This window comes from Homo sapiens, chromosome 5 (genome assembly GCF_000001405.40).
Source record: "Homo sapiens chromosome 5, GRCh38.p14 Primary Assembly".
NCBI classification, from domain to species: domain Eukaryota; kingdom Metazoa; phylum Chordata; class Mammalia; order Primates; family Hominidae; genus Homo; species Homo sapiens.
This window is the reverse complement of record NC_000005.10, coordinates 130,613,366-130,757,544: the sequence shown is the minus strand read 5'-3', so window position 1 is coordinate 130,757,544 and position 144,179 is coordinate 130,613,366. Positions and strand designations below refer to the sequence as shown.

At 36.9% G+C, this 144,179-nt stretch overlaps 2 annotated features.

Moving 5' to 3' along the window:
- Window positions 24,616-25,175: an enhancer, noted in NCBI's record as "H3K27ac-H3K4me1 hESC enhancer chr5:130068063-130068622 (GRCh37/hg19 assembly coordinates)". NCBI's record gives its function as "activates a minimal SCP1, AML or CMV promoter by ChIP-STARR-seq in naive H9 embryonic stem cells {active_cell/tissue: H9 hESC(naive)}" and the evidence as "EXISTENCE:reporter gene assay evidence [ECO:0000049][PMID:30033119]".
- Window positions 113,922-114,116: a silencer, noted in NCBI's record as "fragment chr5:129979122-129979316 (GRCh37/hg19 assembly coordinates)". NCBI's record gives its function as "represses an EF-1alpha promoter that drives an FKBP-Casp9 reporter gene in an ReSE screen in K562 erythroleukemia cells {active_cell/tissue: K562}" and the evidence as "EXISTENCE:reporter gene assay evidence [ECO:0000049][PMID:32094911]".

The window sequence follows — 144,179 nt, the reverse complement described above, 5'->3', positions numbered from 1 at the left end:
AAAAATATAAAGTATTATCCAAATGCATGTGAATTTATTTTAATAAAATAAAAGTAATTTTAAACATAAATTCTGGTCATTATATATTTTGTTATTTATGCACATTCAAAGTACAACTTTTCTATCATGTGGAAGCTTGAAGAACATTTTTTATGTGAAGAGGATTTATCATACTCTGAAATGCAATATACCATGGCGTAGGATAGGTTTGTCAGAAATAAACATGCATTCTTGCTACCATTCCCACCTCCCACACCCATAGCAGATGTTGCTTCTTTTTCTGGTAAGCTCAGACTCAGCTTCAGAATCCTTTTCTATACATGCTCCAGGTGGCCATTATCAATTAATTGATGATGGCATTAAAATCCAAACTTTTTGCATGTTGGTTCAAGGTTTCATAACCTCTTAAGGCTCAAGCCCAGCACCTGAGATCTTAAAGATGTACCTATAAACTCAGACCCCAAAGCAAAATAGATAAATTTTTAAAGCACACAGATTTCTCTTTCCTTAAACATTTAAAAACCACGTGGAAGAATTTACAATAAAAGGAAGCAAATTTGACATAGTTTTACTTTTTCTGTCCAACCTGGAACTATTAGTTCACTTGCCACTCAACCTGGACTCAACTAACTGATATTTAATTGATAATTTTCAACAACTACAAAGTCAGCACATTGACCTGAAGTAGGAAGACATGGCACATGTATACATATGTAACAAACCTGCACGTTGTGCACATGTACCCTAAAACTTAAAGTATAATAATAAAAAAAATTTTGAAATAATACAATTTTTTTAAAAAAAAGTAACATTGAATGTTTTCTATTTGTCAGAGAGCTACATTTTAAAACGTTTTATCTTTTTTCCTCACAACTTTTCTAGGGAGGAATAATAAATCTCAGTTTTACTGTTGAGGAAATTGAGACCCTCGAAGATTAACTTACTTGCTGAATTTGTGCAGTCTTTAACTGGCAGAGCCAAAATCCAAACAAATTTATAACTGCCTGGAAGGACCATGGTTGTTTCATGAAACTTTAAAGGTTTTATTTGTCCATTTGCTTGCACTTTGAATGTTTCCTCAATTGAGTTAGCAGATTCTGACTAAAGTAGATCTCTAGATTAGAACATCTGAATTGGTCCTACCAGTTCCTTCAGATCTTATCAGAAGGCAAGAAATTAAACTCTCCATTGTTGTAAATAATAATAATAATAATAATAATAATAATAATAATAAAATAATGCCAGGTAAAATAAAAATAATGTTCAACATAGGGCATGTTCTTTTCAAAGATTGTTTGACTATTTTTGCTTTATATAATTCTATTTAAAGCTTAGAATTATCATGTATACAAAATTACCACCTAGGAGAATTGACACATTTACCATGTTGAAGTTTCTGATACATGGTCATTCACAGTCTTCTATCTATTTAGGTCTTCACTGATTTCTTTCAGTAATATTTTATGTTTTTTTATGCAAAGGGTTTGTATATTTGCTGTTAAATTTATTTCTAGATATTTAAAGCTTTTAATGCTATTAAAGTATATCTTTTACATTTTTATTTTCTAATTGTTTTTAATTGTTCAAAAACTAATGTTTTATATCAGCTTTGTATCCAGCATGCTTGCTGAGTTCACTTATTAATTTCAGATTGTAAATTCTATTTAGATTTTCTACATAGAGAATCCTATAATTTGTGAATTATGACATGGTTACTTCTTTTCAAACCCTTCTGTTTCATTTTTTTTCTGGTACATGTCATAACTTAGTACCTCTAGTACTTAAAAAATTTTATTATAACTTGACAATTTATAATTATATATTTATAGGGCACAAAGTGATATGATTTATGGACACAATGTGGAATAATTAAGGTAACATATCAATTTCCTCAAATGCTTATCTTTTTTTGTGATGAGAACATTTGAAATGTACTGTCTTAGCAATTTTGAAATGTACAATAAAATATTATTAACTATATTCGCCATGCTGTGCAATAGATCTCAGAAAAACTCACTTATTCCTCCACCAAAACTTTCTAACTGTTGACTAACATCTCCCCATCAACCCCAACCCTGTAACTACCATTCTACATTGCTTCTAATATCCAGTGTTTTAAATTCCACATCTAAGTGAAAACATGTAGCATTTGTCTTTTTGTGCCTGGCTTATTTCATCTGGAAAAATCTTCCTTAGTTCCATCCACGTTGCCACAAATGAAAGAGAATTTTCCGTCTTTTTAAGAGTACTAAATGGGCAAAAACTGGAAGCATTCCCTTTGAAAACTGGCACGAGACAGGGATGCCCTCTCTTACCACTCCTATTCAACATAGTGTTGGAAGTTCTGGCCAGGGCAATTAGGCAGGAGAAGAAAATAAAGGGTATTCAATTAGGAAAAGAGGAAGTCAAATTGTCCCTGTTTGCAGACGACATGATTGTATATCTAGAAAACCCCATTGTCTCAGCCCAAAATCTCCTTAAGCTGATAAGCAACTTCAGCAAAGTCTCAGGATACAAAATCAATGTACAAAAATCACAAGCATTCTTATACACAAATAACAGACAAACAGAGAGCCAAATCATGAGTGAACTCCCATTCACAATTGCTTCAAAGAGAATAAAATACTTAGGAATCCAAATTACAGGGGATGTGAAGGACCTCTTCAAGGAGAACTACAAACCACTGCTCAAGGAAATAAAAGAGGATACAAACAAATGGAAGAACATTCCATGCTCATGGGTAGGAAGAATCAATATCGTGAAAATGGCCATACTGCCCAAGGTAATTTTTAGATTCAATGCCATCCCCATCAAGCAACCAATGACTTTCTTCACAGAATTGGAAAAAACTACTTTCAAGTTCATATGGAACCAAAAAAGAGCCCACATCGCCAAATCAATCCTAAGCCAAAAGAACAAAGCCGGAGGCATCACACTACCTGACTTCAAACTATACTACAAGGCTACAGTAACCAAAACAGCATGGTACGGGTACCAAAACAGAGATATAGATCAATGGAACAGAACAGAGTCCTCAGAAATAACGCCACATATCTACAACTATCTGATCTTTGACAAACCTGAGAAAAACAAGCAATGGGGAAAGGATTCCCTATTTAATAAATGGTGCTGGGAAAACTGGCTAGCCATATGTAGAAAGCTGAAACTGGATCCCTTCCTTACACCTTATACAAAAATTAATTCAAGATGGATTAAAGACTTAAACGTTAGACCTAAAACCATAAAAACCCTAGAAGAAAACCTAGGCATTACCATTCAGGACATAGGCATGGGCAAGGACTTCATGTCTAAAACACCAAAAGCAATGGCAACAAAAGACAAAATTGACAAATGGGTTCTAATTAAACTAAAGAGCTTCTGCACAGCAAAAGAAACTACCATCAGGCCGGGCGCGGTGGCTCACGCCTGTAATCCCAGCACTTTGGGAGGCCGAGGCGGGCGGATCACGAGGTCAGGAGATCGAGACCATCCTGGCTAACACGGTGAAACCCCGTCTCTACTAAAAATACAAAAAAAATTAGCCGGGCGAGGTGGCGGGCGCCTGTAGTCCCAGCTACTCGGGAGGCTGAGGCAGGAGAATGGCGTGAACCCCAGGGGGCGGAGCCTGCAGTGAGCCGAGATTGCGCCACTGCACTCCAGCCTGGGCGACAGCGAGACTCCGTCTCAAAAAAAAAAGAAAAAAAAAAAAAAAAAAAAAAAGAAACTACCATCAGAGTGAACAGGCAACCTACAAAATGGGAGAAAATTTTCGCAACCTACTCATCTGACAAAGGGCTAATATCCAGAATCTACAATTAACTCAAACAAATTTACGAGAAAAAAACAAACAACCCCATCAAAAAGTGGGCAAAGGATATGAACAGACACTTCTGAAAAGAAGACATTTATGCAGCCAAAATACACATGAAAAAATGCTCATCATCACTGGCCATCAGAGAAATGCAAATCAAAACCACAATGAGATACCATCTCACACCAGTTAGAATGGCAATCATGAAAAAGTCAGGAAACAACAGGTGCTGGAGAGGATGTGGAGAAATAGGAACACTTTTACACTGTTGGTGGGACTGTAAACTAGTTCAACCATTGTGGAAGTCAGTGTGGCGATTCCTCAGGGATCTAGAACTAGAAATACCATTTGACCCAGCCATCCCATTACTGGGTATATACCCAAAGGACTATAAATCATGCTGCTATAAAGACACATGCACACGTATGTTTATTGCGGCACTATTCACAATAGCAAAGACTTGGAACCAACCCAAATGTCCAACAATGATAGACTGGATTAAGAAAATGTGGCACATATACACCATGGAATACCATGCAGCCATAAAAAAGGATGAGTTCATGTCCTTTGTAGGGACATGGATCAAGCTGGAAACCATCATTCTCAGTAAACTATTGCAAGGACAAAAAACCAAACACCACATGTTCTCACTCATAGGTGGGAATTGAACAATGAGAACACATGGACGCAGGAAGGGGAACATCACACTCTGGGGACTGTTGTGGGGTGAGGGGAAGGGGGAGGGATAGCATTAGGAGATATACCTAATGCTAAATGACGAGTTAATGGGTGCAGCACACCAGCATGGCACATGTATACATGTGTAACTAACCTGCACATTGTGCACATGTACCCTAAAACTTAAAGTATAATAAACACACACACACACACACACACACTCACACACACACACACACACACACACACACACAAAGAGTTTCAGGCTTTATCCATTTATCTGATGGTGGGCACTTAGGTGGCTATTGTGAATAATGCTGTAATGAGAATAAGAGTGCCAACATCTCTTTGTCACACTGATTTTAAATCTTTTGGTAGATACCCAGAAGTGGAATTGCTGGATCATATGATAATTCTATTTTTAACTTTTTGCAGAACCTCCTTACAGTTTTCCACAATGGCTGTCCTAATTTACATTCCCACCAATAGTGTACAGGGTTCCCATTTCTCCACATCCTCATCAACACTTACCATTCATATTTTTGATAACAGCCATTCTGACAGGTGTGAAGTGGTATCTTATTATGGTTTTAATTTGCATTCCCTAATGATTAGTGACATTGATAATTGTTTCATGTATCTGTTGGTCATGTATATGTTTTCTTTTGAAAAATGTCTACTCAGGTCTTATACCCATTTTTAAATTGGGTTGTCTTCTTGTTTTCATGAATATTTAATAGTTTTTCATGTACAAGTCTTTCATCTCCTTGGTTAAATTTATTCCTAAGTATCTTGTGTTTTTTGGTAGCTACTGTAAATGGGATTATTTTCTTGATATCTTTTTATATAGTTTGTTGTTAGTATTCAGAAAAGCTACTGATTTCTGTGTGTTGATCTTGTATTCTGCAACTTTACTGTATTTGCTTATTAGTTCTAACAATTCTTTGGTGGAGTCGTTAGAGTTTTCTATATACAAGATCATGTTGTCAGCAGTGATAATTTCACTTCTTCCTTTTCAATTTGGATGCCTTTTATTTATGTCTGTAGCCTAATTGCTCTGGTAAGGGCTTCCAATACCATGTTGAAAAGAAGTGGTAAAAGTGAGCATCCTTGTCTTGTTCCAGATTTTAAAGAAAAGACTTTCACTATTGAGTATAATGCTAGCTGTGAGCTTTACATATATAGCCTTTATTGCTCCACATGATTTTTAATAATATCAAGCATCTTGATCTTATTTCCATGTTTAGAGAGAAAACTTTTTAATATTTCGCCATTATTGTTCCTTGTAGACTTTATGTTGATACCCTTTGTTAGCTTAACAAAATTCACATTTTACTGTTTGTGAAGAGGTTTAAAATCCTTTTAGTATAAATGGGTGTGAAATTTTATAAATGCCTTTTTAATATCTGTTAAATTGATCATATGAGTTTTTTTTTTGTTACCTTAGTGTGATAAATTGCATTGGCTGATTTTTTTTCATATCAAGCCAAACCATTTTTAGAATAAACCATGCTTAGTTGTGATATGCTATTATTTTTATTTTTCAAGTTCGATGTCCTTTTTTCCTTTTAAATTTTCACACTTGTGTTCTCAAAATACATGATCTTTGCCTTTCCTTTATTATAATGTTCTTGCCAGGTTTTTGTACAAGATTACCCTCATCTCATGTAATGAGTCAGGAAGTCGTTTTTTCTTTTTTGTTCCCTGAAGAGCTTCTGTTAAGATTGGTGTTATTATTTTTAAACATTTGGAAAATTTTGCTGGTGAATTTTAGCCACCATTAGTAGAGGTTTCATTGTAAAAAGGTTTTTTTTTATCTGCAATAAATATATATAGGACAATTTGGGTTTTCTGTATCTTCTTGTGTAGGGTTTGCTAAATTGTAATAGTTAAGCAATTTGCCCATTTTTGTGTGAATTTTTATACTTGGTAGATAAAGTTTTGCAGAATATTTTTATGGCCTTTTTAATATTTGCAGCATCTCTAGTAATGTCTTCTTTTTTATTCCTGATACTGGTAATTTGTATGTTCTCTTTCTTTTAAACAATAATAATGTACTAGTAGTTTATCAATTATTAGTCTTTTCCAAAACACAACCTGTGGCTTTGCTGATTTTTTTCTGTTTACATTTATTTTCCATTTTATTCATTTCTGCTCTTATCATTATTTCCTTTCTTTTAATTTATTTGAGTAATAGTCACATTTCGTTTCAAACTCCTTGAGATGGCTACTTAAATCAATGTTTTTAAGGCTTTTTCTCCTTATACATTTGGTGGTATAATTTTTTTTCTTGTAAGCAGACCAACAAAGTAATATGACATGTTTTTCTCATCAGTCAGTTCATAATATTTTATAATTTTTATTATGGTTTCTCCTTTGACTTAATGATAATTTAGAAGTGTGTTCCAGAAGTACTTTGAAGTATGTTTGCAGACATATTTAGAAGATTTTTAGGGTTTTTTTTGTTATTAATTAAAGTTTAATTTCATGGTGGTCAGAAAAATATTTTAAATTATTTCAACTATTTAAAATTATTATGACCTTTTCCCTGTGGTCCAGCACATTGTCAATAATGGTAAGCTTTTAAAATGCAGTTGAAAAGAATGTGTATTCTGTTGTCAATGTAGTGTTTCATATATGTTAATTAGGTCAAGTTTGTTAATCCCATTATTCAGACTGATTTTATCTTCACAGACTTTTTTTTTGTTCTATTGCTTTGTGAGAGAATTGTGTTAAAATTTTCTATTAAGTGTGTGTATTTGTCCATTTTTTGCTTTTAGTTCTATGAAATTTTACTGTGGTACAATTTGCTTCACATGTTTTGAAATTTAGAATTGTTATATTTTCCTGGTATTTTGACCCTTTTGTCATTTTGACATGTTTTTAGGCTCTAGAAATGTCTTTTGCTTCTGTATTTTTAGAAGTGCTACAAGAGCTTTTTTTTTTTTAAGTTAGTGTTTGTGTTGCATATATTTATTTCTGCCTCTTTAGTTTTCAGCTTTTTTGTTCATGTTTTAAAGTAACACACAATTGTTTCTAGTGTGGTCTGAAAATCTGTGTCTTTTAATCAGAACATCTAATCTAGATCATTTACAATTGAGGCAATTACTGGTATTTTGGGGCATATGTCTACTGTCCAACAGTTTGGTTTCTATCTGTTCCACTTTTATATGTTCTTCTTTTTCACTCTTTATAAACTTTGCTTTTATTACATATTATTTTTATTTCCATTCCCCCCACCCCATTATTCATTCTGTTACTACTTTCTTTTGCTTTGATTTTATTCTTTTTCTTTTTTTACTTTAGAGGTTACAAGATGAATCCTGAACTTTATTTAGAGTTTAATGTAAATGAATACTTTTACCACTTCCTAGATAATGCTAAAACCTCAAATCCTTCTGTCACCATTTACCTGTACTGACTTTTAAAATTACTTTTTTGGGGCTGGGCGTGGTGGCTCATGCCTGTAATCCCAGCACTTTTGGAGGCTAAGGAGGGCGGATCACCTGAGGTCAGGAGTTTGAGACCAGCCTGGCCAACATGGTGAAACCCTGTCTCTACTAAAAATACAAAATTATCTGGGCATGGTGGTACACACCTGCAATCCCAATCACTCGGGAGGCAGAGGTAGGAGAATTGTTTGAACCCAGAAGGTAGAGGTTACAGTGAGCCAAGATCATGCCACTGCACTCCAGCCTGGGTGACAGAGTGAGACTCTGTCTCAAAAGCAAAAAAATTATTATCTTGAATTTTAGTTATATATACTTTAATTATCACCAAAATTATTACTATTTTGTATGATCAGTATTCACTAAGATTTATGCATATTTTTGCCTCTTATGTTTGTCTTTTCTATAATTTAACATTTTATATTGGATCAGGACCATTTTCTGTTATTCTTCTGCTGAAAAAAGTCCCTTCAGTATTTTTAAAGTGCATTTATACACTTATCTTGACAAATTCTCTTTTTTTCTGTCAAGAAATGTCTTTATTTTGGCTTCCCTTTTAAAGGATATTATTGTGGCAGTTTATTCTCTTTCAGTACTGTAGAGAAATCATGCCACTATCCTGTAGCTGCCATCATTTCTATTGAAGAAAATATGTCTTTTATTCAGTGGCTGATTTGAATATTGACTATTTCTGGTATTCAGTAGTTTTATTATGATGTTGCTAAGTGCATTTTGTTGTTGTTGTTATATGATCTTATGTGTGAGATCATACTGATTCTTCAATCTGTAACTTGACATCTATTAGCAGTTTAGGAAAAATAACAGCCTGTGTCTCTTCATACATGCTTTTGCAGCATTCTCTCTCTTTCTCCCATCTAGATTCCAGTTTATGAGATTTAAAAGTTTGTATTATGTTCCATATGTCTTTCATGCTTGATTTTTTATCAGTTTTAAATTTTATGCTTCAGTTTTTATATTTTCTACTGACCTATCTTCGAGATTGCAAAGTCTCTTCAGTTCTGTCTTCTGTTAAACTTGTTATTGATTTTTAAAATTTTAGTTATTATATTTTTCTGCTCTGCAATTTCCATTTGAAACTATCATGTCATTTATTTTTTTGAATACATTAATAATCACAATTATCTTAAAGTCAATGGCAAATAACTTCAATATTTGGGTCAACTGTGTATCTAGTTCTATTTTCAGTTTTTTTTCTTAGTCTTGCTTCTTGAATTTTAGAGGCTCTGGGTGATTTTTTTTTTTATCGCACTGAGAAGATTCTTCCAACTTCTGCTGGTAGCAGAGGGATAGATTATCTTAACTCAATGAGAACTTGAGCCAACTTAATATTTTTTTTTTGCAATTTTTGTATGAAATTCCTTTTTCTTCTTTGACTCCTAGGATGAAGCCCTTCAATATTCCAACTAAGAGCCTAAGGTATTTTCCAGGCATCTTTTCCTCAATAAGCCCTGAACTGCAATTTTTTATCTCCAATACCCTGAGAATGTCAAAACCTCCATCGTAGTTTTTAGCTGTTTATTCGTTCTGGTTGATAGCCACATTAGTAAGTTTTCATGCTGCTGATAAAGATGTACTGAAACTGGGAACAAAAAGAGGTTTAATTGGACTTAAAGTTTCACATGGCTGGGGATGCCTCAGGATCATGGCGGGAGGTGAAAGGCACTTCTTACCTGGCAGCAGGAAGAGAAAAATGAGGAAGAAGCAAAAGCAGAAACCCCTAATAAACCCATCAGATCTTGTGAGACTTATTCTCACAATTCTTATTGTCATGAGAATAGCACAGGAAAGACCAGCCCCCATGACTCAATTAATTCCCCTGGGTCCCTCCCACAATATGTGGGAATCCAAATCTCATGTACTCACATTGCAAAACCAATCATGCCTTCCTAACAGTGAAAAGTGTTAACTCATTTCGGCATTAACCCAAAAGTCCACAGTCCAAAGTCTCATCCAAGACAAGGAATGTCCCTTCTGCCTATAAGCCTGTAAAGTCAAAAGCAAGCTAGTTACTTCCTAGATACAATAAGGGTACAGGTATTGGGTAAATACAGCCATTCTGAATAGGAGAAATTGGCCAAAAGAAAGGAGTTACAGGGCCCATGCAAGTCCGAAATCCAGCGGGGCAGTCAAATTTTAAAGCTCCAAAATAATCTCCTGTGAGACCCAGATCTCACATCTGGGTCATGCTGATGCACGAGGTGGGTTCCCCATGGTCTTGGGCAGCTCCACCCCTGTGGCTTTGCAGGGTATGTTCTCCCTCATGGCTGCTTTCATGGGCTGGCCTTGAGTGTCTGTGGCTTTTCCAGGCACAAGGTGCAAGCTGTTGGTTGATCCATCATTCTGGGGTCTGGAGGATGGTGGCCTTCTTCTCATAGCTCCATTAGGTAGTGCACCAGTAGGGACTCTGTGTGGTGGCTCCGACCTCACATTTCCTTTCTGCAGTGCCCTAGCAGAAGTTTTCCATGAGGGCCCTGCCCCTGCAGCAAACTTTTGCCTGGGCATCGAGGCATTTCCATACACCTTCTGACATCTAGGAAGGGGTTCCCAAACCTCAATTCTTGACTTCTGTGCACCTGCAGGCTCAATACCATGTGGAAGCTGCCAAGACTTGGGGCTTTCACCCTCTGAGGCCACAGCCTGAGCTCTATGTTGGCCCCTTTCAGCCATGGCTGGAGCTGCTGGGACACAGAGCACCAAGTCCCTAGGCTGCACACAGCATGGAACCCTGTGCCTGGCCCATGAAACCACTTTTTCCTCCTGGGCCTCCAGGCCTGTGATGGGAGGGGCTGCTGTGAAGGTCTCTGACATGGCCTGGAGACATTTTCCCCATGGTCTTGGGGATTAATATTAGGCTCCTTGCTACTTACTCAAACTTCTGCAGCTGGCTTGAATTTCTCCTCAAAAAATGAGTTTTTCTTTTCTACTGCATTGTCAGGCTGCAAATTTTCTGAACTTTATGCTCTGTTTCCCTTTTAAAATGGAATGCTTTTAACAGCACCCAAGTCACCTTTTGAATGCTTTGCTACTTAGAAATTTCTTCTTCCAGATACCCTAAATTGTCTCTTTCAACTTCAAAGTTCCACAGATCCCTAGGGCAGGGGCAAAATGCTGCCAGTCTCTGCTAAAACATAACAAGAGTCACCTTTGTTCCAGTTTCCAACAAGTTCCTCATCTCCATCGGAGACCACCTGTGCTTGGACCTTATTATTCATATCACTATCAGCATTTTTGTCAAAGTCATTCAACACGTCTCTAGGAGGTTCCAAACTTTCCCACATTTTCCCGTCTTCTTCTGAGCCCTCCAAATGATTCCAACCTCTGCCTGTTACCCAGTTCCAAAGTCACTTCCACATTTTTAGGTATCTTTTCAGTTCCACCCCACTCTACTGGTACCAATTTACTGTATTAGTCCGTTTTCATGCTGCTGATAAAGACATACCTGAGACTGGGAATAAAAAGAGGTTTAATTGGATTTACAGTTCTACATGGCTGGGGAGGCCTCAGAATCATGGCAGGAGGTGAAAAGCACTTCTTACATAGTGGCGGCAAGAGAAAAATGAGGAAGAAGCAAAAGTGGAAACCCCTGATAAGCCCAACGGATCTCGTGAGACTTATTCACTATCATGAGAATAGCACAGGAAAGACCGGCCCCCATGATTCAGTTACTTCCCCCGGTCCCTCCCATAACATGTGGGAGTTCTGGGAGATACAGTTCAGGTTGAGATTTGAGGGGAGACACAGCCAAACCTTCTGAATAGCCTTTTGTATTATGTAGCCTAATCAGCATATACGTTGAGTGATAACTGGTGTTCAGCATTGGTTATAATTTTCTGTGTTTTTCTTCTTTCTGGTGTTCCTTATTTCCTCACATCCTGGCTTCCTTAGCAGCCCCAAATCTTAAATCCTTTGTCTGTATCCCTACGAATTTAATTAAAACTCTAATAACTTCTTTGCTGCTTCTTGTTTTCTAATTCTGATGCATGTTTCTGAGAATTGGCAAATGCTCTGAAAGAAAAAGTGGCATGAAGAAAATTATGTTTATATCAGTTTGCTTCTCCTCTTTCTGCAATGTAGACTCTCAAGTCCTGGTTGATTCATTATCTCTCTGATTGTTTCAAATAGAGTTTCTTTTTGTATTTTGTCCAGTTTTTCTAATTGTTCTTAATGGAAGCATTGGTCTCCTGCAAGCCACTCTGTCAAGCAAAAAGCAGATGTCTGTGTAGTTGCATTTTCTTTTCTATATATGATTGTTAACCATTGAGTTGTGAAGATTTATTTGTTGCTTAACACTCTGGACCTTAGAACTTGCAAATGGTCTTCTGGGAGTAACAGCCAATAATACTTTATGGAACTAACCCTATAACAGCAGATTTTCCTATCTAAGAGTGCCCTTATGGAGGCAAGAAGGGGCAAAAGGAAGGCAAATATTACCTCATGATATAGGCAAAAAGGGGAAAGTTTGCTTTTGCAACCTCCTGTCTGTACCTTCTATGCTGCTGTTTCCCAAACTAAGTAACCCAGTGTCATCTTCTCCAAATTTGCCTTCCAGGACATGGCCCTAGTTTTGCTTCTGAGAACATATGTTAACATTTTGATTTATATACAGTGTCTTCCAAAATATACCAGTTACATCAGTTACAGTGTGAAGGAGGACTCCTGTAGTTAGGCAATGTGGTCCTATTCTGGAGCAAAGTGCCTTGCTTAGATCATCCACTAGCACAGTGTTCCATGCTCCATACTATGCTCCTTTAGGTAACTCTTTCCTTTTTCTCCCCATGTAGCTGTCTGTCTTTTGCCTCTTGTTTGCAGATGACTCAAAGTTTAACTTCTATAGCTAATATATAATGTAAACTTAAAAGTTTAGTATTTTGCTCTTCTCAATTTACTTTTCATTTTTAGAGTTCCACTGATTATTAAAAAGTTTCCAAGGAATGACTTTCACGTTTTCAGAATTTTTTCTGCACACTTACGGGAAAAAATAGAGGAGTTAGTTTGAATTTGGATGGTGAATATGTAATCATGTTGGCAATCAATCACATCACATATGTCTAAGAATTAGCAAGAAGATAGGTAAATTAAGTGTTTCATAGTTCGGCAAATTTTATTTATTTCTCTTAGGTTCTTAAATGATCCAAGCCCCATATTCAGTTGTATTTGAATTTAGGAATTTTCAAGTATGTATGATAATATTTAGATTAAGTCATATTTGTATTGTATTGGCCATAATAAAATATCTTTATTTTTAATATTTTGCAGCACATTTTTCATTGTTTGTGATATATTACATTATTCCAGTCAAATTTTGAACCACTTGTCCATCTACATCCCAGTACTTAATTATTCAGTGTCAGAAATTCAATTTAATTACTGTACAAGGTAAAATTGAATTGCATAACTCATGAAGAGCCTATTATGAATGTCTTATTGCATTGAAAAAAATGAATAACCTTGTACTAAATTTTGATGGCTTCCATGAAGAATCATTTAGAATGATTTAAAAAAAAAACAGTTGCATACCACATGCATACTTTATCTGGCTATTTATATGAATGACAAAGGAGAGAAAGCAGTGTCATCAGAAGGATATAGGCACATGTCTTCTGGTTAACTTGGAAATATTATGGGCCTTAATGTGCTAACATGGGAAGGTGTTGAATATCAGGAGAAAGAGTGCTGAGGTCTACCCCACTTTTCAGAAGGCCAGTTTTCTGCAGAAATGGAATGAGGAGATACACACCCTTTGATGCATACTCTTTTATAAAAATGTTTTAAATGATAATAGATTCAGAATATTACTTATCAGATGATGAATGTGGCACGTGATTTATTACATATAACATAAAGAATTATCATAGCATGGTAAGTTGTTGAAAGGTGAAGTATAATGAAGGTCAAGAAATAGAGCTTTGCCCGCAACTCCAGAAGCTTTCCACTTTGCCTATCCCGTATTTCTTTCATAAAGGCAACTACTATTCTGATAATCTTTTTTATGATAATGATTTTCTTACATTCCTTTAAATATTTTTCACTCAAGCCTGTATCTCTGAACACTGTAATTTAATTTTGCCTATTTAGTAAAAGTATTTTAGAAGTCTTTCTCAATATAAATGTTCCCTTAAATCTCTTTTTGTGCCCTTGCTCTTTATTCACAGAATTACCCAGGTTCTTTGACCTGTAGAGATCTGAATTTTGCTAATTACATTGATGTATCCTTTTTGTGGGAGTATTAATTACTTCCTTGGGAGCTGTTAGGCAATTTGCAAGTGCTGTGAACCTTGAGCTAATAAGAGAGGCCATTCATCATTCACTGGTATCTGCACATGTCCTTTCTAAGCTGATGAACACCTTTTTGCACCATGTTTAAAAAGGAGCTTGTGTGCTTCAGATGGGGAGTTTGTGCAAAGCTTTTCAGTAATGCTGTTGAGAGGTAATTATAAATAAATATGCTCAATGCAGTTTTCGGGTTAAAAGATGAAGATATGTGTGCTTATGTACACGGGCTTGATTTTCTGACTCTTTAACTGATTGTCTCACTGTATTACCTAGGGAGAAAAGAGGAGGTAGACCAACAGAGTGAATTAATATCTCTTAGCATAGCATTTTCCCACAATGTGTGTTGGAGAACACTAATGGCCCTTATATGTTAATACATTGTCCTTCCGTAAAACACTTCTGCATTTAAATAAGCTGAGAAAATGCTAAGCCAGAGTGCTCATGAGCATATTAAAAATTACTGAAAAGTCTTGCATTAAATAAAATTGTTTAATTTTGGTTATTGTTCCCAAATCTCTTTGACCAGAGAAGGTTTTTGTTGTTGTTATTGTTGTTGTTTCCATTGATTATTTGACACTACCTTGTAATACATGTTTACTGTGGATACAATTGGAAAATTCTGATCAGGATTGCATTGCATCTGTGATAAAGTGGGGTAGTATAACCATTTGAACAATATTAAGTCTTCTGGTCCATGAGTATGGGATGTCTTTCTATTTATTTAGATCTTCTTTAATTTCTTTCAACAAAAGTTTGTACTTTTTAGAGTATAAATTTTGTACTTCTTTAATTAAATTTATGCCTACATATTCAATTCTTTTTGATGCTATTGTAAACAGAATTTTCTTAATTTTGTTGATTATAAATAATGTGTAAAATTACAGTAGACATTTTTATGCTAATATTTTGTACTGCAACTTAGTTGAACTTGTTTATTAGCTGTAATAATTCTTAGAAGATTACTTAGGATTTTTTATATACAAGATCAGGTCATCTGCTTATAGAGTATTATTTCTTCCTTTCCAACCTGGATGCCATTCATTTTATTTTCTTGCCTAATTGTCCTGACTTTAGTACAATGTAGAGTAGAAGTGGTAAAGTAGACATCCTTGTCTTATTTCTGATCATAGAGGAAGAACATTCAGTCTTCACTATTAAGTATAATATTAGCTGGGATAAGTCCAATATGGTCATGGTATATAGTCCTTTTTATATGTTTCTGCATTTGGTTGCTAGATTTTTGTGGAAGAGTTTTGCCCCTATGTTCTCAAGAGATATTGGCTTGTAGTTTTGTTTTCTTCTCATGTCTTTGTCTGATTTGGGTCATTACAGGACCAGTGAATGAGCTGGGAAGTATTTGCTCCATTTTTATTTTTTGTGAATAATTAGTATTCTTTAACTATTTGGCAGAATTCACCAGTGAGGTCACCTGGGCTTGGGCTTTCCTTTGTGGATAGTTTTTTGTTTACTAATATAATTTTTTTATTTGTTGTAGAACCATTCAGATGATCTATTTTTTCTTGAGTCAATTTTGGTAGTTTATGTCTTTCTAGGAATTTTTCCATTTCATCTAATTTATGGGCAAACATTTTTCATAGCATTCATTTGTAATCATTTTTATATCTGAAAGGTTGGTAATAATGTCCTTTATTATCTTCCTGATTTTAGTAATTTAAGCCTTCTCTCTTGGTCAGTCTGGCTAATGATTTATCAGTTTAGTCGATCTTTTCAAATAAGCAATTCTTGGTTTTGCTAAAATTTTCTATTTTTTAAAAATTGCTATATAATAGGCTGGTATTTTTTAAAAATTGCTATTTCTTTTATCTATGTATAATCTTTATTATTCTGCCATTTGAGTTATAGTTTGCACCCCAATGGCCAGTGTCTTAAGGTGGCATGTTATGCTACTGATTTGAAATCTTTATTATTTTTTAATAATAAATACATTTGCAACTGAAAATTACAGACATTTGCAACTGAAATTTTCTCTCTCAGCACTGTTTTAGAGCTGCATCCTATAAATTTTGGTATTCTGTGTTTTCATTTTCATTTGTCTCAAAGTATTATCTAATTCCCTTGTGATTTCTTCTCTGACCCATTATTTAAGAGTGTGTAGTTTAATTTTTATGCATTTCTACTATTGTTCCCTAATTTTATTCCATTGAGGTTGGATAATATTATCAAGATTTGTTTTAAGAGTTAGCATGTGATCTATTTTGGATAATGTTCCATGTGCACTTGAAAAGAATGTATATTCTGTTGTTACTGAGTGGAATGGTCTATAGATGTCTGTTAGGTTCAGTTGGTTTATAGTGTTGTTGAAGTCTTCATTTCCTTGTTTATCTCCTGTGATTTTTTTTCTATACATTATTTAAAGTGAAATATTGAAGTCTCCAACTAGAACTGTTGAATTGCTTCTTTCTCTCTACATTTCTGTAAGTTTTTGCTTCATGTATTTTGGTGCTCAGTTATTAGGTACATATCTGTTTATAGTTGTTATATCTTCCTGATGGACTTACTCTTTATGATATATCTGTCTTTGTATCTAGTAACTTTTTTTTTGTTTTAAAATCTATTTCATCTAATATTAGTATAGCCACTCTAACTTTGCTATGGTTTCTGTTTGCATGATATATCTTTTTCCATCCTTTTAATCTGTTTGTATCTTTGAATTCATAGTATGCATCTTGTGTAGGAGTTCAGTCAGGGTGGTGGGAGAAATAATAAGAGAAAATTTTAGGAAAAACGCAAACCTTCTTGGAAGGCCAGAAGGTTTTGCAAAAGCTTTAGGAAGGGGTTATGGCCGAAGACAGCCTGATCCTCTTACCTTGAGCTAATAGTGAAAAGCAAATAACAAGGGAATGTAGAGGAGTTTATCTAAATAGCTTGTTTACTCATGTTGTCCTAAGACTGACCTTTTATCATTCATGTGCAGGACTGCTCTCTCCAGGGAGGGTGACCATGTTAATTATCCACAAGTGTGTTGACTCAAAGCCTTTGTCATTAAATCTGTGCTAAATAAATGCCCATAGAACCAGCTGGTCAGAGCTGTGGCTGCTGACTCTTTACAGCACCCTCCTCAGTGTCTGTGGGTGGCCCAGTCCCCTAGCCCGCTTGTTCACTGGATAACTGTGTCTGAGTGCATTTGTTCATCTGTCGTTTGGCCAGGGTCTGCGGGTTGGACCCAGCAATCTTTGACACAGCACATAGTTGGATCTTGCTATTTTTAATACAGTTAATCTTTGCTTTCTGATTGGATTATTTAACCTATGCACATGAATGTTCTCATTGATAAAGCTAGGTTTGTGTTTGCAATTTTACTTTTTGTTTTCTATATATCTCATGTGTTTTTTGTTCATTCCTCCTTTACTGCTTTCTGTGAATATTTTAAAATGTAACATTTTAATTTCTTTAGTAATTTTCCATAATATTTTTTTCTTTTACTGAGATGGAGTATCTCTCTGCTGTCCAGGCTGTTGTGCAGTGGTGCAATCTCAGCTCACTGCAACTTCTGCCTCCTTGGTTCAAGCAATTTTCCTGCCTCAGCCTCCTGAGTAGCTGGGACTACAGGCCTGTGCCACCATGCATGGCTAATTTTTTATTTTTAGTAGAGATGAAGGTGTCACCATGTTGGCTAGGCTGGTCTTGGACTCCTGACCTCAAGTGATCTGCCCGCTTTGGCCTTCCAAAGTGCTAGAATTACAGATGTGAGTTACCACCCCCAGCCAATTCTCCTCAAAATATTTTTTAATTTTTTTCTCATTTGTTGCTGCAGGGCTTACCATATATATCTTAACTTGCCAGAATTGACTTCAGATTTCCATTAATTTAATTCCGGTGTGATATAGAAATAACACATGGACACAGGAAGGGGAACATCACACTCTGGGGACTGTTGTGGGGTGGGGGAAGGGGAGAGGGATAGCATTAGGAGATATAACTAATGCTAAATGACGAGTTAATGAGTGCAGCACACCAGCATGGCACATGTATACATATGTAACTAACCTGCACATTGTGCACATGTACCCTAAAACTTAAAGTATAATAATAATAAAAAAAGAAATATTAATTCTATGTACTTCTATTTTATTTTCCCCCTTTTGTGCTATCATTGTCATAAATACTGCATCTATATGTTTCAAACCCAACAATACATTGTTACAATTTTTGCTTTGTATAATTTTATGTATTTTGAGGAAGCTGAGAGAAGATAGGAAAGCAAGTATGTATTTATGATATTTGTTGTATTAATTATCATATTTACCTCTTTTGGTTTTCTTCATTTGTTCCTGTGGTTTTAAGTTATTACCTGGTATCATTTCCTTAGTCCAATTAAGCTTTTGTCCTATCTTCTTTTTGTTGTTATTGGCAAATATATAATATTTCTACACATTATAGGCCCAACAATACAACTATATACATGTTGTTGAAGAAAATTGCTTTTAAAATCAGTTAGGAGATGAAAGAAGAAGAAATATGCATTTATTCTGTCTTTGACAGCTATGTAGTTACATTTACTTTTTTTTCTGGGTGTTTGACTTACTCTTTGGGGGTAATTTGCTTTCAGCTTGAAAAACTTCCTTTAGTACTTCTTGTAAGGCAAGAACACAATGTCTTGTGTCTGCTAACAACACAAATTCTCTGTTTCTATTGTTCTAGAATGTCTTTTTATTTTGCCTTATTTTTGAAATGTACATTTACTGGATTTATGATTCTTGGTCGATAGTTTTTTTTCTTTGAACACTTTAAATGTTACTCTCAGAAAAAAGTTCATTTTTGTGATAAGTCAGCTACTGATTTTATTGGAGTCCCATTGTAAGTGATAAATCATTTTTTTCTCTCGATGCTTTCAAGATTTTCTTCTTGTCTTTGGCTTTCTACATTTTACTATGAATTGTCTGTGTTGATCTCTTTGTGTTAATTTTACTTGAATTTCATTGAACTTTTTGAATATGTAAATTAATGCTTTTCATTATATTTGGGACATTTCTAGCCAGTTCTTCTTCAAGTATTTTTTTCTTTTTTCTCTCTCTTCTCTCCTATGATACTCAGTTATGTATACATTGATGAGTTCAATGGTAAGCATTTTTCTTAGGCTCTGTTTATTTTTCTTCATTTTCTTTCCTCTCTGTTTTTTGGATTACAGAATCTTTTTTTTTTCTTTTATTTATTTATTTATTTATTTATTTTTTTAATTATTATACTTTAAGTTTTAGGGTACATGTGCACCTTGTACAGGTTAGTTACATATGTATACATGTGCCATGCTGGTGCACTGCACCCACTAACTCGTCATCTAGCATTAGGTATATCTCCCAATGGTATCCCTCCCCCCTTCCCCCACCCCACCACAGTCCCCAGAGTATGATATTCCCCTTCCTGTGTCCATGTGATCTCAATGTTCAGTTCCCACCTATGAGTGAGAATATGTGGTGTTTGGTTTTTTGTTCTTGCGATAGTTTACTGATAATGATGATTTCCAATTTCATCCATGTCCCTACAAAGGACATGAACTCATCATTTTTTATGGCTGCATAGTATTCCATGGTGTATATGTGCCACATTTTCTTAATCCAGTCTATCATTGTTGGACATTTGGGTTGGTTCCAAGTCTTTGCTATTGTGAATAATGCCGCAATAAACATACGTGTGCATGTGTCTTTATAGCAGCATGATTTATAGTCATTTGGGTATATACCCAGTAATGGGATGGCTGGGTCAAATGGTATTTCTAGTTCTAGATCCCTGAGGAATCGCCACACTGACTTCCACAATGGTTGAACCAGTTTACAGTCCCACCAACAGTGTAAAAGTGTTCCTATTTCTCCACATCCTCTCCAGCACCTGTTGTTTCCTGACTTTTTAATGATTGCCATTCTAACTGGTGTGAGATGATATCTCACGGTGGTTTTGATTTGCATTTCTCTGATGGCCAGTGATACTGAGCATTTTTTCATGTGTTTTTTGGCTGCATAAATGTCTTCTTTTGAGAAGTGTCTGTTCATGTCCTTCACCCACTTTTTGATGGGGTTGTTTGTTTTTTTCTTGTAAATTTGTTTGAGTTAATTGTAGATTCTGGATATTAGCCCTTTGTCAGATGAGTAGGTTGCGAAAATTTTCTCCCATGTTGTAGGTTGCCTGTTCACTCTGATGGTAGTTTCTTTTGCTGTGCAGAAGCTCTTTAGTTTAATTAGATCCCATTTGTCAATTTTGGCTTTTGTTGCCATTGCTTTTGGTGTTTTGGACATGAAGTCCTTGCCCATGCCTATGTCCTGAATGGTAATGCCTAGGTTTTCTTCTAGGGTTTTTATGGTTTTAGGTCTAACGTTTAAATCTTTAATCCATCTTGAATTGATTTTTGTATAAGGTGTAAGGAAGGGATCCAGTTTCAGCTTTCTACATATGGCTAGCCAGTTTTCCCAGCACCATTTATTAAATAGGGAATCCTTTCCCCATTGCTTGTTTTTCTCAGGTTTGTCAAAGATCAGATAGTTGTAGGTATGCGGCGTTATTTCTGAGGGCTCTGTTCTGTTCCATTGATCTATATCTCTGTTTTGGTACCAGTACCATGCTGTTTTGGTTACTGTAGCCTTGTAGTATAGTTTGAAGTCAGGTAGCGTGATGCCTCCAGCTTTGTTCTTTTGGCTTAGGATTGACTTGGCAATGCGGGCTCTTTTTTGGTTCCATATGAACTTGAAAGTAGTTTTTTCCAATTCTGTGAAGAAAGTCATTGGTAGCTTGATGGGGATGGCATTGAATCTGTAAATTACCTTGGGCAGTATGGCCATTTTCACGATATTGATTCTTCCTACCCATGAGCATGGCATGTTCTTCCACTTGTTTGTATCCTCTTTTATTTCCTTGAGCAGTGGTTTGTAGTTCTCCTTGAAGAGGTCCTTCACATCCCTTGTAAGTTGGATTCCTAGGTATTTTATTCTCTTTGAAGCAATTGTGAATGGGAGTTCACTCATGATTTGGCTCTCTGTTTGTCTTTTGTTGGTGTATAAGAATGCTTGTGATTTTTGTACATTGATTTTGTATCCTGAGACTTTGCTGAAGTTGCTTATCAGCTTAAGGAGATTTTGGGCTGAGACAATGGGGTTTTCTATATATACAATCATGTGGTCTGCAAACAGGGACAATTTGACTTCCTCTTTTCCTAATTGAATACCCTTTATTTCCTTCTCCTGCCTAATTGCCCTGGCCAGAACTTCCAACACTATGTTGAATAGGAGTGGTGAGAGAGGGCATCCCTGTCTTGTGCCAGTTTTCAAAGGGAATGCTTCCAGTTTTTGCCCATTCAATATGATATTGGCTGTGGGTTTGTCATAGATAGCTCTTATTATTTTGAAATATGTCCCATCAATACCTAATTTATGGAGAGTTTTTAGCATGAAGGGTTGTTGAATTTTGTCAAAGGCTTTTTCTGCATCTATTGAGATAATCATGTGGTTTTTGTCTTTGGCTCTGTTTATATGCTGGATTACATTTATTGATTTGTGTATATTGAACCAGCCTTGCATCCCAGGGATGAAGCCCACTTGATCATGGTGGATAAGCTTTTTGATGTGCTGCTGGATTCGGTTTGCCAGTATTTTATTGAGGATTTTTGCATCAATGTTCATCAAGGATATTGGTCTAAAATTCTCTGTTTTGGTTGTGTCTCTGCCCGGCTTTGGTATCAGAATGATGCTGGCCTCATAAAATGAGTTAGGGAGGATTCCCTCTTTTTCTATTGATTGGAATAGTTTCAGAAGGAATGGTACCAGTTCCTCCTTGTACCTCTGGTAGAATTCAGCTGTGAATCCATCTGGTCCTGGACTCTTTTTGGTTGGTAAACTATTGATTATTGCCACAATTTCAGCTCCTGTTATTGGTCTATTCAGAGATTCAACTTCTTCCTGGTTTAGTCTTGGGAGAGTGTATGTGTCGAGGAATTTATCCATTTCTTCTAGATTTTCTAGTTTATTTGCGTAGAGGTGTTTGTAGTATTCTCTGATGGTAGTTTGTATTTCTGTGAGATCGGTGGTGATATCCCCTTTATCATTTTTTATTGTGTCTATTTGATTCTTCTCTCTTTTTTTCTTTATTAGTCTTGCTAGCGGTCTATCAATTTTGTTGATCCTTTCAAAAAACCAGCTCCTGGATTCATTGATTTTTTGAAGGTTTTTTTGTGTCTCTATTTCCTTCAGTTCTGCTCTGATTTTAGTTATTTCTTGCCTTCTGCTAGCTTTTGAATGTGTTTGCGCTTGCTTTTCTAGTTCTTTTAATTGTGATGTTAGGGTGTCAATTTTGGATCTTTCCTGCTTTCTCTTGTGGGCATATAGTGCTATAAATTTCCCTCTACACACTGCTTTGAATGTGTCCCAGAGGTTCTGGTATGTTGTGTCTTTGTTCTCGTTGGTTTCAAAGAACATCTTTATCTCTGCCTTCATTTCGTTATGTACCCAGTAGTCATTCAGGAGCAGGTTGTTCAGTTTCCATGTAGTTGAGCGGCTTTGAGTGGGATTCTTAATCCTGAGTTCTAGTTTGATTGCACTGTGGTCTGAGAGATAGTTTGTTATAATTTCTGTTCTTTTACATTTGCTGAGGAGAGCTTTACTTCCAACTATGTGGTCAGTTTTGGAATAGGTGTGGTGTGGTGCTGAAAAAAATGTATATTCTGTTGATTTGGGGTGGAGAGTTCTGTAGATGTCTATTAGGTCTGCTTGGTGCAGAGCTGAGTTCAATTCCTGGTTATCCTTGTTGACTTTCTGTCTCGTTGATCTGTCTAATGTTGACAGTGGGGTGTTAAAGTCTCCCATTATTAATGTGTGGGAGTCTAAGTCTCTTTGCAGGTTACTCAGGACTTGCTTTATGAATCTGGGTGCTCCTGTATTGGGTGCATATATATTTATTATAGTTAGCTCTTCTTGTTGAATTGATCCCTTTACCATTATGTAATGGCCTTTTTTGTCTCTTTTGATCTTTGTTGGTTTAAAGTCTGTTTTATCAGAGACTAGGATTGCAACCCCTGCCTTTTTTTGTTTTCCATTTGCTTGGTAGATCTTCCTCCATCCTTTTATTTTGAGCCTATGTGTGTCTCTGCACGTGAGATGGGTTTCCTGAATACAGCACACTGATGGATCTTGACTCTTTATCCAATTTGCCAGTCTGTGTCTTTTAATTGGAGAATTTAGTCCATTGACATTTAAAGTTAATATTGTTATGTGTGAATTTGATCCTGTCATTATGATGTTAGCTGGTGATTTTGCTCATTAGTTGATGCAGTTTCTTCCTAGTCTCGATGGTCTTTACATTTTGTCATGATTTTGCAGCGGCTGGTACCGGTTGTTCCTTTCCATGTTTAGCGCTTCCTTCAGGAGCTCTTTTAGGGCAGGCCTGGTGGTGACAAAATCTCTCAGCATTTGCTTGTCTGTAAAGTATTTTATTTCTCCTTCACTTATGAAGCTTAGTTTGGCTGGATATGAAATTCTGGGTTGAAAATTCTTTTCTTTAAGAATGTTGAATATTGGCCCCCACTCTCTTCTGGCTTGTAGGGTTTCTGCCGAGAGATCCGCTGTTAGTCTGATGGGCTTCCCTTTGAGGGTAACCTGACCTTTCTCTCTGGCTGCCCTTAACATTTTTTCCTTCATTTCAACTTTGGTGAATCTGACAATTATGTGTCTTGGAGTTGCTCTTCTCGAGGAGTATCTTTGTGGTGTTCTCTGTATTTCCTGAATGTGAACGTTGGCCTGCCTTGCTAGATTGGGGAAGTTCTCCTGGATAATATCCTGCAGAGTGTTTTCCAACTTGGTTCCATTCTCCCCATCACTTTCAGGTACACCAATCAGACATAGATTTGGTCTTTTCACATAGTCCCATATTTCTTGGAGGCTTTGCTCATTTCTTTTTATTCTTTTTTCTCTAAACTTCCCTTCTCGCTTCATTTCATTCATTTCATCTTCCATTGCTGATACCCTTTCTTCCAGTTGATCGCATCGGCTCCTGAGGCTTCTTCATTCTTCACGTAGTTCTCGAGCCTTGGTTTTCAGCTCCATCAGCTCCTTTAAGCACTTCTCTGTATTGGTTATTCTAGTTATACATTCTTCTAAATTGTTTTCAAAGTTTTCAACTTCTTTGCCTTTGGTTTGAATGTCCTCCCATAGCTCAGAGTAATTTGATCGTCTGAAGCCTTCTTCTCTCAGCTCTTCAAAGTCATTCTCCATCCAGCTTTCTTCCGTTGCTGGTGAAGAACTGCGTTCCTTTGGAGGAGGAGAGATGCTCTGCGTTTTAGAGTTTCCAGTTTTTCTGCTCTGTTTTTTCCCCATCTTTGTGGTTTTATCTACTTTTGGTCTTTGATGATCGTGATGTACAGATGGGTTTTCGGTGTGGATGTCCTTTCTCTTTGTTAGTTTTCCTTCTAACAGACAGCACCCTCAGCTGCAGGTCTGTTGGAGTACCCTGCCGTGTGAGGTGTCAGTGTGCCCCTGCTGGGGGGTGCCTCCCAGTTAGGCTGCTCGGGGGTCAGGGGTCAGGGACCCACTTGAGGAGGCAATCTGCCAGTTCTCAGATCTCCAGCTGCGTGCTGGGAGAACCACTGCTCTCTTCAAAGCTGTCAGACAGGGACATTTAAGTCTGCAGAGGTTACTGCTGTCTTTTTGTTTGTCTGTGACCTGCCCCCAGAGGTGGGGCCTACAGTGGCAGGCAGGCCTCCTTGAGCTGTGGTGGGCTCCACCCAGTTCGAGCTTCCTGCCTGCTTTGTTTACCTAAGCAAGCCTGGGCAATGGCGGGCGCCCCTCCCCCAGCCTGGCTGCCGCCTTGCAGTTTGATCTCAGACTGCTGTGCTAGCAATCAGCGAGATTCCGTGGGTGTAGGACCCTCCGAGCCAGGTGTGGGATATAGTCTCGTGGTGCGCCGTTTTTTAAGCCGGTCTGAAAAGCGCAATATTCGGGTGGGAGTGACCCGATTTTCCAGGTGTGTCAGTCACCCCTTTCTTTGACTCGGAAAGGGAACTCCCTGGCCCCTTGCGCTTCCCAGGTGAGGCAATGCCTCGCCCTGCTTTGGCTTGCACACGGTGCGCGCACCCACTGTCCTGCACCCACTGTCTGGCACTCCCTAGTGAGATGCAGCCGGTACCTCAGATGGAAATGCAGAAATCACCTGTCTTCTGCATTGCTCACGCTGGGAGCTGTAGACCGGAGCTGTTCCTATTTGGCCATCTTGGCTCCTCCCCTGGATTACAGAATCTTTACTAATCTATCTTGAAGTTTGCTAATTCTTCTACCAGTTCAAGTCTACTGTTGAGTCCCTCTAGTGAATTTTTCATTTCAGTTATTGTATTTTTCATCGCCAAAATTTCCATTTGGTTCTTTTTATAATTTCTGTCTCTATATTGACATTATCTATTTGGTCAGGCATTGTCTTCATATATTTCTTTACTTTTTAAATCTTGACTTCCTTTAGGTCTTTGAACACATTTATAATGGCTACTTTGAAGTCTTTGTCAATTAAATCTGTGATTGCGTTGCTGTCATAGACAGTTTCCATTGCTTGCTATTTTCCCCGTGTAGTGGTCACATTTTCCTGTTTCTTTGCATGTATCATAATTTTTGTCGAAAATTGGACATTTTTGATGATATATTGTAGCAACTCTGGTTGGTTGCTACTGGTCCACCTCTTTCTTCTGTGAAGGTTGTTACTGTTGTTTACTTGTTTATTTGTTTAGTGACTGGTTGGATTATTTGAGTCTATTTCCCCTCTGCAAGATGAAGCCTCTGATCTTGCTCCTCAAAGGGTGTAGCCTTGGGCATGTCACAGTGTTATGGTAGGGCTCTCTTTGACTGCCTCTTCTGACCATACCACCTGTTAACCCCCACTAATTGCTGGTTGATTGCTCTATTGTCTTTAACAATGTCCTGGAATATAAATTACTCCACAGACTGATCTAGTTATATTCTGGCTCCTTTTCAGGGATAGTGTTTGAAGCCCCTTCTAATTCCAGGAAAGCTTTTCTTAGCTTTCCTTTTTCTGGGGTCCCTCAGTAAATTAGCTGGCCTATAGGTTAGTTTCTATCTATAACGAAGCTACCAGCCTGCTCTTCATTGCTTTCTACCAAAACCACTGTTTTTGATAGCACCCTTAGGATTGAACTTGTTCATATTCTATAATAAAGTCAGTTCCTTTGTGGAGAACTTCAGAGCTCTCTAGTTTATGGCCTTCTTCTCCCCCTGGGCAAAATCTCTGGGCCATGACTCTGGATCTGGAGTTGGGGGCAGTGGCATGCTTTTCTCTGAGCAACACTCCTGGTTTAGTCACTGGGCACTAGGTGGTAATTTGTTACAGAGAAATAAAAAAACAAATACAAGTCCTCTTTTAAATGTTTGCTTGGGACATCAAAATATATAGCCAGGCTTTTAAGGAAAAACATTACAATGACTTAGATCATTTTGGAAAATATTTGACCTGTATGGTTATTTCTTTTGCTTATATTTGTTCCATCATTCCAAAGATATGAGAAGAACCATGATTGAGCTAGTTGTCAAGACTGTGTTTCCTTATTGCTTAGTTTTGCAGTGTTTTGCCAGTGGCTATTTACTATAAGCTTTCAAAATCTTCTAGTAATATTTTCTATTTATTAAATAATGGCATTAGAAAGGGGTAACTGTATGCCAAATTGGTTCTTACTTTATCAAAGACTGACATCTTCATTCCCATAGTTATATTTTGTATGGTTTCACCTTTTTCCACTCATCTAATAAGCCCTGACCTACAGTCACTGATACTAGAGAAAACAAAAATAAAAATGTCATTCTAAATAGTATTTAAGGCAATTCTAAGGTGGATATTGGAAAGCTTGGATGTGGATACAAATTCTTAGTACTGACAAAGAAAAAAGAAAGATTATGTGCTTTGGAAAAAAACATTCAAAACATTTTGGCACCACATCCTTTTGCTTTTACCTTTAATCTGTGCTCTTCTGTTCAGAATCCATTGGCAAATTAGCAATTTCATAACATTGTATTTTTAATATAAAGAAATGTTCACTTTGGTTTTAATTCATTTTGTGTGTTAAAGGAAAACAATTTTTCATTAATAAATAAAGGAGTTCAAAGGAATCAAATTTGTTTTGCCCTAATGTCCTCTTCTCTTCAAGCCCGTGAACTTCTGAAGATACAAGGTCAAACAAATCACTACAATTGGCAAAAATGGTATGTTTAGATTAGTCAGGATGAATGTATTTAATTTTGGAAATTTACAATAATGCTGTGAAGATGAAGAGTCTTCTCCATCTGTTATATAGTTGCTCATGAGAAAAGCTAGCAAGTGGAGTGGCCCGGCATTTATAGTTCATATGTGGATGTCTGCTCATCCTTCTTTCCTATTTCATTTTTTTGCCAAGTAGTAAAAGTGGCAAAAAATCTTCCAAAATCTAGAGTGTCCCAATGTGTGGTGCAGTATGATGACAGCTGCTCAGAAAATTTTTTGAGAGGTAGAAAAAAATGCTTTAAGAATGGTGCCAGATTGTCAGCACAAGAATTTGAGTCAACTGATTGAATGCTAAGCAATATCCTGTTTGAGAGTTTGTTCCTAAAGCTGCAACGATTGTTTGAGCTGTAGTTACATGTATGAAAACATGTGAAGACACTTAGAAGGCATGTTTCACACTCTGTCGTTGTTAGGATCCCAAAATAAGTTGCTGGCCTAAGTACATGTAATTCTCTCATTAGAAAAATGGCAACCCAAGTGATCCTGTGACACAGCCTTTCTTGCCAAAGGAAAAAAAAGATACAGCAGTTCTTAAAGCATGGCATCTGGTAATATACTATATCTTAGTCAGAAATTAAGCTGCGCTAAAGAGAGCTAACGGGGCAGAACAAAATCTTTAAAAAACAAGTCCTCTTTTGTTAAAGAGCTTTCAACATCTCACTCTGCCTTCTTCCTAGTTTATAGTACATTAGTGGAGACAAAGAACTATGCCTCTGTAGTGATCTATGAAGTAAATAGGTCAGTTAGTCTGGACTAAATTCAATACTATTTGCAACAGGTAAAGTTCTTTGCCAGTCTGTCCATGTGACCACAGATTTCCCTGTACTCCTTCAGCCAGGAGGAATTATTATTAGTGCAATAGCACAGAGCACATCAAGCCATTTGGAAATCAATAGTATTGTAATATGTGCCCAAAATAAAATTAGATAGATGAATCTCAATTTTCAACTTTATTGAGGTATAATTGACAAATAAGATTTATGTACATTTAAGGGCTACAACTTAAAGTTTTGATATATGTATACATTGAGAAATAATCACTACAATCAAGCTAACTCACATAGTTGTTTCTTTCTTTCCTTTTTGTGGTGAGAACATTTAAGATCTACCCTCTCAGGAAATTTTAAGTATACAATACATTATTGTTAACTGTAGACACCATGCTGTATGTTGGATCTGCAGAACTTATTCATGGAAACTATACACTTTGACCAACATTTTCTTAGATAAATCTGAGTACTTAAATGTTAACATTTGTTACACTCAAAGATTAAATTAGAGATAGAATGATGCCGGTGAATTTAGAAAGACAAAGCTCACAAAATTCTTCATTTACATTATAATTCTTCATCTTTATGGGGCACAGTCTGATGTTCTGATACATATATATGTTATATAATGACAAAATCAGAGTATTTCATATCCATCACCTGCATTTATCATAAATTCATATGCATTTATCATTTCTTTGTGGCGAGGGCATCCAAAAGCCTCTCTTCTAACTGTGTTTGCATTTATCTAACTGTCATTTGGTTATTGATATGTAAGTTAATTACGTGTGACTAGAGAATCTGTTCTGTATTTTACCATTTCTTTGATGTGTTTTGAGACTTGCATTATGGCCTAGAAAAAAAAGAATTTTTATTATTTTGTTGAGAATGTTTGAAAAGGTTTATTCTCTAATTGGTCTTTACAATATTTTGTATATGTCCATTACATTAGATTTGTTAATTCTGTAATTTAAAGATTTTTGTATCTTTAATTACTTTGTTTGCTCTAGCTGTCGCTTTTTTACCTTTGATCAAGGTGGCCTCCAGGTTCCCCTCAGCTTGAGTAAACTTTACAGGCCTCTTCCTGACTCTGGGCCCCTAATTTCCCTTTTCCTGGAGCATTTATTTTAAAAATCTTGTAAGTTCTTTATCAGGCCCTTTTGAGATACAATTTTTTTAAGAAAGCTTCTTGCCAATTTACAAACCAGTAATGTCTTTCTTAGGAACCTGGAAGGCATCCCTATGAAATGTAGCCATGGAAACACAGTGTCCTATCTCCCAGTCTCCGTAGGAGGGCAGGAACCTTACTTCTTTGGGCATCTTCCTCTAAGCTGTAAAACTACCTCCTGTTATCAAGATATTTATTTATCCTTTGTGGTCTTAATGTTTTAGACATGTGATTTTTAAGCAGCAAGCATATATTTGGATATTTTATAAACAATCTGATCCAACATTCTTTGCATGTTAGAAGGACAGGTATTCCCTTTTATTCATGATTATTGATATATTTTGTATTATTTCTAACTTGTATGTTTCACATTTTTATTATCTTTTGTTGTTGTTTTATCCAATGACTAGGTTGAGACAGGAAATTTTTCTTGCTCTCCACCTTTCAGGATAAAATTTATTTTTCATTCAACATTATACAGAGGGTATAGCTCTTTTGGAGACCCAGAGTCATCTGATGGACACTCATTATAAACCCAAGTTCAACAGACCTTTGCAGTTATCCTCTATTCCTAAGGTTCTAGCTGATAACCAAACAGAATCTGAATCTCTAAGAATTTTTCTATAGGAAAATGCTTAATTTTTAATTTTTTTCATATTTTTAAAAATAGATTTTAAACATGTTAGATTTTTCCCTTGAGCATTTAGCTTTATTTCAGATGATCTGACTACATGGTGCTTAATCATTATTTTCTAAATATTCTGAAATTTATATTTGCATTTCCTTTTTGACACAAGAGTATGTTGGGAAAATCTGTCAAACTGTGCTTTTCCTTTACTCTCATACCACCACAACGATCAACACAGAAGACTTCTGTGACTAAATGTGTGCGTGTTTTTCCCCACCACCAAGCAGTGAACACCAGGTGGGTGTCCTGTAATTCAATTTCAACAGTCTCTACCTGGAGACAGTGTCGGATCCCTCAGGTGGAGGGCTCAGTCTCCAAGACTGCTCCCTCCTTCCCTTCAGGCACAAGTCCAGGCCTCTGGAACTTCTGACTGACTAGCTTTAAGTTGGGGTTCCCACGACCCTCTCTTTTTGGTTCAATTGGTTTACTGAAGTGGCTCACAGAACCCAGAGAAACTCTTATATTTACTGATTTACTAAGAAAGACATTGCAAAGGATACAGATGAAGAGATGCATATGGTGAGGTATAGGGGAAGGGGCACGGAGCTTCCATTTCCTCCCTGGGTACACCACCCTCCAGGAATCTCCACATGTTCAGCTATCTGGAAGCTTCTGGAACACAGTCCCCTTGGGTTTTTATGGAAGCTTCAAGATTCCATCATTTCTTCCTTTAGTGTATAGGGTCGGACCTTCTCTGGAAAGGATCCCAAGACCCACAGTCAGAAAGGTGGGGGAACATTAGAGTCCTGCCTTGGGGCCGGTGAAAGGAAGGCAGGAGAGAGATTCTGTTTCCTGAGGCCTAACACACTCAACATTATAACAAAAGTTTGCAACTAGGACTATGGCAGTTATGAGCCAGGAACTGTGGATGAAAAGCAATCTATCTATATATCATAACACCACAAAGAGTAACTAAAGAGAAAGTTTAAAAAATTCTACATGGATGGGTTTTGGAGTTTTTATGTTTTATTTTATTTTTAGTTTCATTTTCTTATGGTTGGCTTCTGCTAGGTTTCCACTGTGTCCACTTATTAATCTCAAACTTTAAGGCGTATCTGAGTTACCCAGATATCTTGTAAAAATGCAGGCCATACTTCAAGTAACAAAGTCCCATTTCATTATTTCAGTAGTTTTTGGAGTAAATATTGACTTCATCTTTATCTGCTTCTTGCTAAGTAGTCCCAGCTTACATTCAATATAACAATGTCGAACCATTTGGTATTTTAAAACACACTATATCTCATTTAGTCCTCCCAGCAGCATCCTTAGTAGATTTAGAAGGTTGTTTTCCTTTCTGAGAAAAGTGAGCCCCAGGGCACACCCCAGATATTTCTCCATCTTGGTTTCTCTGTCACCCATCTTGGTACCAGCTGTTTCCCAAAGGGGCTGGGGAGTGTGCAGGGCTAGGTAACAACTTCCATTTAGGTAATTTGCCCTAGAATACTTTTTCTCTGAGTCTGCTCTCCTTCCTCAGGGGCCCACTTTGCTTGCCTTTGGTGTTTTTTCTTTCAGATTGAGGTGAAATTGTGCTTGGCCTCCCTTGAATCCCACTATGTGACAGTTTTTCTGAATGTTGATTTGACATTTGGGTGTCTCTCTTCAGCTGACTGATTGTCATCGGTGAAGCTCAATTTTTTTTTTTTTATTACAGCTCCTTCCAGCAGGTTCCCAATGCATATTAACATAATAAAAGCTTTAGGACATCTTTAGTAACAAAATCTGTTTTGCTGTGTTTAAACCTGTGTTTAACAAACTTACCAAGCCGTAAAATCCTTAGTTTTGGCAAAACCATTCTTTTTCACTTTGCCAATGATTTTGAATTTTAAATACAGATACAAACATACATTTATTTAAATTTGTGCTAAACACCAAACATTATACTAAATACTTTAAAGCAAGGGTGTCCAATCTTTTGGCTTCCCTGGGGCACACTGGAAGAATTGTCTTGGGCCACACGTAAAATACACTAGCACTAACGATAGCTAGTGAGCTAAAAAAAATCGCAAAAATATCTCATGTTTTAAGAAAGTTTACCAGTTTGTATTGGGCCACATTCAAAGCCGTCCTGGGCCTCATGTGGACAAGTTTGCTTTAAAGACATTATCTCATTTTATACTCACAAGCACCCTATGAGTTCCATTTGATAGGTAGAAATTAAATGGAGGCTTAGTAGTTTCCCTAACATCTAGTGAATTCAAGACAGAGCTCAAGTTCAAATTAGGGTGCCTGGCTCAAAAGCAGGTTATGTATCTTTTGGGGATGCCTTATTGCTTTTCAGGTATTCAACACTGCTCCTTTCCTTAGGACAGGACTATTCAGCTAATTCTGACTTTGCCTGCTTTAAATAAAAGGACATGTGTAGGATTGCAGTTAGTGAGGGTTATAGGGAGACTACTGAACAATTGAGCAAATTTTACCAATAAATTGAATGCCCAGAAGGGTGTGTTTGTCACCTAGTAAATGTGGCTCAGTCCATAAGAAACACCATTCTCAGAAGAGATTTTAATGAATTTTACAGGTGTTTCTCTGCTTGCCGTGTCTCTTCCTCCAGGGCAGCTTTGCAAAGCTGATGAATAAGAGGTGACACGCCAGGGGATTTCTGACTGGCACACAGTACGTGAAAATATGGAGAAGAGCTCTGCTCTTACCGGGTAAAGTCAAATCTAATTTCCAAAACTAAATGAGAATTATAATGACAATAAAAGACCCAGAATACCACTTTATAATATATCTCATTGTATTTGTAATTCTTGGCAACAACAAGACGAAAAATCCTGAAATCAAATTAGGGCAATCTGCATGACAAAATATTAACAAGAGACAGTGGAGGCAGGAAATTGTTGATCATTTTCATTATCTGTAATGATGCTGTGAACTTTATTTGTCTTCACCTTGAAGTTTTGGAGAAAATCTGACTCTGCTTGGCAGCTTTAGCTTCTTTTACTGAAGCATCCTGCTATTTAAATAAACATGAAGCCCTTAAAGTTATTTTGGAATGATTTCCTTTCCCAGGTGCTTGGGGTTTTCCGTTCTGAAAACACACTCATTTAGAAAACCTAGAGGCTCTAGGTGTTGTTTATTACTTAGAGGAACATTTTTGCCGCATTTAAGATTACAAGTTTCCAAGGAACTTTGACATGGTTTTGCTCTGTGTCCCCACCCAAATTTCATCTCGAATTGTAATCCCCACATGTCAAGGGAGGGACCTATGATCCCCATGTGTTGAGGGAGGGAGGTGATTGAATAATGGGGGCAGTTTCCCTTATGCTGTTCTCATGATAGTGAGTGAGTTCTGACAAGATCTCATGATTTTGAAGCAGCTTCATTGTCTGGGGTGACACCAGAGGTTCTTGGTCTCATGGCCACAGAGATCAAGGACGTGGACACACACAAATGGTGAGGTTTAGAGCAGAATTTTAATAGGCAAAAGAAAGAGAATAGCTCTCTGCTACAGAGAGGGGTCCTGGAAAAATGGGTTGCCAATGCACAGTGAAACACAAGAGTTTTATAGATGAGCTAGTGGAGAAGCAGTATCTGATCTACATAGGGTGTAAAGAACTGGTTAGGATCAGGTGTGCCATCTGCATAGGGTGTGAATCTTTCTGGCAGCCCCCACCCCAATCTTTTATTATGCAGGTAGGTCCTCTGCCTGAGTTACTCCATATTGCTTATTTCTTTCTTACTGTGCATGTGTTAACAAAAAAGGGAAGGTGGAGCCCCCATCATGGACATGCCTGGCCCCAGGTAGCCCTTTTTATCGGTGCGGCTGCTGGCATCCCCCCATGCAAGCTTCCAGCTTCCTCAACTATGTTTGCAGCTCGATCTTCCAGGCTTCTCTTTGTTTGAAAAGAAGTAATTTCTTGGACCGCTTTTTGCTAGAAGGGAAGTTCTGCCAAGGACTCTTTTGCCCTCACTATCTGCCTAGATAATTTCTTTCTCTCTCCTGTATCAGTTTTATAAGCATCTGGCATTTCCCCTGCTTGCACTTTTCTCTCTCCTGCCATCTTGTGAAGAAGGTGCCTGCTTCCCATTCTGCCATGGTTTTAAGTTTTCTGAGGCCTCCTCAGCCATGTAGAACTGCGAGTCAATTAAAACTCTTTCCTTTATGAATTACCCAGTTTTAAGTATTTCTTTATAGCAGTGTGAGAATGGACTAACACAGGCTTGAATGAAATGAGGAGCATTTGGTTTCAAATATCAATTCATCCATTCTAATATAACCTTGGACAGTTAACTTTGTTTCAGTTTCCTTGCCATGATAATGAATCATAGTACCTTATCAGGTTGTGACAAGATTTGAAGGAAACTATATAAACTCTCCAGCCACAATAGGCACTTCATGATTAGTAGCTAGGCTCTTATAACAATTCTTATGAAAATCTGCTGAAGGGAAGAACTTACTTTGCTCTCCTGGAATTTTAGTTATAGGACCAAGCTAATAGGTCAGATATTAGGCATGCATTGGAGATAAACATGAATGGTTCTCTCCAGTTGGTATTTATGTTTTTCCAGAGGTCAGAGATATTTATATGAGACAGTGCTGAGAAAAGTTGAGTGAAATACAAATAAGCAGTTATCAAGATTGGTCAGAGAACTGGATTTTCCAAATTGAACTAGAATTGGGAAACAATCAGTTCTTGGACTCATACCTTCCCCCATTTACTGGTAAGAAGATTCTGTTCACAAATGCATTTTTATATACATAAGGCAGGTGATCAGATTGCTTTTTATATTATGTGTTGGATTATAAGTCTTTACTACTCTGCACTAACAAATTAGTGCCAAAAGAGCTTTTTCTTAATATTTCACTAACTTAGAAGTCTTTACCCTCAAAGCATCAGTTTAGATGTGTCTCTAATGAAAAGGTCCTTAGCTCCTGTGGGGTTTGGAGAACAATACCCCAAAGTGTAGTGATTTGGCATGCTGACTTCTTTCAAATTAAGGGAAACTGGAAGACCTCAGAAGCTTCCTCAGCACTAAGGTCTTTCTAATGTTCTCTTATTTCTCCTCCCCAAGCACAGGGTTGTCTCTCTGGAATTTCTTTATCTGACTGGGGAAACTTCTTGCTTAAAAAAAAAAAAATGCAATTGTCTTAAGCTCCCTCCCTAGGAATCTCATTAAATAATCCAGAAAGTTGGCAGGGCACGGTAGCTCACATCTGTAATCCCAGCACTTTGGGAGGCCGAGGTGGGCGGATCATGAGGTCAGGAGATCGAGACCATCCTGGCCAATATGGTGAAACCCCATCTCTACTAAAAATACAAAAATTAGCTGGGCCTGGCAGCACGTGCCTGTAATCCCAGCCACTCGGGAGGCTGAGGCAGGAGAATCGCTTGAACCCAGGAGGCGGAGGTTGCAGTGAGCCGAGATTGCGCCACCGCACTCCAGCCTGGGCCACAGAGCGAGACTCCATCTCAAAAAAAAAAAAAAAAAAAAAAAAAAGATTAAAAAAAAAAAAACCCAGAAAGTTTAACCATGGAGAAAAGACTAAAAGTTGTTACCACACCCAGTCTGACTTTTCTTCAACTATTCTTCTGATGGCAGCTTCAAGAGATTACCCGGGAGACTTTTATCTGCCTACTAAGACCACTTCTGTTCACGGTGAATTTCCTGTTCCTCACCTTCCTGTAACCTATACACAAACTATAGTTTGTCCTTGGTCTCATTCAGCATTCAGAGAAAATAATTTACAAACCATTGTCTTGTTTTCAGGCTCATTCATTCCCTCTAAAATAATTTACTAACCCTCTAAAATTTTCTACAGCCCCACCATCCCAGTTTCCCTCTCCCCTACATAGAGGACATTTAAGCCTCAACCATCTGGCCCTTCTTTGAGTCTCATATTTTATACGGTTCCATTTATGTCTTTTCTCCTGGTAATCTGTCTATTATCAGTTCATTCCAGTGAAACTTCAGAGAGGGAAGAAGGGAAGCTTTCCTACAATCCCTACACTCCTTTCTGACTATTTCTCTGCTATCTTTGATTGAGCATACTGTAATTAAAGTGGGATTTGATAAGTGTGATTCTAGGTAAGATACTCAGGTAGGCTAATTTATCTTCCAGTTTCTTTCAACACCTTGCTTTTTCTTCTATTCTTCTATCTTTTAGCCTTTACATAAACTCCTTTCTTTAAACATAATCCTTGATTTATTCTCATTTATCTATAATTTGGAAAATTGTCTGATAAAGTCATTTTGGCTTACAATGATTTTATCTGGAGAGGAATTAATTTCTATCCTGCTCCCATCTACTGCTGCAGGCTGATCCCACATCTAGCCAAGAAAGGCAGAAGAGCTTACACACTTCACTATCTGAAAGCATCAGATGAGCTGGACCAATGCTTGAAATAAGATGTTTCCCCTTAGCAACTAAAATTATTCCTATAGATGACAAATACCAGGGTGGGGGCAGGCATTCCTAGACAGATGCATAGAACTATAAAGGGAAAGAAAAAAAAAACTGAAGTAGATTCTGAGATATGCTAACTCTGCTTCTGTTTATGGGCATGAAAAGTCTTTTTCCTTGGAGGACTGAATGTTAAAGATGTGTGTGTGTGTGTGTGTGTGTGTGTGTGTACCTCTGTGTAAAAGCATATGAAGATGTATGTTTATGTGTGTATCTGAGCACATGCATGTACTCACGTAATTAACTCATTATCTGGATAATTTTATATTAGAAATATTATAAGAAATTCCTCTGTGACTGTGTGTGATTCCTTTTCCTTTCTGATAATTTACAGTAATTACAAGTCTTTCTATGGCTGTTTAGTTTCAAAGATGATATCTGGGTAATGCTAGAAGCCAAAGTCATATGCCTACACACTCTAGCAGCCTCTTTTGTCCCAAGACTACCTAAATTCCTACCTGGATTATCCTCTAGAGGGAGCGAGAGGAAAAGAGTGCATAGTGATTATGTGTATGGTCTGAGCCTCAGAGAGGTCTGTATTAAGGTCTCTACTATTTAATGTCTGTATAAATTGGACAGATTATTTGGCCTCATTAAAACTCATTTTTTTTCATTTGTAAATAGAGGACATGTAACTGAGAAGCTTGTGAGTATGAAATAAAACATGTAAACTAGCATAGTGTCTGACATTTATTAGGTGCTTACTGAATGTTAATTATTATTGTTATTGCCATAATGATTATTACTAGTACTTGATTATTACTACTACCAACACCACTAGTATAACAATCAGTACATGTAGTCTTTAATGTTTCTATTGTCCCTTGGAGTTTCTGTAGTTAATAATCGTCAAACACATTACAAATTTGGATATCAGAAAGGGGATATTTTATGTTGGCCATTTTAAGTAAAAGATGAAATTTTATTAACTCGAAAGAGTGCCCTTTACTCATGTCAACTTTCTATTAGGAAATGAAAAGTCGGTTTGTAATAGGAACAATTGTTCCTGATTTATGTGTTTCAGATATGGCTATGTGACTGTCAGATTTTATTAATGTGAGACTCACCTTTAAATGTGATAATGAAATATTGACTAGGAAAGAACACTAAGTACGCATTTCAAGATGAGTTTCTATGATTGAAATTTTGTTTAAAAAATCAACTTGAAGAAAACTACCATTTATTAAGTATCTATAGATGTCAGATACTCTTTTAGATAAGTGATATTTTATGACATTTAAAAAATATTTATATTTACTGATATTATCCTGAGTGTACACATGAAGTTTCTGAAACAGAGCATATTATTATTTATTTTATTTTTATAGATTTAGGTGGTACAAGTGCATTTTTGTTGCAGAGACATATTGCATAGGGGTGGTCTTGGCTTTTAGTGTAAACATCATCTGAAAAGTGTAAATTGTACCCAAAAGGTAATTTCTCATCCCTCTCCCCCTCACACCCTCCCATTTTTGGGTTCTCCTATGTCTTTTGTTCTACTCTGTATGTTCATGTGTTTCACTTACAAGTGAGAACCTGCAGTATTTGACTTTCTATTTCTAAGTTGTTTCACTTAAGATAATGGCCTCCACTTCTATCCATGTTGCTGCAAAAGACATGATTTCATTATTTTTCATGGCAGAGTAGTATTCTATGGTGTGTATTGACCATGTTTTCTTTATCCAGTAGTCCGATGATATGGACACTTAGGTTGATTCCATGACTTTGCTATTGTCAATAGTGCTGTGATAAACATGAATGCAGGTGACTTTTTTATATAATGATTTCTTTTCCTTGGGGTAGGTACCTAGTATTGGGATTGCTGGGTTGAATGACAGTTCTATTTTTAGTTATTTGAGAAATTGCCATACTGTTTCCATAGAGGATGTACTAATTTATGTTCCTCCCAACAGCATTTAAGTGTTCTTTTTCTCCACATCCTCACCAATATCTTTTGTTTTTTGTCTTTTTAATAATAATCATTCTGACTAGTATAAGATGGTATTTCATCGTGGTTTTGATTTACATTTCTCTGATATTAGTGATGTTGAGCATTTTTCATATGTTTGTTGGCCGCTTATGTGTCTTCTTTTGAAAAATGTCTGTTTATGTACTTTGTACACTTTATAAATGGGATTATTTGTTTTTTTTATTAACACTGACTTTTTTTTCCTATTGACCTTTTTGTAAATGACATTGGTTTTGTAATAGGAATTGTGTTGAATCTATAGATTGCTTTGGGTAGTATGGTCATTTTCATGATATTGGTTCTTCCAATCCATGAGCATGGGATGTTTTTCCATTTATTTGTGTCATTTATGATTTCTTTCATTAGTGTTTTGTACTTCTCTTTGTGGACATTGAGATGGAGCAGAGACCCCTCTTAGGGGCATGCAGCCCCACCAAGCATGGAAAGAAAGGAAAATCTTGTTTCTTTGAGTGAAGTTCGAGAAAGCTAGCTAGCCCTGAGATGTAAATGAGCAACTTAATAGGCGAGAAAGTAATAGCGGATTAAAACAATAGCCAAAAAAATTAGAGTCATGGGATGCTTGGTCTCCTATAGAAACTAAAAGCAACATCTTAATGTATGTTCCTGAGTTTTTTTTTTTTTTTTTTTTTTTTTTTCAGAAATCCAGACCCCCACTAAACAAGTTTTCTGGCACATAGACCTCAGATAAGGGGGAACTGAGGACTGAACTCTGACTGTTGTTCTTTGTTCCACAGTTCTTCCTGAGGGCCTGAAGGAAGTCATTCTCACAAGCCAGAGCTAACATTATTTTCTATTGACCCCAAATTTTTAAACAAAGTTTCTTTTCTATAACCAATTGTAAATTAGAACATCTGTAATTTTCCTATGAATGACCTGTGAGCCCCTGCTTCAAGATAACCCTCCTTTGTAGGCCAAATTAATGTGTAACCTCCATGTACACCCTGTATTAATTTATACTTTTGCCTGTAACTTTGGCTTTCCTGAAATTTCCCCCTGCCTTTAAATACCCTTGCTCACAAGCTACTGAGGAGTTCAGGTTTTAAGTGAGCTGCCTGATTCTCCTTGCTTGGCACTTTACAAATAAACACCCTCCTTTCTTGTGCTGCAAACCTCAGTGTGGATGTTTGGCCTTACTGCACCAGACGAGTGGACCCCACTGTGGTTCATTAACAAGATCTTTCACATTTTTGTTTAAAATACCTTCTAGGTATTTTTTTTTTTGGTGGTTATTGTAAATGTGATTGAGTTTTCAAGCTTGATCATTATTGGTGTATAGAAATACTACTGATTTTTGTATGCTGATTTTGTATCCTGAAACTGTACTGAAGTCATTTACCAAATCTAGGAGTCTTTTGGAGGAGTCTTCAGGGTTTTCTATGTATGAGGTCATATTATTAGTGGACAGAGATAATTTGACTTCTTCTTTTTCAATTTGGATACCTTTTATTTCTTTCTCTTGCCTGATTACTCTAGCTTGGACTTCCAGCACTGTATTGAATAGGAGTGGTGACAGTGGACATCCTTGTCTTATTCCAGTTATTAAGGGGAATGCTATTATTATTTATTCACAGCAAGTAATGATAGCCAGATAGATTAAAACCCTACACCTAGGAGTCTATATTTTGGGTGAGGAATCCTAAAAAAATGAATGTGGATTATCTATGCCATCCTCCTCCCCTCCTGAGAGGGTCTCCTTGGCAACATAATGGGAAGGATCCTGAATTCTCACCTAGTCCCTTGGAATATAAATAAATCTCTCTAGAGGAAAGGGATCACATGAGGGTCTCCAGCTTTACAATGCAGATTGTTCCTGTGTCTGTCTCTCTCTGGAGTTCTCTAGGTATGTAAATTAGTCATAAGTTAACCTCCAGCAGTTGTTTTAATTTGCTCAGAAAGCTCTAACTATGCAGAAACATAAAATATTATCACTATAGCCTCAGATATATATGATTACATTTAAACCCACACACCACTATTTTTTCCCCATATCTCTTTTACAGAAGGAGAATCAAGGGTCAGAAAGTTTAAGTAAATTTTCCAAGGTCATACGACTAGTAAGGGAAAGATTTCTGATTAGAATGGAAGCCTGTCCGATGTGAAAGCTCTTTGGTGGCTACAATGCTGGCCTGAAAGACAAGCTTAAGGAATACATATTTTACATCTCCCTTTTCAGTAAGCCTACATTAAATGATTCTGAGGATATGAGCATCTCACCTCCTATATAAAGGCTTTTCTGCAGTCATTTGGCACAGTAAACCACTTACAAACATCATGGAAGAAGAGAACTGTTTGACAAAAAGAGGAAAGTAGGATTAGAAATTAAGAAGGTACATTTTCCTCTCTTTTCCACAGTCTCATGCTATTTTTTTTTTTTTTTTTTTGGTCGGGGGACGGAGTCTCACTCTGTCATCCACCTAGGAGTGCAGTGGTACAAACTCGGCTCACTGCAGTGTCTGCCTCACAGGTTCAAGTGATTCTCCTGCTTCAGCCTCCCAAGTATCTGGGACTACAGGTGCACACCACCCCACCCAGTTGTAATTTTTCAGTAGAAACAGGGTTTCACCGTGTTGGCCAGGCTGGTCTCGAACTCCTGACCTCAAGTGATCTGCCGGCTTTGGCCTTCCAAAGTGCTGGGATTACAGGCATAAGCCACCTCGCCTAGCCCAGTTTTGTGCTATTAATTCATTGCTGAAGAGTTGCCTCAAAGATTGGGAAGGCTATTTTTCTCTCCATAGGCTTTGCTCTCTTCCTATTCCAGTAAAGAAGTATTTTTCTTCTATTTGTATTATTTTGCTCTATGCTTGTAGCCAATATGATAGCATATGCTGCTCATGGGTGTTACAAAGACACGAAGAAGCTTTAATGCTGATTTTCTTTTTGAGTTCTAACTTCATAGGCGGTGAATTTAATAAGGGCAAAGAAGACAAATAATGTCTTTTGTCCGTTTTTGCTTTGTACCGTTGTTAGGTGACAGTATCTTTCATAAAGGCATTATGGTTCTGATGACCTAAATGTATCCCTCCTGTTGTGAAGAACATGAGTTACCAATGCATTAAAATAGTCTTTATTCCTGGTTTACTCAATTTTGCTGCAGTAAAAAGGACAAAGCTGGTGATAATGCCAAAATACTCTAATACGTAATGGTGCATTTCAAAACAGGGTTTTCAGGACCTCAGCAAGTCCAATATGTATCAGGGCCGAGCCTCAGGGATCATACCAGGGTGCAGTTATGCTTTCCCAGCTGACTCTGTCTGCCTCAATGTCACATGGGGCCAGGAATATTCCTGTGATTTTAAGTGTTGTGGTGAGGCATGAGTCATCTGTGAATGCACTTTTTAGGGTCTGAAGGTCCTATGAGGTATTACCCTTGAGAAAGACTGGAGAAAGAAAGGCTAGGGCTAGGAGTTGACCACTGCCACCCATGTCCAGGCCCTACCAGCAAAGTCATAGGCTCATCACGGGTCATTGCACATGCCTACCTGTGCCTTGGTATGGCTAGAGCCTGGATCCAAACCTCTGGTCAATGTTGGGCAAAAGAGATCACCAGAGATTGGGCAAGCTATGCTCTGAGGAAACTTCTGATGACAGCTCTGCCTGTGGCTACACTTGCTCACTTCTTTTTTGTTTTTAGATAGGGTCTTGCTTTGTCACCCAGTTTAGAGTACAGTGGTATGATCCTAGCTCACTGCAGCCTCAAACTCCTGCCTCAGCTTCCCCAGTAGCTAGGACTAAACTGGTATGCACCACTGCACCTGGCAAATTTAACTTTTTTGTAGAGATGGGGTCTCGCTATGTTGCCCAGGCTAGTCTTGAACTCCTGGCCTCAAGTGACCCTCCCTCCTCAGCCTCCCAAAATGCTGGGATTATAGGTATGAGCCACTATGCCTCACTTTTACTGGAAGATACTTAAGGAGGAAAAGGAAGGAACCTCTTGATTTCCTATCGCTGTCTCTTCTCTTCTTATCTCCCCCATTTGCAGCTTCTCTGGGATTTAGAAAATAACCAAGTAGAGATTTGCCTTAAACAATTGGCTTATTTTTCTTTGATTTATTAAGGAATAGGAGGGAGATTGTGATGATGGTGGGAGGAGTGAAATGTGAAGAAAATTAACCTTTGCATCCCTACTGGATGTCAGACCTTTTGCATACAGTCTCTTATTTTGGTCTTGTATCACCTATGCAAGGTAAGCATTCATTCCATCATCCATTAATTTATTGAGTGCTTATTATGTTCCAGGCAGCATTCTAGGGGCTGATCATTAATATCTCCAATTAAAGATGAAGAAAAAAATCTGAGAGAGACTAAAAAACTTGCTCCAAGTCGTGCAATTAATCAGTGGAGAAACAGAATTCAAGTCCAGGACAGGTCCACTGGGTCTGATGATTTCTTCTTTGCAGGTGGGAGGCAGTTATTTTTAAGAGGTTTAATAAGGAGTTTAATAAGGTTAACTAGACCAGTTTCTCCTTAATGATTAATGCTGAAAGTATATCTCCACATAATTTGTGTGGAACCAAAGCGGGAATGTGTGGAGACTGTTACTGCTCCCTTTCCTGCTTTGTTTTCAGTTTCCTTCTGTATCACCTCTATTTTTCTGACTCCTCTCCCCTCCATCATTCATTCCCTCCCCTTTGATGTGGACAAGTCATGAACTCTTGATCTTATGTAGAGTACTTTGCAAGCTCAACTTCAAAGACCTCTTCCAACCACATATTGACCACTAAACCCTTCTCAGGTAGAAATTTGGAGCTTCTGTGGTCAGTTCCTTTGGAAGCTTCCTTAGGATTCAGTGTAAATAAAGCTCCATATCTAAGATTCCATTCAGAACAAAGTAAAAATAATTTTTAATTTGTTGGATGTTTGAAGGATCCTTCTATTGCCATTTTTATCTGTAATAATACTATGGTTTGTGACATGATGTGTGGAGACTTTAGAGACGACTTTTCAGCTTATTTTGTAGAAGAAAGTATAAAATGTTTTGTTCAGTGTTCTTAAATTTTTAAATTTAAACCTTTCATGCATTCAATTGGTTTTGGGTATTACTTAGTGGCTACTCTTTGTGGCTGAAACCCATTTTATCACAATTTTATAATGGGTTATTTATTCAGGATTTAGAAGAATAGACCTATTGCTTAGGCATATCGATTGACACAGTAATAAAGTCAGTCCTTCAGATTGGTAACTTTAAAAATTTATTTTATGATTTAATGGGAGTTTCTTAACTATTCTGTTTTATTTTAATGGACAGTCATATCAAGAACAGCTCTGGTAATGTAATTCACAACCAGTTCTTCCATTATGAATCGGATGAATTTTTTATGGCTTTCAGAAACGAATCTCTACCCATGAGACACTTATAATGGTAAAAGAATGAATGAAAATTCAGTCTTCTCAAAGCAATGAAGCAATGCAGGAGTAGAACAAAACAATATAATAAAGTCAAGAAGCTTCCTTAACTTTTGCTTAACAAAGGTTTAAGTTTAGCTGTTACATATGAGAAAAGGCTTATGAAAAAAAAATCACTGCTTCCTAATTTAGTAAAAGACAGATAAGACCATCTACCTCAGCTGGAAACTTGCTACAAGTGACACTTCAGGTTTTTAAAATAATCTTTCAGAAAAAAATACATTTTCTCACTACTTTCACACAGAAAGAAACAGACAGGTAGTGAAGCATTTCCTGCCTGTTTTCCTTGATTTTGCAAACTGAGTGAATCTCTCTGTCATGCTTTTGTCTCCATATCCGACAAACAGTGCTTGTATTATTGCTAATTATTTTCTTCTCCAGACCTCCTTTACTTCTGTAAGAAATATAGACCTCCCACTTAACTATTCACAAATTCCCCATAAGGGCATCTAAAATATTATCATTGAAGTTGCATAGCACTGTTTTCTGTTATGTAATTCTAAGAATGCTAAACCCTGTTTGAATACTATGATATAAATTGTTTACAGATAAAAGTAACACATTTGAAGATTTTGAAATGAACATCTTTCTATAACCAAGAGGAAAATATTTAAGAGATTGTTGCATATCTATTGCAGTATCAGAGAATTTAGATTCAAATCATTTTTTTATTGACATGGAAGAATTTTTGCCTTTCATTCACAAAATAGGGTAAATGAAATCTAAAAAAAGGAATAAAAATTTTACTTCCTAGAAGAGTTAAACTAATCTTTCTTATCTAAATTTTCCCTATTTGGAGTATTCTCTATGGGGTTTGACTTTAATCAGTAGAAATTCTAAATTTACAACAAGGTAGTTTTGGGGATGTCATCAGGTGACCTATAGGAAGAACACTACATCTGCATTTACATTTCGGGTTGCCCATTTTTCAGGATAAATGAGGAGAGTTTGGGATGGGGAGTAGAGACAGCAGTGAGTCCCTCAGTTGACATCTCACTGCCTCTTACTGTGACCTTTGGCTGCAGCTGAATTGTTTTTTTAAGTTCCTACAGTAAACAGAATTAATATTTAAGCTGCTTGCTGAATGAAGTAATAAAATACATCCTTGATGTGTTGTTTTATGGCATGGGCCACTGAGATGTTTATACAATGCCAAATGACTTACAAAGGGATTTTTTTGAGGTGAACATCCCTTTAGGTAAGATAAATCACTATGCTAAAACAAATAAACAAATAAAGGTTTACTATAGACCACTTCTAAACTACCTTTCCTATATCTCACTCCTTACTGTCTACAAAGAATCCTGTAGAAGAGGGTATTGGAATGGTTGTGTAAAATCAATAGTAATTAGTCCTGGATACAATACACTGGAAAAGACACACAAGTGAACATGTATGTGTGTACACAGGTATGTATAATATATGTGTTCTCTTCATCTATATAAAATATAAAATATTAAAGATATGCATATCTGAATGTATATATGGGTACATGTCTGTAATATTTTGTAAATATAAAAATTACTTTGTACCAACATGAGCTGTGTTTAGTTGTTTCACTGACTTAGACAACCAGTCTCTCAGAAATGAGGATTCACTTGTTTAATTTCTATAGTTGCTAAGATAATACCATACACAAACATTTACTGCATAGTTGATGACAACTACCCTAAGAAGTAGGGTTTTCTCTGTGTCTTTGTGAATGCTATTCTTCCTTGAGTGGTTTTTCTCCCTCTTACCTCTACCTTCTTTGTGCTGTCTTCCTGGGTCACAAAACAACATTGACGTTCCTTTATGAATTTCAAAACCACTTGTAATTTAGACCAGTACTACTCAAAATGTTCTGGAGCTGCTATGCAAACTGATACCTGCCCACCACAATTAGGGAGGTACAGGAATTGAGGGTAAACAATTAGGAACTTTTGGAGCAATTTGACTTTACTGAGATATCCAAGCAGAATCTCTCATAACTTCTTATTGTATTTTATAATATATTGGTCTACTATAGATCAGAAATTAAAAAAAGACAAACATGAAAAAAAAACACCTTGGACTTTCACCACAGATGGTTTGAGAAGCAATGATCTATGTGACTGTTTCTTGAACCTGACTACATATCAAAGTTCCCCGGAGAAACTTCTTAAAAAGCACAAGATGGATAGTGACTGGAGCTAGGCTCTGTTAAAAAAAAACTATCCAGGTTATCTTGATGCACATCATGTTTGCAATGTCATTTGAACCATATCTGTTTAATTGCTGCAGCTAATTACATCAAGACTCATCAATTTTTGATGATTCTAGTAGAATTGGATGCCATGTGAGCATTGATCTTGTCCTCACTGCTATGCCTTCAGCACTAGACTTATAATTGATACACAGTAAGTGATTAAAAATTCTGGATAAATGAGTGAATGCATCATGTCTTCATTTTGTGGCCTCTAATAGATTCTTGGGATGTAAAAGAACTCATTTTATATACATATGCAAATTTAAAACCTTCTATAATAAGTCTGACATCACCTGTGTCCTCTCTGTGTTTGTGTTATCAGCAAGTGAATTTCTCAGTACTCCCACATCACAAACCCCAATTACCACTCCATATGTTTCCCAAATTAGTAGCTAATAGCGTTTTCCCAGGCGAATGTATCTAGAAATACCCAGGGATTCACTGCTATACCTAAGTCAGCAATGGTTCATCTTTCTCCTTGCTGTGGAGGAGAACTTGACCAGAGGAGTCCACTTCCCCTGGCCCGGCAGCTTCTTGCATGGGAAACTAGCTGCTCCTGCTGCTACTTGGCTGATGATTTACCCTATAGCACATTTTATCTTTACGTAAACACACAAAGTCCTTTCACGTCTTTGTTCCTGTTCCCATGCCATGACTCCTTCCTGGAATACCATTCTTTTATTCTTACTCACTAAATAAGCTCTTCTACTCCTTTTCTTCGGGCCCCCTTCCTCTGATTCAGCTGAGAAACAACTACTGTCTGTCTCCATCAAAGCTAATTTTCTGCCTCCTGTTTTCCCACCATACTTTGCCATTCTAGACATCTGTTGCATATCATTTTTTCTGTTACTTAACTAATGCATCAGTCTTCATTCATTCTCCTCCCAGACTATACTCCTCCTGGGTTCAGAGCATATCTCATTCATTTCTGTGTTACCTTTGCTTATCTCAGTGCTGGCTTCAGAGTAGATACTTCAGAGATGCTATTTAAATCAGAGTTAGGGTAGTTAGAATAGGAGAGAATGAGGACTCTATGGTGCTCAGGTGCCATGCATCCTGCAAAGAGAACATGAAAGGACATTTTTTTTTCCTTCAATAATTACATGGACTCCTTCAGTGATCCCTGTGTCTGTTGGGCCTTGAGTAATTACCTGCAATCTCTGTCTTTGTGAGGCTATTAATTAAATTCCTTTCGGTGCCCCAAAAGTGGACATTTCTTGTCTGTATCCTTTTGTTCTGTCCACACAGGAATACTGCTGCTGAATTCAGTCTCTTCCAAGTTCAATAAAAGAAATACATTTTCTTTCAGTATTCCTCTCTTTGCTACAATCTGGACATAGGTTCCTTTATTTTGTCAAGATAATGGATATTAAAAAATAACAGCCAATATATTATTTTGTTACTAATAGTCCCTTTAGCACTTGAGTTATAAACCTTTTGGAGGCTCAGTGATTCTGTTCTCTTTATAAGGGGGATTTCTTTTTGTTCTTTCTGTCCATCAAGACAAACAGATTTCCTCTCTGATGTGCTTTTATATCCAGTTCACCCTTGCACTGGGGATATAGCCTTCTGGAGTGCCAACTGCATATGGAGTCTTCTGTTCGATTCTGCATCTTGTAGGAGCTAGGATTAATCTTTGGCTCACTGTTCCTGTCATAACATCAGAACAGATACTCAGGGACACCAGGCTCAGCAGATGCCTCCAGGTGAAAGTCAGGTGGGTTGGTGAACACTTACCTATCCCTATGCAATGTTCTTTCACTTTATTTTTTGGCTTCTGATTATTGATTAGTTTCTTGCCAGCTGAGGGAAGAACTGATATGCATTAATATTTACTTTCTAGAACTTTAATTTCTTTCAGTGAGTATGACATCTGGGGGGGCGTCTAGGATATCACATACATAGACCCAGAAGCCTAAGCATATTTTCTCAGTGTACTACTTTAGATAATTTTTATAGATAATTTGAATGGCAGTCCAACTACCTTCTTGGGATGGAAGAGGGAAACATACTTAAGAACAGAACATAAATTTGCATGTCAAAACTTATTTGGCCTTAAGAATAATTGTAAAATGAATGAGAAAATGGTACAAGAGAGCAACATAAGGCTTAGAAATTTGAGAGTAAATGCACTTTGTCCAAAAACATAAATAAATAAAATAAAGGTTAGGGAAAAAATCTTTATTATTTGTGGGTGATGAGAACCTTTCATTAAATCCTTCTTTGGTGTTTTTGAAATCTTTGCATTTTTATTTAAACGTGGGTTGAATTTGTCATATACATGAATTGCTACAAGTTTTTCTTATTGCTTCTCTTTTCAACAGACTTTCTCTTCTTGATGCTGCTGTCTTATTTTTTCAAATCTTCAACTTCCTTTTAGTTGATTCTGCTTTAAATTAGTCTCCCAATCTGTTTCCTTCTCTCTCCCCATAGGTTTTTTTTTTTCCCAATTCTTCCTCTGACTCACAAACATACGAGACAGACATCTTGCTCACAGACTTTTCATTCTTTCCCTCCCCTTATCTCTGACATTTTTCTTCTACTCTTTTTACGTGAAAGAACTATTTTTTACAGAAATGTTTCTTCTCTTTTTCAAATTTTTGAAAAATTAGGCAGCATATGAAGAATCTTGGAAACCTGAAAATAAGTGATTAAAAGCTTGCTGAATAATAGTTATTTTTAAAATGGAGAATGCCTGAAAAAGCAAAGATCTCTCTAGTTTCACCAAAATGGGCAGAGTCAATAGGATTCTCTATGTTTATTTAAATGTAAATGTGAAGGTGATAGAAATGAAGATCTAAAGCAATGGTAGGAGAGAAAGGTTATGGGACACAATCGGTAATTATAACTAACAATCACATAAATTGAAATGGGTAATTTTACAGGCTTCTGAAAAGATTTAAAAGGATGGATTGTTGCATAAGCCGAAGGTAAAAATGACTGGGCTAATGTCTTTGGTCCCCTTTAAGAGTAAAAGCATTCCTAAGAGCAAAATGTAGTGATAAAAAAACAATGATTTTGTGGAATGTTCTGTATGAATATCCACATGTTCATGGTACTTTGCAGGTCACCACATGATTAACATTTAATGTTCACAACAATGCCAGTTCTTGCCCTCTCTATTTTTAAGGTGGGGAAACTGAGGCTTAGACCTGTTAGACAACTTTCCCTGGATCACGCAGCTGGTAGGTGGAAGTACCAGTATTCAAACACAGGTGGGCCATATTCTGAGGTCTGATTTCTTAACGAAAATGTTGCCTCAACTGTATAACCTAAAACCAAGGTAGGAAAGAAAATGGCAACCTGTGTGATTGCAGTGATCTTTTGTTGTGTTTTTAAAAAGAAGATTCCTTACATACCATATTCAAACTTCAATAAATCTTAAAGAAAATTTTGTCAGTCCTCATTCCATAGACAAGGAACATAATTCTCAGAGAACGGAAGGAACTAGCTCAAGTATGTCATTGGTTTTTGTGGGATGATAACCCCAATCATTCCACTGGCACAACCTCGACTCCTAAATTCAACTCTCTACTCTCTGTTCCCACCCACAAATTATCTTCCCCACTGATTTCTCACAAGACTTCTAATTCTTTTGTATTAAGGTACTGTGTATTCAGAAATCCTCCACTAACATGCGATTGTGTTGCCCAGAGGGAATATCACTATTGTTATTGTTTTTCTCTGGGTTTTCTTCAGACAGCTTCTTTTCGACTATCCAGCAGAAAGGAGCAGAGGAGTAGGTTCTGGACCAATTCTAACCCCCTTACTCACAGATGTTCTGCCTTGGGAAAAAAAAATATACAGTTGCTCTCTCAATGGGCAGGTTATTTGTGTTCCAAATTGTTCATGAGCATTAAGAACATTGTAGATTAATGAATGGTAGTATCTTAAGTGCAGGCATTGTACTATTTGGTGTATATGTTAATATTGAAGAGATTTTTGTTGTTGTTTTTACAAACTATACAGGTGAAGGTTCATCCTAGTCAATCTCTCTTGGTGACAGTATAGGGAACTGGAGCATTCATATTCAGAGAAAACTCTGAAATGAGTCCACAAAGAATTCTGCTTTCCAAGGACACAGAACCCTGTAATTTGAAGGCGAGTATAGAAAGTTGTGAAGCAAGTGACATATACCATTGATTTCCTCTGGCATCCTTATGCTTTCCAAACTTCACTGCACTCCTAAAGTTGTCTTTTTTTCTATTGTGGCTGAGGATTGCATCCATATACCTAGTAAAAACTCATGCTGTCAAAAGGAGAGCTGCTCACTGTGAGACTCTTTCATTAGGCTTTTTGGATAGACAAAGGCATTTCCTGATCAATGAAACATCTTGACAAACAATTCTGACGTATATAACAAAACTTTCATCACAGTCAAAACCAGAGGGGGACGATTCAACTTTTACTGAAACTGCATCAAGGAATTAGCAATTTAGCATTTTTCTTGAACTACTGAGGTGAAATAATTTACATGATGAGCAAAGGAGTAGCTTAAACAATGCTCTCCCTTAGGAACTATGAGCGCCAACAATACTGCAAAAACAATACGTACTGACTCATATTTCTGCAGATTCCAGCATAGTAGATTTCTTCATAATCAAAATGCAATTGAATCGTTATACCTCATGTTACTCTACAGATGCCTATGAATTATTTTCTGCTACCAGGAAATTGTTAAATAGTCTAAAGCACTGTGATTTTGCACTCATCTTTCATAGCTATTCTTCAGGGAGAACAGGGTCTTGGCTTCCTTTGGAGGCAGCAAGGCTCAGGCACTGAGTTCTGTGTTTGTGGTTCTCCTGAGAGCTGCCTCTGAGGAGCTGTGAAATTATCCCCACCTATTCCTAATTTGAAGAGTAAAAGCCTCATTGTTGATTTCACATCTTTTACATTGGCTAGGGCACGGCTTTATCAGAGTGTGCTCTCTTCCTCAGTATGTTGGAATAGTGGGGTAGGAAGAGAGAGGTTAGAAGAGGAAAATTGCATCAGTAATTGCAAGTATACCATATGAGTGTACGCTTTATTTCTTCTCGTAGTTTAAAACAACTTCTTACTTTAGTTTCTCTTATTTTAAGTACAAATCCACAAGTTTGCCTTCATCCTATTGCAGATGTGCTTAGGGCAATTAAAGGACCCCATCTGAAAGCAAAGAGTATAAATATAGGCACTTACAGACAAAAAGTGTATAATTGTTTTTTGTGATTCAGGTAAAGAGGAATAATTTGCCTTTGAAAAAAATCTCAATCTCACTGTAGAGTGTACTTAATAAATATTTTTTTCTTTCTTCTATTATTCCTTTTTTCTTTTATTTAAAAATGTTTTATTTCCCTCCTTATGATGAGTCATCGGCCATAAACTATTATTTTATTTTATTACAAGTTATTATACATGTTATTTATATAAATGGCAATAGATTAAAAACTCTACATATATAATTAAAATCTTGCTGAATAATCAAGATTCTGAAGACTTTTATTTCCAAAGTAAGGAAAACTGAACAATTTGAAAAATCTTGGTCTAGAATTCATATAACTATAGCTTTGGGATCACAACCCCTGATTTTTAGAAACTTTTCCCTGCTTTCTTTTCACAATCTTTTACCACTTCCTTCTACATCAAGCTGGCCTTTTATTTTAATGGGTTTTCCAGAGGGAACTCAGTGAAATAGAGGCAAATATTATTGGACATGATTTTAGTTGACAACTTCGCAGTATTGGTGTACTTTATGTTGTTACCTAATAGAACAAGAATAGTCAATTTAACAAGGTTTTTCTATATTATTTCATTTTAATATGGAAAAACCTGTGACTCATTACCAAGGTTTTGGGTAAATATTAAACCAAGGAGGCAGGAGGCAGTTAAAGAGGTATGGATTCTGGTTTTGCCAAGATGGTGAAATAACACGAATTGCAGGCTCTATGCCTCAACATAAACTTTGGAGAAATTATAGAAGCAAAAGGAAACTATGGATTCATGAAACTAACAAGGGAGAAATCTCCTGGAAGACAGAAGACTGTCTGTGAACTGGTTTGCACAGGATAGTTGGTTTGTAGTAGCCTGGGGCACAACAAGGCAGAAGTGGTAAATGAGAGAATGAGGGAACAACAGTGGATCTCCAATGATGTCCTCAGATCAGGAGCATCAGCATCACCTGGGATCTTACTGGAACTGTAAACTATTGGCTTATCCCAGACATACTGAATAAGAAACTCAGGGTAGGGCCCAATAATCTGTGTTTAAACAAGCTTTCCAAGTGATTCTCATACATGCTAAAGTTTGAGCAGAGAAAGGGTTTTATTTTTATTTATTTATTTATTTATTTATTTTTTATTATACTTTAAGTTCTAGGGTACATGTGCACAATGTGCAGGTTTGTTACATATGTATACATATGCCATATTGGTGTGCTGTACCTGTTAACTCGTCATTTACATTAGGTATATCTCCTAATGGTACCCCTCCCCCTTCCCCCCACCCCACAACAGGCACCGGTGTGTGATGTTCCCCTTCCTGTGTCCAGGTGTTCTCATTGTTCAATTCCCACCTATGAGTGAGAACATGTGGTGTTTGGTTTTTTGTCCTTGCGATAGTTTGCTGAAAATGATGGTTTCCAGCTTCATCCATGTCCCTACAAAGGACATGAACTCATCCTTTTTTATGGCTGCATAGTATTCCATGGTGTATATGTGCCACATTTTCTTAATCCAGTCTATCATTGTTGGACATTTGGCTTGGTTCCAAGTCTTTGCTATTGTGAATAGTACCACAATAAACATACGTGTGCATGTGTCTTTATAGCAGCATGATTTATAATCCTTTGGGTATATGTCCAGTAGTGGGATGGCTGGGTTAAATGGTTATTTCTAGTTGTAGATCCTTGAGGAATTGCCACACTGTCTTCCACAGTGGTTGAACTAGTTTACAGTCCCACCAACAGTGTAAAAGTGGTGTTCCTATTTCTCCATATCCTCTCCAGCACCTAGTTTCCTGACTTTTTAATGATTGCCATTCTAACTGGTGTGAGATGGTATCTCATTGTGGTTTTGATTTGCATTTCTCTGATGGCCAGTGATGATGAGCATTTTTTCATGTCTGTTGGCTGCATAAATGTCTTCTTTTGAGAAGTGCCTGTTCATATCCTTTGCCCACTTTTTGATGGGGTTGTTTGATTTTTTCATGTAAATTTGTTTCAGTTCTTTGCAGATTCTGGATATTAGCCATTTGTCAGATGAGTAGATTCTAAAAATTTTCTCCCATTCTGTAGGTTTCCTGTTCACTCTGATGGTAGTCTCTTTTGCTCTGCAGAAGCTCTTTAGTTTAATTAGATCCCATTTGTCAATTTTGGCTTTTGTTGCCATTGCTTTTGGTGTTTTAGTCATGAAGTTCTTGCCCATGCCTATGTCCTGAATGGTATTGTCTAGGTTTTCTTCTAGGATTTTTATGGTTTTAGGTCTAACATGTAAGTCTTTAATCCATCTTGAATTAATTTTTGTATAAGATGTAAGGAAGGGATCCAGTTTCAGCTTTCTACATATGGCTGGCCAGTTTTCCCAGCACCATTTATTAAATAGGGAATCCTTTTCCCATTTCTTGTTTTTGTTAGGTTTGTCAAAGATTAGATAGTTGTAGATGTGTAGTATTATTTCCAAAGGCTCTATTCTGTTCCATTGGTCTATGTCTCTGTTTTGGTACTAGTACCATGCTGTTTTGGTTAATGTAGCCTTGTAGTATAGTATGAAGTCAGGTAGCGTGATGCCTCCAGCTTTATTCTTTTGGCTTAGGATTGTCTTGGCAATGTGGGCTCTTTTTTGGTTCCATGTGAACTTTAAAGTAGTTTTTTCCAATTCTGTGAAGAAAGTCATTGGTAGCTTGATGGGGATGGCATTGAATCTGTACATTACCTTGGGCAGTATGGCCATTTTCACAATATTGATTCTTCCTATCCATGAGCATGGAATGTTCTTCCATTTTTTTGGTATCCTCTTTTATTTCATTGAGTAGTGGTTTGTAGTTCTCCTTGAAGAGGTCCTTCACTTCCCTTGTAGATTGGATTCCTAGGTATTTTATTCTCTTTGTAGCAAGTGTGAATGGGAGTTCACTCATGATTTGGCTCTCTGTTTGCCTGTTGTTGGTGTATAGGAATGCTTGTGATTTTTGCACATTGATTTTGTCTCCTGAGACTTTGCTGAAGTTGCTTATCAGCTTAAGGAGATTTTGGGCTGAGACCATGGGGTTTTCTAAATATACAATCATGTCATCTGCAAACAGGGACAATTTGACTTCCTCTTTTCCTAATTGAATACCAAGAAAGGATTTTAAAGCTTCCACTTGCCTTTTTCTTGCCTTGCCTCAGACCAATTGTGGCCTGCAACCTTTACTACAAACATCTGCCTCCACTCCAGCAGACTATAGCATTAGGAGGTATACATGGACTTTATTGTTTTGAGGTGTATTCCCTCTATATCCAGTTTGTTGAGAGTTTTTACTAGGAAGGGATATTAAATTTTATTGAATACTTTTTAGCATCTGTTGAAATGATCAGTTGACTTTTGTCCTTAATTTTGTTAATGGGATGTATCTCATTGATTGAACTGTATATGTTGAACCATCCTTGCATCCCTGGGATGAATCCATTTGATCACGGTGAATGATCTTTCTAATGTATTAATGATTTTAGTTTGCTAGTATTTTGGTTGAGGATGTTTGCATCTGTGTTCATTAGGAACATTGGCCTGTAGTTTTTTTTTTGTTGTTGTGTCCTTGTCTGGTTTTGGTACCAGGGTAATGCTTGCCTGGTAGAATGAGTTTGGAAGTATTCCCTTCTTCAAGTTTTTGAAAAAGTTTGAGTAGAATTGGTATTAATTCTTTAAATGTTTGGTAGAATTCAGTAGTGATGCTGTCAGATCCTGGGCGTTTCTTTGATTGGAGCTTTTTATTACTGTTTCAATCTCAATACTTATTATTTTGTTCAGGTATTTCTTCATGAGTAAATCTTGGTAGGTTGTATGTGTCCAGGAATTTATCTGTTTCTTCTAGGTTTTCCACTTTGGTGGCATACAGTTACTCATAATTATCCCTAATGGTCATTTGTATTTTTGTGGTATCAGTTATAGAGTCTCCTCTTTTTGTCTGTAATTTTATTTGAGACGTCTTTTATTTTTATTTATTTATTTATTTTTAGTTTGTCTACCTAAAGGTTTGTGGATTTTGTTTATCTTGTCACAAAACCAACTTTTTCTTTTGTTGGTCTTTTGTGTTTTTTTGGTCTCAATTTTATTTATTTCCACTCTGATCTGTATTATTTCTTTTCTTCTACAAATTTTGGGGTTTTTTTCTTGCTTTTCTAGATCCTTGAGGTGCATCATTAGATTATTTGAAGTCTTTCTACTTTTTTGGTGTAGGTATTTACTGCTCTAAACTTTCCTTTTAGAAATGCTTTTGCTGTATGTCATAGGTTTTGGTATATTGTGTTTCCATTTTCATTTATAAAATTTATTCATTGATATATTCATTATTCAGGAGCATGTTGTGTAATTTTCACAGATTTGTACATTTTTCAATATGTCTTCTGTTATTGATTTCTAGTTTTATTCCATGTAGTTGGAGAAGATAGTTGACATAATTTTGATTTTAAAAAATTCTTTAAGCCTTGCTTTGTCACCTAACATATGATCTATCCTGGGGAATGTTCCACGTACTGTTGAGGAAAATGTGCATTCTGCAGGAGTAAGATGAAACATTCTGTAAATATCTGTTAAGGCTATTTGGTCTAGAGTACAGTTTAACTCTTATGTTTCTTTGTTGCTTTTCTGTCTATATAATCTGACCATTGCTGAACGTGGAGTGTTGAACTCTCCTACTGTTACTGTGTTTCAGTCAATATCTCCCTCTAGGTCTATTAGTGTTTTAAAAAATAAATATTTGAGTGCTCTGAGTGTATGATGGGATCATACGTGTTTACATTTGTTATATCCTCTTGCTCTATTGACCCCTTTATCATATAATGGCCTTCTTTGCCTTTTTTTCTTTGCTTGCTTATTTCTAAAAGAAAGATTTTTTTTTAACTGTTGTTTCCTTAAAAGTCTATTTTATCTGATATAAGTATATATATAGCTACTCCTACTCTTTTCTGGTTTCCACCTGCATGATATATCATTTTCCATTCCTTACTTTCATTCTATCTGTGTCTTTATAGGCGAAGTGATTTTCTTATACACAGAATATAGTTGGGTCTTTAAAAAAATCCATTTATGACTGGGCGCAGTGGCTCAAGCCACCCAGCACTTTGGGAAGCTGAGGTGGGCGGATCTTGAGGTCAGGAGATCAAGACCATCCTGGCTAACACGATGAAACCCTGTCTCTACTAAAAACATGAAAAGTTAGCTGGGCCTGGTGGCGGGCACCTGTAGTCCCAGCTACTCAGGAGGCTGAGGCAGGAGAATAACGTGCATCCGGGAGCGGATCTTGCAGTGAGCCGAGATCCTGCCACTGCACTCCAGCCTGGGTGACAGAGCAAGACTCCGTCTCAAACAAACAAACAAACAAAAATCCGTTTATCTACTCTATGTCTTTTAATTGAATAATTAAATCCAGTTACATTCAAGGTTATTGATAGGTGAGTGTTTACTACTACCATTTTGTTACTTGTTTTTTGATTATTTTATAGATAATTTATTTTTTCCTGTCTTACTGTCTTCCTGTGTGGTTAAGTGATTTCCACTAGTAGCATGTTTTGACTCTATGCTATTTATTTTTAGTGTACTTGTGATAGGTTTTTGCTTTTTGGTTTCCATAAGGCTTACAAAAAACCTTACAGTTAAAATAGGTTATTTTAAAGTGATAATGACTTGACCACAATCGTATTGAAAAGAAACTCCACAATTTAACATTTTCTTCCCACCACCTTACTTTTTGATGTTTCAATTTACATCTTTTTTATCTGCCTATCTTTTAACCATTTGTTGTATTATCTTTTTAATAGTTATGTATTAAATTACCATATTAGAGTATTCTAAATTTGTTTTCTTACTTTTACTAGTGAGTTTTATACTTTGTGTTTTCTTGTTGGACATTAGTGTCCATTTCTTTTGGATTGAAGACAGGTCTGACATTAGCATTTCTTGAAAGACAGGTCTGTGTTAGTGAATTCCTTCAGCTTTTGTTTGTCTGGGCAAGTCTTTTTCTCTTCCTCACATTTGAAGGATAGCTTTGCTGGATACAATATGGTTGTTTGGCATTTTTTTTTTCTTTCGCACTTTAAATATAGCATCCCACTCTCTCCTGGCCTACTGCATTTCTGCTGATAAATCCACCAAAAGCCATATTGGGCTTCATTTCATGTGATATGTTTATTTCCTCTTCCTGTTTTGAGTTCTCTTTCTTTCCTTTTGATTTTTGCTATATTGATTGAAATTCAATTCAAATTGATTCAATTGATTGAAATTCAAAAAGAAAGGGAATTTCTTTTGGGTAAACTTTGAGTGGTGACATCTGGGCTTTCTGTGCCTGGATGCTGTCATTTTTTTCCAGATTTGGGAATTTTTCAGCCATTATTTACTTAAATAAACTTTCTATGCTTTTTTTTTTTTAAATCTCTTGTCTCCTGTGGGAATTCCAGTTATATGAAGATTAGTTAATTGGGTGGTGTGCCATAATTCTCATAGACCTTCTTCAATCTTTTTAATTCTTTTTCCTTTCTGCTCCCTTGAGTGGGTAATTTCATATGTTATGTCTCCAAGCTCACTAAGTTTTCTTCTATTTGATCATGTCTGCTGTGGAAGCTTTCTAATATGTCTTTCAGTTTAGTTACTGTATTTTTTAATGCTACAATTTCTTTTTTTAATTGTTTCTCTTTGTCAAGTTTTAAATTTTATTCCTGGATTGTTTTCCAAATTTCATTTAGTTTTCTATCTATATTTTCTTGTGATTTCCTGAACTTCTTTAAGAGAATTATTCTGAATTCTCTGTCAGAAATTCCATAGATCTTTAATTTTGGGGGGTCCGTTGCTGGAGGCTTTTTTTGTTTTTTGTTTTGGTCGTGTCATATTTCCCTGAGTTTGCACAGCCCTTGCATCTTTATGTTGATGCCTGCATATTTGAGGAGACAACTGCATCTTCTAGTTTTTGCATGTGTTCTCTGGTGGTGTTAGACCTTTACTTCTTTTTTTTCCAAAAAATATGTTTCATTAATTTCGTTATTTGGCTCATTCTATTAACTAAAGGGTTGAGATCTTCTTTGTTGAGGGGCACACATGATACTTTGATACCTGTATATAATGTGTAATGATCAAATTGGGGTAATTAGGATATCCATCACCTCAAACATTTATCATTTCTTTGTGTTGGAAACATTATAATTCTTCTCTTCTAGCTATTTTGAAATATAAAATGTATCATTGTTAACTATAACCTTTGTACTAGGTCTTTACTTCTTAGTACTGGAACTTAAATACTGGCTGTTGCTGCTTCCCATTCTGAGGTGGACACTGGAACTAAAACACTGTACTGAAACTATTTGCCCTTTTGTTGTGTTTATTCTGTAGAAGACTTACAGTGAACACTGGAATATGAATGTTGCTCTGGGACTAAATTGCTGCCCTTCCACTTTTTTTCACAGTCTGAGAAAAACTTATAGTGAGTACAGAGCTTAAATGCTGCTCCATAACTATTTTGGTGCCTTGTCATTGTTTCCCAGTCCAGTGGAAGATTTAGCAAGCACTGGATTTAATTTCAACCTCTATAGGAGCATTTGGGTGGAAAATCTAGTTATGGATTCAGGACTTCCTTTAGTTTTTTTCCTTCTATGGTGCAATGGCACTGGCCAGTCTCTTCAATATGACATTGTTGCTGATTGGAGTACTGAATAGCCATAAAGCTCTTCATGCCAGCTGCTGTGAGCAGTGCCCCATTCTTTGTTCCCAGTTTACTTCAAGTAGCTCAGCACTCCTGGAACTCCTAGTGGTTCCTGTGGTGTGGGACTGGAGTGGGTTTAATGTCCAATTCCAATTCCCCCCTCTTACTTCAGCACCTGAGGGTTTAGGGCAATTCTCTGTGAGTGGTGTTATACCATCTTGAGGGAAAAGAGGGAATGGTCTGAAATGACTGTTTCTTTTACTGGTTGAGGTTTCTCTTGATTTTGTGGGCCCGCATGGTTTCTCTGCTTCTCCCCTGAGTTCTGGTGTATTTGGGGTGGTGTTCTGGTCTTTCAATAGTTTCTAGCTGTATTTTTGTGAGGGGAGTGATGCTGGGAGTTTTTCTATTATGGCATCTTGCTGACATTACTCCTGACATGTTTTTTAATACTGTTATAGATGTGTGGTTTATAATCATAGGACATCTGATAAATCTGATTTTGCATGGTTTGTACCAAAAAAGAAAAAAATGTATATTGCATTTGAAATGATATGTTTTGAAAGTTTCAGTACATTCCTAAAGGTAGAGAACTTCCATTTTGACTAGGAGTCAATGAGAAAAAAATTCTGCTTTTACAATTTTACACATCTGATAATTGAAACAATGCTTTACACATTACATTTTGGCTTTATGCATTTCAAGCCACTTCCATACTCTCAGGGCTAGGCACTGTAGAACATTTTCATATTGGAATATGACCTCCTTCATGTCATTATGCGGGATGAGTTTGTACAGTGCACTATAAGAATATTCCTGGAAGCCATTCCTTTTCTTTAATCTTGTTCCTACACTGCAAAGTATTACATTCTAGGTTGTTTGAGACATTAAATTGCTTACTTAAAAATCACAAAACTAAGTGGCATAACTAGACTTCAAATTCAAACCGATTATATAACCCTTGTACTTACTAACTTGGCTCTGAACCTTGCTGAATATAAAATAAAAGTTCTGGGTATTATGTATGTGAGTTCATACTCAATATGTGGGGTTTAGAAGAGTCCATGTTGGATCTATTCCATGTATATTATAGGGCAAACCTACAAATGAAGGCCCCCAAACCTACAAAGGAAGGACCCATGGAAGAGGCCCATGTAGCCCCTGGAATAGACTTGGAGTCATTTACATAAGGAATTCCAGATATGGGGCACCTGGATTGTGGTGGCTGGGGGCACAGGCTTCAGGTGGCATGTCTCTTTGCTCCATGGACTCCTTGCCTCGTAGAGAGGTTCAGTAGGGAAGAGCCAGTAGAAGACCTGCCTCCAATTACCCACGTCTAAGAGTAATAGTGGTATATGGTAAGTATTTAAATTATCAAATTTTCATGAAATGGAAGGAAATGAGACAACACCAGATGAAAAGGCACCAGATGAAATGGGACGTAGAATATTTTAACTTGCATCTGTCTTATTTGGAAATTTGACAATCAGAGATTGAACATTCTCCATACACAAATAATCATTAAAATAAATTAACCTCACTACTAATGAAATAATTACTAATTATTTCATTTATTACTTATTAATCAGTAATAAGAAGCCATTTTTCATCTTTTATATCAACAAGGTCTCCGTTAAAATAAGACCAAGCTAAATGCTGGTGAGGTGCAAGTGAAGTTATTAGTCAAATGTAAAGCTAGGGAGAATGATCTTTTACAAGCTTTTTTGGAAAGTAATTTGGGAATTTGAACAAAATGTCTAAAATTGCTTTATTATTTGGCCCAATAATTTTGTTTTTTGAATCTACCTGAATAAAATAATCTGAAATGCTTAAATCCATTACATATGTACATATGTGCACAGCAGTATCATATGTAATGATTTAAAATGGGTGTAGCCTAATATGCTTTATAAGTAAAGGGTGAATATAAAGGATTTAGTAAATATGTCTAATTGACAATTATGTATCATTAAAATCTGACTTACAAAAATTTAATAGCACAAGGAAATATTGGATAATAAATTTACATTTCAGAAGTAATGATAGCTTATTGTATGTACAATAACTACTCCATAAAGATATGCATAAAGACTAAAAGCAATTATATCAAAATAATAAGTAAACATATCAAAATATATATTATATTATAATTATATTTAATTTATATATTTGTTATATATAATTAATATAATATATATTATAATCTTATATTTTATTATTATATTATATAATATATCAAAATAATAAGTAAATATATCAATTATATCAAAATAATAAGTAAATGATAATAACTAAGATAGATCCTGATGTTGGGGGTTATTAAGTCTCTATTTTTCACTGTTAGATCTCCATAAGATAAAGAACATGTTGAGATTGTGATTTTGTGAATAAGCAAACAAAGAAAGCAATGATACAAATGAGGAACCAAAAGCAATTTAACATTTGTTTCCTTATATTAATGTATGTGTTACCTTCCGTAGCAATGAAAAAGAGAGCACATTTGGATTTTATTTTTTAACTAAAAATTTTTTTGCTCAAATTTTGAGGACATACTTGGCATTTTTTTCTGGTATTACTGTATTCTAAACAAATAGTTATAAATCAAGATCTAGTTCATTCCAGAGGAGACACCCAGATTTTTTTTCCCAGCAAGAATGAATAATAAATTAAATTCAGATTTTTTTTGACAGTTTGATAATAAATACATTTACTCAACCACAGTTCATCATGCAGCTGTGGCTATAGAAGCAGGTATGCTACTTGTCAACTGAAATCAGATATTATTTTAAAAATGACCTCTACATTTGAAACTTTCATAGTGTCACACATATAACAGTTTATTTTGAAATAAAAAGCAACTTTCAAAATTGAAGTGTTCCTGTGAACTTATCCACATAATATTGACCAGTAACAAAAATAAAAATAAAATTTGTAAAACCTCTTTGCTTTTTCCCTGTTTAATTGACTTCTTAAAACATCATGAAGGAATCATGTTTTTTTTGTTTGTTTGGTATCTTATATGAATTACTTGGTAAAGTGTCATATACTTTATTAATAACTATATAGCACAACATGAAAAAATATTCATTAGATACAAACGTGTGTGTGTGTGTGTACTTAGTGATGCTGCTTAACTGACATTTTAAAACTCTTTGGTATTCAGCCAACTTCACTCATTTTATCTTTTTTTTTTTTTAAAAAAGGCAGTAAATATTTATCTGCTTTTTGAAATGAGTTCCCTTTTAAAAACATTGTTGGCAGCCAATTTTCATCAATCACATTCTTTGTCATCTTTATCAGTTCTACCCTAAAAGACATTTGTGGTTTGAATTACACTTGGCTACTTTAGGAAATGTAATCACTTAAAGGAATTTTAGAGTGTGCAACAATTCAGTGTAAACTTCATCCATGTCAGGCATTAATTGTAAAAATAAACCTTTATCAAAACGTCCATTTCTTCCAATACACTATAGAAGAGTGATTATTATTCTCATTCTTCACCTGATACTCCCCTACCCCCTGTCATTGTTTCCTAAGAGAAGTATACATCCACATCTTTTGCACATTACTTCATAGCGTTCCCCCCACACTGTGGGTAAAGTAGAATATATTTTTCTATACTAGTGATGTTGAGATTGAACTTGTAGCTTGTTTTAGCCAATGAAATGCACTAAATCTTTCAGTTGCTTCATTTATAAAAATGAGGATAGTATTTTGATAACGTTAAGTTTGAGACCTACATTGATACTTAGATCAAATTCTTTGACTAAAATTATAATATTATAAAATATAGTTTTATGAAACAAAGCAATTTCACTTATTCAAGGACAGTCAAACTCCAAATTTATAACTTTGTATAGCCGCACACCAAGTTAGAGTTTTATTAGAATTACAGGAGTCCTGAAGTGGGAATTGGGGTACTTTTAATTCCTAGTGAGGATACCTATAGGATGGAGCCAAGGGCAAACATTGATCTAAGATTTGAGGAACCAAGATTTGGAGAATCAAGATGAACAAAAGCACTTTGATGTCTGCATTAAGATCCTAGATCAGAATTGGCAGGAGAAGATACCATTTTCTGAACCTCAATCATTTGTAAAACCGATAAACTTTCTTAATTCCTTCTCCCTTGTATCAGAAGAGCATGGGTGTCTTTTGCTTTATAAGTTTGATATAGCAGCAGAAGACCTTCATTACAGTCATATGCCTGGTTCCAGATTTGTTTGCTCTTTTTCTTTTTCTTTATAGTTTTCTTGAGACAGAGTCTCGCTCTGTTGCCCAGGCTGGAGTGCAGTGCCGTGATCTCAGCTCACTGCAGCTTCTGGCTCCTGGGTTCAAGCGATTCTCCTGCGTCAGCCTCCTGAGTAGCTGGGACTACAGGCATGCACCACCACGCTTGGCTAATTTTTGTATTTTTAGTAGAGACGGGGTTTACACCATGTTGGCCAGGATGGTCTTGATCTCCTGACCTCGTGATCCACCCGCTTTGGCTGTCCAAAGTGCTGGGATTACAGGCGTGAGCTACTGCGCCCAGCCTGTTGGCTCTTTTTCTTCTTTTTGGTTGTGGTTAATGATAAGAAATGGACCCAAACATATATGATTAGGGTAAACAAGCAACTATTTTTCCAAATCCCCTCACCCCACGCTGCAAAGGTCATGTTAGGGAGGATATTAGCTGAAAAGCGAGACTCACCATCTTCCCAGATTGGTTTAACACAGAAGTAAGTTTACATATAATTTTTATATGTATTTATTCATTCCTGATTACATTTTATAGAGGATTTGAGGCAAGGAATTGCTACATAGTAAGGGAGACTGGGGAGTACAGGCTTTTAGCTGAGTGGCAAACTGCCCAGATAAAAATGACCATAACGGGAGAGTGAGAATTGGGAAGCAGTTAACCATCTTCGCTACAATGACAAATCTCTGTGTTTTGCTCCTGAATTTATAGCACTATAAAATGCTTGCTTTTTACTGACCTAAATTTCTATAAATTTAATATGTTCATTTTTTTTTCAGATCACAGCAATTCATATGAGCGCACATCCTAAGGTGCTATATATTTGTCCAGCCTATGTATTTCTTACTGTGTTATACATCTGTTAACAGATGCCTAATCAAAATATAGTGATTTAGGTTAGGATTTTAATAATCTGTTTGTAACCCACTACAGCCATTTAGTTATATGATTTTATTTGAGATCATCTGCATACTGCTAGGAACAAAATGTGATGACCTACAGTCATTTAATGAATAGACATTATGAATGCAAAAGGCTACCATATACGTTGGTATAATGCAGGAAGAGCATGAGCTAATGAACTGATTTGCTGACTAAATTGTGGAATAATTTTATAGCTGTCCATACCACAAGACAATTTTGAAGAATCATTCTTTACCTCTAATTGCACAGAGGTTTCTACAAGAGAATCCTAGAATGTTTCACCTATCACACATTATCTGGCTTAGTCTTGTAAAGTTAATGGCTTGAGACAGGAAAGTCAAATTACAAGCAATGAAGTTATTATAGGAATAAACCCCAGGGGACTCTCAAAATAGGACAGAGGTTAGAAAAGCTTTAGAGCATCATGAAGCACAGCCTTAGGAAATATGACACCTCAGTGAAATGCTGAAAATCAGCTGTAGACTGTTTTTTACAGTCGTTTTGTGCACATGGAGATAGGTTGAGTCCTGCTAACAGAAATATGACTCTTGTTCCAGTGCAGTGCAGTTGTCCTGAAGTAGTAAATAAAATATCCTGTCTTACATTTGTAAGAATCCTTTTACCTACATCTTTTCCAGTTATGTGTTGTTATTTATAGATCACAGATAGGAAACCTAGGCTCCTAGAGGTTAAATGCCTTTGTCAAACGCCAATCAGCACCGTGGAAACATTTTACCCAAGAACAGCAGGCCTGCCTATGCCCAGAGAGCCTGTTGAAAACACCTTTTCCCAGACACTTAGTTTCTTTCAAGACTCAGGTTTATCATCCTGTATCATTTCTGACTCTGCATCCCAACTTTTGGTTATCTCAGTTCTGTCTTGTCCTCCACACTGAATTTCCATGTTGACTTGGCCCATTGCCTCCTGGGACTGTCGTGCTTCACCTTCCCTCATCCTGCTTCCCAGCCCAACATCAGTGAGCACCACGTTTTGGACCTTTTGTGTCTGTTGCAGTGCTGGCGGCAAGATGGGAAGTGAAAGAGCTAAGCGCCAATCCAAGTCAGAAACACCAAATTGGGTGTTCTTTCTGACGTACCATAATACTTTTCTGAGTCAACAATATGATTGCCATTACTATTTTAAACAAAAGTGTGATTTCAAGCAGATTTTGCTTCACAGATAAAGGCAAACAATTATGGATTCATATGCCATTTAAGTTTAATGTCATGTCAATGCATTTTCAGTCTTAGAGTCTATCTTTTTCTTCTTCAAAGTAATATTTTAATCTTTTTTGAAATCACATTGTGATCAGAGGCAAAGATTGCATCTAATTAATCATTCCTATAGTTATTATTCACAATTAATTGTTTTGGTTTTAGTTAACTTCCAAGAAATTTATATTCTTTTTTGAGGCTGCATTGTATTCCATAGTATAGATGTGTATAATTAACCTGTTGGTGAATATTTAGATTGTCTCTTTTTTTAAGCTATAAAAATGTTGTACTAGTGTATCTGTAGAATAACTTCCTAGAATTGGAATTGCTGGTTCAGAAGGTGTATGCACTTTTATATGTATGTTTTAGGAAATGCATTTTATTTTTTTCTCTTCTTGGATGTGATAGAAATGTTAACATATACAATTCAAAAGGAACACAGAAAGGTTACCAGTGAAAATATTACTAGTTTTCTTCTTTTCCTTTTTTTAAGAGACAAGATCTTGGTCTGTCACCCAGGCTGGAGTGTAGTGGCATGGTTATGGCTCACTGTGGCCTCGACCTCCTGGGCTCAAGTGATAGTCCCACCTCAGCCTCCCAAGTAGTAGTTCTCCTTTTGATAAGCAACCATTGTTACCAGGTTCTTATATTCTTACAGATATGCAAATATAAATGTGTGTATACTTAGAAAATTTCTCTTGAGAATATCTATATTTTCTTTTGCATTGCACTCATAAGGGTTCAAAAACTCTTGCCAAGATACTAATTGAGGGAGAGATACCCAGGCTGTTATGTCTCCTCCTTGTTAGGAGTACAATTCTATGTTGTTTCATCACTTGATACTTGCCATACAATACAATTACTGTAAATCCTATTAAAAGGACTCATTTCTATTGATTTTCACCATACCTTTCTATTCACTTTGGAAAGAAGGATGTCCGTGGATACAGGGATCTGTACTGTTCTTTTTTCACACATTTTAAAAATATAATTCAATTTGGACTGATTGCTCTATATAGCAGAAATCATAAAATATCACAAAATTTGATTTTTCCTTTCTTCCATATAGTAGGATTTAGGCTGAATACATGGCTATATAGCTGGAAACTATATTTCATAGCCTCTCTTCTTGTAGGTGTGGTCATGTAACTAAGTTATCACTGGTGGTTTAAGAGTGGAAGGAATGTGTATAAACTTGTACTTTAATTGCTTTGAATTTCTGATTTTCCTTCCCCGCAACCTGGAGCATAGATATTTCCTTAAGCTTTGAATGTACAGAAGAGTGCAACAGTCTGGATGAACAACAAGACAGAAGGGACTTGGGTCCCTCAATGATCAGGTGAAGCACAGATGTCCCACCAACCAGGATTGCTCAATTTGGTGGTGTTACATGAGGGAGAAATAAATTTCTCCCTGCTTTAAGCCACTGTATTTGGGAAGCCAGTTTGTTGCAAAGCTATCCTGTACCTTAACTAATGCATCTCCTTGCCTGGTTCTCAGCAAACAGACACTTGGGATTCCTTTGTCTTCTGCTGTTGTCCTATGTGAACTTCTTTCTTCATCTGTTTCACTTTGGTGGAGCACAAAACAGTGTATGGGAGAAAATATCATTGTTTTTGTTTGTTCATGTTTGAAAATATCTTGATTCAACCCTCCTATTGGGTGGATAGTTTGATTAAGCATGGAATTCTACTTGGGAAATAATTTTTCTTCTAAGTTTTGAAGCTGTTGCTCAATTTTCTTTGTTATTCTAGAAAAAAATTTGATTTGTGAGGCCTTTTTTTTTCTTTCTCTAATGAGGGTTTTATGATCTGTTTTTGAGTAAGGTTTTGAAATTTCTTAATGTGTTTTAGTGTGGGTTTATTTTCCTCCATTGTGTTTGGCACTCAGTGGGCCCTTTCAGTTTACCCTTTAATGCTGGGAAATTATCTTGAATTATTTGGTGGATGATTTTCTCCTGTTTCCTCAGCTCGTTCTTTCTGAACTGCTATTTTATTTGGATGTCGGACCTCCTTGGATTGCTCAAACGTTTCCCTCCTCCTTTTTATCTCTTTGGTTTATTTTGCTCTATCTTCTATGAAACTTCCTCAAATTAACCTTCCAACCCGCCAGTTGTTGTTTTTCATTTCTGCCTTAGTGTTTTCAATTTCTAAGAACTGGTTTTCTGTTCTTTGAATGTTCCTTTCTCATTGTTTCCTGACATGGATGCCATGTCATCTTTGACTGCAGGGAGTATATCAGTACTGGTTGTTTTCCTCAAGTTTTCTTCTCTCTGCACTCAGTCCTCTGAGTGGCTTACTTTTTCTCAGTATTTGTTTAGATTGATGTGTTTCCTCAGATGAGAAGCTGTCCTCAGATATCTAGAGATTTTCTTTTCTCTGCTGATAGAGTGAAGGTTTAAATATCTGACTGAGTGCTCTGAGTATGGGCATGGGGCTTGGAGGTTTTGAGTTCACAGTAGGGTGGTCTAGACAGACCGCTAGTGCCAAGCTCCAAATGTTGGTATCTTTATGTATTTCCTTTTGTCTGATCAGATGTCCCAGAGAACAGTCTTGTCATCCCGAGCCTAGAGGGTGGAGATTTGGCTGCCATAATTCTTGGAGGTGAGTGGACGGAGAGGGCTGGTGGTCTCAGCATTCAGCATGCCCTATTTATACTCCACTTAGTGATGCTGTTTTTAGTAAATTACCCAGACCCACAGCTGTGCTTAGTATCCCTGGTCCAGAGATCCTCCATTTAAACTTTACTGAAGAGTAATCTTTCACAATTCTTTTGGGGTAAGGGAGATAAAGTCACTCCATGAAGTGGGAGGATATCTAGAGTTTTAAATGATTCTCAAACAACTTTTACGATACTCCCTTTATTTTTGTATCCATCAAGTGTCCCCTTCACTGTCAGTTCCAGAATTACCAGAAGTCCCCAAGTCCCCAGTGCTGCTAGCACGTTTGTTTTTTGTTGTTGTTGTTGTTTTTTTTTTTTTTTTTTTTTTTTTTTAACAGAATCTCACTTTGTTGCCCAGGCTGGAGTACAGTAGCATGATCATAGCTCACTGCAGCTTCAAACTCCTGAGCTCAAGCAAGCCTCCTGAGCAGCTGGAGCTACCGCTGTGCACCAACACACCTTGCTAATCTTTATTTTAATTTTTTTTGTAAAGATTGAGTCTCAGTGTGTTGCCCAGGCTGGTCTCAAACTCCTGGCTTCAAGAGATCCTTCTGCCGTGGTCTCCTAAAGTGCTGGGATTGTAGATGTGAGCCACCGTGCCATACCCACTTCAGGATTTTGAAGATTCTGCAGAATAAATAAAGTTGTTTCCCAGCTTTTCCCCATTACAGCCTTAGGGATTTAGCTGTATTAAATCTGCTTAATCAGTGGTCATTCAATTATCTGTTTTATAGTTTAACAAAGTAGTAGCTATTTTTCTCCTATCTTTGAAAGATTATTTTATTATTGAGGAGATCTCCTTTGGTTCTACTTTGAGAAGGAGTGACTTTAGGTGTGAATTTTCATTCTACCATTTTAACCTGGCACCTTGATGATTGCTTTTATCAGTCTTTTATTTTCTCTTAGACTAGCAGAGAAGGTTTAAAATAACTTACATTTTCTTACATTCACTTTTCTGTACATGCTGATGGAGAGCATTAATAGTTACATTAAGTATTAAGAAATAGTTACATTCTCTGATTCAGGGAATTAATTTAGTTTCAGAAGAATAAAGTAAATAATTTAGTTCAAGAGGAATAATGTAAATGGATAGAATAACATCTTAATCAATCTCCAATAAATCTCAGAATCTATTGTTTAATATACCATTTATTTAGAAGAACAGAGCTTGTGCCAAACATGTACTTGCGATTTTACAAAAAGAAAACTAAAAGGCTGGCAGTAAACTGGCAAAATACAGGAGCTCATTTATAAAAACATGATGTAAAACAAATTAATTTATTACAATTTTTTGATCAAGACTCACAAAATGGGTTTGTTTGTAGACATCAGTACTTCTACAGATGATAAAATCACAGTAAGCTGTAAAGATATTAAGAATTCTTCCTCCGTTTATTCCTAATTGACCTTGTAGGAGTCTGGTGGTACATACTCAAGTGAATAAGAATTAGAGCTATCTCCCCTTTTCTCTTTTTGTCTAAGTTTTGTGCCCGTGTTAGTATTAGCCCCAAAGTACTTCTCTTATTTAATTCCATGTTGAGTTCACTGAATCACTGGCAATATACTTTCCATGTGGACATATACTTTCCGTATCTCTTGTAGCTTTCAGATGAGAGGCTTCCGTAGACATTTAGAATTGTCTGGTTTTCTGAAACCCATTAAAAAGTCTGAGAGGTAGAGAGGCTATAATTGTTATCACTTAGGTCCAATATAATCAGCTGTCCAACTATGTGTCACTTTCAGCAGCAGCTTTCCGCCATTGACTCCTTGTTTCTGAGATGCCTGTGAGGATCAATCACATCTGCCAAAGCAGAGGGGGAGGTTGAATGAACGAGATTCAAGTTTGCAGGCTCACCAACCCACACAGAACGAGACCATTTCTAACAGAGAGCTGGTGCAGGGTGTTAGCTGTTGGCATGTTTGGGTTCTGGGAGCACTTCTCTGCACAGAGAATCCTGACATGGAATCCATTTATAATTTCAGTCCAGGGTTGCGACACATCAGTGAAGCATGGCTCACACTGAAACGCTTTTTAAAGCTGTATCAATAAATGATTTGTTTAGTCAAGAGGAGCTGCTAGAATCCATACCATGTCACATCAGTCCCTCTTTCCTGTGAGTGGTCTCTTGAAGACCTGGTTACTTGGCCACAGATCGGAAATAAAAGGTACTTAGAGGCCCAGGAGCATTGGCTCACACTTGTATCCCCAGCACTTTGGGAGACTGAAGTGGCATGATCGCTTAAGCCTAGGAATTTGAAGCTACAGTGAGCTCAGATATCACCACTACACTCTAGCCTTGGCGAGAGAGTGAGATCCTGTCTCTTAAAAATAAAAAGAGAAGGTACTTCAAAAAGGCCTCATTTGACCCCAGGAGCCCAATACATTTTAGTAGAATATTTAGAGCACAGGGTAATAGATTATGCCACTTGGAGACATTTTTAACCCAGATCTAACATAGTACTTGGTGCTGTTAGGTGCTTCAGGGTTATTTGTGGAGTTTATTTCTAACAATGTTAGAACAGGTCTGACTAATCCTAGGCTGCATCATCTGGAATGAAAAATGAAACGACCTATACATTTCATCGTAGTAATCTGCAATTTTAGGTGATCCAAGTTAGTGAAAGAACTTCACTTGGCTTCTTGCTCAGATTAGCTTTTTTTTTTCCAGGCATCTCTTTAGGTTTTTATGCACATGGGAGGGGACTTAGGACAAACAGGACTATGAATAGTTTGCATACACTGCTTCCATCATCTTCTCTTGGGCTCTTTCTCCCTTGCCTTATTTTCCCCAATCTCTCCAAATGCCTCCAGAGTCTTTTTCCCTCTCCAACTCCAACCTTTCTCAAGAAATGGCCTGTAGTTTAATATTATTGGTGATTAAACTGATGGAGTTATAATTTCTCTTAATATCAGCATCGTGATGAAGATAAAGTAACAAAAGCAGTAATGACAAATAAATGCTTCTTTTGTGGGATTTCAGATGTTCACAGAAAACTAGAGGAATAATTGAGGGTCAGTGGGGTAGGCAAAAGTGTATTCCTTGTATTTTTTTTTTTTCCAGATGAAGTCTTGCTTTGTTATCCAGGCTGGAGTGCAGTGGCGCGATCTTGGTTCACTGCAACCTCCGCCTCCCAAGTTCAAGTGATTCTCCTGCCTCATCCTCTTGAGTAGCTGGGATTACAGGCGCCTGCCACCACGCCTGGCTAATTTTGTATTTTTAGTAGAAAATGGGTTTCACCATGTTGGGTAGGCTGGTCTCAAACCCCTAGCTTACAGTGATCCACCTGCCTTGGCCTCCCAAACTGCTGGGATTACAGGCGTGAGCCACCGCGCCCAGCCTTTGTCTTCTTGAAGTTATGTAGAAGTATCTATTCTACCCTCCCTTAGAAACATACCTAGGCATCAGTTAGCTTTCCTGATATAACACCATAATAAGGGATGGTGACTTCATGAAGGTATCTAAAAGTGTACTTTGTTCCTTCCAGCATTTTCTGACTTGAAGAACTCCACATTTTGCAGAATAAATTGATAGTAGAATAAATGAATCAGGCAGTAACATTTCAAATTAAATACAAATTATAAACTAATATATTTGGACTCTGTCCTCTTGACACTCAAACCTCCTCTTCCTTTCCATGAATCACTTAATAATTTTTAGAAACCAGCATGATATGGACAAAATGTTGTGCATTAGCCAACTCTTTATGGGGAGATAATGCATGTGAACTGATTTCCTGCAAACTATGAGTGCTGTTCAAGCTTGAAGATTCATTATTACAGTAGGAGTGTAGTAAGGGTTTGAAAAATACTTAAAAATACAACTTGAGAAACTCTCTATTATACAGATAGAGCCATAGATTCTCAGAGATGAGAGCTAATTTTCCTAAACTCATGAAATATATTGACAGCAGCGCTTGGATTAGATTCTCTTTCCCAGTCAGTATTCTTTCCATTGCACTGTGTTGCTTCTTCCATTAGTTATGTTCTGTGAACATTTCCAGTTAGTTCAGTGTGAATCACGTAATAACTGTCACAACAAAAGAGACAAGGAAACTTAGGCTCGTTAGCCAGGCAGGTTATGAAGATCTACAATGTAAAAACATTGGAAAATTTTGTCTCCAAACTTATATTGAATAATTTCAAACCTATGGAAAGATTGAAGACGTAATACAAAAACACCTACCTACCTTTCACCTGGATTTGATGATTGTTAACATTTTTCATATTTGCTTTCTTTCTTTCTCTTTATACATATATACATTCATAGAATTATTCAAAAATTAATTACAGATGCCATGATGATTCACTCTTAACTATGTCCTAAGAATAAGAACTTTTCTTTTCTTTTCTTTTCATTTTGAGACGGGTTCTCACTCTGTCACCCAGGCTGGAGTGCAGTATCTTGGCTCACTGCAGCCTTGACCTCCCAGGCCCAAGCGATCCCCTCACCTCAGCCTCCAGAATAGCTGTGATTACAGGTGCATTCCACTGCCCGGCTAATTTTTGTGTTTTTGTAGAGACAGGGTTTCACTGTGTAGCCCAGGTTGATCTCAAACTCCTGAGCTCAAGTGATCTGCTCACCTCAGCCTCTCAAAGTGCTGGAATTACAGGAGTGAGCCACTGTGCCCAGCTGACCTGTTCTTATATAACCAAAATTCATGAAAGAAATTGAACATTGATACAACAGTATCTATTAGCAACATACTTTATATTTTAAAGTTAATCTAGGGTGCTTCCCCTGCTTTGATTATGTTTTTCATGACTCTATTTTAAAGAGGACAGACTAGTTCCATTTTTTTTCCATTTTTCTTTTTTTTTAGAGATAGAGCCTTGCTCTGTCACCAAGGCTGGACTGCATCTGTGCGATCATAGCTCACTGCAGCCCCAAGCTCCTGGGCTCAAGAAATCCTCCTACCTCAGCCTCCTGAGTTGCTGGGACCACAGGTGCGAGCCACCACACCCTGCTTTCTCATTTCTTTCGTTTTTAAACTTTCCATAAGTTGGATTTGTCTGATTGTTTTCTCATAATTAGATAGATTCAGGTTAAATACTTTTGTCAAGAATACCAAATAGGGAATATATGTTCTTCACAGTGCATCCTATCAAAAGGCATATGTTGTCAGTTTGTCTATTATTGCTGGTGTTAGTTTTGATCACTTGGGTAAGGTATGTTTACCACTGTTTTCCTTTATAAGGTAACTTTTTTCTTTATAGACTAATCTATGCAGTGATCTTTTGAGACTGCATAAATATCTGTTTCCTAACAAACTTCTATTCAGTGGTTTGAGCATTCATTAATGATATTTTCCTGAATCAATGATCATATTGTGGTTGCATGATGGTGTTTATATAATTTATCATTTCTCTCCATGTATTAGTTTGTATCCTTCTTAAAGAACTTTACCTTCCAATTTTTATAGTATTACAAAGGACTCATAGATTTTAAAAATTCCTCATCATTTATTACTGTAATAATAATTCTTATTATTCGATGTTCACTTTGTCTAGTGGGAGCTCTTACAAGCAAGTTCCTGTGTCCTCTGGAAATCTCCACCTCAGTTTTTTAGGACGTCCTCACTTTCTGGCACAATAAGAGATTCCAGGCTTACTTTGAAGGTTTCCTATCTCAGATCTAGTATTGGCTATTTCTCTAAGGGGTTCTGATGAGGAATTGTGTTTAGAAACCAAGAGCTGAGCATTGGGTGTGTTTATTGCTGTTGAAGTGCCAATGCTTCTAGATTATTTCAGTTGAGAGAGCTAGAAAATATATATTTTTAAAAATCATAAATTCATACTGTAAAGTGTAATTACAATCTAATTCCAAAGAGCTTCCCTTCTTGCATCCATTCCATTTTTGAATCTTTATCTTTCTACAGTGAGACCTCTCATTCCCTAAAAAACTTATCTACAATTATATTTAATACTACAAACACATACATAAAATATTATCCTACAGCACACATATGAGTCCATAAATAGTAGATTAATTAAACCCTGCCAACAAGCCTACCTCTTAGTTTTTTTTTTTTTTTTTGGGCTGCTAAAACAAAATACCATAAATAGGGTAGGTTATAAACAATAGAAATTTATTTCTCACAGTTGTGGAGGCTGGAAAGTCCGAGATCAAGGCAGATTAAAAGTCTGATGAAGTCTTGCTCTCTGGCTCATGGATACCTTTTCACTGCATCCTTACAGGTGGAAGGGAAGAACTAGCTCTCTGTGGTCTCTCACTAATCCTAATCTTGAGGGCCCCACCCTTATGATAGAATCACCTTCTAAAGGTCCCATCTCCTAATACCATCACCTTGGGGGTTAGAATTTCAACATATGATTTTTTTGGGGGGTCATACACATTCAGACCATAACATCCACTAAGTATGGTTCAATAATTTTCTGCAGCTTGTACAATAACAACACACAGAGTACAGTATTAAAATTTACTTGGATTAATACTTTTTTCTTTATGGGTATATTATCAAGTTGATATATGGTGAAGTTCATTTTTTAGTATTCAGTTTAAAAAAGTGTTTTTTTTTTGTTTTTTTTTTTTAAAGAGTTGAGTCTTGCTTTTTCACCCAGTCTGGAGCGCAGTGGCACAATCATACCTTACCGTAACCTCAAACTCCTGGGCTTAAACAATCCTCCTGCCTCAGCTTACCCAGTATCTAGGACTATAGTCATGCACCACCTTGCTTGAATATTTTTTTTTTATAGAGACAGGGTCTCACTATGTTGCCCAGGCTGGTCTTGAACTCCTGGACTCAAGCAATCTTTCTGCTTCAGCCTCCCAAAGTGCTGGGATTACAGAATTGAGCCACCACGCCTGACCTCAGTTTTAAATTTCTTTTATCATAATTGGTTTAATGCTATTTTTGAATATATAAACTATTAATATGGCTTAAAGATAAAAATTAAAAATAACATATTCAAAGAATTACTACTTCCTTTCCTGTGATTTGTACTATGTTCCTACCACTACTACACCTACTTTCTGTATGCAGTTAATTTCATTAGTTTCTGGTTTATTGTGTCTGTATTTTTTTTCAAAAATATGCATACACACATAAAGATATACATATATGTTTTATATACAGTTATGTAAAATATATATCTCATATATAATATATATTTACATCTTTCTTACACAGGAGGTATGAGAAAAATCTGATTTTTTAATCTTGTATTTTTTCATAAAAATATATCCTAGAAATTACATTGTATCTGTTCTTTGAGATCTTTTGAATGTAATTTTATACATATATCTTTTCAATTGACAAGTAAATGTTGTACATATTTGTGGTATACAACATGATGTTTTGATAAATGTATACATTTTAGAATGGCTAAATCAAGCTATTTAATATATGCATTATTTCATATGCTTTTTTGTGGTGGGAACACTAAAATCTCTCAGCAATTTTCATGTACACAGTATGTTGTTACTTAAAATCACCATGATATTCTTTTATATAGCTAAATGGTATTCCATGTACCATAGTTTTTCAAACGGGCCCCTATGTTTAGGCATTTAGTTTGTTTTCAATGTATTTCTGACAAATAACATTAAAATTAATAAATACGTGCCTATATAGTTATATATTATTAAAAGTGTGTATTCAGGATAAAGTCACAATTATGAGATCAAAATATACACATGTAGCTTTATTATATATTGCCAAGTTCACCTGTGTAAGGATCACACATTGTTTTACTCCCCTAGCAATGTAAGAAAGTGCTGTTTTCTCACTATCTCACCAAGGAAAATGTATATCAAGGTCTTGAATTTTTGTTAATTTGATAGGTGAGAAATGGCTTTACTGGAGATTAAATGTGAATTTATTTTATATTATGCATAAATTATTTTTTATATATTAAAGTCTATTTGTGTATAACTATAATTAACTTCTCATGCTTTTTTTTCCTATTGAGTTTTTGTCTTTCCTCCTCTATTTTTAAGAGTTCTACATGTATTAGAAATATTAGTTCTTTATAAGTGATATATTTAGAAACATTTTCTCCCAGTTGGACATTTGCTTTTTAACTTATCTTGTTTTCTTTATAATGAAAAATGTTAGATGCATAGATTGCAACAATTTTCTCCTATTCTGTAGGTTGTTTGTTTACTCTTTTGATTGCTTCTTTTTCCATGCAGAAGCTTGTTAGTTTAATTTGATCCCATTTGTCAATTTTGCTTTTGCTACAATTGATTTTGGTGTCTTTGTCATGAAATCTTTGCCCTTGCTTATGTTCTGAATAGTATTGCCTAGATTTTCTTCTAGGGTTTTTATAGTTTTGGTTTTACATTTCAGTCTTTAATGCAACTTGAGTTGATTTTTGTACATGGTGTAAGGAAGGGGTCCAGTTTTAATTTTCTTCATGGGGCTAGCCATTTCTCCCAGCACCATTTATTAAATAGGGAATCCTTTTCCCATTGCTTGTTTTTGTCAGGTTTGTCAAAGATCAGATGGTTGTAGGTGTGTGGTCTGATTTCTCGGTTCTCTATTCTGTTCTATTGGTCTATGTGTCTGTTTTTGTGCCATCTGAAAAAGGTCTAATTATCCAGCATCTATTAGGAACTTAAACAGATGTACAAGAAAAAAGCCAACCCCATTAAAAAGTGGGCAAAGAACATGAACAGACACTTCTTATAAGAAGATATACATGTGGCCAACAATCATATGAAGAAAAGCTTACCATCACTGATCATTAGAGAGATGCAAATGAAAACCACAGTGAGATGCCATCTTACACCAGTCAGAATGGCCGTTATTAAAAAGTCAAAAACTGATAGATGCCAGTAAGGTTGTGGAGAAAAAGAGATGCTTTTACACTATTGGTGGGAGCATAAATTATTCCATCCATTGTGGAAGACAGTGTGGCGATTCCTCGAAAATCTAGAGACAGAAATACCATTTGACCCAGCAATCCCATTACTGGGTATATACCGAAAGAAATATAAATCGTTTTATCATAAAGACACATGCACGCATATGTTCATTGCAGCACTATTCACAATAGCAAAAACATGGAATCAACCTCAATGCCCATCAATGATAGACTGGATAAAGAACATGCGGTACATATACATCATGGAATAAAAAAGAAATGAGATCATGCCCTTTGGAGGGACATAGATGGAGCTGGAAGCCATTATCCTTACTAACGCAGGAACAGAAAACCAAATACCGTGTGTTCTCACTTTCAAGGGGGAGCTAAATGATAAGAACACGTGGACACATAGAGAGAAACAATGCACACTGGGGCCTACCGGAGGGTGAAGTGTGGGAGAAGGGAGAGGATCAGGAAAAATAACTAATGGATACTAGGCTTAATACCTGGGTGATAAAATAATCTGTACAATAAACACCCATGACACACATCTACCTATGTAACAAAACTGCACATGTACCTCTGAACTTAAAAGTTAAAAAAAGAAAAATGTTGTTTAAAAAGTCACATTAATCAATCTTTTAAACTGCAACTGGGTTTCCCCATACTCACATTATAAGTAAAATCAGATACATTTTCTTCCAAGACTTACATGTTTTCAGCTTTTTACTATTAGAGCTCTGTTCATTTGAAGTGTTTGGTGTGAAGTATGCATCCATTTTTATTTTTTTCCAAATGGCTGTTTGGTGTCCTCCACACCATTTATTTAAAAGTCTGGATTTTTTCACTGGTCTATCATTTATTCATATATGAGTATCATACTGTTTTAATTGTAGATACTTTCTAGTATGTTTTAATATCTTGTAAAATTAATTCTAGAGTTCACCTACATATTCTCACATTTACTTTTGAATAGAAAATTATAATAAACATGTCTAGGTCTGGGAAAAATACTTCATATTTTTTATTTAGGTTATATTAAATTTATATGAAAACTTGCAGAAAATTGCCATTTTATGATGCTGAACCTTCCTAATGAAGGTTTGTATCTTTCAGAAATGTCTTCTAGTTTTCTTCATAAAAATATCACGTAATTCTCGTTAAAATTATTACTAAAATTTTTTGCTTATATTGCAAATGGAGTTTTTTCTTCAATTATATATATATATAACTTCTGATTATTGTATAAATGCAGGCTTTTAATTTTTGTATATAAATATTCTAACTTAGTAATTTCACTATTTGGGTAATTTTATCATTGATCCTCTGAGTTCTGTTATATTTTCTTCAAAGAGATCATCTTACTTTTTCATTTATAATCCTTTTTCCTCTGTTTTTTTTCTCATTTAATTGCATTGCTTAATGCCTTTAATACAGTTCTAAGTAGAGATGGAGATGGTGGGCAGGCGTACTTTGTTTTTTCCTTTAGAGGAATGACTCTTTTGTTTCCCCAATAAGTAAAATACAAGCATTAGGTTTGAGGTCTCTATTCCTATCTCTCTCATCTGTACTTCCATCTCTATCTATCTCCATCCCCATCTCATTTTCTACCTCCACTTCTATCCCTATCAGTACTACCATCCCCTTCCTTTCCTTCCCTCCTTCCCTCCGTCCCTCCCTTCCTTCCTTCCTTCCCTTCCTTCCTTTCTCCTTCCTTCCTCTCTCTCTCCCTCCTCTCTCCCTCCCTCCCTTTTTCTCTCCCTCCCTTCCTCCCTCCCTCCCTTTCTGCTAGTAAATACCACTAGTGTGTTTATCAAGAGGATAACTTGTTTGCAAAGGGATTTAACTAGGTTTTTTTCTTCCCCAGAGGTCCCTTTTAATAGAATAGAGGCCTATTGTGTATGTGTGTATATGTGTGTGAGTGTGTGCATATTATTTTTCTTTCCACAGGACAAGTAAGTATCCATCAATTCTTTATTATTGTTTCTGTAAGGAATAAAAGTAGAATTGTTGAATTTTGTCAGCTGTCTATAAGCATCTGTTGAGATAATTATCTGATTTTTCTCCCAGATACCTGAATATGCTTTATTATGTTAATGGATCCCTATTATTGAAACATCTTTGTGTTCTTAAAATATATCCCATGTTTTCACTATGCATTGTCATCTATGTAAATGTAGTATGTTGTTTGCCCTTATTTTATTTATGATTTTTGCTTTGATATTCATATGAGAGACTGATTTCTGTGTGTGTATATTTGTGCATGTGTGTGATATTTTAATCAAGTTTAGGTATCAACATTATTCATATTTCATACAAGAAATTTGGAAGTTTTCCTTTATTTTCTGTCCTCTGTTCCTTAAAAACTTGGTTATATTTCCTTGTGAAAGCATCTAGGCCTTGTGCTTTTCATGTGAGATAGAAATTTGATATCTTTATTTTCTTCTACAGAAATTGGTTTGTTCAAGGTTCTATCTCTATTGCAGTCAATTTTTGTAAATTGTGTTGTCCTAAATAATTATCTATTTTATATAGATATTTACATTTTTGGTATAAGTTATGTAGGCTCTTGATTGTTTTAATTTCTTCTGTTTCAGTGGTCATTTCTTTTTTAACGTTTAAGGTTTATAAATTCATAGCTTTAATTTCATCCCATAGATCTGATATATTATATTTACATTATCATTATTTTTTCGGAAACAGAAATTTCAGTTTGCATTTCCACGTTAACTCAAGAATTATTTTGTAGGAAGTTTCTTCTTATAAATATTCAGAATTTTTCTGAATTTATTTTTTTTTGTTTTATTTGTCATCCAAGAATTTTTTTTATTAATTTTATTTTATGAAACTTACTGTGGCTATTCTGTGGCTTGATATTTGGTCAATAATTATGAACATTCTGTTTGTGTTGGAGAAGAAGGGTTATTCTCATTTTGGGGTCATAGAGTATAATATATATTACAATACCTACCTTATTAATATATGTAGTCTTCTATAGGACCTATAGATCTATATTCTTACCTATTTTTTCCCCACTTGATCTGTTTCAGATTGAGATTGTCATGACAATGTGTCTCCTCCCCTTTCCTTTCTGGTAAGTTTTGTTTTATGAAAGTGGTTCCTGTGTTTCTAGTGTATAGATTTTCACAAATATTATATCTTTATTGTGAACCATGCCTTTTAGCATTATAAACTGTCTTTTTTTAACATTTAATGCTTTTTGGTCTGAATTTGAGTCTGTTTGATGTCAGGAAATGCCTTCTGATTTCTTATTGTTTTCATTTGCCTGGTATCTCTTAGCCTATATTTTTATTTTTAGGCATCTGAATTGGTTTATTTGAGGTGATATTTCTTGCACAAACCATGCAGTTGGGTTTTGCTTTGAGAAATTCCATGTTTTATTAAATAGACATCTAAGCTATCATTATTTTGTCTTAAGGCAATGGGATATAAAAATTTACCAGAGTCAGGGGAATATCAATTACGTGTAGCAGAAAAACACTATCCTATCACATTGTACTGTTTCTGTCACTAGGTAGATTTATGTGGTTGGCTTTAATTGAATCATTTCAAGGGCAGAATGAATTTTTTTAAAGTTTACATTTTGAAAAAAAAAATAAGTACCAAGAAAAAATGTTAAAAGGGATTTGGAACATGTTGCTCTAACTTTTATATGAATATATCAAGGGATTAAAATAAGGGTGAATCTCAAAGGATATAAAACATATACAATTTGTGAGATCAAGGCTCTACTTTCACATTTTCTATGTCCTATTAGTGAATCTTTGGCCAGTCACTTAAACTCTCTAAGCCTCAGTTTCCTTATTGAGAAACTGGGGATAAAATTAGTTCTGCTACCTCCCTTTTAAAATGTTTGTACTTATTAAAATGTCCAATTCCCTAATCCATCTTTCATAATGCCTCCTTTCCCAGCAAAGTTTAGGTATGCAACTTGTCTTCCAAATCTCTTATAATGGATTTCCTTTGTCTTTATGTGTTTAAACAATTAAAAGATTTTTATAAAATAATAGATCCACCTATTTTATACTTACAATATTCTGCTTTATACCTTTTCTGAGCTGTAGTCCTCTAGAGGTGACTACTCTCATTCCTTTTTTTAGTTTGGGTATGTGTGTGTGTGTGTGTGTGTGTGTGTGTGTGTGTGTGTGCATGCACTTGCTTCTGTACCCCTAAGTAATATAAATATAGTATCACTAGTTCTTGGCTTATCAATTTGAGTTAGTACTTATTTCTTTTTCACTATGAAAAATGAAAATTAACTGAAATTGAACGTTATCTTTCAATCCAATATTTAAGAGTTCTAATATTATTTTTCATTCTTCCATTTTATAACTTTGAATAACACACTTATACCTCTCTTTATAGTTTCATCAATTGTATGCACACCGAAACATATTCCTCACACTCTTATTCTCTCCTATCTCTCCTTCCTAATTGCATCCTCAACTTCTGTCAGCTTTACCTGGCATATATATAGTTATGGTTGATACAATTTACATTCTCCTCTGTAACCATAATAATTCATTCATAAGAAGGTCATAACAAAGATTTACTTTAAAATATGAGCTCAAATAATCAGTATTTATATTAATGTCTTACTTTATATTGGTAATTTGCTCCAGTTACATTTCCTTTCCTAGATTCTGATACCATTAGCTTTGTGTTCTTCAAAGAAGCATGTTTCTAGCATCAACGTTAAATAGATTATTTTCATTTAAAACTTACCTTTGTGACTTACTTAATTTTTGTATCATGAACTTCGGTCATTCCTGTTTTCGTTTTTTAATTGGATTGTATTTATTCTATGGATCAACTTGTACAGAATTAACATTTTCATAACATAAAGCCTCTCAGTCCGTGAATATGGAATAGCCTTCCATTTAGTTAGGGCTTTATTTTCCCTCAATACTTTTTTTTAATTATACTTTAAGTTCTGGGATACATGTGTAGAACGTGCAGATTTGTTACATAGGTATACATGTGCCATGGTGATTTGCTGCACCCATCAACCCATCATCTACATTAGGTATTTCTCCTAATGCTATCCCTCCCCCTGCCTCCCACCCGCTGACAGGCCCTGGTGTGTGCTGTTCCCCTCCTTGTGTCCGTATGTTCTCATTGTTCAACTTCCACTTATGAGTGAGAACATGCCGTGTTTGGTTTTCTATTCCTGTGTTAGTTTGCTGTGGATGATGGTTTCCAGCTTCATCCACGTCCCTGCAAAGGACATGAACTCATTCTTTTTTTATGGCTGCATAGTATTGCATGGTGTTTATATGCCACATTTTCTCTATCCAGTCTATCATTGATGGGCATTTGGGTTGGTTCCAAATCTTTGCTATTGTGAATAGTGCTGCAATAAACATACATGTGCATGTGTCTTTATAGTAGAATGATTTATAATCATTTGGGTATATACCCGGTAATGGGATTGCTGGGTCAAATGGTTTTTCTGTCTCTAGATTTTTGAGGAATAGCCACATTGTCTTCCGCAATGGTTGAACTAATTTACACTCCCACCAACAGTGTAAAGGTGTTCGTATTTCTCCACATCTTCTCCAGCATCTGTTGTTTCCTGACTTTTTAATGATTGCCATTCTAACTGGTGTGAGATGGTACCTCATTGTGGTTTTGATTTGCATTTCTCTAATGACCAGTGATGATGAGCTTTTTTTCATATATTTGTTGGCTGCATAAATATCTTCTTTTGAGAAGTGTCTGTTCATGTCCTTCACCCACTTTTTGATGTGGTTGTTTGTTTTTTTCTTGTAAATTTGTTTAAGTTCCTTGTAGATTCTGGATATTAGCCCTTTGTTAGATGGATAGATTGCAAAATTTTTCTCCCATTCTATGTAGGTTGCCTGTTCACTCTGATAACAGTTTCTTTTGCTGAGCAGAAGCTCTTTAGTTTAATTCTTATTGAGAGAAGTAAGTTTATTATTCCCCAAATGTCTTCCAGCTTCCTTCTTGGGCTACCAACTATTTGATTCCATTTCATTCTTCTTCATGCAGATATATATACACATACACATACACACACACACACACACACACACATATATACATATATGTGTATATATATATATAATATGAATTTCACTTTCTCTTCAAATTTGAACCCATTCAAGGCTGGTATTTAACTAGTACATACCAGTACAGCAGCACCCATTTTTTAAAAAAATAAAACATTTGTATATCAGAATGAAAGTATTTTAATAGTATTTATAATGGGTAGTAAAATTAATTAGTAACATAAGTCTACATATAAATGCATTAATTCAAGGATTGCCATCGGATGTTGTAATTACCATGGATAATGGACCTTTCTTCAATCATAACAACATCTGAGAAGCTATTTGTCATTAGACCAGCTAGGCAGCATAGCATTCTTTACAATGCCCTATGTAATATGGGTTAATTATTTTATTTTTGTATTCTAAATAATTTATACTTTGTGCTGTTAGTATTATAATCCTTGCAGAAAGTTGTTAGTGAATTATTTTGATGTTTATAAAATCAAGAATCTATAACAAAATATAAAAAGCATCTCTTTTTTTGCCTTCTGGGCTATTGCCACCATTTCACTTCGTATTTTCATTTTTTCTCTCATTTTCAGGTAGTAAACATTCCTCAAGTTTTTATTCATAAAAAATACATGAACAACAAAATCTCTAAATACTTGAATTTCTGAAAACAAACTTATTGAACAGTCAAGCTTAATTAATTGATAGTTGGACGGGATACAAGTTATAGATTTTGTCTTAGGTTCCGAAGATCTTACTCCGTTATTTTTTTGCATTAATTTTTGCTGGTCTCCTTAATAGGTATTGATTGTGTACTTAGTATATTTTGGGTGCTGATGCTAATTGGATACTGGTTGCTTTATTGATGACATTGCTTAATGGGCCCTTACAATGTAAATATTGTGACTCTGAAATATTTTCTTATATTAATCGTTTGATAATTTACTCCCCTATATTTTTCTACTTCTTGCCTTTCGATTTCCTAACAGTTGAATAGTGATGCTCTGTTTCTCATGATGCTATGTTTCTCTACATTTTTGGTTTCTTTAAATGTTTCCTTCACATGCTGAGAAATATCTTCCACTTAATCATTTGTTTTTATTGAATTTTTAAATTTTGGAAATCATTACTTCTAATTGAGAAGAATTATCATGTTTTCATTATTCCCTTTTTATCTTATTTTACTCCAGTTTTATGCACCAAATATATAAATTCTCTCATTTTGCCTGAATGTTTTCTCTGACACTGGTTTTATTTATATATGTATATGTATATATATATATATATTTTAAATGTTGCAGGCTTTCTTGAAATGTCTGATGTTCCATTAATGAGGGAGTTTAGAGGCTGTCTGGGTCATCTGGATAAATGGGCAAGGCTTGTGGTTGTCAACAGGCTTTGCTCTAAAATGGTTTGGGAACTGAAGGCTTCCACATGCCTAAACATGTGCACAAATATCCATGCTTAATATCTTGCTCCTCCCAATACAACTCATACAAATTACTTAGAGGCCAACCTAAATTTTTACTGCTTTGATTCTATCTATCTATCTATCTATCATTAATCTATATTATCTATTATTTATCATCACCTATTTATTGTAATTGCTTTAGTTTCTTATATTTATTGTTATCATTATTATTTCTTTGGATAGTTAAAAACCTGGCTGCTAGCCATTTTGTGGGTAGGAGTGCAAAAAAAAAAATAGGGTAAAGTATGTTAACTGTTCAGTATGTAGAGCTTCAAGTTTTTTGTTAATAGTACTACTCTCACTCTTTCTATACCCCATTCATGCAGCCTCTAAGTCCACAACCTCCTCCACTACAAACCTGCTTAGGTTTATTCTGGACTGCAGATTTCTCTCTTCTCTTCCGACATTAAATACTTTTTTACTTGCTTTGAAGCCTTCTAGAAATGTGTTGACCCTCTTTGTGATAAGCTGTCTCTTGTTTATCTTTAAAATTGTTTTATACTCTTTAACAGGATCTTAGGAGGGAGGAGAAAATAAAGTGTGTGCTCATTTGGCGATCTTTAATGAGAAACTTCATTGCTTTTACAATAAAGTCTCAAATGCTTTCTCTTCATCAAAGCACTTGAGGTAAATCATGTATCAGCCTGATCTGGTGCATTTTCATGTCTCCTGTGTTTGAGCTCCAGTGGTCTGGTCATAGTTCTCTGAATAGTTTCTTCAAGTTTTCACATCTTGGTTTATGCTGTGTCTACATGCTGGTATGTTCTTTCTACCTTCTTTGTTCATTAAAATCTTGTTCATCCGGGAGGCGGAGCTTGCAGTGAGCCGAGATCGCGCCATTGCACTCCAGCCTGGGCGACAGAGCGAGACTCCACCTCAAAAAAAAAAAAAAAAAATCTTGTTCATGCTTCAATGCTTCAATGTTAAGTCAGCTACCACTTCTTTTACATAGACTTTCCTCTTCTCACTGGAATAACTATGCCTAATTTAATGCCTCACGATATTTTGCTTTATATTCCATGTTATGACATACACATTTTTTTGTATCAGAAAGTAAACTTTTCAAAAATTACTTTTATAACTTTGTCTTAGTTCATTTTGTGCTGCTGTAACAAAATACCTGAGACTTGGTGATTTAGGAAAGAACAGAGATTTATTTCTTATAGTTCTGGACTGGGAAGTCCAATGTTGAGGAGCCCATGTCTGGCAAGGGCCTTCTTGCTGTGTCAACCCATGGTGAAAGGCAGAAGGGCAAAAGAGAGTCAAGGAAAGGGAGATTAACTCATATTTTTATCAGGAATCCACTCCTGCTATAACTAATCCATTCCTATTATAATGGCTTTAATCCATTCATGGGGACAGAGCCTTTATGACCAAATCACCTGTTAAAGGTCTCACTTGTCAACATTATTGCATTAAATTTCCAACACGTGAACTTTGAGGGACACATTCAAACCACATGAAGCTTCATGGTATGTTATTATATGGTTTATCATTTTTAAATGTAAGAATTCTCACAATTTTGCACCTAGTTTGTTTTTCATATTTTCCTGTTATAAAAAATAGTGGTGCAATTAACACCTTAACATTTAATTTTTATATCCCTGATTTAAAGTGTAAAACAATTTTAAGGTTCTTGATTTATATTTCCAAATTTTGTCCCAGGAAATATGTACCAATTAACATTTTTACTAGGTGTTTATTCTATTGCACTTCCACTAACCCTGGATCTTTTCACTTTTAAACATTATACCAATTTGACAAATTTAGAAATGTTATCTTATTGCTTTATGCTATAACTCTCTTTAATGCCAGATATGTTGAATAGGTTTTAATATATTTATTGTTCATATAGTTAAATTTTTTTTTTATTTTGCCATTTGCCTGTTCACATCTTTTATTCAGTTTTCTTTATGGGCTCCGAGCTAATTTTTTATGATTTTTAATAGTTCCTTCTATATTAAGGATATTAATTCTTTGTGCATTATGTATTATAAATATTTTCTCACAGTTTTTTTATTTGCCTTTTCACCTTTGTTTATAGTTATTTTTGGCCATACAGATGTTTTGATTATAGTGAAGATGCAGTTTTATTTTTACTTTTGTTGTTTTGTATTTGATGTAATGTTTAAAATGTTTTTCCTCATTTTAAGATCAGATAAATATCCATGTGGTTTCTAGCTTTTAAAAAAACCATTAAATCGTTATTATTCAATTTTTAAGATGCAGCAATATAAACTCTTGGAAATCCTACAGTCACTGGTAGTTGTTTTATTGCATGACTAATTGTTTTGTTTTAAAAACTTTTTAACGATGGATATCGCTATTTCCAATTTTCCTTTTTTGCTTTAGCATCACAAAGAAATATGGAATGCTTAAGTTTCCCTTGTAGTTGTTCCCACAAATCAAGACTATTCACACTATTTTGTGTGTGTGTGTGTGTGTGTTTGTGCTTTTCCAAGGTTAACTCTTCTCCCTATGTTGAAGTATCTTGTAGGACTGTCTCTCTTCACACTTCAATAAGCCAAGCTTGTGCTTAAGAGGAGAAATAAGAAAACCTGGGAGAGTGTATTATTTAGTATAGGTGATATTTTAATAGTGAGTAAAGTAATCATAATGACAGAGACGGTACAGAGAAATTTGCAACAGGCATGGATTTCTCAATGACTTGTAAGATATAAGAAATGATCATTATTTTTCTAAATAAAACACAACGTAGCTCTTAGTCCCATATACTCAGGGTTGTTAGAAGTTCAGTGTCATTCATTGTTTCAGATTCCTGTCCTCCTCCACTGGACCATGTAAGAGATCTGAGTCTTATCTGAGGGAGAACAGGATAGTGTTTTGTCCTTGGTCTACAACAGCTAGTTGCCACCACATCTTTTGCACCTGTAATTGTAATGATTAAGAGCACAGGCCCTGGAGCTGAAGTGAATCATGTGAAACAAGTATGAATTATGACTCTGCCACTTAACTACCTATGTAATTGGAGAAAATTGTCTTATCTCTCAGTGCCTCAGTTTCCTCATCTGGGAAATGAGTAGATCATAAAGTTGTCAATATTAAATGAGTAAAATGTGCAAAGTGACATTAGCCCATTGTAAGCACTGCATGTGTTAGCCGTTGTTATTATTATTGTCATTATTACCACTACCATGGTAGCTACTTTTATTGCTGTTGTCCTGTTCTGATTTTTTAACTGTTTCATGGTAAGTTTCTATGATGCCCCTCACTATAACTTCTTTCTTTTCTTTTTCTTTCAATTTTTTTGGTATATACCCAATAGTGGGATTGCTGGATCATATGATAATTCTATTTTTAGTTTTTTGAATAACTGCTGTACTGTTTTCCATAATGGCTGTACTAATTTACATTCCCACTAACAGTGTACAAGAGTTCCATTTTTTCACATCCTTACTAACATTTGTTATCTTTCATCTTTTTGACAATAGCCAGTCTAACAAGTATAAGGTGATATTTCACTGTGATTTTAATTTGTATTTCACTGATGATTAGAAATGTTGAGCACTTTTTTCATGCACCTGTTGGCCATTTGTATGTCTTCTCTTGAGAAATGTTTATTCAAGTCTTTTGTCCATTTTTTTTAAACAGGGTTATTTGTTTTCTTGCTAATGAGTTATTTGAGTTGCCTATATGTTTTGGATATTGGCTCCTTATCTGAAGTATGATTTGCAAATATTTTCTCCCAGTCTTTGGGTTGTCTCTTCACTCTTATTAGTTGTGTCCTTTGCTGTGCAGAAACACTTTAGTTTGATGCAATCCCATATGTCTGTTTTTGCTTTTGTTGTGTGCTTTTGGGGTCATAGCCAAGAAATCTCTGCTCAGATACTGTCATGGAGCTTCTGGGAGGACATATTTTTTATCAGAGATTTATATTCATAGATATTTTAGGACATATAAGTTTTAGAAAAATAATTTCCCTTGTACTCTTTCTGAAGGAGCTGTTAGAGAATGTGCACAACAAGACATGGCTGCAAACTAGAAAGAGGAGAATATAGAGTGCAGAAAACAGTGCATCCAACCCAGAAGAAAATATAATTATAAGCTCGAAGGTGACCATTGGGGAGCAGGCACAGAGAGAAACCAGTCCTGGCTGGAGCTGGAGCTGGAGCATAAGGAAGTCTGAAAACGCAGTTGCCAAAATGTAGATGATGTACGCACTCATGGGTGGCTATGGACCCTTGAGATAAACTTAGTCATGGGACATAAAAGGCTCAGGCTTGTTTTGGAGAAAGTAACCCCATTATGAAGTACATGTATTATTTAGGAGGCTCAGAGTGCTAACTTAGGAATTAAACCGTAATTATCTGCTGACTGGCTCTGGCATCTGACAGCTAAGGGCATACAAAAAAAGTCTTAGCAGAAAGAATCATCATTTTACAAATGGGTATATTTTACAAATGGGTGTATTCAAAAGTATTTTATCATACTTTTGAATATTAGGTAGCTAATATTTAAAAGCTACCTAATTATAAAAGCTACCTTATTATATAACGAAACAAAACAGAAAACAAGAGATATTATCTACAGTTAATAGAAGAAGTAGCGTTTTAATCATATGGTTTAAAGATACAATGGTGACAAATTGAAGAAATTAAAAAAAATGTAACAGTACTGGAAGGATGGTGGAGTGCAAGTAGTTGAGGTAAATATTATATTTCATAGCAGAAATATAGTATATATTATATAACATTGATGAATATAAAAGCAGCATAAGAATATTATTTACAGACATGAAGGTAGCCACACTAGAAGAACTAACAGAGATCATTAAAATGGTTGCCTGTTGTGAGCAGATGTGGGTTCAGGAACACTGGGACAGTGGATGAGGTTTATCATTGTAAACCTTCCCATACTGTTCAATTTTTTAAATCACTGCACTCATTATTTGGTAGAAACAAAATAAAAGAGGGCCCTTTATCATAAATTTCCCCATGAAGTAGGGAGCATTTTCATATTTACTTGGCCGCAACACATTTTTCAAAAAGTTGATACTAAGATTAGAGCAGAAGCAGATTTTCCAGGGAATGCCTTGTGATAAGCTTATTAATAATTAAATTCAGTTGATATAGTATTTGAATGAAATTTTCCTATGTTTGAATTTAATCTGTTCAAAATTTGTCAAAGTGTAAGCCATCTTTTTTATTTTTGCAGTGTTATACTCCAGCTAGACCCTGAGAAACATCTCCATTCTTTGCAAATATTAAGCACATTTTTTACCTCCTGTAAAAGGATTTCACCACTTGCATAATCATGTCAGCACTGCAGTTATTTCTGGTCACAATTCCTGAATTATCTAATCTCTAGTTGTTCGTAATTTCCTCCCTTCAATATTCAAACAAGCATAAGTCCACTTACTTGAATTTTACCTGAATTTTAAACTGGGCAATGAGTCAGGAAGATTGGAAGTATCACCATAAGAATGTCTTACAACTGCTTTTTAAAATTGGAAATGTTTGCTTTTCTCTTTCTTTTCATCTGTTTCTTCATTTACTTTTCTATTGCTTTTTTAGCGTTAGTAAATTAATTTTACTGGCATATAAATTTGTTGTATTTTATTTTATTTTTTTAACTTCCAACTTGTATTTTAAGTTCAGGGGTACATGTGCAGGATGTATGGATTTGTTACATAGGTAAACATGTGCTATGGTGGTTTGATGCACAGGTCATCTCATCACCCAGGTATTAAGCCAAGCATCCATTAGTTATTCATTCTTCCTGATCCTCTCCCTTCTCCCTACCCCAGCCCTTTGACAGACCCCAATGTGTGTTGTTCCCAAATATGTGTCCATGTGTTATTATTTAGCTCCCACCTACAAGTGAGAACATTCAGTATTTGGTTTTCTGTTCCTGCATTAGTTTGCTAAGGATAATGGCCTCCAGCTCCATCCTGCAAAAGACATGCTCTCACTCCTTTTTATGGCTGCATAGTATTCCATGGTGTATATGTACCACATTTTCTTTATCCAGCCTATCACTGATGGACATTTAGGTTGATTCCATGTCTTTGCTATTGTAAATAGTGCTGCAATGAACATACGTGTGCATATGTCTTTATAATAAAATGATTTATATTACTTTGGGTATATCCCAGTAATAGGATTGCTGGGTCAAATGGTATTTAAGGCTTCTAGGTCTTTAAGGAATTGCCACGCTGTCTTCCACAATGATTGAGCTAATTTACACTCCCACCAACAGTGTAAAAGTGTTTCTTTTTCTCCACAATGCCATCAGAATCTGTTGTTTTTTGACTTTTTAGTAATAGCCATTCTAACTTGTGTTAGATGGTACCTCATTGTGATTTTGATTTGCATTTCTCTAATGCAGTGATGCTGAGCTTTTTTCATATGATTGTTGGCTGCATGTGTGTCTTCTTTTGAGAAGTGTCTGTTCATGTCCATTGCCCACTTTTTAATGGGGTTTTTTTTTCTTGTAAATATGTTTAAGTTCTTAATAGATGCTGGATATTAGACCTTTGTCAGATGGATAGATTGCGAAATACTTTCTCATTACATAGGTTGTCTGTTTATGTTGTTTACAGTTTCTGTTGCTGTGCAGAAGCTCTTTAGACCCCATTTGTCAATTTTTGCTTTTGTTGCAATTGCTTTTGGTGTCTTCGTCATGAAATGTTTGCCTGTGCCAATGTCCTGAATGGTATTGCCTAGTTTTTCTTCCGGAGTTTTTATAGTTTTGGATTTTACATTTAATTCTTTAATCCATTTTGAGTTGATTTTTGTATATGGTGTAAGGAAGGGGTCTGATTTTAATTTTCTGCATATGGCTCATCACTTCTCCTTGCACCATTTACTAAATGAGGAATCCTTTCTCCATTGCTTGTGTGTCAGGTTTGTTGATGATCAGGTGGTTGTAGGTGTGTGGCCTTATTTCTGGGTTCTCTGTTCTGTTCCATTGGTCTATGTGTCTGTTTTTGGGCCATGCCAGTACCGTGCTGTTTTGATTACTGTAGTCCAGTAGTACAGTTTGAAGTTGGGTAGCATGATGCATCATGTTAACGTAATTCATCACATAGACAGAACTAAAGACAAAAACCACGTGATTATCTCAGTAGACGCGGAAAAGGCCTTCAATAAAATTCAATGTCCTTCATGGTAAAAGCTCTTAATAAACTAAGTATTGAAGGAACATACCCTAAAATAATAAGAGCCATATATGACAAACCCATAGCCAAAATCATACTGAATGGGGAAAAGCTGGAAGCATTCCCCTTGCAAACTGGCACAAGGCGAGGTTGCCTTCTCTCACCACTCCTATTCAACATAGTGTTGGAAGGTCTGGCCAGGGCAATCAGATAAGAAAAAGAAATAAAGGAAATTCAAATAGGAAGAGAGAAAGTCAAACTTTCTTTGTTTGCAGATAAAATGATCCTATATTTAGAACACCCCATCATCTCAGCCCAAAATCTTCTTAAGCTGATAAGCAACTTTGGCAAAATCTCAGGATACAAAATCGATGTGCAAAAGTCGATAGCTTTCATATACACCAACTACAGGCAAGCCAAGAGCCAAATCACAAATGAACTCCCATTCACAATTGCCACAAAAAGAATAAAATACCTAGAAATACAGCTAACAAGGGAAGTAACAGACTTCTTCAAGTATAACTACAAACCACTGCTCAAAGAAATCAGAGATGGGACAAACAAATGGAAAAACATTGCATGCTCATGGATAGGAAGAATCAATATGGCCATACTGCCAACGCAATTTATAGAGTCAATGCTATTCCCATTAAACTAGCATGACATTCTTCACAGAAGTAGAAAAAATATTTTAAAATTCATATGGAACCAAAAAACAGCCTGAATAGCCAAGGTAATCATAAGCAAAAAGAACAAAGTTGTTGCATTTTAAATTCTTAGGATATATAAATCTTTCTTTTTTTCAAAACTCTGTTATTTATTTACACTTACAATTACTAAATAAAAGTTTTATACATTTATCCTGTTCAACATAATGTTTTGAAATATGTATACATTGTGGAATTGCTAAGTGTCCATCAAGAGATGAATGGATGAAGAAAATGTGGTCTGTGTACACAATAGAATACTGTTCAGCTTTGAAAAGAAGTAAATCCTGTCATTTGCAACAACATGAATGAACCTGGAGCACATTATGTTAAATGAAATAATCCAGCCACAGAGGGTAAATACCACATGATCTCATTTATATGTGAAATCTAAAAAAGTTGAACTCATAGAGGCAGAGAGTAGCATCGTGATTACCAGGAACTGAGAGCTGGAAGTTAATGAGTTTAGGGAGATGTTGTTGGTCAAAGGACACAAAATTTCAGTTAGACAGGAGGAATAAGCTCAAGAGATCTATTGTACAACATAACTATAGTTAGTAGCAATAGCAATGTATATATTCTTGAAAATTGTTAAGAGTAGATTTTTTTTATTATACTTTAAGTTTTAGGGTACATGTGCACAACGTGTAGGTTTGTTACATATATATACTTGTGCCACGTTGGTGTGCTGTGCCCATTAACTCGTCATTTAACATTAGGTATATCTCCTAATGCTATCCCTCCCCGCTCCCCCACCCCACAACAGGCCCCTGTGTGTGATGTTCCCCTTCCTGTGTCCATGTGTTCTCATTGTTCAATTCCCACCTATGAGTGAGAACATGCGGTGTTTGGTTTTTTGTCCTTGTGATAGTTTGCTGAGAATGATGGTTTCCAGCTTCATCCATGTCCCTACAAAGGACATGAACTCATCATTTTTTATGGCTGCATAGTATTCCATGGTGTATATGTGCCACATTTTCTTAATCCAGTCTATCATTGTTGTACATTTGGGTTGGTTCCAAGTCTTTGCTATTGTGAATAATGCCGCAATAAACATACGTGTGCATGTGTCTTTATAGCAGCATGATTTATAATCCTTTGGGTATATACCCAGTAATGGGATGGCTGGGTCAAATGGTATTTCTAGTTCTAGATCCCTGAGGAATCACCACACTGACTTCCACAATGGTTGAACTAGTTTACAGTCCCACTGACAGTGTAAAAGTTTCCTATTTCTCCACATCCTCTCCAGCACCTGTTGTTTCCTGACTTTTTAATGATTGCCATTCTAACTGGTGTGAGATGGTATCTCATTGTGGTTTTGATTTGCATTTTTCCGATGGCCAGTGATGAGAGTAGATTTTAAGTGTTCTTACCACAAGAAATTATGTGAGGTAATTCATATGTTAATTAGCTTGATTTATCCATTCTTATTTCTTTTCAATATTCATTTTATTCTTCATCTAAGGCCTACAGTTTCTTTTCTGACCTCTAACCAATTCTCATATCTGTTTTTGTTTCTTTCACATTTCTACAAGGAGAAATAATATTACAAAATATTGAATAGTGGCTATCTTAAAATGATCATATTATTTGCCTTTTATTTTCTAAAATAGCACAAACTTTTGCTTTTTTCTTTCTTCTCCTCCTTTTAATTTGAGTGTGGGTAAATACTTGCATGAAATTTTATGTTTCTAGTTTCTTGAAGGGCAGGAGTTATGTTTTGTAAAATATTTAGCAAAGCTATTGTAAAGGTGAATGGGTAAGGATGTTTCTATTTACAATAAATATACTACATATTTCCAAGAGGTTAAATAGGTATAGCATAAAAATATACTATATATTTCCAAGAGGTTACCTACATTATTATATTATAAATATACTATTAATATAATTATATAATATAATTATATAAGTATATATTATATATATTAAATATACTATTAGTATAATTATATTAATAGTATAAGTATATTAATAGTATATATAATAAAAATATAAATACTATATTTATAGCATAATAATTTATGTAACCTCTTAGAAACTTTGAAGTATTAAAAAATGACTATGGCTGATTTTAGATTAATTATGAACAAAAAGGGCATTTTCTATTGAAATGCTGATATGTTTAATTTCAGAAGTTTGAGACATTTTAAACTCTAACCTGTAGCTCTGAAAAATCTGCAAGAGGATGTAGGAAGCAACTCTAATAAATGTTATTCAATAATTCTATATATAACTTTGTGATTATTCTGTGAAAGGCCTTATTATCTATTAAAATTGTGTTTCAAATGAAGACTTTATCTTTACCTAAGGTTTTTATTCTCCAGTTCTGTTTATGTTAATTTGAATGAATATTTTCTAATAAAGTAGGATCAGACAACCACTTGGGGAGAATAACAACCTTTTCTAATATATACTAGTTGAAATTGCTTTAATTAAATCTAAATTACATGCCTAAATACCAAATGACAGATACCACAGTAGGCCTAGCTGAAGGTCAGATTCAGTCTACATATTATTATTATTAAATATTTGGCATTCAAATATTCCCACCCTTATATTTTCCTCCAAAAGTCATTGTTTGTTTAATGGCCCTACTGTAATTGGTGAGATAAGTACACACAAAAAACCTATTAGCTAAGAAATCAATCCCTTGATTCTTATGATTTACAGAGAATGTTAACAGAAAGATTCACAAGAAAGCAATACCATTAATTGTGGGTTCAAATCCCTCAGAAGCCACTGTAGCCTGCCAAAGGTCATACTAAAGAACATACATCACAATGCCATTTGATATCTCTTTATAACCTATTAAGTAGAAGTGGTTACCTATTTCAGTTGAGCCACAAATTCAGTTCCCTGCAGGAATTTGAGATAAATTTCTTCGGTGCTCACTTACATTTTCTCCAGCCAATTTGTCGTTTAGGACCAGGTGATGAGGAATAGTTTATGTAGCTGAATGCCTAGACAAGTTAAAAAAGAGGCAATGTATGTGATTATTCCTCTACCAACTGCATTACTACCTGGCCAAAAAAGATAATGCTATGCCACTTAGGGCTGTGAATTCTACTGCCAGATGATAACTGCACTAACCAACATCAACACCATCCAACAGGCAGGTCATACAAACCTTTGAAGGGCCAGAAACACATTTCACCTTCAAGGTCTTTGAAGTTCAGTAGAGACACAGGATCCATTGCATTGTTTCAAGTAGAAAGGTGTCTTTCTCAAGGACAAGGATGAGGAAAGTTTGTGGCACCTTGATCTTTCACCCAGCTTCTGAACAACTTGCAGCCTGGAGGGAGCAAATGAGAGAAACCTTGACAAGAATCAATGTCTTTGTTTTGGAACTTTCAAAACAAAATGGCAACATATTTCATCCGACGATAAAGTTAGAGAGTAAACTGCTGCTACTCCCTTTTCCTGTCTTCATCTGGGTTCAAAATAAGTACTATTTTAGGTAAAATCTAGGGTCCGTTGAGCTTAGAATTCTCTTTTCTGCAGAGTCAGGCATTCAGGGCTGTGCTCTGGTGAGGCTTTCCTCAAGGAAATGTTGTATTACCACCTTTAAAATTATCTGTAGACATTCCACACTTAGAGATTTTTCTCCCAGATTTTTCAGGTCATGATTGCAGGTAAAACTTCAGCCAATGACTACCCAAGCATCCAATAATCATGTAACAACATGGACTCAGGGATTATTCAAGCTGATGATGGGGGACACATCGTCAGTACAGATACACTGAGTGTATTGAATACACTTCTAGCTCACCCACACAGACCAGTATAGACACCTTGATAGGTTTTATCCAGTTGTTATACCGAGCATCCGGTCTGAACATACCTTTCATCCCACTGGCCATCTCAGATAGATCCTACTGCCCTGACATTGGGGAAGATGTTAAAGCTAAGACTGCCCAAAATTCTCATCAGGCCATTTTCTCTTTCTTTATAGTTCTAACAAATTATGGTTTCATTTAATTGCTCCAGGCTCTGAATGTGAAAGCATCCAGGGATCACATAAAAGCAATTTTTGCTTTTCTTTCTGTTTTCTTCTCTTTTATAAAGACCACTGCTTACAGGACTCTCATAAATAGTGATCAGCTTGAGACGTGAATACAATTCAAAGTATTTACTAGATCTTTTAAAAATCAGCCTTAGAAGCTATATAACATGAAGCATCACAAAGATGTCTTCTATTTTAAACTTAACAGTGCCTAAAGTAGAATAATTGTACATTTTGATAGAATCTTCTTCTGTGATTTGTTTAATTCATTGTAATGGAAATGTATGTGAAACTATGCCAACATTTTAATCATTGGATTCAAATGTGATATCTTAGATAAATTATGTTGTCAATTGTGCTCATAAGGAAATATATTAAGGTATATAATGTATTCATTTGATTAATGACTGTAAACACCTGTAGTATGGTATAACTTATATTTAGTACAGGTGGCTCAGGTAAACCAGTCTGAGTAACAATCTCTTCGCATTTGCTGCAGCATCTCTTCATTTCTTTGTCATGGTGGGAATTATAAATATCTGAAACACCTTTTTCAGCCTCATGTATGGAACACTGACTGCTTCACATTTAATTCTATACTTAATGTGTTTGATACATCTTAGCTGTGACAGTTATGGTTTTATACACCTAGAAAATGGAAGGTCATTTTAAAAGGAGCAATAATTTGCTTTATTTGAGAAGGAACAAACAAAATGTTTTCTGTAACTTCTGCTTTTCCTTTCTGAATGGGAATGAAAAAGAAGTCACTTAAGTGGGTACTGTTCATATTATGTTGCCACCATTATTTGCTTGTTCTCAAACTCAGGTGTGGACATGCATACATTTATATTCTCTAAATATAAGAGCCAATATCACCTATTTGAGTGCTGCTCCTCACAAAAGACGAAGATAAAATAACTTGTCTCCATTACCAATTTCCTAGACAAATGCATAAACACATGCCATAAATACTAAGTCAGAATTGACCTTCACAAAAAACATCTACAAATGAATGCGTCATATAAATGTTCTGAATTTAAAGATTGGGTGATTTATGGAACACACAAAAAAATACTAGACTCTGGTTAAACATTAGAAAACCATTTATATGCTCTACTATGCTTATTTTTCTTTATCATCCTAAGAACAAATAATTTGTTATCATATTGTTATTTCAACTTCTCTACAGTAGGATTTCTAGGGTATCTAGCTTTATTTTCACACAATGCAAGATCTCTCTCACAAGCAATGAGACTCAAGCATGTCAAAAATTATTTTCTATGAAGTTTTGTGACAAACACTATGATACAAGTTCTGCTACTATAATAAGCTTAACAGACACATTTTAGTTGACAACTGATGTATTAATAGGAGAATGAATTGTGATTTGGAATACATTGAGTTAAATCAGCTGTAGATTTGACTTCTGCTTGCTATGTCACTTCATATTATTTTCAAACAATGTAAATTACTAAGAACAACCAAAAGTTTAAGGGGACTTAATATCATGTGGTGTCAAGAAAAGAGAACATGCTTAATGGCACAATAATTAATGCTGAATTCAAATTGAATTCTATGAGTCTACGAATGTATCAAGGGACTTGGTTTTAATCTTTGCAACCACAGTGAACAAAATAAATTAATGATAGGGCACAGAGAATGCTATCAAATGTGTTATTCCATCTTACAAGTAAGCAACTGCTAATGAAAAAATTTCTCTGCAGCAAAGTGAAACTCATAATCGACAGCAAAAAGATAGAAAGGAAGGTAGTATCATGTGTTCTATGGAAGCTTTTACTCAGAACTCTACATTAGAAAATCTGTCCTTCCACACTTTGACCTCAAGGAAATGATTGAATCCTTTTTTCTGTATCTGAAGTCCACTAATGGAACAGTGCTGAAATATATGGAAATTTAGACAGCAGGTCCTTTTTTAAAGAGAGAATACACATGTGCATGCACATGAAAACAGAAAACCTCACGGAGGCATGGATTTAACTGCACAAAGAGCTTTATTTGGTGGCCATTGTAATAGATCCTGGCTATCAGGACCCATTCAAAGGCCAGGCCTCCTCCAAGGAGCAAACTCACCTGCTTGACTCCAACAGTTCTGAGTTTTACCTGATCCCATCAGCTCCTTAAACTTGGTAAAAACTGGTAAGCCATCTCTCCTTTCCGTATTCAGATTCCTGGTTTTCAGTTTGTTATCCAGTTTTCTTTTCTCCCTTTGTGGTTTCTTCTGAAAAGCTTCCTCCTCCCCAACCCACTGCCAGATCATTCCTTCAGACTCCTCATTATCATGCTACCTGTGACTCTGGCCAGGTGTCTCTACCCTACTTTGTGTGATTACATCAGATGAGGGCTTCTCACAGGCTTCCTGTCCTACTTGAGTGTATGTAGTGCTCCTGAACATATTCTTCAGGCTTAAATTTGGAGTTAATCCTAATTGTGCAAGGGTATATCTGGGAATGAGAAGCCACTAATATGAAAACAATGCTAGTGGAAAAGGTGTGCAGACTCATTGGAATATGTTAGGCAATTGTCAATTTATATTCTAAGCTAAAATGCAAATATATCCAGTCCTTTATTTTTAATTGATGGATAAAATTGCATGTATTTACCATGTATAACACAATGTTTTGAAGCATATATACATTACGGAATGACTGAATCTACCTAATTAACATATGCATTACCTCACATAGTTATTATTTTTGTGAGCAAATCTTGATATCACCTAATCACGTACTAAAAGTGAAATTATAGATATGTGTATAGAATTTTCTGGCAGGTGTTTTCCCCACTTCCATGAAATAGTATAGGTCATTAAATCTTTCAATAAATGATTGTAAGTCACTTACAAAGGTTTAAATATGGAGAACTACAGGCTTTTCTTATACTATATGAATTGCATGGAGATACAGGTATAATTGACAGTACAGGTATTACCTGAATGTGTCTCTTATGAATTAAGACAAGGACAGGCATTTGAACATTGAAATGGAAAGAAGCACCTCACATTCAACTGTTGTCTTTTGCTAGTTTGAATATGTGGATTAATATATTTAGCATTTAGTAAAAATAAATACAAAAATTAATTTATAAAAAATAAAATTGAGAAAAGATCTCACCAAAGAGTAAAATATATATTCAATCTTAAAGAAATATTTGCCCTTAATAACTTGTGTTATATTTTCTTTCCTGTAACAAATGTATATAGTCATGGGAGTTTCTAAATTTAAATCCACCACAAAATTTTGGAGAATATATTGGAAACTGTTTTTTCCTGGAATGTGTCCCAGGATACTCCATACTAAAGGTTTCTGAGGCAAGTTCATTTAGACTTAAGCTTAAACCCAGGATCAGATACCTTCTAGATGATATGAATAGACATATTATTTATGAGGGTAGGACTTTTTAGAAGTTGGTTATAAGTACATAAAATATCCCATCCTTAATATATAAACCTGAACTAAAACTAAACCTGCAGGGTGTTCATCACAATTTATGCAAAGTCAGTATTATGCAAAAAAAAAAATGCACCCCTGTATACTGAAAATGAAAAACAGCATCCCTAACCAAATGTCTGCTTACTTACTGAGACAGTCAGACTTCAGCAATAAAAGGCTTTCCTTCAAGAAATCCAATATGCTTACTAAGCCTCTGTCCCTCATGTCCCTGAGGGAATGTCTACCTTCTTAGTCTACTTCTTTCTGTGCCCTTAAATTCTTCACTTCACTTGATTACTTTCCCTCATTTTCCTAGGAATGTGCTGATATTTTCTGCCTCTGCACTCTTCTCAGACCATATGGAGTGTTTCATCATTACAGGACCTGCTTACATTTTCTCTCTACCATGAAGCCTTGCAGCTCACCCTATAGATCCCTCACTCGGCTGTTGTGTTGGTCTACATCACTTGTTTGGTCTTTATCTTTAATGCCCAAATAGTATTAATTTTATTTGCATTCATTTTTCTCTCCATTCAGATGGCAAACATGGAAGCGGGCAGGGACCCTGATTTTTAAAATTCCCTCCATGTTCTATTATAATGCTTTATGTTATGTATACTGAATAGATGTTAGTTTTTTTGATTGATTGAAAGAAGACAGCTAAGGAATTAAAGATACCTGAACATTTCACACAAACATTCATATTTTTGTGTCCAACTTGGGCACTGCTTAGACTGAGATGTTAGCTATTTGTTCAAACCCCCTGGGTCTGGTAGAGTGCTGCTCAATGGATGGCTTGCAGACCCTGCTGGAACATGAACTGATTGCTAGCAGCCCATGCCAAGATAAAGAGTTTATATCAGAAGGTAAATGAACAGTGTCACTTAGCACATTGTAGAGTTCAACTGACATTTTATTTATTTATTTTTATCATTTTTAGCTTGTCAAGGTATAACTGACATACAAAAAATTGCACACATTTAATATGTTCTTAGTTAAAAAAACCCCAAAGCCAAAACCCAAAACTACCCCAACAGACACACACACATGCACACATGTGCACATACACACACACATACACACACAAATTAGTTTTAGCAGGTGATGGATATGTTTAGTACCTTGGTTGTACTGATGGTACTGATGGTAGTATGCATATGTCCAAACTCAACAAACTGGTGAGGTTTTTATTTTTATTTTTTGTTTTTTAAAGCAATACTTTAAACTAGCAAAACTTGTTTTTTTTTAATTGTTTTTTTTTAGGGTTTCAGGTGATGTTGTGTTTTCTTTTTCTTTTTTTTTATTATACTTTAAGTTTTGGGGTACATGTGCACAACATGCAGGTTTTAAAGCAAGACTTGATGAAGAAATTATTGACACAGTGAGAAATACTGTGATAATATTTGGTGATTATAGTGAGGATAACAGACATGTTCTGGTTGACAACTCTGATATATTAATAGAAAAATGAATTGTGATTCATTTGACTTACATTCTAGCCCGTTTCTTACCTCACGTTGAAGCTATTAAAAATAATTCAGACCTGCTAAGTTGAGCAGTGCTGGTCTTTGCACTCCTCCCCTGCCTAATGAGTGATTGGAGGGGAGCATATTGCATGTATTTTGTATAATACTATGTAAAAACTTTACTTTCTCGAATGTATAGTTTTCTTAAGCTTCAGTTTCTTCATATATAAAATGGGACTAATCATATTTTCTTCACAGAACTGTTGTCAGAATTAAAATTTTAAAAGTGCATAAAAATTTTTTTAGCCCAGGATCTGGGATATATGAACACGAAATAATTGGTGCCTGTGATTACTATTGAAGCTATATCCTATGTGCCATATGCCGTTCTAGCAGAATGCATTAGTTAGTTATAAAATTTAACATTATTTTATTATATTTAATTGTAAATATAATTAAACCATTTAAATCTACTGAATAAACTTTTAAGAAATTGATGAAGTTTCTCATGGGAAGATGCAGGCTTTGGGAGATATAAGCATGTTCTATCATGACTGAAAGTTGCCTTAATAAAGAAGGAAATAGTGCCATATAAGACAACATGGATGAACCTTGAGGATACTATGTTAAGTGAAATTAGCCCGTCATGGACAAGTAATGCATAATTCCACTTACATGAGGTATCTAAAATAATCCACTAGATAGAAGCAAAGAGTAAAACAGTGATTGCCAGCATCTGGGGAGGAGGCAGTGTTGGGGCATTGCTATTCAGCAGGTATAAAGTTTCAGTATGCAAGTCATTAAGTTCTAGAGATTTGCTGTACAACATTGTGTCTATGTTGTTAACACAGTCAGCAACACTGTATTGTATACTTGAAAATTTGTTAACAGGGTAGATCTCATGTTAAGTGTTCTTAACATGATTTTAGAAAAAAGTACATATAAGTTTATGCACTTTTATGCAGTACCTTAGGTTCAGAATATGTGAAACCGTATTATGCACTGTAGAAATTTTAAGATCAATTTAAAAATAACTAATAAAATAAACATATGCCTAATATGTCCATGTGTCTGAAATTGCTGTTGATCATTGTGTCTGAGATATTTGATATACACAGACTGAACACACTGTTTATACAGCAGACATTGTATAAAGTCTATCGGTATGACCAGACTGGTTATTATGTAGGAAGTAGAGATTTATTCATCAAATACTCATTGAGCACCTATACTGTGTGAGGCACTGTTCTAGAACCGAGAATTCAGCTGAATAAAAGAGCCCCAAATTCCCTCTCATGGAGCTACAGTCTTGTCATTTTTGTAAATGCGGTGGTTTATTATGACCACAATAGCCCTTATGCTTGGAATTATTAGTACTTCCAGGCCTCTATGTGTACAGAGAGTTTAGTCTAGATTAGTTGAGGATTGGGCCGTGCCTTTGTATTGCTACCTGACTGGTTCCTAAGGCATTGGGTGAAGGGTCTTCCTCAGCAGAGGGGCTGTGCACTAAAGGCGGTCATTGCTGGGGTGAGGGTGGGGCTTTATCAGGCTCCCTTGGAGACTGGATTCGTTGTCCTCCTACGCTTAGCTGCTCAACCCTATCCAAAGCAGCCCTTACCCTTACAGCACTGCCATGGCTAAGAGGCTTCTGACTGCTGTGGCACCCAAGGCCATCTTTATCCTTCAGTTTCCTTTTCTATTCATTCATAGGAAAACACTGTGATAGTTAATTTTGTGTGTCAGCTTGATTGGGCTCAAGGATTCCCAGATAGCTGGTAAACATAATTCTGGGTATGCCTATGAGGGTGTTTCTGGAAGAGATTAGCCTTTGAATCCATAGACTAAGTAAAGATCTGCCCTTGTTGATGTGCATAAGCATCTAATCCACTGAAAGCTTGAATACAGCAAAAAGGTGAAGAAAGGGGGAATTTGCTCTCTACTTGAGCTGGGACATCCATCTTCTGCCTCAGACATCAGTGCTTCTGGTTTTGGGGCCTTTGGGCTTGGACCAGGGCTTATGCCATTGGCCCCAGTTCATGGGCTTTTGAGTTTGGACTGGTAGTATACCACTAGCTTTCCCGGGCTGGGCCTCCAGCTTGCAGATGGCAGGTCGTGGAACTTCTAAGCTGTGTTTGCATAAACCAATCCCACTTAAAAAATTTACTTCTTTGTATCTCTATATATCTTATTGGTTCCATTTATCTAAAGAACCTTGACCAATATAAACAGTATGCCATATGATTTAGGTATTGTTTAAAGTGATTTGCTTATTCATTGGAGCAATATAGCAGCAAGCTAGAAACTTGCAAGTAAAATTCTTTTTTCCTAATGAGATTAAAAACATATCTTTCCTATGGGTATTTCTAGACCATATTGTCCTTCTTAAATGTATGCAATATACTTGAGGTTATAACTTAAATGCTTTAGGTACTGTTTAATTTCATGCAGCCATAATTAGCTATTTATGACTACCATTATGTGCATTGCCTCCTGACCCTTATGAAGATCATGCTTGGCTTCACAGAGCAGTGATTTGACTGTGTGTTAAGCCATCAGTGAAACCAGACTAGTTATTATATGAAGAGAAAGATTGCTTTCTTTGCAACAAACAGAATTTCTTTTCTAATCTAATGAAATCACTTGAGAAGTTATTCATATAAAATCTTTGTGAAATGAAATCTGGGGATGCAAATAGATTTTTACCTCCATTTTACAATTTGGAAAACTGTCGTATGTGTATCTACATATCATGTTTTTCTTTCCTTGCATACTGCAGTCTGAAACCATAGAACATTTTAACTTATAATTCAACTGTAAATCAAATGCTGGGATGCAAGAATCTTTTAATTTGGCTATGTGGTTTCTATTTGTTTTTACTATTTAAAATATACTGTTTTTGAAGACATAAATTATTGAAATAATTTTATATATCTTTCCTTTTCAATTGAAAGACTTTACCTTGTAGATGCCATCTTTGCTAGTTTACTTTACTTTTCTTTTTTTTTTTTTTTTTTGAGATGGAGTCTCGCTCTGTTGCTCACTGCAACCTCTGCCTCCCAGGTTCAAGCAATTCTCCTGCCTCAGCCTCCTGAGTATCTGGGACTACAGGTGCATGCCACCATGCCTGGCTAAGTTTTGTATTTTTAGTAGAGACAGGGTTTCATCATGTTGGCCAGGATGGCCTCGATCTCTTGACCTTGTGATCTGCCCACCTCGGCCTCCCAAAGTGCTGGGATTACAGGCGTGAGCCACTGCACCCAGCCTTCCTTTTTCTATTTCATTGGAACATATGCCATACATTCAGAATTAGAGTCTCCTCAAAGAAGATGCACAAGTGTCTATGGCTTGTGTCAAAAATTATGAAAAATACAGTATTAATGTTGACGTCTTTGGTGACAGTTCAGGGAAACAAAATAAACAGAATGTTTTTAGGTAAGGGATTACAGCAATAATGAACACTCTAATAATAATTTGCTTTCAGAAACATGTAATACTAGATTAAATGTCATAAGTAAGACTGCAGGGAGATAAAGAATGAGATATCTGCTTTTTTCTTTGTTAATTAAATGAAATCAAATTCAATGAGGTCTTAAGAAAGGGAATTGTAGGCCAGAGGGCCTTAGGCTGAGATGAAGGGAGGAGGCTGATTAGAATTTTAAAATATCTTCTTATTGGGCCTCTTCTTACATGAACACTGCTACATCCACAAAATTCCAGTGTTTCACTATTACCAAACAAAAACACAAAGGAAATAGGAAGTTATTTACACTACCTATTAAGGACTCCTTTATGCCTAGAATAGATTCTGAGCCCAATGCCAGGCTCCTGACCTGGCAGGCTCCTGACCAGGCTCCTGACCTGAGCTCTAGGCTCCTGACCAGAGCTCTAGGTCACTTCGTGAATTTGAGAGTTTCTGCATAGGTTTGTGTTCCAGTAACGTTACAGAAACATATGTCACTCAAGGAAACCATGACATATATGAAAATAGTTGCTGTATGATGTGTTTAAGTATAAACAGGAGCAGAGTGAATCATCACTGGATGATGAGTGACTGAGGCCCATTTGGAGGATAGAGTGAGAGTGTGAATCATCTGTGGGAAAGGCAAAACACATATGAAGTTCTAATTGTGAGACCTGGAATTTGACTATTGCAGATGTTAGTATGTTTTAGCATTCAGTGGACAAATGCAATCTGCCATAAATCAAGACTGATTTTAGTAATCAGTTTTCAATCCTGAGAGTCACTCTTCAGCACCCAAGATTTAAACTCATTTTACTACTGAGTCTTAAGTCCCTTCTCCTTCCCACTTGTGGAAAGTACAGAGGAAAACTTGGGAACTGTTGGAGTACTGCTAGGAGGGTAGCAGCAAATTTGGAAATTAATAATTCTTAAACATAATGCTATAACATACTGGTCTAGCCAGATCAGTTGTAGAGTGTATCACAAAACAAATGACAAGCAATATACTTAGGTGTATTTGTAATCCCTCCTATAGGTGAAAAGAGGGACATTATTATTTATGCTTCATTGGGTTGTGCCCCACCTGCCCATTTCACCCCATGAGTCCAGCTGGAGAGCACTTATCACTGTATCACAGCTACCCAATAGTCACACTGCCTTCCCTGTTGTTCCTGGGATCTCTGGAGTATCTCATGTCTGCTCCAAACTAGCAGCCTCATACAGTCTTTTCATGAGCCCCCCTCCACTTGCCTGAGGAATTTTCTGTCAGTGCTTCCCCTCCCCACTTGCTGAGTAATGTGCTATCCCATTGCCTTCCCTCTGCCCCTGGAGCTGTTCTGCATTTTATTCTGAATTGGGAGAATGCCTGCTCCCAAGCTATTGTTCAACTTGGTTCCCAAGTTCCAGAGCTGCAGGACTCAGGCCCCAAGTCTCTTGTGGAAAAGTTGCTCCAGCTTCTGCTTTCTGCCTCTCTATGGGTATCAGATCTATTGCGTGGGACCAGGACACTGTCCTCTCTAAGGGCCTGGCTTCCTCATCCCTAACCTGGCATCCACGCACTAATAACAGATTTTACCCAGAAACACTATTGCTTAATGCTTATCAACTGAAACCAAGTTGGTCCTGGGTGATACCTGATCCGTAATCTACCATAGTGAGATGACTATTGAAACTTATGTTTCCACTAGGTCCTAAGTTCCTTCTTCCCACTTCTGGAAAGTACAGAAGAAAACCTGGGAACTGTTGGAGTGCTGCTAGGAGGGTAGCAGCAAATTTGGAGATTAATAATTCTTAAACATAATGCTATAACATATTGATCTAGCTTATGCTAAAATGAAAGCTCCACAGACCATTTGGACCAGTTAGCTTTCTGTGTGGCTGGAGATTAGACAACTGTGGAATAAGCAAGAAAGAGAAATTATAAAATATGGAACAAGGAAATTAATTATTTTGAATCCAAACTGTTAAGGCTCTTAAATGATATGCTGTATTTAAATATTATTTGGTAGATAAATAAAATCAATAAAAAATTTAAAACAGGTGAATAACATGGTTAGTTCTTTCTTTTATTTTTAAAAGATATTCTTGGTAACAATGCAAGATAGATTAACCTAGGGATATGCAATGAGACAGATGTAATGACTAATGCAATAGTCCAAGTAAGAAATGATGAAAGCCTGATAAAGCCATGCACTTGTGTTAATAATAATGCTAATATTTATTGTTTACCAAATTAAAGATATCAAGCTGAAACCTAGAGAGACCAAAAAGAAGTGATTAAAAGCATGAAAACTTCAGTCAGAATGTCTGGGTGTGAATTCTGGCTGAATATTTACCATCTGTGTGACTTTGGATGAGTTACTTAATCTCTGTGTTTTCAGTTTTCTCATCTACAAAACAGCAGTAATAATAGGACTTATTTGATAGGTTTTTGTGATAATTAAATGAGTGATACATGTAAAGTACTTAGAAAAGTGCTTGGCCATAGCCTTGTTCTTGTTCCTATTCCTAATCCTATTATCATTATTTCTCAAGATCATATAGCTAATAAACAATCTAGAATTTAAATTTTGATTGCTTGATCTCAAAGCTCACACTCTTAAATACTCTGTTAAAGATAAGAACATATTAGAGTGAGAATTTGAGAGATAGCACAAACAAAATATAAAGAATAAAAGAGAGTGAAGTGTTCAGAATCACATTGGGGTTTCTTATTTGGATGCCTATCTAGGACAATAAAGGAGAACAGAAAACCAAGAGAAGCAAACTTTCTTGAAGAAGGGAGTAATTAAAAATGTCATGCAATGGCATATGGCATCCTCAATTAGCGCAAACAAGTGATTACATTTCCAAAAGCAATAGAAGGAAGGAGAAGTCAGTATCCTTGATCAAATAATTATACTCACCTGACTGAGAAGTTTAACTTAGAAGTTAAAACTGGCAGAATATGGCTTTGGTCAGGGTGGAAGGGAATTCTTGCCTAGCAAATGGAATGTAACAATGTGATCCGAATGATAAATGGAAGAGGTCATTAACTGCTATAGTCTTTGCTTTTGGAAGAATATAGCTATATTAAACTGTGAATTTTAATGTTGTGATTCTGAAAGCCTAACATTTTAGCATGCTCGTGATATTCCCAGATGATTAAGTGGACCTGAGAAAAATATTGGCTAAGAAGAACTTGATGGATTTATTTATAAGGTTTTTCTCAAATGAGCTTTAATATCAATAGTATACTAAAGCAAAAGGAGAATTTACTTTTCTCTCTGTTAAAATAACAAACTTTTCTTTGATTATTGATCTGCTCTTAATAAGTTGTAGAAGATTTTTCTTTACCTTTTGAGTAAGGTAAGGTACAGATTCTATGTTTTATCAGAAAAATTTCCTGTGCTTTATGTTGAGATTATTATGTTCTTGACTACCCAAGAGGGCCAAGACTTACCACTTTTGAAAGGGCTAAATGTTTTTACAGTTACATTACATTCTATGTTTACTTTTGAAACTTTTTGTTATCACTTTGATTAAATAGGTAGCCAGTATTATTTCTCAGTGACTCATAATCCTTTTTAACCAAATATTCAAACCTCCTGACAACTTTTGATATTTTTATCTTTCCGAAATAAAATATTGAATGAAATCTTCTTAATCCCAGATGGATTTTGAAAGCCCCCTGGAAAATCACAAAGGATCTTTCATCTTGTAAAAAGACAGGTGCAAAAATAATTAGGTGTATTTGACATGTTGAATTGAATGGAAAGCACTGTCAAATAAGAAGAGATGTTTCACCTTTCCTAAGTTATATTTGTATAGACAAAACATAATAAATATAAATATTCCAGAAATTGTACGAGGTTTCTGGAAATTTGTCAATGTCTTCTCATTCCATATGTTCTGGTGCTGTTTTACCTCATATTAAATAGCAGTATAGTGTTATCAGTTGTAATTCTAGTTTTTTTGAAAAAATGTAAAAACAACCATTTAAAAACACTTGTAAAAGCAACTGAGCAAACAGAATGTTTTGATCAAGAGGGTCATGAAAACAAGTCCTGCTGATCTCCTACCTCAAACCTATGCAAATAATTATATTGCCATGAAAATAAGCAACTATCCCAAATCAGCTAGGACTAGGAATTGTAATGCATTTTCATAAGACACTCCCACCAGTGCCATGACAGTTTACAAATGATGCCATGGAATGACCCAGAAGCTCCCCTATATGGTTCCAGGAACTCTCACCTCCTTTCCAGAAAGTTTATGAATAACCTCCCCCTTAATTAGTACATAATTAAAAGTGGTATAAATATAGCTATTCAGCAATCTGTGAGTGCTACTCTGGACCACTCTGCCTCTAGGATAGCCCTACTTTGTCTATGAAACAGCCATTTTGCTATACCCTATTGCTCTAATAAGCTTGCTTTCTTTCACTGTCAGCTTACCCTTCAATTCTTTGCTGAGCAGAGCCAAGAATCCTCCATGGCTAAGCTCCAATTTTGGGGTTCTCCTGCATCAGGTTCAATAAGAATCTGCCCTGTTTGTAACACAACATAATTAGAAACATTAGTTATATAACGAAGGCTTCAACTGGAATGTCATATCTGAGAATGATCCATAAAATCAGATATTACCAGACAGTTTTAACGAACTAAGGTTGACTTTATGGAGCCAGTGTTCACAAAGCCTGCTTGGGAAAACTTGACAGGTACCTGACTTACAGAATTCCCAGCTTACAGATGAGTAAGGAGGGTCACTTCCTGGCAGACCCAGGAATCTTAGAATATTTTAGGGACCTAAAGAATAGTATTCACCCAAATTTGTAGGTACTGCAGGTCAAATATTGTAGTGAGTAACTGGCTTGTCTTCCTAGCCAAGAGGATTTTAAAAGTCCAGTTAGAGACTCTTTATGAAAACTTCCAGCAAAGCAATCTCAAAAAAGTCTATGTGGTCAATTACCATTCTTGCTGCACCTAAATAAGTAGTGAAGCCATATTTAATGCAAACAGACTTATTTTGTGATTGAGAATAATCTTACTTTGATGATCTTTGATCAAAAAAGGTGAATGAGATAACATCCTTTGCAGGGACATGGATGGAGCTGGAGGCCATTATCCTTAGCAAACTAATGCAGGAAGAGAAAACCAAATACCACATGTTCTACCTTATAAGTGGGAGCTAAATTATGAGAATACATGGACACATAGAGGGGAACAACACACACTGGGGCTTATCAAAGGGCAGAGGTTAAGAGGAGGGAGAGGGTCAGGAAAAATAACTAACAGGTACTAGGCTTAATACCTGGGTGATGAAATAATCTGTATGACAAACCCTCATCACAAAAGTTTACCTACGTAACAAACCTGCACATGTACCCCTGAACTTAAAATAAAAGCTTAGAAACTTATATTTCAATAGCACACCTTGAGTTATCAGATCCTGGTCCTACTTATTGTCTTTGAGGTATTTTTCTCTGCTCTGTAAATTGCATAGCTTTGTTACTACCTGTAAATTATACTTCTGTCATTTGGCACAATTGTCCATCCTTACCAAATTTTAAATTTTCGAAGTTTCCTTCAATATCTGGTTACCTCCTCCAAAGTAGTGTTTCCAATTTTTCTCCCACTCTCCTGACTTGGCATCATTGAGAACTAAAACCTGACTGCCGAGATTCTTATTGGGACTCTAGGTTGTTTCATAACTGGCCTTTTCCAGCAAGATCTGAAGAAGCCTCTAAGCTGAAGCTAGATGACTTGAAGTTTATATCACAGAAGATCCTGTATGAGAAAACTTTCTGCCTGGAACTGCTGCTGTGTAGGCCACTTAGGAAGTTCATTAGAACTCCTGCATCTTCCATACTGGAAACATTCCATTATGGAAACAACCATAATGGTGACAATCTTATTAAAGCCTCTCTGATTCTACGCCATCACCGAAAACATTCAGACTGCAAAGTGTGAAATCCGTTGGATTTTCACTGCCATCTTCATCCCATCATCTAACTATTCTTCAAGCTCGACGTCCAGGAATCTCACCTGACTGCCCACTCATCTCAGAAACCGAACTGAAAGTCTGCTCCTACCAAGAGCCTTTGCTTTTTAAACTTTTCTATAGGAATTCCTCACACTAAATGCCTCATTGCTTGCATTATCCATCAGATATTTTCTACTGCCGAGTCTCAGCAGATGGTGCAACTAGTCTTTCCACAACAGAAATCTGCTGAAATACACTATATGGATGAACTTAGTTTCCCTGGATCAAAAGGGGGAATTGATGAAGGCGACCTTAACATTCCTTTCAGCTTAACTAAATTTTAGACTAGCTTCTTTCTGCCTTTAGTTCTATTAACTTCCTTTTTCTTAGAGCATTTACTCTAGAAAACTTGTAATTTTAAAATATTTGTCTACCTCTTTGAGATGTAAATCTTTTTTATTTTTTAAAGTCTCTTGTCAGTTTCATACCACCCAGCACTCTTCTCAAAAGCCTCAGAGACATTCCTTTGAGATCCATTGTCAATGAAAATAGAGCCTCTACCTTCTAGTTTCTGTGGAAGTGTAGGAACAAAGTTTAGTGGGTGCCTTGATCCAAGTTGTAAAGCTACTTCCCTTCAAAAAGATAGGGGAAAGTTTATTTCTCCTTTGTGTAAAGCCAATTAGCTAATTAGATGACCTGTGGTCTCTGCTCCTCCAAGCATTTAAAAATCCTCCTGCTCTTTCCTTCAGTGGAGTTGAGTTCAGTATATTCTAGTCTCCCTCCCCAATTGGCAATAGCCTTAAAGTTTTCTTTGCTTGTCCATGACATAAATATTGCCATTTTTGCTTTGATAATATGAAGTCCACAAAACCTTTCAATTTTCTTCAGATATCCTTAGATGTTATATCAAATACATAAATTATTTTGGACTCACAAATCTAGAGTTTAAAATTGAGCAGACTATAGGCAGTAAACCTTTTTAATCCAAATTAAAAACGTATCCAACAATCCAGGTATTTTTAAAAATTCACTGGTGGCTTGGCCGGATGCGGTGGCTCACGCCTGTAATCCCAGCACTTTGGGAGGCCGAGGTGGGCAGATCACGAGGTCAGGAGATCGAGACCATCCTGGCTAACACGGTGAAACCCTGTCTCTAATAAAAATACAAAACAATTAGCCAGGCGTGGTGGCGGGCACCTGTAGTCCCAGCTACTTGGGAGGCTGAGGCAGGAGAATGGCGTGAACCCGGGAGGCAGAGCTTGCAGTGAGCCGAGTTGGCACCACTGCACTCCAGCCTGGGCAACAGAGCAAGACTCTGTCTCAAAAAAAAAAAAAAATTCATTGGTGGCTTTATATTACCAGGTGGATTGCTGTTTGTGTGTGTGTGTGTATGTGTGTGTGTGTTTTCCCAACCCCAACAAGATTCTTTGTAATTTGGCCAAAAATATTCGTGGTTTATTAATGATGCATTTTTTTTCCCTAAAGGGATAAAGTTAGGATTTCTAAAAACCTGAATGCTGCTTCCTCCTATGAGCATTAGCACCTACCTGAGTTCCTCAAAGTCTTATTAAAGCTAAAACTTTGATTGCAAACCTGGACTCCTACCTTGGCTAGCTGCAAAGGCATGCATGTGAGCCCTAAATTTTCCCTTTAGTCTTTATTTTTATGCTTAACCTAGAGGCAAACTCATGAAGTTGGCTTCATGGGTTAGCATCAACAGAATATTTTTCAAAAAAAGGACAGAGCAGGTGGAATGATGCAAGGGAGAGAAGGGAGAGGACATTTACCCTAGAGAAGAGTATGCTTGCATCAGCTTAGTTCAACTTTTAATTCTTTTCCACTTCCTGATAAAAGTTTTATGCCCCTTTCCCTTAACACCTAGGCATAATTTCTTTTCCTTAGGGGTGAAGCTTCAGCAGCATAGAAAGTGTCATGAATAAAATCTGAACAATTTTCCATGAGAAATTTCTTTTAAGAGTCCCATAGTAATATTCATTTCCTGTTTTCAGTGTTTTTTTTTTTTAACTGTTCTTCAATGTTTGATTTTCTACCCAAACTCTTACTTTTTTTTTTTTTTTTTTACCTGCTCTAGGTCATCTTCTGAGTGTAAGATTTTCCACTTTTCTTTAGCTACTTTAATTCTGAAATTCAAAAAGCTTTTTTCTAAATGTTATCTAGTGTAAACATATATTTAGTATTTCCACAAGTTTTCAAAGGAAGGAGCACATGATCAATCCTTTATGCATGAATTTCAGCATAATCAGACTAAAAATGTCAGAAAATGCCAGTCTAATAAGATAGAAAATTGGCCACAGTGATTTATTTCCCTGAGGCTGGAAGAAGTCTTCACAGAATTCAACAATTTCAGGGAGAGAATCTGAGAGCTCCGGTTTTGTTTTCCTTATGGCTTTATTTCTTAAACTGTACACACAATTTAAGCAATTATTCATTGCTTCTTTGCAGCCATTTCATCCTTTATTAACAATTGACCTGTCTGATAATTTTATTAGTCATTGTGTTTTAATGACTTTTTATGGATTATATACTAAGAAGTAAAACTACATGTTCCCCACTTGAAATAATGGAACTGCTTTAAGAAATCTATAAAGAAAAAAGCAAAACTAAATGATTGTTCATGATTAACAAACTTTTTTATAAACTTTTTTGATCTCAATGTCTCCTTATCCTTCTTATTTTCTTGTAACACCTATTTATACCATGAAGCAATAGTATTCTAAAGAACACACTGTGGAAATACTGAATTAGGTATACTCAGTCAAAAAATGAAATGTCTTCAGGTGGCTTTTTTTCATTAAGATCCTTTTGTTAAGAATACACAATTTAAATTGAAAAATATATGTCACATGACAGCATTACAGCAGAGGTACAGCATTTGCTGTGCTACTTAGATTGAATTTTCAGGGTTTCTGTACTTTATTGAATCCAAATTTGGATCTTCAACTTTGTACATTCAGTGGTTCAGTTTTATCAGTTGCATTCATGTGTTGTAAAAATGAGTTATGTGAGGGGCAGGGGAAGATGGCAGAATAGAAGGCTCCATCAATTGTCTCATCTGCAAAAAGAACAAATTTAACAACTACCTATATAAAAAAAAAGCATCTCCATAAGAACCAAAAATCAGGTGAGCACTCACAGTACCTGATTTTAACTTCATATCACTGAAAGAGGAACTGAAGATGGTAAGAAAGTCAGTCTTGAATTGCTGATGCCAGTCCTTTCCCATTTGCCCCACAGTGGCCACATGGTGCAGAGAAACCTGTGCGCTTGAGAGAGGGAGAGTGCAGAAATCATGAGATGCTGGGAATAGGCCCCAAGCCTGGCTATAAACAGGCCATGAGAAACTGGCCATAAACAAGATCTCTGCAGCACTGTGACATGCTTGTGATAGCTATGACGCACACGCTGGAGGTTGCTGGTTTACTGGAATGAGGGCAAGGAACACCTGGCCCACCCAGGACAGAAAAACCGCTCAAGGCATTCCTAAACCAGAAACAATGGCATGAGCGATCTTTGCCTTAAGGAGATGTTCCTGCTGCAGATAACAAGCCAGAGCCTGTCCCTTTATTCTCCATAAGAATACTTTTAGTTAATTTATAAACTGCAGAAATGATGTTTATCATGGTTTACTGTCAATAAATAGGTGGGTCAAACTCTGTTCAAGGCTCTCAGCTCTGAAGGCTGTTAGCCCCCTGACCCCACTTTGCACTCTATTTCTGTGTCTGTGTCTTTATTCTTCTAGTGCCACTGGGTTGGGGTTTCCACAACCGAGCTGGTCTGGGCAGTGAGACTTTGCATAGAACCTAGTGCGTGCTGCCCTGTCACAGTGGAAGGCAGAGCTGGGCTAACCTCAGCTGATGTCTGCCCATGAAGGGAGCATTTAGACTAGCCCTAGAGAGAGAGGAATCACCCTTTCCAGTGGTTGGAAGTTGAGTTGCAGCAAGCCTTGGCACCATGGGCTGAAGTGCTCTCAGGCTTGAAATAAACTTGAAAGGCAGTCTAGGCCACAAGGATTGCAGGTTCTAGTGCTGAGCTGGTCTCAGAACCAGTGACCTACAGAGACACCAGCCGGGGCAGCTAAAGGAGTGCTTGTGTTATCTCTCGCCAAGCCCCAGGCTGCACAGCTGGTGTCTCCAAAAGATACCCCTTTCTTCTGTTTGAGGAGAGGAGAGGAGAGGAAAGAGTAAAAAGGACTTTGTTTTGCATCTTGGATAACAGCTCAACCACAGTAAGAGAGGGCAAGAGTCAGTGTCTCGAGGCCCCATTCCAGTCCCTAGCTCACAAACAGCATTTCTAGACACACCCTGGACCAGAAGGGAACCTGCTGCCTTGAAGGGAAGAACCAAGTCTTGGCAGAATGCATCACCTGCTGACTAAAGAATAATTGGGCCATGAATAACCAGCAGCCATACCCAAGTGGTATGTCATGAGCCTTGGATGAGACTCTTAGATGTGCTGGCTTTAAGTTGGACCCAGCACATTCTCAGCTGTGGTGGCGTGTCCAGAATTGGTTCCTTTTGGTGGGTTCTTGGTCTCGCTGACTTCAAGAATGAAGCAGTGGACCCTCGCGGTGAGTGTTACAGTTCTTAAAGATGGTGTGTCTGGAGTTTATTCCTTCAGATGTTCAGATGTGTCCGGAGTTTCTTCCTTCTGGTGGGTTCGTGGTCTCACTTGACTTCAGCAGTGAAGCCACAGACCTTCGCAGTGAGTGTTACAGCTCTTAAAGGTGGTGTGTTCAGAGTTGTTTGTTCCTCCCAGTGGGTTCATGGTCTCTGACTTCAGGAGTGAAGCTGCAGACCTTTGCAGTGAGTGTCACAGCTCATAAAGGTAGTGCGGACCCAAAGAGTGAGCAGTAGCAAGATTTATTGTGAAGAGCGAAAGAACAAAGCTTCCACACTGTGGAAGGGGACCCGAGCAGGTTGCTGCTGCTGGCTCAGGTGGCCAGCTTTTATTCCCTTATTTGGCCCCACCCATGCCCTACTGATTGGTCCATTTTATAGAGCACTGATTGGTCCATTTTTCAGAGTGCTGATTGGTGCGTTTACAAACCTTTAGCTAGACACAGAGCGCTGATTGGTGTGTTTACAATCCTTTAGCTAGAAAGAAAAGTTTTCCAAGTCCTCACCCAACCCAGAATCCCAGCCGGCTTCACCTCTCCATCCCTCCTCTAAACAGGAGACCCCAGCTGCTGTTGGGAATTGGGTGATGACCATTCTAGCTACTTCCTGCTGGATAGGGGTAAAGAAGGGGCCCTACAGTTGTAGTGTTCTCCAGAGGGGAACTCTCTAGGCCAGTGAAAGGGCCAGCAAGTCAGTCCAGGGGTCCTTGGTAGAAGTCATTAGTTAAGCTCATTTGGGGTTCCATTTGTAAGATCATCTGTAGCTTGATGGCCTCGATCCTAGAGGAAACAAATTTGACAAGGAGGTTAAAAATACAGGGCCCAAAGGTGAGTAATAGCAAGATGGCTGCCATGGGACCTAGAAAGGGGAGAAGCCATGTTGCCCAATTCCAGAGGTTGGTATAAGAGTTTGAAAGGCTTTGTCTGATTTCAGAAGCCTTGTCCTGTAAATGCCGGTCAGTATCTCCTACTGTCCCTGACTGGTTAGTGTAGAAAGAACATACTTCCCCTAAGAAGGTGCAGAGTTGTCCTTTCTCAGCAGTGAGGAGGTCTAGGCCTCGGAGGTTTTGGGTAGTCACTGGTGCCAAAGAGTCTATTTGGGATTGTAGAGTAAGGATAGATTTTGTTATTTCTTGCAAACTGTCTGAGAAATCCTTTGAGAGTGTGTGGTAGTAGGATAATGAAGTAGATAAACTGACTATTCCGGTTCCTATAGCAGTAGCCATTCCTAACCCTATAAGTAGGGGTTTTAGTTGTATGGCTCTGTGCTGATGGACTTGAGCTTTGAGGGGTACTGATAGGGTCTGATTTCCTGGGACAATGTTAATGTTGGGACTTAGAAAGACTAAGGTGCAGGTGCCTGTCCAATTAGTGGGGAGGCAGATATAGGTCAACGTTCCACATAAGAAGGATATACCTTGGCTGAGTAGACAGAACGGATTGTGTATGTTAAAAAGGTGTGTGAGTTTGTTGTTTTCATCTTCCCATACTCCTAGAGTGCTTGCCAAGGTAGCTCCGGTGAGTGGTTGGAAAGGGGTATTTGGAGCAAACTGAGTGGCTCCCTGTGTTCTATTTTCCCATTGGAGAAAAAAACGTTTTGTGTCTACTAGGAACCATTCGAGAGAGTGATTGAAAGAAGGGATGAGAAGGCGTTCACTAGTGGTGGGATGCTGCTTCAGGGAGTCCAGGGATGAACGGTCATGCAGGGAGTATGTTTACCATTACAAAACCTGGACTGTTTGTTAAGCAGGGAGGAGGTGATAATTTTTGGGGGCCTTGAGAAGTGGACAAGCCATCTGAATGGAGCTGTTTGGGTGACTCAGAAGTTACTATGATCAGTTGGGGCTTGAAATTGTAGGGTGTAATTATACTGATGCGGTAGTAGGTGCCCCAGGGACAGGCCAGATAACAGGTTGCGTTGGATGCATAAAGGGGCTTGGAAAGTTAAGATGGTATTCATAGTTACAGGGCCGTGTATGGGCTTTTCGTTGCTTGTGTAATAGGTGAGGTTGGAAATGTAAGAACATAAAAGTTGGATTGCACATCCTGTAAGGGTATTCTTGGTCCTATCAGAGATGGGGGAGTTGGCTAATGATTGCATATTTAGAAGTCGGAAAGGGTCTTTTCCTTCATAATGAGGGTGGTAGGTTAAGTTGGTAAAGACCCAGTTTTTTGCAGGAAAGGGAGTGGCAACATAAGCAGAATTCGATAGAGAAATACAAAGCCAACAGTCATTTGCCAGGTAAGGACTGGACTGGTTTAACAGAGTGTGGGTTAAGTTGAGAGTCTTATAGAGATAATTAGGAGCTAGTGGAAGGGGAGGGGTGATTGCATGAGGTATCCAAGGAAGCAGGAGGGATAGATAGGCAAAGAGTAAATAGGAAGGTAAAGAGGGTCCCTGGAAGACGAGATCATCTTATCCAGTCTGAGTTAAAGGTTGGAGTAAGTTGCTGTCAGAAGGAAGGAAGATAGAAGGAAGGTTGATGTGATTAGGATTTTCATCTTGGAAGGAGCTACAGTGTATAGTCCTATCACAAAGAGTATGGTTAGTATGCTACTTAATAATATGATGAAATAATAAAAGGATTCCATTAAAGATAAAGATTATGTAGGTTTTCACTTATCTTTTTTAAGGAGGAAGGGGTTTTTCTTCAGGATCAGTGGTAGGAGCCTTTTTAGTCTGGGATGTTTCCTTCTGAAATAGGAGATGCAAGTCCTCCAATGGTTTGCAGGTGTACTGAGGCTGGTCTGGCTGATCTTGGGACTCCTGAGCTGATGGTACTGCAGGTTCCTCAGGGGGTATCCAAAATTTAACTCGGGTGTGGTGAATACAAGATTCCACTCCTGCCACCTTAACTGCAGTGGGGGTAGAGAGGATTACTGAGTATGGTCTTTCCCACAAAGAGTCCATAGATGGGGAGGTAGAGGGGAGAGATTTGACCAACACTAGATCTCCTGGTTGAAATGACTCTGTTCCCTTTTCTCTGTGACATCCTTCAGGTAGATTTTTAAGGTTTTGTTGATATTTTGCCAAAGAAGTTATATCTTTGACCAAGTTGGCCATTTCCTGATCAACTAGGAGTTCATTTGTGAGAAAACGTCATCCATACAACATTTCATATGGACTGAGCCCCATTTTGTGAGGAGAATTTCAGATTCTCAACAAGGCCATGGGCAAAAGAGTAGGCCATGGGAGATGAGTTTCTTGTGTTAGTTTCCTTAAGTGCCTCTTCAGTGTTTCAGTTGCCTTCTCGACCTTCCCTGAGGATTGTGGCCTCCAGGCACAGTGAAGGTGATATTGTATCCTTAGCGCCCTGGAAAATTCCCTGAGTTATCATGGCTTTAAAAGCCGGATCATTGTCACTCTGTAAGCTTTGGGGAAGCCCAAATCTAGGAATTGTTTCATGAATTAGAACTTTATTCACTTCCTGAGCCTTCTCTATCTTGCAGGGGAAAGCTTCTATCCAATTTGTAAAGGTATCAACACAGACCAACAAGTATTGAAATCCCTTTGACTTAGGCATATGAGTGAAGTCTAATTGCCAGTCCTCTCCAGGATAGTGACCTATCCTTTGTTCCCCCAAAGGGGCCTTATGATGGACCAAGGGATTATTCCTTTGGCACACCTCACAGGCTTTGACTACATGTCGGATGGTCCAGAGGAGATTTGGCCCTGTAAATAGGGATTTGGCCATTTGTTGAGTGTTTTCAATACCCATCTGAAAAGTTTGGTGGAGGGTTTTAAGTATTTTCCACTGGCTGGCTTCGGGTATAAGTACCTTTACTTCTTCTGTCATTAACCACCCCAAGGGGAGAAAACTATGACCCTGTGAAAGTCCCCATTCTGTTTCAGTCAGAGAATACTGGGGCTTAATCTCTTGGAGGGGGTTGTTCCATACCAAAGGTCCTTCTGTAGGTATTTCTAATGAGGGGTTCCACCTGGCAGCAATTTTGGCTTCAGCATTTGCCTGATGATTTCCTTTTGCCTTTTCTTTCCTTTTCTTTTCATTTTTTTTTGAGACAGAGTCTTGCCCTGTCCCCCAGGCTAGAGTGCAGTGGCACAGTCTCGGCTCACTGCAACTTCCTCCTCCCTGGTTCAAGTGATTCTCCTGCCTCAGCCTCCTGAGTAGCTGGGATTACAGGTGCACACCACCACGCCCAGCTAATTTTTTGTTGTTGTTGTTATTTTTAGTAGAGATGGAGTTTCACCATGTTGGCCAGGCTGGTCTCGAACTCCTGACCTTGCAATCTGCCCACCTCACCTCCCAAAGTGCTGGGATTACAGGCATGGGCCACCACACTCGGCCTCCTTTTACCTTTTATCCTTCACCTTTCTGATGGCTTTGACAGTGTAAGATTGCCACCTCCTTGGGTTTTTGCACAGCATGCAATAACCCCATAATTTAATGGGGGTTCCCCCAGAGGTTAGGAACTCCGTTTCTTTCCATATTGCAGCATGGGCATGTAGGATTAGATAAGCATACTTGCTATCTGTATACGCATTTATTCTTTTTCCCTTTCCCAGTTCTAATGCTTGGGTAAGTGCCACTAGTTCTGCTAACTGGGCTCTGGTCCCTGGGGGAAGAGGCTTATTTTCAAGTATGGTTACATCACTAACTATGGCATAACCTGCCCTTTGTATCCCATTCTCTGCAAATGAACTTCTATCGGTATATAGGTTAAGGTCAGGATCAGCTAAGGGGACTCCTAAGAGATCATCTCAGGCAGCATAAGTCTGGACTATAATTTGTTGGCAGTCATGCCTGATTGGTTCCTCATCCTCTGGGAGAAAAGTGGCAGGGTTGAGGGCCATGCACATACGTATTTGAAGCACTGGTTCCTCAAGGAGTAGTGCCTGGTATCTAAGCAGGCAGTTGTCTGTTAGCCATAAACTTCCTTGGCACCTAGTATGCCATTTATATCATGACTAGTCCAGACAGTGAGATCCTTTCCTTGTATTATTTTGATAGCCTCTGACACTAAGAAGGCCACTGCCGCAACGACCCTTAAACAGTGAGGACAGCCTTTTGCTACTACACCATTTTATTTACTTAGGTAGGCCACTGGTTGTGGGGTTGTCCCACGAGTTGGAGTAAGGAGTCCAAAAGCTATCCCTGCTCTCTCTGTGATGTATAAATAAACGTTTTGTGCCGTGGGAAGGCTTAAGGCTGGAGCTTGAGTTTATTCTTTCCAATGCCCAGATTTCAGGGTTGATTCCCTCCTCAAGTAGGGGACAACAAATGGGTAACTTGTTCCCCATATTCATGTAGATAATAGCTCCAGCTCTGGCTAACATATCCCTCCCTAATAAGGGTGTGGGACTTTCAGGCATAACAAGAAAGGCATGTGAAAAGAGCAAAGTCTCCCAGTTACAACTGAGGAGGTGGGAAAAATACCTGGTTACAGGCCATCCCAGGATTCCTCGGATGGTAATGGACCTTGAGGACAGCTGACCAGGACAGGAGATTAACACTGAGAAAGCTGTGCCAGTGTCCAGAAGGAAGTCAATTTCCTGGCCCTCAATGGTTAAACATACCTGGGGCTCAGTGAGGGTGATGACATGAGCTGGCACCCTCAGTCCTGTTGTTGAATCATCTGGTTGGGGGCTTTTGGCCCAGAGAACCTTTATCCTCTGGGGCAGTGTGCCTTCCAGTGATTGCCTCAGCATAGCGGACATGGGCGAGGGGGCAGCTTGTTTCTTGTTGGACAATCTTTTTTAAGGTGTTCTTGCAAACCACACTGGTAACAAGCCCTACTGGGTGACTGGCCTGCTCCATTTTCTGTCATCTTTGAACCACCAAGGTTTGTTTGTCTGAGGGCCATGACTAAGGCTGCAGCCTTTCTCTGATCTCACTTTTCCTTTTCGGCCTGTTCTTCTTGGTTGGTCCCAATTAGAGAACACCGAGGTTGCCAGGTTTAATAATTCCTCCAGATTTTGTTCAGGGCCCAGGGCTCACTTTTGGAGCTTTCTCCTGATATCTGCAGCTGATTGGGTAATAAATATCTTTTAGGATCTATTGGCCCTTGAGTGAGTCAGGTGACAGGGAGTGTGTTTTCTTAAGGCTTCCCATAGCTGCTTGAGGAAGGCAGAAGGATTTTCTTCCTTTCCCTGTGTTATGGTAGACATCATTGAGTAATTCATGGGCTTTTTCCTAATTCTTCTTATTCCTTCTAGAACGCAGGTCAACAGATGTTTATGACTCTAGTTCCCGTGATCTGAGTCGAGGTCCCAGTGGGGATCCATACTGGGGATGGCTTGCTGACCAGTAGGGAATGTGTCTCTTTCTTCAGCTGTCATTCTGTCATTTATTTCACTAAGATTCCATGTAACTCCAAACTCTCAGGATGCAGCTAAAGCCGCATTCTTTTCATTAAAGGCCAGGGTTTGATCTAACAATAGCATGACATCTCTCCAAGTGAGATCAAAGGTTTTCCCTAGACCCTGTAGGACATCTGTGTACCTATCAGGATCATCTGAAAACTTCCCCAGGTCTGCCTTGATCTGCTTTAAATCAGAGAGGAGAAGGGGACATGTACCCGGGTTGGGCCAAATTCCCCTCCCCCTACAGCTTGAAGGGGACATAACCAATAGCCTGGGGGTTTTTGTGGTCCCTTGGAGATTTCTTTGCTTATTTCCTTCTGGCGGGGGAGATTAGAGGAGGCTTATCATTAATGGGAAGGGGAGCTATAGGGAGGCTAGGATATGGGGGTAAGCTGAGAGGTCCTCCTGTGAGATATAAATTGCAAGCTTTGCATTGTTGTGTATTCTCCTTCAATGAAAAGAAAGCTTGGACATAAGGTATTTCACTCCATTTGCCTTCCCTCTTACAGAAAAGGTCAAGTTGCAGGATAGTATTGTAATTCATACTTTCCTCAGGTGGCCATTTTTCCTCATCAGAGAGAGAATATTGGGGCCAAGCCATAGTGCAGAAAAAAATGAGCTGCCTCTTTTTCAGGGTTTATGGATCAAATTGGTCCCAATGGCTTAGGATGCATTTCAAGGGTTAGCCTGTTGATGCCTGAGTGTTTCCCATCTGAAAGACAAAACCACCCTTGGTTTTGGTTGGTTTATTTCTTCCCCTGCCCAAGAACCTGCAACGGTCCCTGGACCCTGCTGATTGGAATAGTTGCACTCAACGACGCAGCAGCAGAAACACCTCTTGCCCAAGAACCCACAATGGTCCCTGGACTCTGCTGATCGGAATAGTTGCACTCACCGGTGCAGCAACAGAAACACTAGATTTCCTCCTAGACCACAAGGAGGACTGAGGAAGGTCGGATTTAGTGGTCCTTACTGATGCATTCTCGAAAACCTGCACCCTTGCCTGTCCTCCTAGACCACAAAGAGGACCGAGAAAAATCGGATTTAGTGGCCCTTACCGAGGCATTCTCGAAAACCTGTTAGAGTCCTAAGCATTCTCCTGTTAGTATTGGGACTTTACTTGTGTCCTATAAAGATGTTATGCCCCAAAAATGAAGTGGAGGGCCATACCCTGAGGGAGGGAAAGGATCTCCAGAGTTGGAAGAGTGATGCCTTTTGTCTTCACTTATATGAATAGGAAGGATACAATTTCTGAGGCTCCCCATATCCTAGCTTCAGGAATAGCTTTTGTTAGGCCTGCTGGTCTGAGAAGGGATCCTAAAATTACAGATTGTCCCCCCTACGATGGGGCTTTTGGCAAAAATTATGTCTTTCTGATTGGTGAGCCTGGGTGCCTAAAGAAGGGAAAATAGCCCTGGAGTTTATACTAGAAATCATTCCTATAGGAGAAACTAGAAAAGCACCAGAGACAGGGAGTGGTTTTTAAAAGTGGGACTAGCCTCAGAGAAGAGAGGCGAGAGGAAGTTTGTCTGACAGACATTAGGACCCAGGAGGCAAGGGTCAGGATAGATAGGATAGATGGGCTAGTCTCGCTTGGGCGACGTGACTTTGAGAGTTCCGCTCATGGCCGCAAGGTCAACCAACTTATTGTCAGATCCCTGGAGCTGAATGGCTTTCCTCTGTCTTGACCCTTGGCTCAGCTCAGAAGTACAGGAAAAGTGGAAGCTGGTTCCAGGCAAACCAACGCTCCCAACTCCAAAGAGTCAGGAGTTGTTAGAGAGCCCTTTCCCAGAAAGCCTGACACCCATGTCTTTAGTCCAGTGGCTGCGCTATTAGCTTTTAACTGGCTTACAGGTGCCCGGTATTTAGCCCCCGAATTCTAATGAAAAATAGGACAGAATAGCAAGCAAAAGGGGTCTGATGGTACTCACCACTTGGCGATAGGCGATAGTCCCTTCATGGTTGCCAAAATGTGTCCAGAATTGGTTCCTTCTGGTGGGTTCTTGGTCTCGCTGACTTCAAGAATGAAGCCATGGACCCTTGCAGTGAGTGTTTTAGTTCTTAAAGATGGTGTGTCCAGAGTTTGTTCCTTCGATGTTCAGATGTGTCTGGAGTTTTTCCTTCCAGTGGGTTTGTGGTCTCACTTGACTTTAGAAGTGAAACCACAGACCTTTGCAGTGAGTATTACAGCTCTTAAAGGTGGTGCGTCCAGAGTTGTTTGTTCCTCCCAGTGGGTTCGTGGTCTCGCTGACTTCAGGAGTGAAGCCGCAGACCTTTCCAGTGAGTGTTAGAGCTCAAAAAGGTAGTTTGGACCCAAAGAGTGAGCAGCAGCAAGATTTATTGTGAAGAGTGAAAGAACAAAGCTTCCACAGCGTGGAAGGGGACCCAAGTGGGTTGCTGCTGCTGGCTCGGGTGGCCAGCTTTTATTCCCTCATTTGGCCCCACTCATGTCCTGCTGATTGGTCCATTTTATAGAGTGCTGATTGGTCCATTTTACAGAGTGCTGATTGGTCTCTTTTTATAGAGTGCTGATTGGTGTGCTTACAAGCCTTTAGCTAGACACATAGTGCTGATTGGTGTGTTTACAATCCTTTAGCTAGACAGAAAAGTTCTCCAAGTCCCCACCCGACCCAGGAGCCCAGCGGGCTTCACCTCTCAATGGCTATTGTGAAAGGCTCTTTCTGCTTGAAAAAAACAGAGGGAAAAGTAAAAGGGACTTTGTCTTGTACCATAGGTACTAGCTTGTCCAAATTGGGGTAGAACATCAAGCAAGTTCTTGGGGTCCCTGATTCCAGGCCTTGGCTCTTGGATGGCATTTCTGGACCTTCCCTGGGCCAGAGGCCCCAGGCTTGGCAGCATTTACCACAAGTTGACTGAAGAGTGCTTGGGCCTTAAGGGAACACTGGAGCTAGACTGGCAGTGCTCCCCATGGCCCTGTGGTGTTGGTAGTCATTGGGTGAAGCTCCTCTGCATATGGAAAGGAAAGGAAGAGTGGGAATGACTGTGTCTTGTGGTTTGATTCCCAGCTTAGCCACAGTAGTGGAGAGCACCAGCTAGACTTTTAAGGTTTTTGACTCCAGTCTTTAGCTTCTAGAAAGAATCTCTGGTCCTGCTCAGGGCCTGGGGGAACTTGCTGCCTTGAAGGGAAGGACACAAGGCTGTCTGGCTTCACCACGTGCTGATTGTGGACCATGAGGACCTTGAGTGAACATAGGCAGTAACCAGGTAGTGGTTACAGGGGGCCAGTACAGCAAGACCCAGTGCTGTACTGGCTTCAGGTTTGAACCAGCACAGCTCAGTGGTGGTGGTCACATGGTTGCTTTGTTATCCCACTCCCAGCCCCAGGTGGCTCAGGAAAGAGAGAGAGACTGACTCTCTTTGGGAAAAAGCAAGGGAAGAGAAAAAGAGTCTCTTCCTAGTAATTCATAGATATCTTCCAGATCTTATCCAAGACCACCAAGGTGGTACCTCTATGTGTATGTAAGAACTACAGCATTGCTGGGATCAGGATACCCCATATTACAGATATAGCTTAGAGCACAACACCTAAGTTTTTCCAAATATCTGGAAAAGCTTCTCAAGAAGAACAGGTGCAAACAAGCCCAGATGCAAAGACTACAATAAATATTTAACTTTTCAATGCCCAGACACCAATAAGCTTCAGCATGTATGAAGACCATCCAGGAAAACATGACCTCACCAAATGAACTAAATAAGGGACCAGGAACCAATACCAGAGAAACAGAGATATGTGACCTTTCAGACAGAGAATTCAAAATTGCTATTTTGAGGAAATTCAAAGAAATTCAAGATAATGCAGAGAGAGAATTCAGAATCATATCAGGTAAGTTTAACGAAGAGATTGAAATAATTAAAAGAGTCAGGTAGAAATTCTGGAGTTGAAAAATGTAATTGGCATACTGAAGAATGCATCAGAGTCAGATAGCAGAATAGATCAAGCAGAAGAGAGAATTAGTGAGCTTAAAGACAAATTATTTGAAAATATACACTAAGAGAAGAAAAAAGAAAAAAGAATAAAAGGAATGAAGCATGTCTATAGGATCTAGAAAATAGCCTCAAAATGGCAAATCTAAGAATTATTGACCTTAAATAGGAGGTCAAGAAAGAGAGGGGTAGAAAGTCTATTCAAATGGATAATATCAGAGAACTTCTCAGACCTAGAGAAAGCTATCAATATTCAAGTAAGAGAAGGTTATAGAACACCAAGCAGATTTAACCCAGAAAAAACTATCTCAAGGAATTAAAGAATCAAACTTTCAAAGATTAAGGATAAAGAAAGGATCTTAAAAGCAGCAAGAGAAAAGAAACAAAATACAATGGGTCTCCACTATGTCTGGCAGCAGACATTTTAGTGGAAATCTGGAAGGCCAGAAGACAGTGGCATGGAACATTTAAAGTGCTGAAGGAAAAAAACCTTTTATCCTAGAATAGTATATCTGGTGAAAATAGTCTTCAAATATGAAGGAAAAATAAAGACTTTCCCAGACAAACAAAATCTGAAGGATTTCACCAATAACAAACCTATCCTACAAGAAATGCTAAAGGAAGTATTTCAATCAGAAAGAAAAGGACATAAATAAGCAATAACACATCATCAGAATGTACAAAACTTACTGGCAATAGTAAGTATACAGAAAAACACAGAATATTATAACACTGTAAGTGTGGGTATAAACTACTGTCATCTTAAGTAGAAAGACTAAATGATGAATTGATCAAAAATAATAACCACAACAATTTTTCAAGACATAGACAGTACAGTGATATATAAATTGAAAAAATGAAAAGCCAAAAAATGGGCAGACAAGTTAAAGTGTAGAGTTTGTATTGGTTTTCTTTTTACTTGTTAGTTTGTTTATGCAAACAGTGTTAAGTTTTTATCAGCCTAAAATAATGGATTATAAGATAGTATTTGCAAGCCTCATGGTAACCTCAAATAGAAAAACATACAATGAATACACAAAAAATAAAAAGCAAGAAATTAAATAATATCACCAGAGAAAATAACCTTTGCTAAAAGGAAGACAGGATGGAAAGAAACAAGGAAGAAAAGACCACAAAAACACCAGAAAACAGATAACAAAATGGCAGAAGTAGGACCTTACCTATCAATAATAACATTAAATGTAAATGGACAAAACTCTCCAATAAAAGGACATATAGTGGCTGAATGGTTAAAAAAATAAGACCTAATAATATGTTGCCTACAAGAAACACACTTCACCTATAAAAACATACATAGACTGAAAATAAAGAAATGGAAAAAGATATTCTATGCCAATGTAAAACAAAAAGTAGAAGTCACTATACATAGACAAAAGAGATTTTAAGACAGAAACTATAAGAAAAGACAAAGTTATTATATAATGATTAAATTATCAATTCATCATCAAGAAGATGTAACTTTTTTTTTTTTTTGAGACAGAGTCTCACTGTCTCCCAGGCTGGAGTGCAGTGGCGCGATCTCGGCTCACTGCAAGCTCTGCCTCCCGGGTTCACACCATTATCCTGCCTCAGGCTCCCGAGTATCTGGGACTATAGGTGCCTGCCACCACGCCCAGCTAATTTTCTTATTTTTATTAGAGATGGGGTTTCACTGTGTTAGCCAGGATGGTGTTGATCTCCTGACCTCGTGATCCACCTGCATCAGCCTCCCGAAGTGCTAGGATTACAGGCATGAGACACAGTGCCCGGCTAAGAAGATGTAACTATTATAAATATATATGGACCCAACACGGGAGCACCCAGATATATAAAGCAAATATTAGTACTATAGAAAGAGATAGAGCCCGATGTAATAATAACTAGAGACTTTAAGTTCCCATTTTCAGCATTGGACAGATCTTCCAGAGAGAAAATCAATGAAGAAACATCAGACTTAATCTGCACTGTAGATTAAATGAATCTAATAGATACTCAAAGAGTATTTCATCAGTTGGTTGCAAAATACACCTTCTTTTCCTCAGCACATGGATAATTCTCAAGGACTGATGATACGTTGGCTCACAAGTCTTAAAACATCAAACATATTGAAATAATATCAAGCATTATCTCTGACCAGAAGATTTTTAGTTTTCTGAAAAAGCTAGAAATCAATACCAAGAGGAATTTTGGAAACTATACAAGCACATGGAAATTAAACAGTATGTTCCTGAAGGACCAGTGGGTCAATTAAGAAATTAAACAAGCAATGGGGAAAGGATTCCCTATTTAATAAATGGTGCTGGGAAAACTGGCTAGCCATATGTAGAAAGCTGAAACTGGATCCCTTCCTTACACATTATACAAAAATTAATTCAAGATGGATTAAACACTTAAACATTAGACCTAAAACCATAAAAACCCTAGAAGAAAACCTAGGCATTACCATTGAGGACATAGGCATGGGCAAGGACTTCATGTCTAAAACACCAAAAGCATGGCAACAAAAGCCAAAATTGACAAATGGGATCTAATTAAACTAAAGAGCTTCTGCACAGCAAAAGAAACTACCATCAGAGTGAACAGGCAACCTACAAAATGGGAGAAAATTTTCGCAACCTACTCACCTGACAAAGGGCTAATATCCAGAATCTACAATGAACTCAAACAAATTTACAAGAAAAAAACAAATAACCCCATCAAAAAGTGGGCGAAGGACATGAACAGACACTTCTCAAAAGAAGACATTTATGCAGCCAAAAAAACACATGAAAAAATGCTCAGCATCACTGGCCATCAGAGAAATGCAAATCAAAACCACAATGAGATACCATCTCACACCAGTTAGAATGGCAGTCATTAAAAAGTCAGGAAACAACAGGTGCTGGAGAGGATGTGGAGAAATAGGAACATTTTTACACTGTTGGTGGGACTGTAAACTAGTTCAAACCTTGTGGAAGTCAGTGTGGCGATTCCTCAGGGATCTAGAACTAGAAATATCATTTGACCCAGCCATCCCATTACTGGGTATATACCCAAAGGACTATAAATCATGCTGCTATAAAGACACATGCACATGTATGTTTATTGCGGCACTATTCACAATAGCAAAGACTTGGAACCAACCCAAATGTCCAACAATGATAGACTGGATTAAGAAAATGTGGCACATATACACCATGGAATACTATGCAGCCATAAAAAAGGATGAGTTCATGTCTTTTGTAGGGACATGGATGAAATTGGAAATCATCATTCTCAGTAAACTATCACAAGAACAAAAAACTGAACACCGCATATTCTCACTCATAGGTGGGAATTGAACAATGAGAACACATGGACACAGGAAGGGGAACATCACACTCTGGGGACTGTTGTGGGGTGGGGGGAGGGGGGAGGGATAGCATTAGGAGATATACCTAATGCTAAATGACGAGTTAATGGGTGCAGCACACCAGCATGGCACATGTATACACATGTAACTAACCTGCACATTGTGCACATATACCCTAAAACTTAAAGTTTAATAATAAAATAAAAAATAAAATAAAAAAACACCAAAAAAAAAAAAAAAGAAATTGAGAAGGAAATTGAAGAAATTCTTGAAATAAATGATAATGGAAACACAACTTACCACAACCTGTGGGATACAGTGAAAGTAGTATTAAGAGAGAAGTTTATAGCTATAAGTGGCTACATCAAAAATCATGCCAATTAAAATGGATTTTATCCAAATGACAGGCAATAAGAAATGCTGGAAAAGATGTGGAGAAAAGAGAACCCTCTTACACCATTGGTGGGAACGTAAGTTAGTACAACCAATATGGAGAACAGTTTGGAGGTTCCTGAAAAGCTAAAAATAGAGCTACCATATGATCCAGCTATCCCACTGCTGGGTATACACCACAAAGAAAGGAAATCAGTAGGCCAGGTGCAGTGGCTGACGCCTGTAATCCCAGCAGTTTGGGAGGCCAAGGCAGGCAGATCATGAGGTCAAGAGATTGAGACCATCCTGGCTAACATGGTGAAACCCCGTCTCTACTAAAAATACAAAAATTAGCTGGGTGTGGTGACACGTGCCTATAGTCCCAGCTACTCGGGAGGCTGAGGCAGGACAATCACTTGAACCCAGGAGGCGGAGGTTGCAGTGAGCCAAGATCGCGCCACTGCACTCTAGCCTGGCAATAGAGCGAGACTCCGTCTCAAAAAAAAAAAAAAAAGAAAAAAAGGAAATCAATATATCAAAGGGATATCTGCACTCCTATGTTTATTGCAGCAGTATACACAATAGCCAAGATTTGGAAGCAATCCAAATGTCCATCAACAGATGAGTGGGTAAAGAAAATGTGGTACATATACACAATGGAGTACTATTTAGTCATAAAAACAAATGAGGATCCTGTCATTTGCCACAACATAGATGGAACTGGAAGTCTTTATGTTAAGTGAAATAAGCCAGGCATGGAAAGACAAATATCACATGCTCTCACTTATCTGTGGGATCTAAAAATTAAACAATTGAACTCATGGACGTAGGGAGAAGGATGGTTACTAGAGACTAGGAAGAGTAGCTGGGGATGGGTAGAGGGAAATGAGGATGGTTAGTGGGTACAAAAAGTACAAAGAATGTATAAGACCTAGTATTTGCTAGAACAGCAGGGTGACTATAGTAAAAAATAATTATGTCATACATTTTAAAATAACTAAGAGCATAATTTGATTGTTTGTAACACAAAGGATAAATGCTTGAGGTGATACATACCACATTTATGATGTCATTGTTACACATTGCATGCCTGTATAAAATATCTCATGTAACCCCAAAATATATACACCTAATCTGTACCCACAAAAATAAAAAATAAAAAATTAATTAAAAAATAGGTCACAGGACTGAACTCATAAGACCTCAATTTATGGAATGATTTATTTTTTTTTTATTTTTTATTTTTTTATTATACTTTAAGTTTTAGGGTACATGTGCACATTGTGCAGGTTAGTTACATATGTATACATGTGCCATGCTGGTGCGCTGCACCCACTAACTTGTCATCTAGCCTTAGGTATATCTCCCAATGCTATCCCTCCCCCCTCCCCCAACCCCACCACAGTCCCCAGAGTGTGATATTCCCCTTCATGTGTCCATGTGATCTCACTGTTCAGTTCCCACCTATGAGTGAGAATATGCGGTGTTTGGTTTTTTGTTCTTGTGATAGTTTACTGAGAATGATGATTTCCAATTTCATCCATGTCCCTACAAAGGACATGAACTCATCATTTTTTGCTGGAGAGGATGTGGAGAAATAGGAACACTTTTACACTGTTGGTGGGACTGTAAACTAGTTCAACCATTGTGGAATTCAGTGTGGCGATTCCTCAGGGATCTAGAACTAGAAATACCATTTGACCCAGCCATCCCATTACTGGGTATATACCCAAATGACTATAAATCATGCTGCTATAAAGACACATGCACATGTATGTTTATTGTGGCATTATTCACAATAGCAGAGACTTGGAACCAACCCAAATGTCCAACAATGATAGACTGGATTAAGAAAATATGGCACATATACACCATGGAATACTATGCAGCTATAAAAAATGATGGAATGATTTATTTATTCATAAGTGATAATCCTTCTAGTTAAGAAATGATTTATATAATGTAACATTTTCCAAAATATTTATATGTTACAAAATTCAGCCAATTTATTTCATTAATTTCATTGTGATTTACCAGGAGAAAAATAATGTAAGCAATGTGAGAGATTGATATCAAAACAGACAATGGCAAGGCCATGTATGAAAACAGAACTCTAACCATCATCTCTGTAGCAACCAGCCTGGGAAGACAAATCACAATCTCCACAGCTTTTGACCTGATACTTTATGGGTAAAAGAGAGAGAGAGGATAAAAGGAAACCATAGCAGTTTGTTTGTTTGTTTGTTTTTTGGATGGGGGGTGCTAGTCTAAAAGATACCTCTGATGACATTTGGTAGTTAAAGAAAGCACCAGTGTAACAGCAGACCTTTCTTCTCATTCTGTCAATAATTAAAACTTAAATTAGAAAACAGGAATTAGAATGGAAAATCATCATTTACCTGAACTACAAAACCTAGAAGAACATTCTTAAATATTTCCAGAACAAAACAAGACAGATCCAGATCCACAAATAAATTTATGGACCTACAGAACAAAAAGTGGGTGGCCCACTTCCTAACAGACTACCTATTAACAAGGATACATGTAGAGATTATCAACAAAAAGAACACTAGAGAAAAAAGGATTGATCCATCTTAGAAAACCAAAGCAAAAAATATCCCTCAATTCAGATCAGTGAGGATGCTTATCACAAACTCTGGCTGAAGTTATTGATAACACCGGATATTAATGATCTTAGATGGACTACAGCTCATTCTCGTCTTGTTGTCATGAGTAGCTCTAGATTTCTGGCTGGCTAGTCATGGTGGTGTCTTTGCCATTGTGAATATTTATTGCTGTATTTGGATGAATAAAACAGGCAAAGTAAAATAGACTATACATCATCTTAAGGAAAAAGCTATTTGGCTGTCTAAGGTTGGTCAATCCTTATGGCCTATGGGATTTATTATTTTGATCTAAGTTGTACAATTGGGGTCCCCAGTTCTGAAGTATTTTACAAGGATTATTAATTGTTCTTCTTTTTGTCATAGTGGTCATGATGCTTGTATATCACATTCTACCCAAAGTTGCAAATGCTTCTGTGCTGCCACTCTCATCATAAGATGATCTGCATGATGATACAATAACAAAAGGGCCAAGAAGATCTCACAGTTCAGCTGACTTTGGAAACAGCTGGCTAACACCTGAGTGCTGTTTTAGCAACTAACTTGATTAGACTCAGACTGCAAACAATTTTTTATCTTTAGTGGATGCCAGCTCACATCTCAGTTCAGTTCTTTTATCCTTCACTGAGTTGCTTACATTCCCCCTTCTGTATTCAAGGTTCAAGGGTCAACTTAAGACTTACACAGAGTTTATATAAGGTACTACAGCTTGTCTTCTCAGGTTCTTTCATTTTTGGGGATTCCCCTCTTACTTTCCATAGGCTGTGGTTGCCCTAGACACTGTCCTGTGAATGTTCACACCACAAAAAATATTGCTTTCTCTATCAGAGTTTTAGCAGTTCCATGCTACTCTGGGACTGTGCCCTGTCCTCAATCTAGTACTGTAAAAATGAGAATTTGCTGGATGACAGCCTTTTTTTCTTTGATTCAATCTTCAAAATCTGCTGGCTTTTCTTCAGTCTCTAGAAGCTTCATGTAGTCGCTTTTTATTTTTTTCCTCAGGGTTTATTGCCAGAATAGATATGTATGGTATGATTAGAGAGGTCTAAATTTATTATCTTTCCATATGGTTGTCAATCATATATCTGAAATTTGGAGAAAAGACCGTTCTTTCTACACTGCATTGGAATGACACTGCATGTAGAATGGCTCCATGCGTGTATCTGTATTTCAGTTTTTTATTTAGCACTTTATTCTGTTTTGTTGGTCTATTTATCAATCCTTGTTTAATACTATGCTGTCATGATTACTGGCAATAAGTCTTGATATGTGATAATCTTGATATTTTAAGTTTTATTCTCCTTCTTTAGGGTTATCTTTGCTATTTATTTTACCCATTTCATTTCCATATAGAGTTTTGAATTGGCTTGTCAATTTTTATTTAAATTTCTACTTGGATTTTGATTAGGATTATGTTGACTCTATGGATTGATTTGGGGATTATTGACATCTTTTCATTATTGAGTCTCTCAGTTCATGCTAATCATCTAAGACTTCTGAAGTTTAATTTTTTAACTACATAGCTCTCTATGTCCACCAACTTGCCCTTATCTTCCTTTTTGTTGACTTATTTTTATATCTACTATTTAGAGTTTTAAAAGCTGATCAAAACTTCTGAACAAATGGGTTAACTTTTCGACTTTAGCCTATTTTGGTAGAGGGATTAGGTAAGTTTTTGCTGAGGCACTCCAATATCCAGTATCTTTAGATATTTTATTCTGGCTGATTGGCTTTCTTAAGTATAAGGCTTATTTTCTCTTCAGAAGTTAAAGTTCTGTTTGCCAGAATTATGGGAAGTGAGTAAGAGAAGGAAGTAGGGTATCTCAGTATACTATCTGCATAAGGTCACTTAACTCACCTATTTTTGTAACTTTACCAATACCCTTAACTTTGCCTTGTATTCCCCAGGCTAGATATCCTGTTATTTTATTCTATCCACTTCTGAATTATTATGGGTAGGGTAGAATTAGTTGCTCAGAAACATATGATAGTAATGGGGATTAGAAATAGGATTTTCATACAGTTTTCATCATATCAGTGTTATTTAGCATTCTCTTTGAGCTACATTTCAGAGGTATTTGGAACTGCCAGTTTCTAAGCCTTTTAATACCCGCAGTGAAAATTAGGTTGTTCTCAGTTTTCACCCTTATTTGCCTAGTATTCAGCTCTGTACTCTGCTAAGTTGTTTACCATTTATCCATCTCCTTTCTAACTGCCAATATTTTGGGTGTTGTCTGTTTTTCTGTTCTTACTCTTCCTGTGGGTTAACTTAAAAAAAAATCCCTTTTTAAAATCCCTTACTGTAGTTTTAGTTGCATTTGGGAAGGAGTAAATTTCATACTTTTGTTCAACCAATCATGTTAATTTGGACTACGGTATCTCCATGTTCAGGGACATTCCTACAACTCCTTACAGAGATGTATTTAACACCATAGTTATAATAGCATCATGCTTACAAACAGACATTTAAATTAGCTATGTTTTAAAAATATACACTATCCATCTTATAATGATTTTTATGATATATCGAAGGGAACAATTTCTGATATTTTTCTTTTTTTGCCCATTTTTATTTTTTATTTTTTACTTTTTTTAATACTTTAAATTCTAGGGTACATGTGCACAATGTGCAGGTTTGTTACATATGTATACATGCACCATGTTTTGTGTGCTGCACCCATTAACTTGTCATTTACATTAGGTATATTTCCTAATGCTATCCCTCCCCGCTCCCCCCACCCCACAACAGGCACCGGTGTGTGATGTTCCCCTTCCTGTGTCCATGTGTTCTCATTGTTCAATTCCCACCTATGAGTGAGAACATGCGGTGTTTGGTTTTTTGTCCTTGCGACAGTTTGCTGAGAATGATGGTTTCCAGCTTCATCCATGTCCCTACAAAGGACATGAACTCATCATTTTTCATGGCTGCATAGTATTCCATGGTGTGTATGTGCCACATTTTCTTAATCCAGTCTATCATTGAGGGACACTTGGGTTGGTTCCAAGTCTTTGCTATTGTGAATAATGCCGCAATAAACATACGTGTGCATGTGTCTTCATAGCAGCATGATTTATACTCCTTTGGGTATATACCCAGTCATGGGAAGGCTGGGTCAAATGGTATTGCTAGTTCTAGATCCTTGAGGAATTGCCATACTGCCTTCCACAATGGTTGAACTAGTTTACAGTTCCACCAACAGTGTAAAATTGTTCCTATTTCTCCACATCCTCTCTAGCACCTGTTGTTTCCTGACTTTTTAATGATCGCCATTCTAACTGGTGTGAGATGGTATCTCACTGTGTTTTGATTAGCATTTCTCTGATGGCCAGTGATGCTGAGCATTTTTTCATGTGTCTTTTGGCTTCATAAATGTCTTCCTTTGAGAAGTGTCTGTTCATATCCTTCGCCCACTTTTTGATGGGGTTGTTTGTTATTTTCTTGCAAATTTGTTTGAATTCTTTGTAGATTCTGGATATTAGCCCTTTGTCAGATGAGTAGATTGCAAAAATTTTCTCCCATTCTGTAGGTTGCCTGTTCACTCTGATGGTAGTTTCTTTTGCTGTGCAGAAGCTCTTTAGTTTAATTAGATCCCATTTGTCAACTTTGGCTTTTATTGCCATTGCTTTTGGTGTTTTAGACATGAAGTCCTTGCACATGCCTATGTCCTGAAAGGTATTGGCTAGGTTTTCTTCTAGGGTTTTTATGGTTTTAGGTCTAACATTTAAGTGTTTAATCCATCTTGAATTAATTTTTGTATAAGGTGTAAGGAAGGGATCCAGTTTCAGCTTTCTACATATGGCTTGCCAGTTTTCCCAGCACCATTTATTAAATAGGGAATCCTTTCCCCATTTCTTGTGTTTTTCAGGTTTGTCAAAAATCAGATGGTTGTAGATGTGTGGTATTATTTGTGAGGGCTCTGTTCTGTTCCCTTGGTCTATATATCTGTTTTGGCACCAGTACCATGCTGTTTTGGTTACTGTAGCCTTGTAGTATAGTTTGAAGTCAGGTAGCGTGATTCCTCCAGCTTTGTTCTTTTGGCGTAGGATTGTCTTGGCAATGCAGGCCCTTTTTTGGTTGCATATGAACTTTGAAATAGTTTCTTCCAATTCTGTGAAGAAAGTCATTGGTAGCTTGATGGGGATGGCATTGAATCTACAAATTACTTTGGGCAGTATGGCCATTTTCACAATATTGATTCTTCTTATCCATGAGCATGGAATGTTCTTCCATTTGTTTGTGTCCTCTTTTATTTCGTTGAGCAGAGGTTTGTAGTTCTCCTTGAAGAAGTCCTTCACATCCGTTGTAAGTTGGATTTCTAGGTATTTTATTCTCTTTGAAGCAATGGTGAATGGGAGTTCACTCATGATTTGGCTCTCTGTTTGCCTGTTGTTGGTGTGTAAGAATGCTTGTGATTTTTGCACAATGATTTTGTATCCTGAGACTTTGCTGAAGTTGCTTATCAGCTTAAGGAGATTTTGGGTGAGACAATGGGGTTTTCTTGATATAAAATCATGTAATCTGCAAACAGGGAGAATTTGACTTCCTCTTTTCCTAATTGGATACCCTTTATTACTTTCTCCTGCCTGATTGCCCTGTCCAGAACTTCCAACACTATGTTGAATAGGAGTGGTGAGAGAGGGCATCCCTGTCTTGTGCCAGTTTTCAAAGGGAATGCTTCCAGTTTTTGCCCATTCAGTTTGATATTGTCTGTGGATTTGTCATAAATAGCTCTTATTATTTTGAGATACATCCCATCAATACCTAATTTATTGAGAATTTTTAACATGAAGGGCTGTTGAGTTTTGTCACAGGCCTTTTCTGAATCTATTGAGATAATCTTGTGGTTTTTGTCTTTGGTTCTGTTTATATGCTGGATTACGTTTATTGATTTGTGTATGTTGAGCCAGCCTTGCATCCCAGGGATGAAGCTGACTTGATCAGAGTGGATAAGCTTTTTGATGTGCTGCTGGATTCAGTTTGCCAGTATTTTATTGAGGATTTTTGCATCCATGTTCATCAGGGATATTGGTCTAAAATTCTCTTTTTTTGTTGTGTCTCTGCCAGGCTTTGGTATCAGGATGATGCTGGCCTCATAAAATGAGTTAGGGAGGATTCCCTCTTTTTCTATTGATTGGAATAGTTTCCAAAAGAATGGTATCAGCTCCTCCTTGTACCTCTGGTAGAATTCGGCTGTGAATCTGTCTGATCCTGGACTTTTTTTGGTTGGTAGACTATTAATTTTGCCTCAGTTTCAGAGCCTGTTACTGGTCTATTCAGGGATTCAACTCCTTCCTGGTTTAGTCTTGGGAGGGTTTATGTGTTGAGGAATTTATCCATTTCTTCTAGATTTTCTAGTGTATTTGCGTAGAGGTGTTTATAGTATTCTCTGATGGTAGTTTGTATTTCTATGGGATCGGTGGTGATATCCCCTTTATCATTTTTTATTGCGTCTATTTGATGCTTCTCTCTTTTCTTCTTTATTAGTCTTGCTAGCGGTCTACCAATTTTGTTGATCATTTCAAAAATCAGCTCCTGGATTCATTGATTTTTGATGGGTTTTTTGTGTCTCTATCTCCTTCAGTTCTCCTCTGATCTTATTTATTTCTTGCCTTCTGCTAGCTTTTGAATGTGTTTGCTCTTGCTCCTCTAGTTCTTTTAATTGTGATGTTAGGGTGTCAATTTTAGATCTTTCCTGCTTTCTCTTGTGGGCAGTTAGTGCTATACATTTCCCTCTACACACTTCTTTAGATGTGTCCCAGAGATTCTGGTATGTTGTGTCTTTGTTCTCATTGGTTTCAAAGAACATCTTTATGTCTGCCTTCATTTCAGTATGTACCCAGGTTGGAGTGCAGTGGTGCAATTTTGGCTCTCTGTAACCTCTGCCTCCTGGGTTCAAGTGATTCTCCTGCCTCAGGCTCCTGAGTAGCTGGGATTACAGGCATGGATCACCATGCCTGGCTAATTTTTGTATTTTTAGTAGAGACGGGGTTTCACCATGTTGGCCAGGCTGGTCTTGAACTCCTGACCTCAAGTGATCCACCCACCTCAACCTCCTAAAATGCTGAGATTACAGGCTTGAGCCATCATGCGCAACCAGGAATATTTTTTAAAAATGATCATATAGAGGTTCACCTGGGTGGTATAACTTGAGCCAGGTTAGATGTTTATTTGCTTAGTAGTAGGGAGCCTTGAATTTTCTGTCCCAATTCAGGACTTTTTCATTACACCAAAACCACCTCATCTAAATCAGTCTCTTAAGAGTTTTGTGCACTTAATTTTGGGTTCTTACCTATATGGGGAAGGATGTATATAGCACATTAAAGCTTGTGCCTGCCTGAGAGACTGAACTTATTCATTCAAGAAATCATCCATTCATATAAATTATTGATTTGCCTTCTAGACACTTCCTAGGTACTGAGGCAATGACAGTGAACAAGATAGCCGAGACCTCTGTTTTTCTAATGTGTATGTACTTGTATAGTCAGAAAGTATATAATAAGCATATAGGTAAGGTAATTTTAGATGAAGATAAGATATGGGGGTTTTCAAATTTAGAATGGTCATGATGGCCTCTCTTAGGAGGAGAGGAAAGCCTTTATAGGTGTAATGGTTGCTGTAGCACATCATCTCCATTCCCCCAGCTCCTTCTATTAGGACTGAAGCATTCATCTTCTAGCTTCTGGGCATCTTGCCTGCTGCTGACAGCCCTTATAGAATGTTCATGGCTGAAAAGAACTGTCTCCCTTCAAATTTCAGCCTGTATTGAATGACTGGTTTATATGGGAGCATAAAGACTAAGCCACCTTGCCCTGCTTCAGGTATATCTTCACCCCAGAGCTCTTCATAGGCTTGATTGAGGCCTTCGTTGTGACTGTGTTGCAGTTCAACTTCTCTCTCTGTATAATCCTGCTTCTTTTACTTCTCCTACAGATATTGGCCCCAAGTACCACCCAATATACCATGTGCACACAAATCTCCATCTCAGAGTTAGCTTCCCGGGAAAACTGACCTACACAAATGGTGAACCATTCTATGGGTACAGAAGAAAAGCACTGTCAGTACAGTGAGTATAAAGGCCTTGAGATAGGAATGAGCTTGGAGTGGCTACAGCATGATACGTGAAGCTTGTGATGGTATGATTTGAGGTTAGAGAGATAGGCAAGAAGAACATAGTGTCATTCAGGCCAAGGTATAAAGTCTGAATTTTATTTTAAATATTAGAGAAAATATTTAAAGGGTTAAAAAAAGAATGTATTGATTAAAAGCTTAAAGATCCCTTTTTTGTGAAGAGAATGAATTGTATCAAGGATGAGGTGGAGGGTGAAAATAAAACGAGGAAGATCAACTAGGCAGCTATTATAGAGACCTGGAAAAGAGGTGATTTGGGATAGATTATGATGATAGCTTTGGACATAGAAGTGGACAAATCTGGGAAGTATTTTAGAAGTGGACCCCATAGGATTTGCTGATGGATTAAATGCAGAAGGTGTTAGAGAGAATAAAATGATTCCTTGTTCTACCAAAAAGACACATGCCCTTGCATATTCATTGCCACACTATTCACAATAACAAAGACATGGAATCAACCTAGGTGCCCATCAACAGTGGATTGCATAAAGAAAATGTGGCACATTTACACCATGAAATACTATGCAGCCATTAAAACAAAATTATGTTATTTGCAGCAACATGGATGCAGCTACAGGCCATTATCTTAAGTGAATTAACACAGGAACAGAAAACCAAATACCACATGTTCTGACTTATAGGTTGGAGCCAAACACTGAATACTCATGAACGTAAATATAGCAACAGTAGATACTAGCGACTACTAGAGCAGGGAGGGAGTGGGGGAGGCAAGGGCTGAAAAACTAACTATTGAGTACTATGCCCACCACCTGAGTGTTGGTGATGCAGGACAGGCAAGCCCCAATGTGGGGCTTAGCCTGAGAGGGTTCTTGGCTTTCCCCAGGAGAGAATTCAAGGGCAAACTTAACAGCTTTATTGGAGAGGCAGTGTTACAGCTCTGTGACTGCTCTAGCAAAGCAGGGCTACCCCCTAGGCAGAGAGCAGCATCTCAGGGCAGATTAGCAGTCGTATTTATACCCACTTTTAACTACATGCAGATTAAGGGGCTATTTATGCAGAAATTACTAGGGAAAGGGTAATAATTTTTGGGTTATCAGGTCATTGCTATGGAAAAGGGTGGTAACTCCTGGGTGTTGCCATAGCAATGGTGAACTGACATGGCACACTGGTGGACATGTCTGATGGAAAGCTGCTTCTGCCCTTGCCCTGTTGTAGCCAGTCCTCAATCTGGTCCAGTTGTCCAAGCCCTGCCTCTGGAGTCAAGTCCCACCCTGCTACCTCAGTGGGATCATTTGTACTCCAAACCTCAGCATCACACAATACACCCATGTAAAAATCCTGTATATGTACCCTCTGAATCGGAAATAAAAGTTGAATTAAAAAAAAGTTAGTTTGAGGCAAAATAATGATAATGAACAAAAAGACTAAGAAAGAGAAACTGCATAGGAAAAATCCAGGAGAAAGTAGTTTCTCAGAATCCTGGATGCCCCAAACACAAACTCAAGAAAATATAAGTGAACATCTGTGTTGAAAGTTGCTTAGAAATTCAATGAAGATTAGAAGAGAAAAATGACCAATATGATTTTGGCAACAAGGAAGTCCTTGATGATCATGAAATGAAGGGATAAAAATCCAGTTGAGATGGGTTTAGAAAAAAATGGAGAAGATTTGGAGAAAGTGACCATAGACTCTTAAGAATTTTTGCCATGGAAAAGAGGCAGAAAAAGTGTTTCACAGCTGGAGGAAAGATATTATGGCTACATACTGAGGATACTACAATAGAGCAGAGAAATGTATGAGGCAGGGATAGAAGAGACAACTGTGGAAATTAGGCTGTTAAGAAGAGAAGAGTAGGAATACATTCAAAGTACTTGTTTTATTATGAAACGAAAGGCAGAGAGAATGGGCATCAGATGTAGAATGGATGATACATCTGTTGGTTGGAAGAGAAGAAAGCTCCTATTTGATATTTTCTATTTACTCTTAGAAGTATTGAAGTTATTAATTGAGCTGAGTGAAGAGTGGGTCTTGCAAGTTTGAGGAGAGAGATTATAGTGGAATGAGTAGGAAAATAGCATTAATTGAGAAGAAATTAAAGGACAGAGATTAGATGTTGGAGGGGTCATCCTTGGAATATTGAATTTACCAAGTAGAAATGAAAGATAGGGTGGAGAGCAAGAATAAGCAAGGTTCTAAAGTCCTCACTGAAGAGGATAACCAGGGGTAAGTAGTGTTAGCTGGTGACAAATACTTACGCAATAAGCATCAAACGGATGAAGTTTCTGAAGTGTGTAGGAGGAGAAATGGTTTAGACTTGCAAGTAGGCCAAGGCATACAACTACCCTAGCTTTACATCCTTAAAACTGTAGAGTATGAGGAAAAGCAGGCCCCACTTGAGAGAGTTGAAAGGAAGGTCATGTCCCCAAGGAACACTGGTTATAGTTAGCTCAAGATAATGAATGTTCCATCAGGAGAGGTTGAGATTATGCAGAATTACATTCTGAGTTGCAGGAAGACAGAGGAAGACCTAGGAAGATGGACACTTTAAGACTGGGCTTGATGAGAGATGTGCAGAGCTGTTACAGAGATGAAGTTTGTTTGGATATTAATGGATAACTTTGAATATTTAACTAGATGCCAATTGTTCTCCCTATGATGGTTTAACAGTAGGATATGCTATATGGTGGGGTTAAAATAGAGATTGTAGAAAATTATCTGGATAAAATGGAGGCTTGAAGAATTAATCACTGGGAGAAAATATATGAGGGTGTCAACTACATTAAGCACAGTATGAAATACACATTTATTAGGGATTGCAAATGGTAGTTTGCCCTCCTGAGAACTACTGCATTTATGAAATGCTTTCTTTTTAATGCTTTTTTTTCCCCTTTCTTTCATTCTCTTCCATCTTTTTACAGGCTTATTCCCATTTGGTAGTAAATTAGCTTCCTGGAGAATGCAGAGATCAATGCATTTCATTAGAGGGGAAGACAAGGCTTGAAACAGATCCACTGGAAATCCTAAATTTGTACACATATTGGGAAGAATGCTCTCCCTGTTCACGTGTGTGTGTGTGTGTGTGGGTGTTGTGTGCGCATGTGTGTGAAAGCAGAGCTTATGAGAAGCCCTAAAAACCACCTGTGAAAACTGATGTCTAGGTTAGGGAGCACCAAATATTCTAGTTGTATGTATACGCACACTAGAAGAAATTGTCCCTGAATAAATCAGTGCTTGCTTTTTACAGTTATATTTACTTGTGCAATAATTTGTCATAGAATTTAGGGTCCATAACTCCAAATGTATGCCATCTGTTTTACAGGAGCATTTTTATCCCTCAGAAACAAGTCCAGAATCTATAAACACAAAACAGGAATGTATATATTCACTTAAAATATTAGAAACTTGTAATATATTAGGTTGATCTTATACATTATTGCTATTTATAAATTTATTAGGTAGGGTAATGAATGAATTTATTTCTCATTTCACTTCTTTAAAGATTCCTGTTTATTTAGCTAAGGAATGTTTATTGTGTCCTATTAATAACTAATAGTGAAAATGTACTGTCTTATGGTGGGTTGTTTACTTCATACTATTTTCCTATATTATTAAGTAATGCAAAGTATTAATCAAAGGCCTGTTAACATAGGGTACTGTGCTGGGCATTGAGATACTGTGGTACCGGCTTCATGTGCTCAAATTCTTGCAAGAATGAAGAACAAAACCTAGCTAACAGCTATTGAGATTTTATGCCAGGAACTCTTTATTTCATTTAATCTTCACTTTATGTAGTAAATATTATCGTATCATTCCTGCATTATAGATGAAGCTGAACTATTTTGAGGAGCCTATAAAAGTTTTGTATGCTTGTGCTTGGTTTTATGGAAATCAGGCACATACCATGAAGCCTCTTAGGAATCCCCCACTTATCAAACATAACACACTTGTAGAATAAAAATAACTAAAAATTTTGAGGAATTCATCAGCTGTTTCCTCAATTTATATTGTAGCAGTTGTAACAATCACTAATTAGTGTCAGTAAAATATATGACCAGAAACATCCTGATTGATTTCATAATTGAATGCGGGATATAAATTAACATTATAAATATTTTCTCCAAAATGTATGCTTTTTGCCCTGTCCCGAACCACTCTGGATTCAGGTTATACTTGAAGTAAATTATCTTCTGTGCTAACCACGTAGCAATCTATTTCCCATTCTCAGAAATTCTTTTCTTTTCCAGAGGAATTGAGGCAGTTATTCCAGGTGTGAGAAATCTGGCTGTATCCAGTTTTATATTATAAAGTGGAATTCAAGTCACATCAGTAGTTTTGACATTTGGCTTCTAAAGTGTCTACCATTGCGGTAAATGTGTCCTCCAGTCACCAGAACACTCAATAAGACTTAAAAAAAATCAAATCTATTTTTCCTATTGACATTTTTTTGGATAGTTTGTAGCAACCAATGAACAGAAATGAGTTTGCTATTTTATTATCTGTTTTCAATAAACCTTCCTGAAATTTATCCATAAAAATAAACAGTAAAAGCTATAGCATTTTAGAGATAGCTGTAATAAAACAGCTCGCTGCCTGATTGTTTAGAGGGGAAAAATATAAAGTAATTATACTATTTGTTTTTTCCTGTGTTATAAATTCATTTAATTTAATGTTAAGATGTCTAAAGATTACAAAATGTTACTTTAAACTTCTAATGTTAAAGTATTAAAATTTTGAAATTTATGTTTTAGATAAAACTGGATTTTGATTTCTTCCATCACAAATAGAACCTTTAAAATATTTAGAAAAGTATCATCAATGTTCTGGAGTCAGGTAAAGAAACTATTCTATGGGCATTGATATAAAATCATTCTAATGTAAAATATTTCTTTTCCGAAATTATGCCAAAATAACACCTTAGTTATACTTGAAAGATGAAATATAATTAAATTTTACTTTAAAGTTACAAATATAGGGTTTAAGCAAGCATTTTCTGGATCATTTAACCTGTGCATTAATCTTATTTTTTAAAATGATATACCACTTTAAAATTTTAGTAGTCTCATCTAAATGAAAAGTAAGTTAATTTTAAGAGTTTTTACTTTATATGAATACATTAAACTTTTAGATAAGAAGTATTATAATTTTTTTCTTCATGACAAATGAAGTACATCTCAAATTTAATAGTCTTTCCTTGTAAACTATATCACCTAGCAGAGCACTCATAAAATACTGATAGAAAAGCAAGTTTCAGAAAAAGAATTTCTTTATGAATTTAAAAAGCAAAACTTAAAAGCTGCTTTGAATTATTTTTCT